The following is a 129919-nucleotide window of genomic DNA, read 5'->3' as shown; positions in this document are numbered from 1 at the left end:
CTTTTCATCTTGTGCTCATCAGGACACAATTGCGAGAATACCAAATCCCAAAGGGAACAATCATTTATACTGCATGAGAAGTGCAAGTGGTAGATGCAGTTGTAGTTACAACATTTAAGATATTTGGATAAGTACATGAATAGGAATGGTTTGGAGGGATATGGACCAAGCGCAGGCAGGTGGGACTAGTTTAATTCGGGATTATGGTCAGTATGGACTGGTTGGACCAAAGGGTCTGTTTCATTGCTATGTGACTCTATAAGAGGATGCTGATTGATTGACAATCGGTCTCTGATTGGTGGAAGTGTTGCCATGGAGAATACAGCAGAGTCAAGATTAGAGTGGTGCTGGAAAAGCACAGCAGGTCAGGCAGCATCCGAGGAGCAGGAAAATCGACATTTCAGGAAAAAGCCCTTCAACAGGAATGAGGCTGGGAGCCTCGGGAGGTGGAGAGAGAAATGGGAGGGGGTAGGTAGCTGAGAGTGCAATCGGTGGATGGAGGTGGGGGTAAAGGTGATAGGCCAGAGAGGAAGGTAGAACGGATAGGTGGGAAGGAAGATTGACAGGTGGGACAGGGTCATGAGGATAGTGCTGAGCTGAAAGGTTGGAACTGGGGTAAGGTGGGCAGGAAGGTTGGAACTGAGGTAAGGTGGGCTGGAAGGTTGGAACTGGGGTAAGGTGGGCTGGAAGGTTAGAAGCAGAGTAACAACCAGGGTTTTGTTTAAATTTGAAGCAGGGACGTCACCTCTGATTGGTCAAGGAATGGCCATGAGGAATGCACCAGGAAATACCAGCTTGCGGTTTCAAATAGACCAGCTGGACTCTAACCTAGTGTTGTGTGATTTTTGACTCGATAGTGTGTGCCTTTTTCAGCAATATACTGTTAATCGATCAATCCAGGAATGCGCATCATTACAATTGACTGAGGTGGGTTTCTTGTGCACTGTGTAACGATCTTCGAGGAGAAAGTGAGGACTGCAGATGCTGGAGATCCGAGCTGAAAATGTGTTGCTGGAAAAGCGCAGCAGGTCAGGCAGCATCCAAGGAACAGGAGAATCGACGTTTCCTGAGGAAGGGCTCATGCCCGAAACGTCGATTCTCCTGCTCCTTGGATGCTGCCTGACCTGCTGCGCTTTTCCAGCAACACATTTTCAGCTCTGTGTAACTATCCCACACTTGCTGGAGATTCAATTCGTTTTATTGGTGGAATTTGCACTGCTTTCACCCAGGAGTCTTGTTTGATGTAGCCACTCCTCACACAGACTTTGTAAACTTGTTTGCTGAGGCTCAATGTTTAAACAGGTCACATTTTGCACAGCGAGCAGGGACGTACTGAGCAATAAGTCTCACCTGCAGCCTGTTGTGATGCTGATCTCCCCTCTGGCCCAGTTACTATGGAAGCTGCCTCATTCTTTGTTAGATAGCTCTGGACCACCGTCACCCTCGGTAAATGAAGGCAGGTTTGATGCATGTATTGAAGCATTTTTATTGAATATTATTTTATTGAATTAACAAAGCCAACATGTCGTGACAGTTTCAGAACTGCTTCAGTGACTATGCTTGTAAATAACAGTTTTTATGAATAAAGTTAAAAATCATACAACACCAGGTTATAGTCCAACAGGTTTATTTGGAAACACTAGCCTTTGGAGTGCTGCTCCTTCATCAGGTGGTTGTGGAAAGCTAGTGCTTCCAATTAAACCTGTTGGACGATAACCTGGTGTTGTGTGATTTTTAACTTTGTACACCCCAGTCCAAAACCGGCATCTCCAAATCATGAATAAAGTACTTATTTTAAATAAGAACAAAGGCAATGTTTTAGTCTGTCCACTGTGAAGCAGGTTAGAACCCAAATAGCTGCTTTGACATGGGTTGGAGTGGTAGTGGCGGGGGGGGGGGGGGGGGGTGAAGTGGGGGAGGGGAAGGTGTGGAGTTAGATTTATTGTTGGATTGGTTTGAACGATAGGGGCTCCCAGCTCAGTGTGTCTGCACGTCATGTACCAGCGCTGCCCTCGCGGGCACAGTGAAGTGTGGCTGAGTGGGACAAACCCCTGCCTCCTCAGACTCACTCCTGACCCTCCCGTAATGCAGTCTGCCCAGGGCAAGTGCTGAAGGAGTGCTGCAATGTCGGAGGTGCTCTCTTTGGGGTGAGATGCTAAGCTGAGGCTCCCTCTGCCTTCCCACAGCGGTTGAAGATCGAAAGTGCTCCACAGGGACCTGAGCCAATCGTTATCGTGGGACCAGAAATCCCTGCGGAACGCCGGTCCAGATCCCAAACTCTTGTCCTGGGCCTCGTGAGGAACAGCAGGCACTGCCAGATATTCACGCTGCTCAGACATTTCATCAGCTCAGTGTTTGCTGGGCCCTTTCCTTGTCTGGCTTTACCAGGAATATAGAATGCAGTGTCCCTCAGACAGCTACATCATAGCACTGCATCCCCAGCCCCCCTCCCCTGCGACAGCATTGAATCCTAGTGAGGGGCCGAATGGACAGAAAGGTGAACTGGCAAGTCCCATAGGCAGCATGGAAGGTGGGTGGAGTGGCCGAGACAGCGAGGTAGTCATGGATGAGTTGGTTTGTTTCCATGCTGTGTGACTCAATGACCCTCTGGCCTGAGAGGTAGTTCGTGTGTGTGTGTGTGTTGGGAGGATGGGGTATGGGGGACAAGCAGGGATTCAGATGGGGCAGTGGCAGGGGATTTTAATCATTGGACGCTGAAACTTCTGGAAGCTTTCATTGCCCCAGTCACTCCATAGGATCCCAACGCATATCTGAGTCATAAATCCAACTCTTGGAACACCTGGCGTTTTGGTGCTGTCACCTGATCATAAAATTGCAGCTGCTTGTGGGATCTTGCTGTGTCCTGTAGCCTATGTTACCATACCATGTGGACTTCAATTGGCAGTCCAGTTGCTCCTGGGGACATCCTGAGGTTGTGAACGGCGCCATGTAAATGCAAGTCTCCCTTCAGGTAAAAGGGAGAATCATTCTGGCCCCGAATGTGGACCAAGAGGTTTTGAGGCTATTGGCCGCTTCCAATCGCTTTTGGGATGCGAGTGACAGAAGAATCTGCTCCGTCAACTGGACTGAGAGCTCCTAGTGAGACTGTGCCTGAGGGACTGGGCCCTGCTCTTGTAGGCCTTGTTCTGCACTGACAGAACAGGAGGGGCTTGACCTGGCTAGTCTAACGTGTAAGGCATATGAACATCAACTGTCTCTGCCCATCTTTGCAACGGTTCCAAGTCCAGCTCCTGCCTTGGTTTTGGTGCTGGGGGTGAGAGAGAATGTGTTGCCAGGTGTGATGGATGGGAGGAGTGTGGGATGGCTCCTGTTTGATGTGGGCCTTACGTAAGCCCTGACAATGCTGCCCAGCTTCAGTAGAGCCCTGAGAGAGTTGTGCCCAAGATCACTGCATTCGGCTTAATCCAATAGGAATCGGGGTGGGGGGGGGCAGACGACTTGAATACAGGAAACACCAGAAAAGAATATCCCATCAGGCAACTCTGAGGTGTACCCTACCCTGCACCGGACCTCGTAGGAGCAGAGTGACATCGGCAGTTACCCTTCCTACTGGCCACAATCCACCACACACCCAAATAACGCTGTGACCATCTCCACTTCAGAGTGTGAATGAGGGGACAGCAGGGACCTGTCACTGATTCAGCGGTTCCTGACCCGGTCATATCATTTCTAACCAACCTGTTCAGAAAAGCTAATGATGTTCCCCTGGAGCAGGTGGCAATTTGGCTCAGGTCTCCTGGCATAGAGGTAGGGTCACTATCACTCTGCAGCTAGAACCTTTTGGAGGTCGGTGTGTGTGCGTGTGAGGGTGTGTGCATGTGAGGGTGTGTGCATGCGGGTGTGTGTGTATGCATGCATGTGTGTGTGGGTGTGTGCACCCGTGTGTGTATGTGTGCATGTATGTGTGTGTGTGCACGCACGTGTATGTGAGAGAGTGTGTGTGATAGGTGTATGTGTGGACGTGTGGGTGTGTGCATGTGAGTGTGCGTGTGTGTATGTGTGTGTCTGTATGTGTGTGAGTGTGTGTGTATGTGAGTGTGTGTGTGTCTATGTGTGTGTCTGTGTGTGTATGTGAGTGTATCTGTGCGTGTGTCTGTGTGTGTATGTGTGTGTGTGTATGTGAGTGTGTGTGTGCATGTGTGTGTGTCTGTATGTGAGTGTGCGTGTGAATGTGAGTGTGTGTATATGTGAGTGTGTCTGTGCATGTGTGTGTGTACGTGTGTGTGTCTGTATGTGCATGTGTTTGTGTGTGTGAGTGTGCGTGCATGTGAGTGTATGTGTGTGCGTGTGTGTATGTGCATGTGTTTATGTGTGTGTATGTGAGTGTATGTGTGTCTGTATGTGTGTGTATATGTGAGTATGTCTGTGCATGTGTGTGTGTATGTGTGTGTGTGTGTGTCTGTACATGTGTGTGTGTGTGTTAGTTCCTCCTGCATTTCTCCAGCAGACAGTGAAGCATGGGGCCTCAATAGCGATGAGAGACAGGAGGGTTCCTTTTTAGATAGGGACACTGTCTATGGCACAGGGTGTGATTTATACATTTACTGAAGAGTTTTGATTCAGAGTCAGTGGGAGTCTAGAGCTGCACTATCCAGTGCTCAAAGAGACACCAGTCTGTAGTGAGTGTAACAGGGTCAGCCAGCTGGACCTCATAGCATTGGAGCTCCCTGACTGGGTCTGCTAATCTGGCCCAATCAGGGAGTTCAGGCTGACAGAGACAGGTTCACTCTGAGAGCTGGCTCTGAGGGAGCTGGGTCAGTGTGAGGGACTCTCCACATGTAAATACAGGGTGAGTTGGTGATGGGAAACTGTGCTCGATGGAGTTATTTCGAGCCTCCCTGAGTATTCATTGCCAATCTGCCAGCGTTGCCAGGACTGTATAAATGACGGTGAAACATCCAATTATGAGTCTCTCCCACTTTTCAAATGTTCGCTTCGCATCACTTTGCTTTTCCGAAAGACCTACATTAGTACCTGTTTTCTCTAATCAAAAGAAATCCGAACAGGATTTTAACTTTTACAAAGAAAGGTGAGATTCTTCCCATTTAAATTAATGCTTCTTCACCTTACGCCTTTTCGGCTTATGAAAGGTTTCATAGGAATGCTGTACGCTCGGATAGTGGAGAAAGTCTGCATTTGACCTTCTGATCCCTCTCTCCTCTCGCTTCTGATTTATAATGAAGCTGCATAAAGTCCTCACAACAGATAAGGAAATGATATTTTAGTGCTGTGACTCATTCCTCTTCACAGAGAGGCCGTAAGGTGCCTCATGGAAGGTGCTGAATAATGGAACGATTGGTCTTGAACATTTTCAGCTGCTTCAAATAACACATAAGTTGCCAAGAGACTGTTGACAAGAATGTAGATGATGCTTCACTTCATGAGTAAGTCTACAACTGGGGGGGGAAGCTATCAAAATAAGGGGTTTTCCCTGTTTGAACCTGAGATGAGAATGAACGTAGTTCGCCCAGGGCTTTGTCCATCGTTGGCAAGTAGTTCAGGCTGGGTCCCCGAACATATTCAAGGCTGGGCTTTTGACAAGATGGGCTGAGGTTCAGGGAAATGGGGGTTGGGGAGCAGACAGAACAGTGGAGGTAAGGCCACAGTCAGATTAGCCATGATCTCGCTAAATGCAGGAGCAGGCTCAAGGGGCTGAATGGCCTGGGCCTGCTGCTATTTCTTCCCTTCTAATGGCAAGGGGAACCCTCGTCATGGTTACAAGAAGAAGGAATACGATTGAAGCGATTCAAGAAGGCAGCTGGATCTCTGAAAGCAAAATTTGTGGAGCACTGGAGGAATGGGGTTCATCCTGAATCAGGCAAATAGATGGGTGGAAACATCGGGACCAGGATTGGAGAAGGGCATCCCTACTTTCTCACCAATGGACATGGTGAATGTCATTGGCAATTGGTAATCTCACTGGACCAGTAACCAGTCAATGCACTGGAGATGTAGGTTTGAATCCCACCACAGCAAATGGTGGAACTTGAATCCAATAAAATTTGGAATGAAAAGCTAGTCTAATGGTAACCATTGTCAATCATAGAGTCATACAGCATGGAAACAGACCCCTTGGTCCAACCAATCCATGCCGAACATAATCCCAAACTAAACTAGCCCCACTTGCCTGCTCCTGGCCCATATCCCTCCAAACCTTTTCCTATTCATGAACTTTTTTAAATGCTTTAACTGTCTGCACATTCACCATTTCCTTTGGCAGTTCATTCCACACACGAACCACTCACTGTGTAAAAAGGTTAACCCTCATGTCTTATTTAAACCTTTCTCCTCTCACCTTCAAAATATGCTCCCTAGTTTTGAACGCCCAGTCTTAGGGCAAAGCCTTTCACCTTATCTAGTCCCCTCATGACTTTATAAATCTTTGTAAGGTCACCCCACCCACCTCCTATACCCTCCAGTAAAAAGAAGTCCCAGTCTCTCCTTAGAGCTCAAACGCCTCATTCCCACAACATCCTGGTAAATCCTTTCTGAACCCTCTCCACTTTAATAATATCCTTCCTATAGCAGAGTGACCAGAACTGGACACAGTACTCTAGAAAGAGGCCTCACCAATGTCCTGAACAACCTCAACATGACGTCCCAACCCCTATACTCAAAGGTCTGAGCAGTGAAGGCAAGCGTACTAAACACCTTCTTAACCAAGATTAGAGTGGTGCTGGAAAAGCACAGCAGGTCAGGCAGCATCCAAGGAGCAGGAAAATCAATGTTTCAGGCAAAAGCCTTTCATCAGGCCCTTCTTAACCACATTATCCACCTGTATATCAAATTTCAAAGACTTATGAACCTAAACACCTAGGATTCTCCGATGTACAACACAAAATCCATCTGGTTCACTAATGTCCTTGCCTGGTCTGGCTGACATGTGACTCCAGACCCACACCAATGCGGGTGACTCCGAACCTGCCCTCTGGGCAATTGACAATAGACAATAGGTGCAGGAGTCAGCCATTCTGCCCTTCAAGCCTTCACCACCATTCAATATGATCATGGCTGATCATCCTCAATCAGTATCCTGTTCCTGCCTTATCTCCATAACCCTTGATTCCACTATCCTTGAGAGCTCTATCCAACTCTTTCTTAAATGAATCCAGAGACTGGGCCTCCACTGCCCTCTGGGGCAGAGCATTCCACACAGCCACCACTCTCTGGGTGAAGAAGTTTCTCCTCATCTCTGTCCTAAATGGTCTACCCCGTATTTTTAAGCTGTGTCCTCTGGATCGGGACTCACCCATCAGCGGAAACACGTTTCCTGCCTCCAGAGTATCTAATCCTTTAATAATCTTATATGTCTCAATCAGATCCCCTCTCAGTCTTCTAAACTCAAGGGTATACAAGCCCAGTCGCTCCAGTCTTTCAGTGTATATACACTGAGGATCCTCATTGAGGATGGGCAATAAATGCTGGCCTAGCCAGAGATACCCACATCCTGTGAGTGCATTTTAAAAAGTAACAGAGGATTATTCTACTGCCCATTCAATGGAAATTGGATAAAAACTAGGAAAGGGGGAAACAATAGCTGGAAAACAGGGAATTTCACTGTGCGTCATGCTTTCTCTTCCCCCTTCCATGACCCTAATCAATCCAGCCACATCGCCGTCTCTCTTACCCTTCCCCTTATAAGTGCTTCTGAGTGCAGTAGAAATGGAGGCAATTAATAGTTTCAGAAGGAAATTGGAGGCACTAAAGGAAGTAAACACGCAGCAAGGAAACCCCCACCCCAGCCCTCAAGGAGTGGGCAGCTTTACCACCTCCACGGTTCCCTCAAGCCAGAGTGTGCTATATTGATTTGTGCTGTGAGTTGGCAGGGGGATAGAGTGAAGGGCTAGGACAGACTGGATTGCTCTACATACAGAAAGCCAACATGGATGTCGAGGGCTGAATGGCCTCCTCTGCTGTATGAGGTCAGATGATGACATCACAGAGGGTGTGTATATGTGTGTGTATGTGTGGGTGGGGGGAGGTGTGTTTATGTGCGTGTGTATGCGTGTGCTTATGGGTGGGGGAGGTGTGTGTGTGTCTGTGTGAGTGTGTCTGTGTGTGTGTATATGCGTGTATGTGTGTGTATATGTGTGAGTGTGTCTGTGTGAGTGTGTGTATATGTGTGTGCGTGTATGTGTGTGTCTGTATGAGTGTGCGTATGTGTGTGTATATGTGTGAGTGCGTCTGTGTGAGTGTGTATATGTGTGAATGTGTCTGTGTGAGTATGTGTGTATGTGTGTGTGTGTGTATATGTATGAGTGTGTCTGTGTGTGTATATGTGTGTGTGTCTGTGCGAGTGTGTGTATATGTGTGTGTGTCTGTGTGAGTGTGTGTATATGTGTGTCTGTGTGTGTATATGTGTGTGTGTCTGTGTGTGTATATGTGTGTATGTGTGTGTATATGTGTGTGTCTGTGCGAGTGTGTGTATATGTGTGTGTGTCTGTGTGTGTGTGTATATGTGTGTCTGTGTGTGTATGTGTGTGTCTGTGTGAGTGTATGTATATGTGTACATGTGTGTGTGTATGTGTGTGTGTATATGTGTGAATGTGTCTATGTGTGTCTGTGTGAGTGTGTGTATATGTGTACGTGTGTGTGTATATGTGTGTGTGTATATGTATGTATGTGTGTGTGTGTATATGTATGTATGTGTGTGTGTGTATATGTGTGTGTGTCTGTGTGAGTGTGTGTTTATGTGTACATGTGTGTGTGTGTATGTGTGAGTGTGTCTGTGTGTGTGCATACGTGTGTATGTTTGTGTGTGTGTGTGAGACACACACTCCATCTTCCCTCAGTCCCTCAGCCCCAATATCAGAGGCATACTTCACAAACCAGCAACCTGCAGAGCTATTAAATCACAATGGAAAGGGGAATATCGAACAATCGGTTCTGGATGAATGGTTACTGCTGAACCTATATGTAAATATGGCAGGCCTCACATCTCCAGTCCTTCATCTTTGGAGAATTAATTGGCATCATTTCCACACTTCTGGACAGTATGATTTGTTACATGGATAAGCGTAGGTTTGTTCAGCATGTAGATTGCTGTCTTCGTGAACAAAGGGAAAAGGTATCATTCACACTGTACAGACACTGCTGTTATACAAACCACAACATTTATATAAAAATGTCAGACTCTGGTTGACACTTGACCATTCTCCAGTAAATGTAATCGTTCCAGTCACATTGGGTACCACGCTGTGGAAACAAAGGGAGGGGTTAGTCTGACGGACAATGACGTGGCAACAACATTAACAACTCAGGACAAAGTCCAAGCTCCTTACACAACAGGCAAGATCTTATCCTTAAGGCAATGATCATGCTCAGGAGGATAGAGTGAAACTATTGATTGCCCCCATTTCAACTGCACTTAGGGCTGCTTTCTGTTGTACGATCGCTTTGAGGTTTACACCAGCTTCCTGTGGCACTGTTTGTCAGCATTACAGGAAAGCTGCTATAAAACTGGTAAAAGGTTCAGAAAAGGTTTTACAAAGATGTTGCCAGGGTTGCAGGGCTTGAACTGCAGGGAGAGACTGAATAGGCTGGGGCTGTTTTCCCTGGAGGGTCGGAAGCTGAGGGGTGACCCTCACATAGAATCATGAGGGGCACGGATGGGGTGATCAGCCATGGTGGGGGGGGGGGGGGGGGAGTCCAGAACTAGAGGGCATAGGTTTAGGGTGAGAGGGGAAAGATGTAAAAGAGACCGAAGGGGCAACTTTTTCACACAGAGGGTGGTACGTGTATGGAATGAGCTGCCAGAGGAAGTGGTGGAGGCTGGTACAATTGCAACATTTAAAAGGCATCTGAGTAGGAAGGGTTTAGCGGGATATGGGCCAAGTGCTGGCACATGGTCAGACTGGGATGTCTGGTTAGCATGAGTGAGTTGGACCAAAGGGTCTGTTTCTGTCCAGCACAGAACTTTATGACTCCATTTCTTGAGGCAGAGATCTACCAGATTTGCTGTATTTTAAAACTGGCTCTCCCAGGGGCTGTGATAGGCTGTGGATCCTTGCAATCGTCTGTGATGATTGCAGAGCAGATAGAAGCGTGGGAAAGGCAAGGGAGGCTGCCAGGTTCCCATACAGACTGGCAAAAGTGAGGACTGCAGATGCCGGAAATCAGAGTCTCGATTAGAGTGGTGCTGGAAAAGCACAGCAGTTCAGGCAGCATCCGAGGAGCAGGAAAATCGACGTTTCGTCAAAAGCCCTTCATCAGGAATAAGGTTGGCAGCCTTGGGGGGGTGGAGAGATAGATGCTCCCCAGTTGCCTGGATGAGTGCAGATCCAACAAGAAGCCCAACATTAGCCAGCCTCCCACCCACCATCATTAACATCCACTCCCTCCCCCATCGACACTCAGTCACAGCGGTGTGTCCCATCTACAAGCACTGACTCACCAACACCTTCCACATTTGTGACCCATCTTGAAGGACAAGGGGCAGCAGATACACGGGAACATCACCCCCCCCCCTGCAAGTTCCCCTCTGAGCCCACTCACCACCCTGACTTGGAAATATATCGTTGTTCCTTCACTGTCGCCGGGTCAAAGCCCTCACTAATGGCATCGTGGGTCAACCCACAGCAGATGGACCGCAGTGGTTCAAGGAGGCTGCTGACCCCTACCTTCTCTAGGGATGGGCGAGAAATGCTGGTGATCCCCCCCCCCCTGCCCCCCCCCCCCCCACCCCGCCCACCCCAGGGATAACTAAAAAAAACCGTAATTGCGCTGACAAAGCAAACAGTCTCGAGGGTTACTCAGGTGGCGAAAAAGTCAACTTGCAACCTGCAAGGTTGAGGTAGTTGGGTCAGAAAGGGGGTGAGCTTGGATTCTACCCCTGGTGTGAGAAAGCTGGGTGGACTGGACAGTGGAACGCATGTGTGTGTGTCAGTAACAGGCGGTATTTTCTGCTGCCTGTTTCTGCAGCACAGGCTCCAGGTCGGGTGCTGACCTCAGGATGAACTCACCTGCTGCGGAGGTCTTTGCAACAGGTTAATAGATTCTCACTGCTGACATTGAAAGTGCTGGTGTTGAGGTAGCTCACACAGTCTATGGATTCCATGGGCACAATGAGGATTCCTAAGGCACAGAAAGTAATTCACACAAACACATCAGGAGGTGATTCAGTCCATAAAACGTACTTTGGTTCTATCCCCTCCTGCCTTCCACCCCCTGCCCCCCATATTCCATTTCTATCCAGATAACCATCCAGTGCCCCTCTTGAATGCTTCAGTTGAACCTGTCTCTGGGCAGCGCATTCTGCACCCTAACTATTCGCTGTGTGTGCATCATAAACTCCCAATGGTGTGGAAGCAGGCCATTCGGCCCATCGAGTGCACACCGACCCTCCGAAGGGCATCCCACCCAGACCCAACCCATCGCTGTAACCATGCATTTGGTACGGCTAATGCACATCCTTGGCATATGGGAGGAAACTGGAGCACAAGGAGGAAACCCACGCAGACACAGGGAGAATGTGCAAATACCACACAGACAGTCGCCCGAGGCTGGAATTGAACCCGGCTTCCTGGGCACTGTGAGGCAGCAGTGCTAACCACTGTGTCACTGTGTTTTCTCACGTTTTCTTGCTTTGTTTTGCAAATCACTTTAAATCTCTGCACCTCTCCTCCTTTTCTCTTTTATGAGTGGAACAACTTCTCCCTCTCCAGCCCTCTCATGATTTTGAATACATCTGTCATATCCCCCTTTCTCTGGGAGGAACAGTCCAAACTCTCTCACGCTCTGAAGAAGGGTCACTGCGCTTGAAATGTTAACTCTGATTTTCTCTCCACAGATGCTGCCGGACCTGCTGAGTTTCTCCAGTGATTTCTGATTTTGTTTCTGTTCCCGACTTCTTCAATCTATCCTCAGCCTTATCGCGGAGGTTCCTCATTCTTGTCAATGCATCTGTGCTCTCCCTCCAAGGCACCCATGTGCTTTATGTGATGTAGTACCTCACCCAATCGCTGCGATAGGCCCAGGAAGGGGAAAGGGACCTTCAGGCATCAATAGCTCTTTTTTAACTGTGGGCGTAAGACATGACCTCACATCCACAGACTCCATTTACACCTCTCATCACTGGGAAAAAGCTGCCAGCATCATCAAAGACTCCTCCCAGCCCGGTCATTCGACAGAAGGTTCCAGAACAGCTCCTTCCCTGCTGTTATTAGATTGCTGAGTTCTCTCTAATTTTGAATAATTTTGATCTTGCTTTGTGCGTCTCCTTTGCAGTTGTAACTCGCTCTGTCTAAGCAATCTATGATCGGTATGTCCTTGCTTCAGTCATAAAATCACAACAGTATGGGAATAGGACATTCGGCCCATCAAGATCATGCCGACCCTCCAAACAGAGTCCCATCCAGACCCATTCCCCTACATTTACCCCTCTCTAATGCACCTAACCTAAACATCCCTGGACAATTTAGCATGGCCAATTCACCTGACCTGCACGTTTGGACTGTGGGAGGAAACCGGAGCACCCAGAGGAAACCCACGCAGACACGGGGAGAATGTGCAAACTTCACACAGACAGTCGCCCGAGGCAGGAATTGAACCCGGGTCTCTGGCGCTGTGAGGCAGCAGTGCTAACCACTGAGCCTCTGGGGTCTAGATTAGAGTGGTGCTGGAAAAGCACAGCAGTTCAGGCAGCATCCGAAGAGCAGGAAAATCAACGTTTCATCCTGACCTGCTGTGCTTTTCCAGCACCACTCTAATCTAGACTCTGGTTTCCAGCATCTGCAGTCATTGTTTTTACTGAGCCACTGGGCCTTTTGGTATGATCTGCCTGCACTGCTCGCAAAACAAAGCTTTTCACTGTACCTAGGTACACGCGACTATAATAAATCAAATCAATGTTGAAGCCAGGTTTAGTGGGGGGCACTGGAGGGCAAGGGATGTGCTCCAGAGAGGAAAATAGATCCCCATGGCTCACCTGCGACGCACGCATTCACCAGCGACGTGACAAATCCCGTAAACAGGGCATGCATGACAATGGATGCTATCTCGCTCTTACGCATTGGAGCCATGGAAGCTGCAGAGAGACAGAGGGAGGCAAAAGGGAGATGACTCTCAGTGGTAAACAGGTTTGCATTTATATATCGCCTTTCAAAGCAGCCACCTTTCCTTTCTCATGCGTCGTGACCAATACTGATGTTGATTGAAGGATACACGTTGGTCAAGACCCCTGGCAGAAGTGCCCAGCTGCGGTCAGGAGGCAGTGGTGCCATGCTAACATCACCAGGCTAATAATATAGGAGTCTAGATGACTACATCAGAGCTGCTGTGAAGGGCGCAGCACACAGACAGATAGACCCAGGTACAAACACACTGAGATAGACCCAGGTACAAACACACTGAGATAGACCCAGGTACAAACACACTGAGATAGACCCAGGTACAAACACACTGAGATAGACCCAGTGTACAAACACACTGAGATAGACCCAGGTACAAACACACTGAGATAGACCCAGTGTACAAACACACTGAGATAGACCCAGGTACAAACACACTGAGATAGACCCAGGTACAAACACACTGAGATAGACCCAGGTACAAACACACTGAGATAGACCCAGTGTACAAACACACTGAGATAGACCCAGGTACAAACACACTGAGATAGACCCAGTGTACAAACACACTGAGATAGACCCAGTGTACAAACACACAGAGATAGACCCAGTGTACAAACACACTGAGATAGACCCAGTGTACAAACACACAGAGATAGACCCAGTGTACAAACACACTGAGATAGACCCAGTGTACAAACACACAGAGATAGACCCAGTGTACAAACACACTGAGATAGACCCAGTGTACAAACACACTGAGATAGACCCAGTGTACAAACACACTGAGATAGACCCAGGTACAAACACACTGAGATAGACCCAGTGTACAAACACACTGAGATAGACCCAGTGTACAAACACACTGAGATAGACCCAGTGTACAAACACACTGAGATAGACCCAGTGTACAAACACACTGAGATAGACCCAGGTACAAACACACTGAGATAGACCCAGTGTACAAACACACTGAGATAGACCCAGTGTACAAACACACTGAGATAGACCCAGTGTACAAACACACTGAGATAGACCCAGTGTACAAACACACAGAGATAGACCCAGTGTACAAACACACTGAGATAGACCCAGTGTACAAACACACTGAGATAGACCCAGTGTACAAACACACTGAGATAGACCCAGGTACAAACACACAGAGATAGACCCAGGTACAAACACACAGAGATAGACCCAGTGTACAAACACACTGAGATAGACCCAGTGTACAAACACACTGAGATAGACCCAGTGTACAAACACACTGAGATAGACCCAGGTACAAACACACTGAGATAGACCCAGTGTACAAACACACTGAGATAGACCCAGTGTACAAACACACTGAGATAGACCCAGTGTACAAACACACTGAGATAGACCCAGGTACAAACACACTGAGATAGACCCAGTGTACAAACACACTGAGATAGACCCAGTGTACAAACACACTGAGATAGACCCAGTGTACAAACACACTGAGATAGACCCAGTGTACAAACACACTGAGATAGACCCAGTGTACAAACACACTGAGATAGACCCAGTGTACAAACACACTGAGATAGACCCAGGTACAAACACACTGAGATAGACCCAGGTACAAACACACTGAGATAGACCCAGTGTACAAACACACTGAGATAGACCCAGTGTACAAACACACTGAGATAGACCCAGGTACAAACACACAGAGATAGACCCAGTGTACAAACACACTGAGATAGACCCAGTGTACAAACACACTGTGATAGACCCAGGTACAAACACACTGAGATAGACCCAGGTACAAACACACTGAGATAGACCCAGTGTACAAACACACTGAGATAGACCCAGTGTACAAACACACTGAGATAGACCCAGGTACAAACACACTGAGATAGACCCAGGTACAAACACACTGAGATAGACCCAGTGTACAAACACACTGAGATAGACCCAGTGTACAAACACACTGTGATAGACCCAGGTACAAACACACTGAGATAGACCCAGGTACAAACACACTGAGATAGACCCAGTGTACAAACACACTGAGATAGACCCAGTGTACAAACACACTGAGATAGACCCAGGTACAAACACACTGAGATAGACCCAGGTACAAACACACTGAGATAGACCCAGTGTACAAACACACTGAGATAGACCCAGGTACAAACACACTGTGATAGACCCAGTGTACAAACACACAGAGATAGACCCAGTGTACAAACACACTGTGATAGACCCAGTGTACAAACACACTGAGATAGACCCAGGTACAAACACACTGAGATAGACCCAGTGTACAAACACACTGAGATAGACCCAGGTACAAACACACTGAGATAGACCCAGGTACAAACACACTGAGATAGACCCAGTGTACAAACACACTGAGATAGACCCAGGTACAAACACACTGAGATAGACCCAGGTACAAACACACTGTGATAGACCCAGTGTACAAACACACACAGATAGACCCAGTGTACAAACACACAGAGATAGGCCCAGTGTACAAACACACTGTGATAGACCCAGTGTACAAACACACACAGATAGACCCAGTGTACAAACACACTGTGATAGACCCAGTGTACAAACACACACAGATAGACCCAGTGTACAAACACACTGAGATAGACCCAGTGTACAAACACACAGAGATAGACCCAGGTACAAACACACTGTGATAGACCCAGTGTACAAACACACTGAGATAGACCCAGTGTACAAACACACAGAGATAGGCCCAGTGTACAAACACACAGAGATAGACCCAGTGTACAAACACACTGTGATAGACCCAGTGTACAAACACACTGTGATAGACCCAGTGTACAAACACACAGAGATAGGCCCAGTGTACAAACACACTGAGATAGACCCAGTGTACAAACACACACTGAGTTAGACCCAGTGTACAAACACACTGAGAGAGACCCAGTGTATAAACACACTGAGTTAGACCCAGTGTACAAACACGCAGAGATAGACCCAGTGTACAAACACACTGTAATAGACACAGCATACAAACACACTGAGATAGACCCAGTGTACAAATACACAGAGATAGACCCAGTGTACAAACACACAGAGATAGACCCAGTGTACAAACACACTGAGAGATAGACCCAGCGTACAAACACACCGAGATAGATCCAGTGTACAAACACACAGAGATAGACCCACTGTACAAACACACTGTGATAGACCCAGTGTACAAACACGCAGAGATAGACCCAGTGTACAAACACACTGAGATAGACCCAGTGTACAAAAACACTGTGATAGACACAGCATACAAACACACTGAGATAGACCCAGTGTACAAACACACAGAGACAGACCCAGTGTACAAACACACAGAGATTGATCCAGTGTACAAACACGCTGAGATAGACCCAATGTACAAAAACACAGAGATAGAGCCAGTGTACAAACACACTGAGACAGACCCAGTGTACAAACACACTGAGATAGACCCAGTGTACAAACACACAGAGATAGACCCAGTGTACAAACACACTGAGAGATAGACCCAGTGTACAAATACACTGAGAGATAGACCCAGTGTACAAACACACAGAGATAGACCCAGTGTACAAACACACAGAGATAGACCCAGCGTACAAACACACAGAGATAGACCCAGTGTACAAACACACAGAGATACACCCAGTGTACAAACACACAGAGATAGACCCAGTGTACAAACACACACTGAGTTAGACCCAGTGTACAAACACACTGAGAGATAGAACCAGTGTACAAATACACTGAGAGAGACCCAGTGTATAAACACACTGAGTTAGACCCAGTGTACAAACACGCAGAGATAGACCCAGTGTATAAACACACTGAGTTAGACCCAGTGTACAAACACGCAGAGATAGACCCAGTGTACAAACACACAAGATAGACCCAGTGTACAAACACACACTGAGTTAGACCCAGTGTACAAACACACTGAGAGATAGACCCAGTGTACAAATACACTGAGAGAGACCCAGTGCACAAACACACAGAGATAGACCCAGTGTACAAACACATTGAGATAGAACCAGTGTATAAACACACTGTGATAGACACAGTGTACAAACACAAACAGTGATAGACCCAGTGTACAAACACACTGAGAGAGACCCAGTGTATAAACACACTGAGATAGACCCAGTGTACAAACATGCAGAGATAGACCCAGTGTACAAACACACTGAGATAGACCCAGTGTACAAACACACTGAGATAGAGCCAGTGTACAAACACACACAGATAGACCCAGTGTACAAACACACACAGATAGACCCAGTGTACAAACACACAGAGATTGACCCAGTGTACAAACACACTGAGATAGACCCAGTGTACAAACACACTGAGATAGACCCAGTGTATAAACACACTGAGTTAGACCCAGTGTACAAACACGCAGAGATAGACCCAGTGTACAAACACACTGAGATAGAGCCAGTGTACAAACACACAGAGATAGATCCAGTGTACAAACACACACAGATAGACCCAGTGTACAAACACACCCACACACAGAGACCCAGTGTACAAACACACTGAGATACACCCAGTGTACAAAAACACTGTGATAGACCCAGCATACAAACACATTGAGAGAGACCGTGCGTACAAACACACAGAGATAGACCCAGTGTACAAACACACTGAGAAAGACCCAGTGTACAAACACGCTGAGATAGACCCAGTGTACAAATACACTGAGATAGACCCAGTGTACAAATACACAGAGATAGACCCATCGTACAAACACACTGAGATAGACCCAGTGTACAAACACACAGAGGTAGACCCAGTGTACAAACACACTGAGATAGATCCAGTGTACAAACACACTGAGAGATAGACCCAGTGTACAAACACACTGAGATAGACCCAGTGTATAAACACGCAGAGATAGACCCAGTGTACAAACACACAGAGATAGACCCAGTGTACAAACACACAGAGAAAGACCCAGTGTACAAACATACAGAGATAGTTCCAGTGTACAAACACACTGAGATAGACCCAGTGTACAAACACACTGAGATAGACCCAGTGTACAAACACACTGTAATAGACACAGCATACAAACACACTGAGATAGACCCAGTGTACAAATACACAGAGATAGACCCAGTGTACAAACACACTGAGTTAGACCCAGTGTACAAACACACTGAGAGATAGACCCAGGGTACAAACACACCGAGATAGATCCAGTGTACAAACACACAGAGATAGACCCACTGTACAAACACACTGTGATAGACCCAGTGTACAAACACGCAGAGATAGACCCAGTGTACAAACACACTGAGATAGACCCAGTGTACAAAAACACTGTGATAGACACAGCATACAAACACACTGAGATAGACCCAGTATACAAACACGCAGAGATAGACCCAGTGTACAAACACACTGAGAGATAGACCCAGTGTACAAACACACAGAGATAGACCCAGTGTATAAACACACTGAGATAGACCCAGTGTACAAACACACTGAGATAGACCCAGTGTACAAACACACTGTGATAGACCCAGTGTACAAACACACTGTGATAGACCCAGTGTACAAACACACAGAGATAGGCCCAGTGTACAAACACACAGAGATAGACCCAGTGTACAAACACACACTGAGTTAGACCCAGTGTACAAACACACTGAGAGAGACCCAGTGTATAAACACACTGAGTTAGACCCAGTGTACAAACACGCAGAGATAGACCCAGTGTACAAACACACTGTAATAGACACAGCATACAAACACACTGAGATAGACCCAGTGTACAAATACACAGAGATAGACCCAGTGTACAAACACACTGAGTTAGACCCAGTGTACAAACACACTGAGAGATAGACCCAGGGTACAAACACACCGAGATAGATCCAGTGTACAAACACACAGAGATAGACCCACTGTACAAACACACTGTGATAGACCCAGTGTACAAACACGCAGAGATAGACCCAGTGTACAAACACACTGAGATAGACCCAGTGTACAAAAACACTGTGATAGACACAGCATACAAACACACTGAGATAGACCCAGTGTACAAACACACAGAGACAGACCCAGTGTACAAACACACAGAGATTGATCCAGTGTACAAACACACTGAGATAGACCCAATGTACAAAAACACAGAGATAGAGCCAGTGTACAAACACACTGAGACAGACCCAGTGTACAAACACACTGAGATAGACCCAGTGTACAAACACACTGAGACAGACCCAGTGTACAAACACACTGAGATAGATCCAGTGTACAAACACGCTGAGATAGACCCAATGTACAAAAACACAGAGATAGACCCAGTGTACAAACACACTGAGATAGACCCAGTGTACAAACACACACTGAGTTAGACCCAGTGTACAAACACACTGAGAGATAGACCCAGTGTACAAACACACTGAGAGAGACCCAGTGTACAAACACACTGAGATAGACCCAGTGTACAAACACACTGAGACAGACCCAGTGTACAAACACACTGAGATAGATCCAGTGTACAAACACACTGAGATAGACCCAATGTACAAAAACACAGAGATAGACCCAGTGTACAAACACACTGAGATAGACCCAGTGTACAAACACACTGAGAGATAGACCCAGTGTACAAACACACTGAGAGAGACCCAGTGCATAAACACACTGAGTTAGACCCAGTGTACAAACATGCAGAGATAGACCCAGTGTATAAACACGCAGAGATAGACCCAGTGCACAAACACACAGAGATAGACCCAGTGTACAAACACATTGAGATAGAACCAGTGTATAAACACACTGTGATAGACACAGTGTACAAACACAAACAGTGATAGACCCAGTGTACAAACACACTGAGAGAGACCCAGTGTATAAACACACTGAGATAGACCCAGTGTACAAACATGCAGAGATAGACCCAGTGTACAAACACACTGAGATAGACCCAGTGTACAAACACACTGAGATAGAGCCAGTGTACAAACACACACAGATAGACCCAGTGTACAAACACACACAGATAGACCCAGTGTACAAACACACAGAGATTGACCCAGTGTACAAACACACTGAGATAGACCCAGTGTACAAACACACTGAGATAGACCCAGTGTATAAACACACTGAGTTAGACCCAGTGTACAAACACGCAGAGATAGACCCAGTGTACAAACACACTGAGAGAGAGCCAGTGTACAAACACACAGAGATAGATCCAGTGTACAAACACACACAGATAGACCCAGTGTACAAACACACCCACACACAGAGACCCAGTGTACAAACACACTGAGATACACCCAGTGTACAAAAACACTGTGATAGACCCAGCATACAAACACATTGAGAGAGACCGTGCGTACAAACACACAGAGATAGACCCAGTGTACAAACACACTGAGAAAGACACAGTGTACAAACACGCTGAGACAGACCCAGTGTACAAATACACTGAGATAGACCCAGTGTACAAATACACAGAGATAGACCCAGCGTACAAACACACTGAGATAGACCCAGTGTACAAACACACAGAGGTAGACCCAGTGTACAAACACACTGAGATAGACCCAGTGTACAAACACACAGAGACAGACCCAGTGTACAAACACACAGAGATTGATCCAGTGTACAAACACGCTGAGATAGACCCAATGTACAAAAACACAGAGATAGAGCCAGTGTACAAACACACTGAGACAGACCCAGTGTACAAACACACTGAGATAGACCCAGTGTACAAACACACTGAGAGATAGACCCAGTGTACAAATACACTGTGATAGACCCAGCGTACACACAGAGATATACCCAGTGTACAAACAAACTGAGAGAGGCCCAGTGTACAAACACACAGAGATAGACCCAGTGTACAAACACACTGAGATAGACCCAGCGTACACACAGAGATATACCCAGTGTACAAACACACTGAGTTAGACCCAGTGTACAAACACACACACAGATATACCCAGTGTACAAACACACTGAGATAGACCCAGTGTACAAACACACTGAGATAGACCCAGAGTACAAAAACACAGAGATAGAGCCAGTGTACAAACACACTGTGATAGACCTAGCATACAAACACACTGAGAGAGACCCAGTGTAGAAACACACACACAGATAGACCCAGTGTACAAACACACTGTGATAGACCCAGCGTACACACAGAGATAGACCCAGTGTACAAAAACACAGAGATAGAGCCAGTGTACAAACACACAGAGATTGACCCAGTGTACAAACACACAGAGATTGACCCAGTGTACAAACACACTGAGATAGACCCAGTGTACAAACACACTGAGATAGACCCAGTGTACAAACACACTGAGATAGACCCAGTGTACAAACACACTGTGATAGACCCAGCGTACAAACACACTGAGATAGACCCAGTGTACAAACACACTGAGACATACCCAGTGTACAAATACACACAGAGATAGACCCTGCTTACAAACACACTGAGATAGACCCAGTGTACAAACACACTGTGATAGACCCAGCGTACAAACACACTGTGAAAGACCCAGCGTACAAATACACACAGAGATAGATCCGGCGTACAAACACACAAAGATAGACCCAGTGTACAAACACACACACAGACAGACCCAGTGTACAAACACACTGAGATAGACCCAGTGTACAAATACACACAGAGATAGATCCGGCGTACAAACACACAAAGATAGACCCAGTGTACAAACACACACACAGATAGACCCAGTGTACAAACACACTGTGATAGACCCAGTGTAGAAACACACTGAGACAGACCCAGTGTACAAACACACTGAGACAGACCCAGTGTAGAAACGCACACACAGATAGACCCAGTCTACAAACACACTGATATAGACCCAGTTTACAAACACGCAGACATAGACCCAGTGCACACACTGAGATAGACCCAGTGTACAAACACACTGAGATAGACCCAGTGTACAAAAACACAGAGATAGGCCCAGTGAACAAACACACAGAGATTTACCCAGTGGATAAACACACTGAGATAGACCCAGTGTACAAACACACAGAGATAGACCCAGTGTACAAACACACACACAGATAGACCCAGTGTACAAACACACTGAGAGATAGACCCAGTGTACAAACACACTGAGATACACCCAGTGTACAAAAACACTGAGAGACTCAGTGTAGAAACACACACAGATAGACCCATTGTACAAACACACTGAGATAGACCCAGTGTACAAATACACAGAGATAGACACCGTGTACACACAGAGATAGACCCAGTGTACAAATACACAGAGATAGACCCAGTGTACAAACACACAGAGACAGACCCAGTGTACAAACACACACACAAATAGACACAGTGTACAAACACACTGAGATTGACCCAGTGTACAAACACGCTGAGATAGACCCAATGTACAAAAACACAGAGATAGAGCCAGTGTACAAACACACTGAGAGAGACCCAGTGTACAAAAACACAGAGATAGAGCCAGTGTACAAACACACTGAGAGAGACCCAGTGTACAAACACACTGTGATAGATCCAGCGTACAAACACACTGTGATAGACCCAGCATACAAACACACAGGGATAGACCCAGTGTACAAAATCACAGAGATAGAGCCAGTGTACAAACACACTATGATAGACCCAGCATACAAACACACTGAGAGAGACCCAGTGTAGAAACACACACATAGATAGACCCAGTGTACAAACACACTGTGATAGACCCAGCGTACACACAGAGATATACCCAGTGTACAAACACACTGAGAGAGGCCCAGTGTACAAACACACAGAGATAGACCCAGTGTACAAAAACACAGAGATAGGCCCAGTGAACAAACACACAGAGATTTACCCAGTGAATAAACACACTGAGATAGACCCAGTGTACAAACACACAGAGATTGACCCAGTGTACAAACACACTGAGATTGACCCAGTGTACAAACACACTGAGATAGACCCAGTGTACAAACACACTGAGATAGACCCAGTGTACAAACACACTGAGACAGACCCAGTGTACAAACACACTGTGATAGACCCAGCGTACAAACACACTGAGATAGACCCAGTGTACAAACACACTGAGACATACCCAGTGTACAAATACACACAGAGATAGACCCTGCTTACAAACACACTGAGATAGACCCAGTGTACAAGCACACTGTGATAGACCCAGCGTACAAACACACTGTGAAAGACCCAGCGTACAAATACACACAGAGATAGATCCGGCGTACAAACACACAAAGATAGACCCAGTGTACAAACACACACACAGATAGACCCAGTGTACAAACACACTGAGATAGACCCAGTGTACAAATACACACAGAGATAGATCCGGCGTACAAACACACAAAGATAGACCCAGTGTACAAACAAACACACAGATAGATCCAGTGTACAAACACACTGTGATAGACCCAGTGTAGAAACACACTGAGACAGACCCAGTGTACAAATACACACAGAGATAGACCCAGTGTACAAACACACTGAGATAGACCCAGTGTACAAATACACACAGAGATAGATCCGGCGTACAAACACACAAAATAGACCCAGTGTACAAACACACACACAGATATACCCAGTGTACAAACACACTGTGATAGACCCAGTGTAGAAACACACTGAGACAGACCCAGTGTACAAACACACTGAGACAGACCCAGTGTAGAAACGCACACACAGATAGACCCAGTCTACAAACACACTGATATAGACCCAGTTTACAAGCACGCAGACATAGACCCAGTGCACACACTGAGATAGACCCAGTGTACAAACACACTGAGATAGACCCAGTGTACAAAAACACAGAGATAGGCCCAGTGAACAAACACACAGAGATTTACCCAGTGAATAAACACACTGAGATAGACCCAGTGTACAAACACACAGAGATAGACCCAGTGTACAAACACACACACAGATAGACCCAGTGTACAAACACACTGAGAGATAGAACCAGTGTACAAACACACTGAGATACACCCAGTGTACAAAAACACTGAGAGACTCAGTGTAGAAACACACACAGATAGACCCAGTGTACAAACACACTGAGATAGACCCAGTGTACAAATACACAGAGATAGACACCGTGTACACACAGAGATAGACCCAGTGTACAAATACACAGAGATAGACCCAGTGTACAAACACACTGAGATAGACCCAGCGTACACACAGAGATATACCCAGTGTACAAACACACTGTGTTAGACCCAGTGTACAAACACACACACAGATATACCCAGTGTACAAACACACTGAGATAGACCCAGTGTACAAACACACTGAGATAGACCCAGAGTACAAAAACACAGAGATAGAGCCAGTGTACAAACACACTGTGATAGACCTAGCATACAAACACACTGAGAGAGACCCAGTGTAGAAACACACACACAGATAGACCCAGTGTACAAACACACTGTGATAGACCCAGCGTACACACAGAGATAGACCCAGTGTACAAAAACACAGAGATAGAGCCAGTGTACAAACACACAGAGATTGACCCAGTGTACAAACACACAGAGATTGACCCAGTGTACAAACACACTGAGATAGACCCAGTGTACAAACACACTGAGATAGACCCAGTGTACAAACACACTGAGACAGACCCAGTGTACAAACACACTGTGATAGACCCAGCGTACAAACACACTGAGATAGACCCAGTGTACAAACACACTGAGACATACCCAGTGTACAAATACACACAGAGATAGACCCTGCTTACAAACACACTGAGATAGACCCAGTGTACAAACACACTGTGATAGACCCAGCGTACAAACACACTGTGAAAGACCCAGCGTACAAATACACACAGAGATAGATCCGGCGTACAAACACACAAAGATAGACCCAGTGTACAAACACACACACAGACAGACCCAGTGTACAAACACACTGAGATAGACCCAGTGTACAAATACACACAGAGATAGATCCGGCGTACAAACACACAAAGATAGACCCAGTGTACAAACACACACACAGATAGACCCAGTGTACAAACACACTGTGATAGACCCAGTGTAGAAACACACTGAGACAGACCCAGTGTACAAACACACTGAGACAGACCCAGTGTAGAAACGCACACACAGATAGACCCAGTCTACAAACACACTGATATAGACCCAGTTTACAAACACGCAGACATAGACCCAGTGCACACACTGAGATAGACCCAGTGTACAAACACACTGAGATAGACCCAGTGTACAAAAACACAGAGATAGGCCCAGTGAACAAACACACAGAGATTTACCCAGTGGATAAACACACTGAGATAGACCCAGTGTACAAACACACAGAGATAGACCCAGTGTACAAACACACACACAGATAGACCCAGTGTACAAACACACTGAGAGATAGACCCAGTGTACAAACACACTGAGATACACCCAGTGTACAAAAACACTGAGAGACTCAGTGTAGAAACACACACAGATAGACCCATTGTACAAACACACTGAGATAGACCCAGTGTACAAATACACAGAGATAGACACCGTGTACACACAGAGATAGACCCAGTGTACAAATACACAGAGATAGACCCAGTGTACAAACACACAGAGATAGACCCAGTGTACAAACACACACACAAATAGACACAGTGTACAAACACACTGAGATTGACCCAGTGTACAAACACGCTGAGATAGACCCAATGTACAAAAACACAGAGATAGAGCCAGTGTACAAACACACTGAGAGAGACCCAGTGTACAAAAACACAGAGATAGAGCCAGTGTACAAACACACTGAGAGAGACCCAGTGTACAAACACACTGTGATAGATCCAGCGTACAAACACACTGTGATAGACCCAGCATACAAACACACAGGGATAGACCCAGTGTACAAAATCACAGAGATAGAGCCAGTGTACAAACACACTATGATAGACCCAGCATACAAACACACTGAGAGAGACCCAGTGTAGAAACACACACATAGATAGACCCAGTGTACAAACACACTGTGATAGACCCAGCGTACACACAGAGATATACCCAGTGTACAAAAACACAGAGATAGAGCCAGTGTACAAACACACAGAGATTGACCCAGTGTACAAACACACTGAGATAGACCCAGTGTACAAACACACTGAGAGAGGCCCAGTGTACAAACACACAGAGATTGACCCAGTGTACAAACACACTGAGATAGACCCAGTGTACAAACACACTGAGAGAGGCCCAGTGTACAAACACACAGAGATAGACCCAGTGTACAAAAACACAGAGATAGGCCCAGTGAACAAACACACAGAGATTTACCCAGTGAATAAACACACTGAGATAGACCCAGTGTACAAACACACAGAGATTGACCCAGTGTACAAACACACTGAGATTGACCCAGTGTACAAACACACTGAGATAGACCCAGTGTACAAACACACTGAGATAGACCCAGTGTACAAACACACTGAGACAGACCCAGTGTACAAACACACTGTGATAGACCCAGCGTACAAACACACTGAGATAGACCCAGTGTACAAACACACTGAGACATACCCAGTGTACAAATACACACAGAGATAGACCCTGCTTACAAACACACTGAGATAGACCCAGTGTACAAGCACACTGTGATAGACCCAGCGTACAAACACACTGTGAAAGACCCAGCGTACAAATACACACAGAGATAGATCCGGCGTACAAACACACAAAGATAGACCCAGTGTACAAACACACACACAGATAGACCCAGTGTACAAACACACTGAGATAGACCCAGTGTACAAATACACACAGAGATAGATCCGGCGTACAAACACACAAAGATAGACCCAGTGTACAAACAAACACACAGATAGACCCAGTGTACAAACACACTGTGATAGACCCAGTGTAGAAACACACTGAGACAGACCCAGTGTACAAATACACACAGAGATAGACCCAGTGTACAAACACACTGAGATAGACCCAGTGTACAAATACACACAGAGATAGATCCGGCGTACAAACACACAAAATAGACCCAGTGTACAAACACACACACAGATATACCCAGTGTACAAACACACTGTGATAGACCCAGTGTAGAAACACACTGAGACAGACCCAGTGTACAAACACACTGAGACAGACCCAGTGTAGAAACGCACACACAGATAGACCCAGTCTACAAACACACTGATATAGACCCAGTTTACAAGCACGCAGACATAGACCCAGTGCACACACTGAGATAGACCCAGTGTACAAACACACTGAGATAGACCCAGTGTACAAAAACACAGAGATAGGCCCAGTGAACAAACACACAGAGATTTACCCAGTGAATAAACACACTGAGATAGACCCAGTGTACAAACACACAGAGATAGACCCAGTGTACAAACACACACACAGATAGACCCAGTGTACAAACACACTGAGAGATAGACCCAGTGTACAAACACACTGAGATACACCCAGTGTACAAAAACACTGAGAGACTCAGTGTAGAAACACACACAGATAGACCCAGTGTACAAACACACTGAGATAGACCCAGTGTACAAATACACAGAGATAGACACCGTGTACACACAGAGATAGACCCAGTGTACAAATACACAGAGATAGACCCAGTGTACAAACACACAGAGATAGACCCAGTGTACAAACACACACACAAATAGACACAGTGTACAAACACACTGAGATTGACCCAGTGTACAAACACGCTGAGATAGACCCAATGTACAAAAACACAGAGATAGAGCCAGTGTACAAACACACTGAGAGAGACCCAGTGTACAAAAACACAGAGATAGAGCCAGTGTACAAACACACTGAGAGAGACCCAGTGTACAAACACACTGTGATAGATCCAGCGTACAAACACACTGTGATAGACCCAGCATACAAACACACAGGGATAGACCCAGTGTACAAAATCACAGAGATAGAGCCAGTGTACAAACACACTATGATAGACCCAGCATACAAACACACTGAGAGAGACCCAGTGTAGAAACACACACATAGATAGACCCAGTGTACAAACACACTGTGATAGACCCAGCGTACACACAGAGATAGACCCAGTGTGCAAAAACACAGAGATAGAGCCAGTGTACAAACACACAGAGATAGAGCCAGCATACAAACACACACATAAATAGACCCAGTGTACAAACACACAGAGATTGACCCAGTGTACAAACACACTGAGATAGACCCAGTGTACAAACACACTGAGATAGACCCAGTGTACAAACACACTGAGACAGACCCAGTGCACAAACACACTGTGATAGACCCAGCGTACAAACACACTGAGATACACCCAGTGTACAAACACACTGAGACATACCCAGTGTACAAATACACACAGAGATAGACCCTGCTTACAAACACACTGAGATAGACCCAGTGTACAAACACACTGTGATAGACCCAACGTACAAACACACTGTGATAGACCCAGCGTACAAATACACACAGAGATAGATCCGGCGTACAAACACACAAAGATAGACCCAGTGTACAAACACACACACAGATAGACCCAGTGTACAAACACACTGAGATAGACCCAGTGTACAAATACACACAGAGATAGATCCGGCGTACAAACACACAAAGATAGACCCAGTGTACAAACAAACACACAGATAGACCCAGTGTACAAACACACTGTGATAGACCCAGTGTAGAAACACACTGAGACAGACCCAGTGTACAAACACACTGAGACAGACCCAGTGTAGAAACGCACACACAGATAGACCCAGTGTACAAACACACTGATATAGACCCAGTTTACAAACACGCAGACATAGACCCAGTGCACACACTGAGATAGACCCAGTGTACAAACACACTGAGATAGAACCAGTGTACAAAAACACAGAGATAGGCCCAGTGAACAAACACACAGAGATTTACCCAGTGAATAAACACACTGAGATAGACCCAGTGTACAAACACACAGAGATAGACCCAGTGTACAAACACACACACAGATAGACCCAGTGTACAAACACACTGAGAGATAGAACCAGTGTACAAACACACTGAGATACACCCAGTGTACAAAAACACTGAGAGGCTCAGTGTAGAAACACACACAGATAGACCCAGTGTACAAACACACTGAGATAGACCCAGTGTACAAATACACAGAGATAGACACCGTGTACACACAGAGATAGACCCAGTGTACAAATACACAGAGATAGACCCAGTGTACAAACACACAGAGATAGACCCAGTGTACAAACACACACACAAATAGTCACAGTGTACAAACACACTGAGATTGACCCAGTGTACAAACACGCTGAGATAGACCCAATGTACAAAAACACAGAGATAGAGCCAGTGTACAAACACACTGAGAGAGACCCAGTGTACAAAAACACAGAGATAGAGCCAGTGTACAAACACACTGAGAGAGACCCAGCGTACAAACACACACACAAATAGACCCAGTGTACAAATACACAGAGATAGACCCAGTGTACAAACACACAGAGACAGACCCAGTGTACAAACACACAGAGATTGACCCAGTGTACAAACACGCTGAGATAGACCCAATGTACAAAAACACAGAGATAAAGCCACTGTACAAACACACTGAGAGAGACCCAGTGGACAAAAACACATAGATAGAGCCAGTGTACAAACACACTTTGATAGACCCAGCATACAAACACACTGAGAGAGACCCAGTGCAGTAACTCACACACAGAGATATACCCAGTGTACAAACACACTGAGTGAGACCCTGTGTACAAACACACTGTGATAGATCCAGCGTACAAACACACTGTGATTGACCCAGCATACACACAGAGACATACGCAGTGTACAAACACACAGTGATAGACCCAGTGTAGAAACACATTGAGCTGGTCCCAGTATGCAAACACACTGAGATAGACCCAGTGTATAAACACACTGAGATAGACCCAGTGTACAAACACACTGAGCTAGACCCAGTGTACAAACACACAGAGATAGATCCAGTGTACAAATACACTGAGAGAGACCCAGTGAACAAACACACAGAGATTGACCCAGTGTATAAACACACTCAGATAGACCCAGTGTACAAACACACAATGATAGACCCAGTGTACAAACACACTCTGATAGACCCAGTGTACAAACACACAGAGATTGACCCAGTGTATAAACACACTGAGATAGATCCAGCGTACAAACACACTGTGATAGACCCAGTGTACAAACACACTGAGAGAGACCCAGTGTATAAACACACTGAGACAGACCCAGTGTACAAATACACACAGAAATAGACCCTGCATACAAACACACTGAGATAGACCTAGTGTACAAACGCACTGAGACAGACCCAGCGTACAAATACACACAGAGATAGACCCAGTGTACAAACACACTGAGATAGACCCAGTGTACAAACACACAGAGATACACCCAGCATACAAACACACTGAGATAGACCCAGTGTACAAATACACACAGATAGGCCCAGCGTACAAACACACTGTGATACACCCAGTGTACAAACACACTGAGACAGACCCAGTGTACAAATACACACCGATAGACCCAGCGTACAAACACACTGTGATAGACCCAGTGTACAAACACACTGAGACAGACCCAGTGTACAAAGACACTGTGATAGACCCAGCGTACAAACACACTGAGACAGACCCAGTGTACAAACACACTGTGATAGACCCAGTGTACAAACACACTGAGACAGACCCAGCGTACAAATACACACAGATAGACCCAGCGTACAAACACACTGTGATAGACTCAGCGTACATACACACAGAGATTGACCCAGTGTACAAATACACACAGATAGACCCAGTGTACAAACACACAGAGATAGATCCAGTGTACAAATACACTGAGATAGACCCAGTGTACAAACACACTGTGATAGACGCAGTGTATACACACACTGAGATAGACCCAGTGTATAAACACACTGAGATAGTCCCAGTATACAAATACACTGAGATAGACCCAGTGTACAAATACACTGAGAAAGACCCAGTGTACAAACACACAGAGATATACCCAGTGTACAAACACACACACTGATAGACCCAGTGTACAAACACACTGAGACAGACCCAGTGTACAAACACACTGTGATAGACCCAGCGTACAAACACACTGAGACAGACCCAGTGTACAAACACACTGTGATATACCCAGTGTACAAACACACAGAGATAGACCCAGTGTACAAATACACACAGATAGACCCAGTGTACAAACACACTGTGATAGACCCAGTGTACAAATACACTGTGATAGACCCAGTGTACAAACACACTGTGATAAACCCAGTGTACAAACACACTGAGATAGACCCAGTGTACAAAAACACAGAGATAGAGCCAGTGTACAAACACACACAGGTAGACCCAGTGTACAAACACACTGTGATAGACCTAGTGTACAAACACACTGTGATAGACCCAGTGTACAAACACACTGAGATAGACCAAGTGTACAAAAACACAGAGATATAGCCAGTGTACAAACACACTGTGATAGACCCAGCGTACAAACACACACACAAATAGACCCAGTGTACAAATACACAGAGATAGACCCAGTGTACAAACACACAGAGACAGACCCAGTGTACAAACACACAGAGATTGACCCAGTGTACAAACACGCTGAGATAGACCCAATGTACAAAAACACAGAGATAGAGCCAGTGTACAAACACACTTTGATAGACCCATCATACAAACACACTGAGAGAGACCCAGTGTAGTAACACACACACAGAGATATACCCAGTGTACAAACACACGGAGAGAGACCCTGTGTACAAACACACTGTGATAGATCCAGCGTACAAACACACTGTGATTGACCCAGCATACACACAGAGACATACGCAGTGTACAAACACACAGTGATAGACCCAGTGTACAAACACATTGAGCTGGACCCAGTGTGCAAACACACTGAGATAGACCCAGTGTATAAACACACTGAGATAGACCCAGTGTACAAACACACTGAGCTAGACCCAGTGTACAAACACACAGAGATAGATCCAGTGTACAAATACACTGAGAGAGACCCAGTGAACAAACACACAGAGATTGACCCAGTGTATAAACACACTCAGATAGACCCAGTGTACAAACACACAATGATAGACCCAGTGTACAAACACACTGTGATAGACCCAGTGTACAAACACACAGAGATTGACCCAGTGTATAGACACACTGAGATAGACCTAGCGTACAAACACACTGTGATAGACCCAGTGTACAAACACACTGAGAGAGACCCAGTGTATAAACACACTGAGACAGACCCAGTGTACAAATACACACAGAGATAGACCCTGCATACAAACACACTGAGATAGACCTAGTGTACAAACGCACTGAGACAGACCCAGTGTACAAACACACTGAGAGAGATCCAGTGTACAAATACACTGAGAGAGACCCAGTGAACAAACACACAGAGATAGACCCAGTGTACAAACACACAGAGATTGACCCAGTGTATAAACACACAGAGATTGACCCAGTGTATAAACACACTGAGATAGACCTAGCGTACAAACACACTGTGATAGACCCAGTGTACAAACACACTGAGAGAGACCCAGTGTATAAACACACTCAGATAGACCCAGTGTACAAACACACAATGATAGACCCAGTGTACAAACACACTGTGATAGACCCAGTGTACAAACACACTGAGATAGACCCAGTGTACAAACGCACTGAGACAGACCCAGTGTACAAACACACTGAGAGAGATCCAGTGTACAAATACACTGAGAGAGACCCAGTGAACAAACACACAGAGATAGACCCAGTGTACAAACACACAGAGATTGACCCAGTGTATAAACACACAGAGATTGACCCAGTGTATAAACACACTGAGATAGACCTAGCGTACAAACACACTGTGATAGACCCAGTGTACAAACACACTGAGAGAGACCCAGTGTATAAACACACTCAGATAGACCCAGTGTACAAACACACAATGATAGACCCAGTGTACAAACACACTGTGATAGACCCAGTGTACAAACACACTGAGATAGACCCAGTGTACAAACACACAGAGATTGACCCAGTGTATAAACACACAGAGATTGACCCAGTGTATAAACACACTGAGATAGACCTAGCGTACAAACACACTGTGATAGACCCAGTGTACAAACACACTGAGAGAGACCCAGTGTATAAACACACTGAGACAGACCCAGTGTACAAATACACACAGAGATAGACCCTGCATACAAACACACTGAGACAGACCTAGTGTACAAACGCACTGAGACAGACCCAGTGTACAAACACACTGAGAGAGACCCAGTGTATAAACACACTGAGACAGACCCAGTGTACAAATACACACAGAGATAGACCCAGTGTACAAACACACTGAGATAGACCCAGTGTACAAACACACAGAGATAGAGCCAGTGTACAAACACACTGAGAGAGACCCAGTGGACAAAAACACATAGATAGAGCCAGTGTACAAACACACTGTGATAGACCCAGTGTACAAACACACTGAGAGAGACCCAGTGTATAAACACACTGAGACAGACCCAGTGTACAAATACACACAGAGATAGACCCAGTGTACAAACACACTGAGATAGACCCAGTGTACAAACACACAGAGATACACCCAGCATACAAACACACTGAGATAGACCCAGTATACAAATACACACAGAGATAGACCCAGTGTACAAACACACACAGAGATAGACCCAGTGTACAAACACACACAGATAGACCCAGTGTACAAACACGCTGAGATAGACCCAGTGTCCAACCGCTGCAGAAAAGTCCCAGAGGTGACACTCCCCTCAACAGACATAAAAACCAAGTGGGATGGAATAGTCGCCTGTGGTGGGAATTGAACTCTGGTCTACTGGCACTGGGAGGCAGCAGTGCTAACCACTGTGCCACCATGCCGCCCACTCCTGAGTCTCCTGTTTCTGAAGTGGGGCTTGAACCTTCTGAATTAGAGAGAGGAGAGCTCCAGCAAATACGGATGGTTGGGGCCAAGGTAGGGTGGTTTTTGCTCAGCTTTAAGGCGATAGAGTCAGAGGAGGCATGTGATGTAGTCTCCTCGGAGCACCGCCTGCGATGTTCAGTATTGAGCATGGCAGCCTCACTTCTGTGTGTGTCAGGAGATCTCAACTCAAACCCAACTCCAGGGGGCAAGAGTGTGTGGCCTCAGCTGATGCCTTCCATGCAGTTCTAACCCTGCCATAGATACTGTCCTTTGATCGGGACGTTCGACTGAGATTCCTTTGGCCTTTCTGTAAGGGAGTCCAATGACATTGCACATAGAGGAGCAGAGAGCCCCCCCAGCTGCACCACACCACTCCCCCAACGCCCCACGTTTTGGTCAGCCCTTATCATTCAATCCATCTCCCCAGCAGCCAATCCCAATTGTGGGATCTTGCCGTACGCAAACTGGCCACTGCATTCGTCCACAGGATGTCAGTGGGTACACTCAAAAGAAGTGCTTCGTCAATTGTGATGCATTTCAAGGATGTGAAAGAGGCTATATAAATGCATGCTGTTTATATTCAGTGCTGGTGCAACTTGCATTTTATGATATAAGTTTATCAGGTTTGATGAACATTGACATTAAACAGCTGCATGTTCTTAAACCCCAAAATGGCTTGACAAATAGTGATTGAGATCACTTCACCGTTATGAAGGAAGTTTCACCATGACACCTGAAACCACCACACCTCCCCCGCCCAATGCCTCCCACACAGAGAGGGTGCACAATGTCCTGGGTTGGGCCTGGCTTGGTGTGTAGGACTCTCCCAGCTAAAGGAGCAAACGCGACCTGAGAAAAGGGCCCTCTCTCACAGGGAGTGGTTTAGGTCTGGGACATACTGCACGAGAACGTGTCCGAGATACATTCAGCGAGGCCTTCGGGAGACACATTATCGGAAAGACAAGAATGTGCAGGGTGACGGGGAGAAAGCAGGAGAACGGCACTGAGTCCACTCCTCCTTTGGAGAGCTAGCACAGAGGGATGGGTCAAATGGCCTCTCCCTGCACTCCAACAACTGGAAGGTGCTCTCAGCTGGCACAATGCTCTGAAGCTGTCCCCAAGGGAGTAGCGTGTGGACAGATCCAGCAGAGTACCCTCTGACCCTTATGCAGTGAAACCGAGCAGGGATTGTCTCTGTGCAATGTGGATCACGAGATGGACAAAGGTCTAACTCTGTCCTCGCATTTACACAGCAAGACAGAAGGTTAGGAGGCTGAACTTATAAAGGATTGTTCACAACCTGCACATGTCCCAAACTGTGTTACTCTGATCAAGTGCGTTCACCTTCATTGGGTTAGTGCAATCTGCAGACAGTCTCAAAGAAGGTGGCTTTGGGTGAAAAGTGGAAATGAATAGACCCCACAATGGCCAACAGAAACCCAAACACAGCGGGTAACTGATGTGGCTTGAAAACACTTGAAAACTGTAGAAGATTAAAAGGCCACATTGAAGGCTTCCTCGACATTGACTGGAAATGTCTGATGCTGTTTGTGTTACTCACAGAGTCCTCCCAACATTATCCCAATTGATGAAAAGTTTGCAAATCCACAAAGGGCGTATGTAGATAACGTCTCTGCTCTGACCTGCAGGGACAAAACCGAAAACATAAAGCTTTTCCACACTCTTCTCGTAAAGATGCTAATTTACAAACAGATGGAGTTTAATTTAGATAAATGTGAGGTGTTGCATTTTGGAAAGGCAAACCAGGGCAGGATTTATACAGTTAATGGTAAGGTCCTGGGGAGTGTTGCTGGACAAAGAGACCTTGGAGTGCAGGTTCGTAGTTTCTTGGAAGTGGAGTTGCAGGTAGATAGGGCGGTTAGATGGTATTTGCTACACCTGCCTTTTTTGGTTAGTGCATTGGGTATAGGAATTGGGAGGTTATGTTGCGGCTGTACAAGACATTGGTTAGGCCACTTTAGATGGTTGGTCATGATGTGGAGAAGCCGGTGTTGGACTGGGGTGGACAAAGTTAAAAATCACACAACACCAGGTTAGAGTCCAACAGGTTTGATTGGAAGCACACTAGCTTTCAGAGCGACGGTCCTTCATCAGGTGATGAAGGTCCAACCATCTGGTGAAGGAGCGGCGCTCCAAAAGCTAGTGTGCTTCCTGATGAAGGGCTTTTGCCCGAAACGTCGATTTCGAAGCTACTTGGATGCTGCCTGAACTGCTGTGCTCTTCCAGCACCACTAATCCAGAATCTGGTTTCCAGCGTCTGCAGTCATTGTTTTTTACCACGTGCTTCCAATTAAACCTGTTGGACTATAACCTGGTGTTGTGTGATTTTTAACTTAGATAGTTAGGCCACTTTAGAATTTCTGATGAAGGGCTTTTGCCCGAAACGTCGATTTTCCTGCTCCTCGGATGCTGCTGTGCTTTTCCAGCACCACTCTAATCTTGAATCTAATCTCCAGCATCTGCAGTACCCACTTCTGCCCACTTTAGAATACTGTGTACAACTCTGATCTCCCTTCTGTGAAACTTGAAAGGGTTTAGAAAAGATTTACAAGGATGTTGCCAGGGCTGGAAGGTTTGAGTAAGAGGGAGAGGCTGAACAGGCTGGGGCTGTTTTTCGTTGGAGGTTGAGGGGTGACCTTATGGAAGTTTATAAAATCATGAGGGGCACGGAGAGGATGAGTAAACAAAGTCTTTTCCCTGGGGTGGGGGGAGTCCAAAAGTAGAAGGCATAGGTTTAGGGTGAGAGGGGAAAGATATAAGGAATGTGTAAGGAATGAGCTGCCAGAGGAAGTGGTGGAGGCTGGTACAATTACAACATTTAAAAGGCATCTGGATGGGTATATGAATAGGAAGGGTTGAGAAAGATATGGATCAAATGTTGGCAAATGGGAATAGGTCAGATTGGGATGTCTGGTTGGCATGGATGAGTTGGATGAAAGGGTCTGTTCCGTGCTGTATAAATCTAAATAAAGCTGAAACTAAACCATTCGGCCCCTCAAGCCTGTTCCACCATTTGATATGATCGTGGCTGAGCTAACTGTGTTTGGAATTCTGCATTGACAGTGAGTTGCTGATAAGATTAGATTAGATTCCCTACAGTGTGGAAACAGGCCCTTCGGCCCAACAAGTCCACACCGACCCTCCAAAGAGTAACCCACCCACACCCATTCCCCCTAACTCTACAGGCAATTTAGCATGGCCAATTCACCTGACCCGCACATCTTGGGGGCTGTGGGAGAAAAACCGGAGCACCTGGAGGCAACCCACGCAGACACGGGGAGAACGTGCAAACTCCACACAGAGAGTTGCCCAAGGCTGGAATCGAACGCAGGTCCCTGGTGCTGTGAGGCAGCAGTGCTAACCACTGAGCCACCGTGCCACCCCAGTTATCCTGCCCAATAGGAATCTATTCACATCCTTCTTAAAAATATTCCATCGCCAGACTCCAATGCTGTCTGAGGCAGAGTATCGAAATTGCAAAGCCCTCGCAGAGAAAGAAACTCCCCTCCCAGGCCCAGAAGGACGAGACTGAACTTTAATCCTTGGTTTTGGAGGTTCTGGACTCATCCACAGGGGGAAACATCCTTTTCTTTGTCAAGACCATTTCGGATCATCTGTCCTTTAATCAGGTCACCCCTCACACGTGTAAACTCCAGTGGAAACTAGGCCAATCCATAAATTTGTGACCCGTGAGATTGTTTCTTGGCCTGACTGGATGGGAAATCAGCAGAGCCTGAGGCTGGCTGATGTTAGGGAGATAGGCCACAGTATCCCAGGCACCCATGTACAAATCCCTATGTATTAATCCCCCATGTATAAATCCCCTATGTATAAATCCCTCATGTACAAATCCCTCATGTACAAATCACCCATGTACAAATCCCCCCATGTACAAATCCAGCCAAGTTTAATGATTTGCTCTGAGCTGATTCGCCAGGTGGATTGAACTTAGCTGTGAACTGGGCTGAATTGTCCCATTGGTTTTGGGGGGTGGGTGGGAAGGGGCAACTTTGCTAATACACTGGGGGAGGGGTGACAGGGGGTGGCCTCACCAGAGAGGACCTATCTCTGTGCTCACTGAGAGATGACAGGCAGCAGACAGTGGAGAGAGGTCAGGGAGCCACACTGAGGGAGGCACGCAGGAGAATATGAGGAAGTGAAAGGGATGGAAACTGAAATGAGAATTTCAGAGCGATCATGCCCCTCCTGCCAAAAGGCTCTGGGCCAGAGTTGTGTCCCTTCCTGACAGCGGGCCCCTCTTTCGGACAGTCTGGGATCCAACAGCGCGCCTAATCCTTCTGGCCCCACACCCATACTGTACCTGGCCAGCTCTGTGCACAGGACACCAGATCCACGTTGAGCTTGTCCTGCTGTTGGAATGCACTGGGGAGTTATTCCTGTGCAGTTAATCCCTTTCTGCCATTCCACCTAGGATCCAGAAACTCAGATCCTCCTCAAACCTGCCGCGGGTGAGCTGCTAGTCGGTTTCTAAACCAAGACAAATTGGAATTGGATGGAACATTGAATTGGCACCACCTTTGGATTTGAACCAATGAAGGGAAGGGTGAGCTGACACCCTTTGGGACTGCCCCAGTCATACAGTCATCCAGCATGGAAACAGACCCTTCGATCCAACTTGTCTGTGCTGACCAGCTTCTCAAAATAAACTAGTCCCATTTGCCAGCATTTGGCTCGTATCCCTCCAAACCCGTCCTATTCATATACCCACCCAGATGCCTTTTAAATGCTGTGATTGTGCCAGCCTCTACCACTTCCTCTGGCAGCTCATGTGATACACTCACCACCCTCTGTGTGAAAACATTGCCCCTTAGGTCTCTTCTTTATCTTTCTCCTCTCACCCTAAACCTATGCCCCTCTAATTCTAAACTCTCCCATCCCAGGCAAGAGACTTTGTCTATTTATTCTCTCCATGCCCCTCAGGATTTTACAAACCTCTATAAAGTCACCCCTCGGCACCCGACAATCCAGGGAAAGAAAGCTCCAGCCTATTGAGTCTCTTCTTTGAGATTAAACCTTTAGCTCTTGCTGATCCTGCACGTACTTACAGAAATCCACTGCTTCCTGCCATTGATGAACTCTTCGACACCAGTCAAGCGGTTTTTCTGGTACACAGAGAGTTTCTGGTAGGCCACAAACTCGTTGAGGAACAGCTTGATCCCAATCAGTTCAGCAACGAGGAAGGAATCGTTCCAATCCGCTCCCATCATGTAGGCCACGGGCATGAAGACATAGGAACAGATAACCTGCAAATACAACATCGATCAGAGCACATGCCAACGGCAGTCAGCTTTCAACAGTATCACAGTCTCTGCAGGGTACAATGAGGTCATCACCCTCCATAGTGTTGGAACCCAAATTGTCTGCTATGGACCAGACCAAGCCCACTCATAATATATACATATCAACGTTTATATAACTCTATATCAAGGAGATAGCCCAGACCCAACCTTTTATCTTATCAAGGCAAGTGCAAGGTGCTGTGTTCCTGTTAGATTAGATTCCCTACGGTATGGAAACAGGCCCTTCGGCCCAACCAGTCCACGCTGGCCGTCTCCCACCCAGACCCATTTCCCTCGGACTAATGCACCGAACACTATGGGCAATTTAGCATGGCTACTTCACCTAACCCACACACCTTTGGACTTTAGGAGGAAACCCACGCAGACCTGGGGAGAATGTACAAACTCCACACAGTCAGTCGCCCAAGACTGGGATCGAACCTGAGGCCCTGGTGCTGTGAGGCAGCAGTGCTAATCACTGAGCCACCTGTTGGTCAAGCAACTTGGCTTTAAACAAAACACACTTTATTCTAACACCACAGTTAATAAACAAGCAACAAAAAAAGAAAAATTGGCATAATTTTAACTCTATCAAAATACTTAACAAAATAATATATTATTTAACTTTTACTCATCAACTGTTCCATTAAAGCAGCGTCCCATAAACACAGCAAAGGCAAATTCAGCAAAAAACTTTTCCCTCACTTCTTATCTCCAGGAGTAGGAACATGGACAGAATGAATCGCGCAGCAAAGAGAGAGAGGGAGAGAGAGCTGTATCTAGCAGCTTCAACTTCAATAACCCAACTTCAACAACTGAAGCAAAATGAAACTAAAACCCTGGTTCTGTGGGACCCTGACTCCACCCACTCAGGTTTAATTTGTTTAAGTTTTGAAAAGAAAAACCCACAGCTATTTACTCTGCTTTCCGTGGAGCAGACACCTTGGTACCAGGGTTACAACACCAATCTATTAGTAATGAAATAGATTTTAACAAGGCTTTTGATAAGGTTCCCCCTAATAGGCTCATTCAGAAAGTAAGGAGGCATGGGATACAGGGAAACCTAGTCGTCGGGATACAGAATTGGCTGAACTATAGAAGACAGAGAGTGATGGTAGATGGAAAGTATTCAGCCTGGAGCTCGGTGACCAGTCGTATTACGCAGGGGTCTGTTCTGAGATCTCTGCTCTTTGTGATTTTTATTAATGACTTGGATGAGGAAGTGGAAGAGTGCATTAGTAAGTTTGTTGATGACATAAGGTTGGTGGAGTTGTGGAGGGCTGTTGTAGGTTGCAGTGGGACATTGACAGGATGCAGAGCTGGGCTGAGAAGTGGCAGATGGAGTTCAACCTGGAAAAGCATGAAGTGATTTGTTTTAGAATGTGGAATTTGAATACAGAACACAGGGTTAAAGGCAGGATTCTTGGCAGTGTGGAGGAACAAAGGGATCTTTGGGTCCACATCCATAGATCCCTCAAGGTTGCCACCCAAGTTGAAAGGCATATGGTGTGTTGGCTTTCATTAGCAGGGGAATTGAGTTTCAGAGCTGCAAGGTTGTGCTGCAGCTTTATTAAGCCCTGGTTAGGCCACACTTGGAATATTGTGTTCAGATCTGGTTGCCTCATTATACAAAAGATGTGGAAGCTTTCGGGAGGGTGCAGAGGAGATTTACCAGGGTGCTGTCTGGACTGGAGCCATGTCTTATGAAGAAAGGCTGAGGGAACTAGGACTTTTCACACTGGAGCGAAGAGGATGAGAGGTGATTTGATAGAGGTGTACAAGATGATGAGAGGCAGAGATAGAGTGGATAACCAGAGACTTTTTCCCAGGTGGAAATGGTTATCACATGGGGGCATAATTTTAAGGTGATTGGAGGAGGGTTTTGGGGAGATGTCAGAGGGAGGTTCTTTACACAGAGAGTGGTGGGTGTGTGGAATGTACTGCCAGCGGTGGCAGTAGAGTCAGAGACATTAGGGACATGTAAGTGACTTTTGGATAGGCACATGGAAAACAGTACAATGAAGGGTATGTAGGTTAGTTTGATCTTAGAGTGAGATAAAAGGTCAGCACAGCATCAAAGGCTGAAGGGCCGGTGCTGTGCTATACTGTCCTCTGTTGTAAATAATAGAACTTTTGGAACATCTTAAGGGACTGAAGGGTTTGAGTTATAAGGAGAGGCTGGGACTGTTTGCACTGGAGCGTAGGAGGTTGAGGGGTGACCTTATAGATGTTTATAAAATCATGAGGGACATGGATAGGGTGAATAGTCAAGGTCTTTTCCCCAGGATAGGGGAATCCAAAACTAGAGGGCATAGGTTAAGGTGAGAAGGGATAAATTCAAAAGGGACCTAAGGGCTAACTTCCACACAGAGGGTGGTTTGTATATGGAATGAGTTGCTAGAGAAAGCAGTAGATACAAGTACAGTTACAACATTTAAAAGACATTTGGACAGGTATATGAATAGGAAAGGTTTAGAGGGATATAGGCCAAATGCAGGCAAATGGGACTAATTTATTTTGGGAGACCTGGTCAGCATAGACTGGTTGGACTGAAGGGTCTGTTGCCGTGCTGTCTGACTCTATGAACTCTCTTCAACAGAAACAGGGCAGGCAAATCCCTCTTTAAAGTACATTTTGCCACATAAGTTCTCATTCACTCTGTTCCTCTCAGACCAGCCCATGTTTGTGTGATTACTTCTGATCTCCAGCATCTGCAGGACTTTAAAGAAGGAAGAGATGAGCCAGGTGAAAACAGGTCCAATCTCCAGCCCAGTGTGTGAATCCAGCCCCTGTGATCAAACCTCACCCTTCCCAGCAACAACCCGGCTCTCCTTCCAATCAACCCCGTAGGTTGCTATGGCAACATACACTTTTACGCGCATGTTGTAGCCTAAAGCTATTGATAGTGACAACTGCCATTGACGTGTTAACCTGATTGGCAGAGAAACCTGAAGTGGGGATTGCACCCGGAGGCATTCTGAAGAAGGGTCGATAAGATCCGAAAGGTTAACTCTGATTTCTCTCCAGAGGTGCTGCCAGATCTGCTGAGCCTTTCCAGCAACTTCTGATCTTGGTTTTGAACATGGAGGGTCAGGCTCAGAGACAGGGACATTACCCGCTGGGCCATGAGACCTCCTGAGGAGTCACTGCTCTCTGGGAAAGCATTCATTTCTCAAGAGAAGAGGAACCTAAAGAGGTGTTGAAGGTCATGAAAGACTTTCATTCAATGTTCATTCATGGGACGTGGGCATTGCCCGTCTCTAGTTGCCATTGAGGAGGGGATGAGCTGCCTTCTTGTACCGCCGAAGTCTATGTGCTGTAGACCCACAATGATGTTAGCTAGGGAATTCCAGGATTTTGACCCAGCGGCAGTTAAGGAATGACAATATTTTCCCAAATCAGGATGGCAAGTGGCATTGAGGTGGTGGTATTTGATAGGATTGGCATTGAGGTGGTCTCACTCTGAGGGAGATAAATCTGGGAGCCATAATTACAAGAGAGTCAACAACAAGTCGGATTGGGAATTCAGGAGAGATCTCTCCATCCTGAGAGTGACCAGAGTGTGGAAATTGGAACCAAAAGGAGTAAAATTATTAGTAGAGGTTGCTGGAAAAGCTCAGCAGGTCTGGCAGCATCTGTGGAGAGAAATCAGAGTTAAGGTTTTAAGTCGAATGATCCTCCCTCATAACAAAAGGAGGAGTTGAGTTGAATAACATTGAAGACAGATCAACATGTGAGGGTGAAAGGAGTAGTTAGTTGACACAGTTGAATGAAGTGAGTGGACAAGATAGAGCAGAAGGTGGGAAAATGTGAAGCTGTTCGCTTTGACAGGAAGACTAATAAAAAAAGCAGAATGTTATTCAAATGGAGAATTCTGAGGTGAGTCCATAAGACTTGGAAGCAGAATTAAGTCAGTTGGCCCACTGCGTCTGCTCTATCATTCAATGAGATCATGGCTGATCTGGTAATCCTCAGCTCAACTTTCCTGCCTTTTCCCTACAACCCTTGATGCCCTTATTGATTAAAACACTGATTATCTCAGCCTTGAATATACTTAATGACCAATCCTCTACTGCCCTCTGGGTAAAGTGATTCATTATGGTCTGGGAGAGGAAATTGCTGCTCATCCCAATCTTCAATGGGTAGCCCCTTGCTCTGCGATTATGCCCTCTGGTCTCTGGCACTCCCCCAAAGGGGAAACAAACTTTCCACAAGAACCTTGACAAACACCCTAAAAATCCTTTATGTTTCAATAACATTTTCTCTTATCCTTCTGTACTTCAACAATTAGAGGTACAACATGCTCACTCTCTCCTCAAAATGCAGTCCACTAGTATCTGCCTAATGAACCTTCTCTGGACTGCCTCCAATGACAGTCTAACTTTCCTTAGATAAGGGGACTAAAACTCTTCGCAGTATTCTCGGTGTTGTCTAACTAGTGCCTTGTATAGTCTTAGCAAAACCTCCATATTTTAATATTCTATTCCTTTCGAAGTAAAGGCCAACATTTTGTTTGCCTTCCCTGAACTTGGATGATTTTTCTGATTCATGCTTATTCTTTCTCTAAATAATATTTGGCTCTTCTGTTCTTGCTGCTAAAGTGCAGATACCTCACATTTTCCCACATTATATTTCATCTGCTAAGTTTTAGCCAGCACACTTAGCCTGCTTCTATCCCCGTGGACTCCTTGCATCGTCCTCAACACCAGCCCTCCCATCTATTTTTGTGTCAACTGCAAATTCGACTAAAGTACATTCCCTTTGCTCATCCAAGTCATTAATACAGTTTGTAAATAATCGTGGACCCAGCACTGATCCCCATGGCATTCCATTAGGTACAAGGTGCTATTCAGAAAATGACCCTTTAACTTAAACTCTTGACTCTCCTTGAGTTAGCCAATCCTTGCGAATATACTAGCCCCAACACCATAAGTTCTTATTAAGAAGCCTTATGTGCAGTACTTGACCAACATCTTTTCCAAATATTTCACACCTATTGGTTCCCCTTTCCCTTTCCAGCTTGTCACCTCCTTAAAGAGCTGGAATTAATTTGTCAGGCAGAATGCCCCCCCCCTTTGAGAAACTATGCCAACTCTGCTGTCTTACTTTATGAGTTTCTAAATGCTCTGCTATCACAGCCTTTATAACAAAGTCTAACACCTTCCCAAAGACATGAGGATCCCCCTACGCTCCAGTGAGAAAAGCCTATCCAGCCTCTCCTTAAAGCTCAAACCTTCCATACCTGGCAACATCCTGGTCGGTCTCTCCTGAACCCTCTCCAGTTTAATAATCTCCTTCCTCTAACAGTTTCAGGAAATGTATTTGCCAAGTTATTCACAGCAAGTTCTCTCAACTGGCAATGACTGAATACTCTGTTTCGTGCAACCTTGGTTGAGGGATAAAGGGTTGAACAGGACATCGGTGGAGATCTCCTTCATGACGGTGGGGTAGGATAGTTCACCCCCCCCACTTGACACAGCACTTAATGTCTCGTGGGTAACACACAGATATTATTCCAGTTTTTAGACTGGATTATTCAAGCAATGATCTCAACCACAAACCCTATCATCATGAGGCAGTGAGCGCTACTGGAAGAACTTGACCTGAACTTGACCCAGCCCTCAAAGTTAGCACTGATCAGAGTTACCACAATCTGAATGAAATCTCAGTGACACCACGATACCCGGTCGACATGGTCAAAGATTACACTGTTACAATCACGGAGATGATGACAGAGCTTTGCTGAACAAATCACTGAGGGGTAATAAGGTCACTATCCCCGATTGAAGTGGTGAGGGTGTGGAACTCACTGTCACAGGAAGTGGTGGAAGCCAGGGTGAGGATAGAAATTCCAGCCTCTAACACCCCCATGCTACTCCCAGCCTGACCCACATACAGTGAGAGAACTGTGGATGCTGGAAATCAGTAACACAAGCAGAGATTGCTGGAGAAACTCAGCAGGTCTGGCAGCATCTGTGAAGAGAGAATCGGAATTAAGGTTTCAAGTCCAGTGTCTCCTATGTGGAGGTTTATAAATGATGAGGGGCATGGATAAGGTGATTGGGAGATATCTTTTCCCAAGAGTGGGGGATTTCCAGATGAGGGGGCACATTTCTCAGAGAGGGTGGTACGTGCCTGGAATGAGCTGCCAGAGGCTGGTACAATTGCAACATTTAAAAGGCATCTGGATGGGTGTATGAATAGGAAGGGTTTGGAGGGATATGGGCCGGGTGCTGGCAGGTGGGACTAGATTGGGTTGGGATATCTAGTCAGTACGGACGGGTTGGACCAAAGGATCTGTTTCCATGCTCTACATCTCTATGATTCTATGACATGAAGGGCAATTCTTTTTACATAGGGAGTGGTTTTTACATGGAATGAACTGCCAGAGGAAGTGGTGGATGTGGATACAGTTACAATGTTTAAATGTTATTTGGATAAGGGCATGAATAGGAAAGATTTGGAGGGATATGGGCCAAGTGCAGGCAGGTGGGACTAGTTTGGTTTGGGATTATCTTCAGCATGGACTGGTTAGACTGAAGGGTCGGTTTCTGTGCTGTAGGATTTTGCGACTATGGTTCTATAATCCTCTTGGAATGTGATGAGAAGTCTATGTATGACCTCAGTAAGAGTGCAGTTGGCATCGTGTGTGAACATGCTGACTTGTTGGAGAGATGCTGAGGCAATGACAGAGAAGGGTTTCAGGATACTGCCTGGTAAGATGGACAGGGGAGACTGTGTTGTTCGCTTCATTGCAATTTTTCAATTATGCTGGGATGGGACTTAGTGATCAGACAAAACTGTTTCCAACAGCTGAGAGGTCCAGGATGAAAAGGTACAGATATCGTATGGAAGATTGGTGACTGAGGACCAGGGCAGGAAAGCTTTTTCCCTGGGAGCACGGTGAAAAGCTCAAGCAGATTAGATTACTTACAGTGTGGAAACAGGCCTTTCAGCCCTACAAATCCAGACACCAGCCAGACCCATACATTTACCCCTTCACCCAACACTACGGACAATTTAGCATGGCCAATTCACATGACCTGCACATTTTTGGATTGTGGGAGGAAACCCACGCAGACACAGGGAGAACGTGCAAACTCCACACAGTCAGTCGCCTGAGGCGGGAATTGAACCCGGGTCTCTGGCGCTGTGAGGCAGCAGTGCTAACCACTGTGCCACCGTGCCACCCACAGATAGGCTGCCTCAAACAGAAAGCACATCATGAATAACGTCCTGCAGGTAACAAACACAGAAAGTGTTTGGGAAACGTGGCATGGTGTCTCAGGGGTTAGCACTGCTGCCTCACAGCACCAAAGACCCGGTTCGATGCTGCCCCCAGGCCATTCTCGGTGTGGAGTTTGCACATTCTCCTCGTGTCTGCGTGGGTTTCCTCTGAGTGCTCTGATTTCCTCCCACAGTCCAAAGATGTGCAGGTCAGATGAATTGGCCGTGCTAAATTACCTGTAGTGTTCAGGGATGTGTAGGTTAGGTGTCCAAGTCAGAGGTTAATATAAGGGAATGGGTCTGGGTGGGTGATTCTTTGGAGGGTCGGTGTGGACTTGTTGGGCTGAAGGGCCTCTTTTCCACACTGTGGGGATTCTATGATTCTAAACTCAACACGGTGGCACAGTGGTTAGCACTGCTGCCTCACAGCACCAGAGACCCAGGTTCAATTCCCGCCTCAGGCGACTAACTGTGTGGAGTTTGCACGTTCTCCCCGTGTCTGCGTGGGTTTCCTCCCACAGTCCAAAGATGTGCACGTCAGGTAAATTGGCCACGCTAAATTGCCTGTAAATTTAGGGAAGGAGTAAATGTAGGGGTATGGGTGGGTTGCGCTTCGGCGGGGCGGTGTGGACTTGTTGGGCCGAAGGGCCTGTTTCCACACTGTAATCTAATCTAATCTAAACATCTGTACAGAGCTGAAAATGTGTTGCTGGAAAAGCGCAGCAGGTCAGGCAGCATCCAAGGAGCAGGAGAATCGACGTTTCAGGCATGAGCCCTTCTTCAGGAAACATCTGTACAGAGACAGACAAACCGAGTTAATGTTTTGCATCCAGAGTCTCTTCCGAACTCAAATCATTTACCAGTTTCCAGCAGTTTCCAGTTACCATGGCAATCCAGTAAGCTGAAATAAATGGGAAATCACCAAGGAATGTATTGAAATGGAATCAATTGTGAAATCAATGACTTACATCAGCCAAATGAATGAATATCTCTCCATTCCTTGCATGTGCTTATGTAAAAGCCCGTTAAACACCCCTATCATATCTGCCTCCACCCCCCACCCCAAGGCAGCGCATTCCCGGCACCTACCACTCTCTGTGGAAAAAGACTTGTCTCTCACATCTCTTTAAAACTTTCCCCCTCTCATCTCATTCCACTTCTGAGAAGAAAATTCTGACCATCAGCCTCTCATAGATATAAAGTTAAAAATCACCAGGTTATAGAGTTGAAAAATGTGGTGCTGGAAAAACACAGCAGGCCAGGCAGCATCTGAGGAGCAGGAGAATCACCAGGTTATAGTCCAACAGGGTTATTTGGGAACACTAGCTTGGCGTATACCCCACAACCACCTGATGAAGGAGCAGCGCTCCAAAAGCTAGTGCTTCCAAATAAACCTGTTGGACTATAACCCGGTGTTGTGTGATTTTTAACTTTAGAGTCAAGATTAGAGTGGTGCTGGAAAAGCACAGCAGGTCAGGCAGCTTCCAGGGAGCAGGAAAATCGACCTTTTGGGCAAAAGCCCTTCATCAGGAATGGTTGATTTTTAACTTTGTCCACCCCAGTCCAACACTGGCTCCTCCACATCAGGACTCCCATAATTTTATAAACTTCTATCAGTTCTCCCCTCAGCCTCCATTGCTCCAGAGAAAACCACCCTAGCTTGTCCTGCCTCTCCTTATAGTTCATTCTTTTGTTTGAACAAAAGGTTCCATTTTATTGCGTTCCTCGGGTGATTTCCCACTTATTTCGGCTTACTGCATTGCCATGATCCCTCTCTCTATAGCTGTAACCTGGTAAATGTCCAGAGACTGTCTCTGTGAGAATAGTCTTGGTTAGGTGATGCGGTGTTTGGGCCTGTACATCAGGCAGAGGTTCTGATCGGCTCAGCCGCAGACGGTGAAATAGTTATACTGTACCTGAAAGCTGAGCTCTGGGTAGTCCACCATCCCTCCGAACCAGGACAGAGCCGCATTTAAAAAGTCTAGAATTGCCAGAAATGCCAGGAGGTTCACCGCAATATTCGCAACCAGACCAATGGAGGCTGAGGCACCATTACTTGCAGCTTCTAGAATATTCTGTTCTCCTCTGGAAGTGGGGGTTAAAGGAAAGAGAAACATTATATTCACTACAGTAATGCAATCCACTTTTCTCCTGATTGAGGGATGCAACAGAGGGGATGCAGTGACCTTGTGGCATTAGCGCAAGATTATTGATTCAGAGTTGAGAGTGTGTTGCTGGAAAAGCACAGCAGGTCAGGCAGCATCCGAGGAGCAGGAGAGTCGACGTTTTGGGCTGGAGCCCTTCATCAGGAATGAGACTGGGAGCCTTGGGGGATGGAGAGATAAATGGGAGGGGGTGGGGCTGGGGGGAAGGTAGCTGAGAGTGCAATAGGTGGATGGAGATGGGGGTAAAGGTGATAGGTCAGAGAGGAGGGTGGAATGGATAAGTGGGAAGAAGATTGGCAGGTAGGACAGGTCATGAGGACGGTGCTGAGCTGGAAGCTTGGAATTAGGGTAAGGTGGGGAGAGAGGAAATGAGGAAAATGGTAAAATCCACATTGATGCTCTGGGGTTGGAGGGTCCCGAGGCGGAAGATGAGGCATTCTTACTCCAGGTGTTGGGTGATGAGGGAGCGGTGGTGGGGGAGGTCCAGGACCTTTATGTCCTTGGCAGAGTGGGAGGGGGAGTTGAAATGTTTGGTCACAGAGCGGTGTGGTTGATTGGTGCGGGTGTCCCAGAGATGTTTCCTGAAGCGCTCTACTCGGAGGCGTCCAGTCTCCCCAATGTAGACGAGACCGCATCGGGAGCAACAGATACAATAAATGATATTAGTAGATGTGCAAGTGAAACATTGATGGATGTGGAAGGCTCCTTTGGGGCCTTGGATGGAGGTGAGGGAGGAGGTGTTGACGCAGGTTTTGAAATTCCTGTGGTGTCAGGGGAAGATGCCAGAGGGGAGGGTGGGTTGTTGGGTGGGGGGACGGGCGTGGGTAATATACTGGGAACCCAGTGGAATATGAATTCAATTTTAAAAAACGCCTGAAATTAAGAGCTTAATGATGACCATGAAACTATTGTCAATTGTTGGAAAAGCCCATCTGGTTCATTAATGTACTTCAAGGAAGGAAACTGCCCATCCTTACCTGGTCTGGCCTCCATGTGACTCCAGACCCACAGCAACGTCATTGACTCTGAACAATTGGGGATGGGTATGAAATGCTGGCTTACTTGTCATGAACGAATTTTTAAAAACCCAATGGTACAGCACAGAAGGACGATAAGTCCTATCTCTCCCTATCCTGTTCCAGCTCCTGTTCTTCCCCCTCAGCCCTGCAAACGATTCCCTTTCACATTACTTTCTTTAAGTATCTTTCTCCCCATGACTCCTTTTGGGAATTATCTCAAATCAATGTCCCCTGCCCACCTCCGTCACTGGAATGAGTCTCTGCTTCTTTGCTCGATCAAAACCATTTAAACATCTCCATCATTACTGAATATAAGCTGCCAGGGAGCTCACTTTCTTCATGAAACTGAGGACGCTGGTTTTCAAAACATAACTGGGAGAGTCAGTCACATTATTGACGCCAATGTGCTGGAGGTGTGGGTGCAGGGGACACGGTAGGAGGAAGGCAACTGGTGAATTATTCATTTGGAGAGCTGGTATAGACACAATGGGCTGAAGGGTATCCTTCCATGCTGTAAGGGTTCTGTTTAAGTTACTGAGTCCTCAGTCCCAGTTCATTAAAGCACTTTCCCTGAGGCAAGGATAGTTACAGGAGTAAAATCTGTGCATGTGTGTGATCAATCCCGGCTACTGATGGCAATGAGGTCTCCAGGAGTGGCTGACTGGGAGATTAACTTTAGGTTTAGGGTTACAGTTAGGGTTACAGTTAAGGTTAGGGTTAAGGTTAGGGTTAGGGTTAAGGTTAAGGTTAAGGTTAGGGTTACAGTTAGGGTAGGGTTAAGGTTAGGGTTAGAGTTACAGTTAGGGTTAGGGTTAGGGTTTGGGTTACGGTTAGGTTTAGGGTTAGGGTTAGGGTTAGGGTTATGGTTCGCATTAGGGCTAGGGTTAGGGTTAAAGTTAGGGTTAGGGTTAGGGTTAGGTTTACAGTTAGGGTTAGGGTGAGGGTTACAGTTAGGATTAGGGTTAGGAATAGAGTTAGAGTTGGGGTTAGGCTTTGAGTTAGAGTTAGTTTTAGGATTAGGGTTTGGATTTAGGTTTAGGTTGGGTTTACAGTTAGGGTTAGGGTTAGTTTTAGGGTTAGGGTTAGCGTTAGGGTTGAGGTGTATGGTTAAGTTTTAGGTTTAGGGTTAGGGTTAGGGCTAGGGTTTAGGGTTAAGGTTAGAGTTAGGGTTTAGGGTTAGGGTTAGGGTTAAGGTTAGGGTTTAGGATTTAGGGTTAGGGTTTAGGGTTTAGGGTTATGGTTAGGGTTAGGGTTAAGGGTTAGGGTTAGGGTTAGGGATAGGGTTAGGGTTAGGGTTAGGGTTTAGGGTTTAGGGTTATGGTTAGGGTTAGAGTTAGGGTTAGGGATAGGGTTAGGGTTAGGGTTTAGGGTTATCTTGCGATAGGGTTAGGGTTAGGGTTATCTTGATTTCATGTGGGACTTGCAGTGCTTCTGTTTGTTGGTTTTTGCTGTTGTGAATTGGAGGAGGCCAATCTGCCCTTCGAACCTAATCCACCATTCAATTACATCACAAATGATCAGATGACTCTACATTCCCATGATAACTGTTCACCGCACCTCACATCCCTAAACACCCCCTTCCCCCATCTCTGTCTCACACACACCCACACCAAGATTCTGTCCAACCCTTCTGAGAAATGTTCAAATGTCTTGACTTGAACCACCTTTTGAGATCAAAACTTCTAAAGTCGCTCGGCCCTTTGTCTGATAGAAATTCTCATCTCAACTTTAAGTGGCAAGTTTCTTTTTAGAAAAAAATATTCCAGTTTCATTGATAGCATCTATATCAATGGAAATAGGCTATTAGGCCCAACAAGTCTACACTGACCCTCCGAACAGTATCCCACCCAGACCCTATTATTCTATATTTACCACTGATTAGTGCACCTAACCTACACAACCCTGAACAATATAATCTGCATTTTTGGATTGTGGGATGACCTGGAGGAAACCCACACAGACACATGGAGAAAGTGCAAACTCCACACAGACAGCTGAGGTTGGAATTGAACCCAGGTCTCTTACGTTGTGAGGCGGCAGTGCTAACCACTGATCCACCGTAGAAGCTTCACATGAAGAAACACCCTCTCCACATGCATTGTGTCATAATCCCTCAGATTCCTGTATGTTATAATCAAGTTGTCTCTTAATCTTCTAAACTCCAACATATACAAGTGTAACCTGCCCAATCTTTCCTCAGCGGATAATTCCACACAGTCAATTGCCTGAGGCTGGAATCGAACCGGGTCCCTGATGCTGTGAGGCAGCAATGCTAACCACAGTGCCACCCAAAATGGGTAGGACAGAGAGCAGGAGATGCACCCAAGGAAATTGGGCTCTAAGATCCTCTTGGCTGGTAAATTATCAAATTTTCACTCCAATCGGTCTGAATTGAAATCTTTTGTGCCATCTCTTTGAAATCAGAGCCTTGAGCTGACCTAATGAAGACAGCCTAAAGTCTTTTACACAATAACGTAACGTGGTGATCACTATTAAGTTGGAGTCTAATATCACACACCCACAGTCTAGCTTCACTCCTTCTTGACTCATGAACTTGGATTCTTCGAGTTCTGGGTAGCTGAGCTTTGACAGAGCCAGTGCACAAGGGGCTGCCATCACCGATGCTGCGATCAGACTGGAGGCACTAATCTGTAAAAGGAGATCAGAACAGGATCAGATTGAAACAAATGGATTGAGAAGTATTTGAATAATCTGTCACTTTCCTGATAACCCATGGATTATTTCAAAAATAAGATTGGAGTCATATTCTGCATTTGGGAGTGGAGCTACATTAACCCAGGAGAAAGTGAGGAGACCAGAGTCAAAGAGTGTGTTGCTGGAAAAGCACGGCAGGTCAGGCAGCATCCGAGGAGCAGGAGAATCAACGTTCCGGGCATTAGTCCTTCATTCCTGATGAAGAGCTTATGTTCAAAATGTCGACTCTCCTGCTCCTCGGATGCTGCCTGACCGGCTGTGCTTTTCCAGCACCACACTTTTTGACGCTACATAAACCCAGCCTATTGAAATGCCAGGCCTCTATTTTGAAGAGCGTTCAATATTTGCGAATGCTTTACACTGAGGTTACTGGCAGTATCCTATTCTGTTGGATGCCAGTCACATCCTGAGTGGTGTCAGGGTAAAGAGCAGTGTTATACAAGTCCAGTATATCATTATATAGATTCCAGACCAGATAGGCCTCTAACTATAACACAGTTCCATGATCTCACAATGACTAATGTTTTAGCAAAAAGGGACCTGCCTCACTCTCTCTGTGTAATGGAGTCAGTTGGTTATCTGTGTATAATGTACAGTAACATTAACAAGTCTAGAACACCCTGTGGTCTTGCAGCCTTATATAAATATCAAGTGCTGCAAATAAACTTCAAGATATCTGATTCAACAGAGCCCAACTTTAAATGGTATATGTAACCTGGGCTGACATATAGAAAACCAGAAATGGCATCACTCAGCTAGGTAACTCTTCTGAAAGGGGGTGGGGTGAAACAGGATTTCTCCCTACTCCACAAAAAAAAGTATGCAAATTGAGATACATTTTGGGCTTCTTTAAAGGGGCCAGGGCAAGTACACATGTTTGGCTTTGTTCAAGAATTTAACTATGACTGAATTGGGATGGCAAAATATACATATTGCTCAAGAACAATATATCATAGATTCTCAAAGTCACTTAGATTGTGTACAAATATACTTTGAATAAAGTGCATTAAAACCTTGACTGACATTTTCAGCTTTGCTTGCTTTGTAAATAATCACCAAGTTTTAAAAGTTCTGTTGTCTTTAGCTTCAGTGTAATTCTAATTCATATAAATAAATCTGACTTGTGTCTTTAGCCTGTTTGACATGCTGTTTAGTGTTGTGTTTGACATTACAGAGTGTGAGGCAATCCACATGAAACCCTGGTGCACAGCTGATTGGTAAAAAGGTAATTGATAGCTCAATTCACAGGAGTAGGCCATTCGGCCTCTCGAGTCTGTTCTGTCACTCTGGTGAATCATGAATAATTCTGATCTTCATTCGAATATGCTATGTAAGCCTGTAATACACTTGCATATTGAAAAGGATCAGTCTACATTTCTTTAGTAATTACTAAGTACACAGCTTTTTGGGAGATAAAGTCCCAGCTTCTTCTTACCCTTTGTGCTGAGGGTACAGGTGGAGGGGGTGTTGTGAGCGGTAAACAGGGCACGAGTAACATGTGGAGGAAGAACCTGAGCAGCGAGAGCACACTTACCCCAAAGGAGATGTAGGCCCCAAGGACACTGCCAGCAATTGTGGCGAACCCTCCAGTCATTACAGCGTGCATCTCAGACTTGGTCATTTCAGGCAAGTATGGCCGGATGAGGAGTGGCGACTCTGTCTGAAATAAAACCAATGACCCTTCACGGTTGTGTTACAAGCGCCTCGTCTAGAAGAAGACCCAATCGGTCACAAGCACAACAAGTGCAGAAGGTAAAGCTCGAACATTTAACACCGTCCACATCATCGAACAGTCCTCAGAATTGTTACAGTGCAGAGATTCAGGCTATTCAGCCCATCCTGTCTGCACTGGCTCTCCAATCAAGCAATTGCCATTCTCCCCGCAACCTGCGTTGTCTTCTTTCTCAAAATTCCCTTTTGAAATGCCCTCACTTTTCTCCCTGGAGTGTAGGAGACTGAGAGGTGACCTTATATAGGTTTATGCATCATGACAGGCATAGATAAGTTAGATAGCCGACAATCTTTCCGCAGGGTAGGTGCGTCTAAAACTAGAGGGTGTGGGTTTAAGCTGAGAAGGGAGAGATACGGAGATACGAAAGGGTCCAGAGGGGCAATGTTTTCACACGGAGGGTGGTGAGTGTCCCAACAGGCTGCCAGAGGCAGTGGTGGAGGCAAGTACAATTTTTTTCATTTCAGAAATATTTAGACAGTTTTTAAAAAATTCATTCATGGGATGTGGGTGTCACTGCCTAGGTCAGCATTTATTGCCCATCCCTAATTGCCCAGGGGGAGTTAAGAGTCAACCTCATTGCTATGGGTTTGGAGTCACATGTAGGCCAGTCCTGTTAAGGATGGCAGTGTTCCTTCCCTAAAGGCACTTAGCGAACGAGAATTGACAATGGATTCATGGTCATGATTAGACTCTTAATTCCAGATTTTTGTTGAAATCAAATTCCACTATAGGCCCATGGCAGGATTTGAACCTGGCTTCCAGAACATTACCTGGGTCTCTGGATTAATAGGCCAGGAAATCACCTCCCCTGCGGTACCTGGGTAGAATAGGTATGGAGGGATATGGACCAAATGCAGGCAAATGGGACTAGATTAATTGTGAAAAGTGGGCAGCATTGGCAAGTTGGTCTGAAAGGCCTGTTTCCGTGCTGTAGACCTCCCTGACTCTATGAAAGCTCTGACTGAACCTGCCTCAACTATAGTCTCAGGCAGTGCATTCCATACCCTAACCAATCGCTGCCTGAGGCAAGCCGTTACTCCTGAAATATCCGTTTTGTTCGCCAATAATGTCAAAATGGTTAGGGTTAGAGTTAGAGTTAGGGTTGGGTTGGGGTTGGGATTGGGTTTGGGGTTAAAGTTAGGATTGGGGTTAGAGTTAGGGATGGGTTGGGGTTGAGGTTAGGCTTGGGGTTAAAGTTAGGGTTGGGGTTAGAGTTAGGGTTGGGGTTAGGGTTAGGGTTGGGGTTAGGGTTAGGGATGGGTTAGGATGGGTTAGAGTTACAGCTGGCATTAGGGTTAGGGATGGATTTAGGATGGGTTAAGGTTACAGTTGGGGTTAGGGTTAGGGTTGGGGTTAGGATGGGTTAGGGTTAAAATTGGGGTTAAGATTAGGTTTGAGATTAGGATAGGTTAGGGTTACAGTTGGGGTTAGAATTAGGGTTGGCGTTAGAAAACGTTAGGGTTACAGTTGGGGTTAGGTTTAGGGTTGGGGTTAGGATGGGTTAGGGTTAGGATTAGTGTTGGGATTAGCGTGGGAGTTCAGATTGGGATTAGGATTATGTTTAGGGTTAGGCATAAGGTTAGGGTTAGATTAAGGGTTAGGTTTAGCGTTAGGGTGTGAAGTATGTGTTTTACATGTGGGAATGGTATTCCCTATCTACACTGACCACACCCTCCTGACTTTGACATTAAATCTCAAATTCTCTCTCAGGCCTTGGTCATTGTGATGGCAAACATGGGGCAGGCCTAGTGACAATGGAAAAGCCTGTCCCATAACCAGAAGAGAATTTTCACCTTTGCTCATACCTGCCCCACAAAGATATTGCCAGCGACGCTCAGAGTTTCTGTAGCTGATGTTCCCATGGTAACCTGCATCAACCACGCAATCTGACTCGAGAAAAAAATAAAAACAGAAATACAATTAAAGGTATTGCACAAATGGAATGGAATTGTATACAGCAGTGACTTGTTGTTTAATACATTGGAAGGTCAAAGGTTCAGGGTCGAGTGGCAGGTTAGTGTGCCGGGAGGGACAGCAGCCTCTGTCCACTGGGTAGGGCATTTTTCTTCATTTCGCTATCACCTGCTGACTCCTCATTCCCAGCCGCCCTGTCATAACGAAACATCAAGCAACAACCTTTGTACTCCCAGATTGGGAATGCCCTTATCAATCGACCATCGTGTCATGGAGCTGGGTGTGGGCAACCATGTTCCACACTCAGCAATGGTGGTGCAGCTCAGCCACAACTTGGCCAGTGGGACAGTATCAGCGCCATGTGCAAATGGCCTTCACTGTACCCTGTCAGTCCCTGGCTTCTCTCAGCTCATTGGACTGACCCAAGGCTGAGGTAGATAGCCTCTTGGGAATCGGTTTAGCTCGGTTGGCTGGATTACAAAGCAGCATGTTGCCAACAGTGTGGGTTCAATTCCTATCACCGGTTTGAGGTTACCGTGAAGGACTCTCCTTCTCAACCTCTTTCCTCGCCTGAGGTCTGGTGGCCCTCAGGTTAAATCACCAGCAGTTGCTTCCCTCTCTAATGAGAGAGCAGCCCCCTATGGTCGAGTAAGACAATGGCGACGCAACAACAACAGATAGGTTCTTGCTTGGCGAGAGAGTGAAAGGTCACAGGGACAGACGGGAATGTGAGGGCTACTAACTGGATTAGCCACGTCCTTCTTCCAAAATAGGCTCAGAAGGCTAAAGGGCCTGGTGTTGCTCCAAGTCCTGTTTGACTCAAGTATGTTGAAAGCATAAACAAACAGAGAGTTAGAACGAGCTGGAGACACTCAGCAGGTCTGGCAGCTCTTGTGGAGAGAGAAACAAAGTTAACGCCTCGAGTCCAGTCTGACTCTCCTTAGACAGCATGGTGGCTCAGTGATTAGCCTTGCTGCCTCACAGCACTACGGACCCGGATCCAATTCTCACCTCGGGCAATTGTCTATGTGGAGTTTGCACCTCCTCCCTGTGTTGGCAAGGGTTTGCTCCAGTTTCTTCCCACAATCCAAAGATGTGCAGGTGAGGTGAATTGACCAAGCTAAATTGCCCATAGTGTTCAGGGATGTGCAGGCTAGGTGCATTAGTCAGGGGTAAATGTAGAGTAACAGAGTGGGGGAATGGGTCTGGGTGGGAGACTCTTCGGAGGGTCGGTGTGGACTTGTTTGGCCGAATGGCCTATTCCCACACAGCAGGGATTCTAAGATCTCTGGCTGAGCTCAGCCTGCCATTCCTATTTGGGGGGAGGAGTGAGCCCACAGTTAGGAAGGACTCCTGATGAGAGTCACCGGTGCAGTCTCACTGCCCACCCACATGGATTCAGGATGCGAATCTGAAGAAGCATCATATTGAACTCAAAACATTAACTCTGCTTCTCTCTGCACGGACAAGTTTCTCCAGCAATTTCTGTGTTTGTTTCACATTTTCAGCGTCCACACTCCATTACTCCATTACAATGAAAGTATTTTTTCAGCCTTAGGAAACATTGAGGGATATCATTATCGAGGGCTTTAAAGTGATTAATGGATTTGATGCAAGGTAGACTTGATGAGGGTGACTTCACTAGTGGTCCAAAGGTCATAAATATTGGACAAATCTAAGAGCAGACAACTCTCCAGCCAGGGACAGGCTAGAATATGGAACTAGCTACCACAAGGAGTGGCTGAAGAGAATGTTTGATGGAAGGCTTGATAAAGAATTGAAGGAATTGATTTGGAGATGCTGGTGTTGGACTGGGGTGTAAAAGTTAAAAATCACACAACACCAGGTTAACAGACAATCAATTTTTCAACGTATAATTTCAGTTACATCACACTGCAAATTTTTGCTCTAAATTCTGTGTTACGATCGAGCCCTCCACTATCACCTGATGAAGGAGCGTCGCTCCGAAAGCTAGTGTGCTTCCAATTAAACCTGTTGTGTGATTTTTAACTTTGATGGAATCGGGTTACATTAGCACGAGGTGGGAGGAGATCCTGTGCACCGTAAAGGTTAGTATTGGATCGTTTGGCTGAATGGCCTGCTCCTGGACTATACCTTTATAATCAGCCACTGCATTGCACCCAGGTAGTAGAGAATGGACATCACGCAGCTGAAGAAGACCACAATAGGCAGGGCCTGTGGACCGAGAGAGAAAGAGTTGGAGCATCAGAATGAGAGAGAATGAGGTAACACAGTAAACCTGTCCCAGAGGTGGGAAACGCTCCCCATTGCCAGCTGCAGGGTTTGAGGGTGTGACCCACAGTGACACTACAGTACTGTGGGAGTACTACAGTGCCAGAGCTTCCTACCTCCAAGATTTTAAAATTCATTCACTGGATGAGAGTGTCACAATTAATTGCCCATCCCTAATAACCCAGGGGTCACTTAAGAGTCAATGACATTGCTGTGGGTCTGGAGTCACATGTAGGCCAGACCAGGTAAGGATGACAGTTTCCTTCCTTAAAGGACACCAGTGAACCAGATGGGTTTTTCTAACAATTGACAACAGATTGATTGCCAACATTAGACCCTTAATTCCAGATTTTCATTGAATTCAAGTTCCACTATCTCCCAATGGCATGATTCGAACCTGGGTTCTCAGAACATTACCTGGGTTTCTGGTTTAACAGCTGGTCAGTCCTCCCCATTAGAGAGAGCTGAAGACCTGTCCGACTGACATTCAGGTGCCATTGGCAAAAAGGGCAACTCAGTTCTCCCACTGTTCACCAATGGCTGCCTAGACCCACATCTTTGGTCACATAAACTCCTGCCTAACCCTGCCTTTTCATTCCCCAAGTTGGGAATCCAGCTCCAGCTCAGGAATCGTAGGCCAACCGGGTTCCTCGAGGTAGCCATGGTAACGGCAGAGGAGAGCCTTCCTTGGGCCCCCAGCATGGGTTGTGTGGTACCATTAACCACCATGTCCTCCTCAGGGACCTCTCTTTCACAGCTACATGCTGCCCCTTGGTGACACCATTCAAACAGGGTGAAAGTGAGGCCTGCAGATGCTGGAGATCAGAGTCTAGATTAGAGTGGTGCTGGAAAAGCACAGCGGGTCGGGCAGCATCCGAGGAGCAGGAAAATCAAGCACCACTGTAATCTTGACGCCATTAATTTCCTCTGTTCATTGGCAACCGTCAACTCAGTCTCCACGGCAACTGTCCCAGACCTCTCACTGACTCTGTGTCACTTGAGTGTTTTGTTTGACATCCACAGCCTCTCCATTACAAGAACTGATTTCACTTAAATCTGTCACCCTGCCTGACACCAGAGAGGAGCACTAGAAAAGATTCAGTAATATTTGGAACTGGAGACTTGGATACTTTCATGTTTAGGGTGCACCGGAGACATACAAGACCAGGCGGTATGTATCAATCATCAGTTTTGTTGATTTTTATTTCTTCTAAGACAGTCCCTCACACTGTTTATCTCTTGTTGAAACTCTTATCCATGCTAATGTTGCTTCCAGTTTGACTATTCTAGTTCTCATTCTTACTCCAAGGACTAATGCAAGGAACGAGGTATCTCCTTGGCAACCTTTGACATCCTGTGTCACCATCAACTACTTCAGGGTCAACTACACCATGGGGTCAACGTAAAGGTAACCCAGTACAAATCCGGGTACATTAATCTGACACAATAGCCTCGGTGTTGCCTCCTTCTCTGTGTTCTTTTTTATTAGCTCACGGGATGAGGGCATCATTAGTTTGGCCAGCCTTTATTGCCCAGAGGGCAAAAGGAGTCAAGTGTAGGCCAGACCAGGTAAGGATGGCAAACTTTCTTCCCTGATGGACGTTAGCGAACCGGGGTGGGGAGGGCTTTCCTGACAACCATCATAAGACTCTTAATGCCAGATTTGTCACTGAATCCAAATTCCATCATATATCCTGGTGGGATATGAAGCCAGGTTTCCAGAACATCAGCTGGTCTTGGATTGATAGGGGAGCGATTACACCACTGGGCCATCTGCCTTCCCCTGTGGGGAACTTGCTGTTGATTGGGGGCATTTAATAAGGAACGGGGGTAGGGAACTCTGGGGGCCTGTGACTCTCTTACTTCTGCCCAGGTTACAGCCAGAGGGAACACCCATGGATGACTAATTAATGCCCCCTTAAGGGTCCCACCCATCCACTATTGACATCAATCCAGGGGGTAGCTATGGGCAGTGTTGGCGGGGGCAGGTTCTGACCATGCAGGGGGCAAATGAGAAGCAAATCCCAGTGCATTTGCCTGTGGCTCCCCCCCTCCCCCTTCCACACACCCCACACTCCTGCCCCTCCCCCAGGGTGTCCCACAGTGTCTGACCGTGAGATTGGGCATTGGGAGAGGGGCGGTCCACTGAGAAGCACCCCTTGCCCTTGGTGGACTGGCCCCACCGAATGAACCAGCAACCCCTCTGCCTCTCCCCCCACCAACCCCAAAACCCTGCCAGCCTTACACCCACTCACCATCCAAGGTGGGTGCAGTACCAGCAGGAGCCACCGCCTGCCGGGTGGCGCTGTCATTCAACAGCCCTCTGATTGGCCAACAGCCTTGATAGCCTGAGACACCCCCTGATACCACCACCCTCCTCCCCCCCCCACCTCCCAACACCCCCAGGGTCTTAGATTTTCAACATCTGCCATTTTATAATTTGGTTGATATTAATTTAGTATCTCTAACATACTTTTTGCTTAAGTGAGCATCCTACCCTGTTTGTTTCTGATGGGCTCCATTCTATCCTTCAAGAATCTTTGACTATTAACGTGTTTGAAGAACATTTTCCAATTTGTTTTAAGCACAGCCTGCCTTCCTTTCCTCATGGCTCCTCATAGCCTTCCTTATTCCAGCCTTAGCCTCTCTCTTTCACTCGAGATACTCTTTCTGATTTCTTACGCTATCTTGTAGCCGTAAAGCTAGTCTCAGTGACCAGGAAAATGAAATTGTCATCAATTGCTGTTGAAAATCCCATCTGGTTCACTAAAGTCCCTTTAGGAAAGGAAATCTGCCATCCTTACCTGGTCTGAGCTTAAAAATGTGTTGCTGGAAAAGCGCAGCAGGTCAGGCAGCATCAAAGGACTCTTAAAAAAGGACTTTTAAGCTCTGACCTCTGGCATCTGCAGTCCTCACTTTATCCTTACCTGGTCTGGCCTACAATGTGACTACGGACCACTGCAATGTGGTTGATTCTTAACTGCCCTCTGAAATATCTGAGCAAACCACCCAGTTTAAGGGCAATTAGGGTGCACACCAAACTCTGGCCTTCCCACCTATCCACTCCTCCCTCCACTCTGACCTATCCACTCCTCCCTCCACTCTGACCTATCACCTTCACCCCCACCTTCATCTACCTATCACATGCCCAGTTACCTTCCCCCCCCCACAGCCCCACCCCTTCCCACTTTATCTCTCAGCCCCCTTGGGCCCCAAGCCTCATTCCTGATGAAGTGCTTATGCCCGAAACGTGGATTCTCCTGCTCCTCAGATGCTGCCTGACCAGCTGCGCTTTTCCAGCACCACCCTCTCGACTCGGATCTCCAGCATCTGCAGTCCTCATTTTCTCCCTGCTAATGACACTCACACCTCAGGGAAGAAACACAATTAACTGGAATTATTGCTGGATTAAACAAATTCCTAAACATGTGTCAGCGCATCAGAAAAACGTTGCTTTCTGCCAACATCACCTGCTGCCTGTGCACAACATGTCCTCAGCCTCTGATGGCTGGTCATTTGAACACAGAGTCCTGCTCAATCCCACATGTCTGCCCTCAGCATGTTGCAGTGTTCCAGTGAATCCCAGCACCAACTGGAGGAACAATACCTCATCTCCAGACTAGGTGCTTTACAACCTTCTGAACGTTGACTCAACCAACGTTGTCTATCTTATACGTTGCAGACAAGGATGCCCGGAGGCATGGTACATTGGGGAAACTGAGCAAAGGCTACGACAACGGATGAATGGGCACCGCACAACAATCAACAGACAGGAGGGTTCCATCCCAGTTGGGGAACACTTCAGTAGTCCAGGATATTCGACATCAGATCTTTGGGTGACCATCTTCCAAGGCGGACTTCAGGACAGGTAGCAGTGAAAAGTGGCCGAGCAGAGGCTGATGGCAAGTTCCATACCCATAGGGAGGGCCTCAACCAGGACCTTGGGTTCATGTCACACTACAGGTGACCACCATTGCACTATACACACACACAGACACTCCTACACACACACACACACACATACACTCTCACACACACACTCCTTTACGCACATACATTTACCTGCACATCCACCAATATCATTTATTGTATCCGTTGCTCCCGATGCGGTCTCCTCTACATTGGGGAGACTGGGCGCCTCCTAGCAGAGCGCTTTAGGGAACATCTCCGGGACACCCGCACCAATCAACCACACCGCCCCGTGACTCAACATTTCAACTCCCCCTCCCACTCTGCCGAGGACATGGAGGTCCTGGGGCTCCTTCACCGCTGCTCCCTCACCACCAGACGCCTGGAGGAAGAACGCCTCATCTTCCGCCTCGGAATACTTCAACCCCAGGGCATCAATGTGGACTTCAACAGTTTCCTCATTTCCCCTTCCCCCACCTCACTCCACTTCCAAACTTCCAGCTCAGCACTGTCTCCACCTATCCACTCCACCCTCCCCTCCCTGACCTATCACCTTCAACCCCTCCCCCACTCACCCATTGTACTCTATGCTACTTTCTCCCCACCCCCACCCTCCTCCAGCTTATCTCTCTACCCTTCAGGCTCTCTGCCTGTATTCCTGATGAAGGGCTTTTGCCTGAAACGTTGATTTTACTGCTCCTCGGATGCTGCTTGAACTGCTGTGCTCTTCCAGCACCACTAATCCAGAATCTGTTTCCAGCATCTGCAGTCATTGTTTTTACCTATACACACATACACACATATACACAGACGCACGCACAGACACTCACACACACCCTTACAGACACACACACTCCCACACTCACACATGCACTCCCTCATTCTGTACTCACTACACACACACATACACTTTCTCACACTCACAACCCCCACCCCAGACAGACAGACAGACACACACACAGACAGACAAAGACCCACATGCACACATATATTTTGTGGGGTGAATTTGTACTTGCAGAGTTACATTGCACTTTGCTCAAAAACTGCATGAATTCATGTAAAACTCTGTTATCTCACTTTTTAGATTAGAATCAATCTAAACATCAGGCCATAGACAGAGAACACAGGGGGCTAACACCTTCAACATATTGTCTAGCTATCACCATTGTTAACAGCTAACCTAAGAATGCAACATTTAAAAAAAAAGGGTTTTGTGATTTACACATGAAAGAAGTGAAACTATCACTGTATTCTAACAGATGAAAGGCTTAACAGACAATCAATTTCTCAATGTCTAATTTCAGTTACATCACACTGTAAATTTGTGCTATAAATTCTGTGTTAGGATTGAGCCCTCCACTACCACCTGATGAAGGAGTGTCACTCTGAAAGCTAGTGTGCTTCCAATTAAACCTGTTGGACTATAACCTGGTGTTGTGTGACTTTTAATTCTGAATTTAAGACTGAGTTCAACAGCTTCAAATTGGGAACCCATTCCCATTCCTTCCTTTTCTTTTAGCTTTACATTCGCTGCCACCATGTCCTCTCTCCCCTTCCCCCAATCCAGAGGGACTGTTTGTTCTTTCCATTTTGGCAGTTGGACACACCATTGTTCTACCTTTCTCACATTCGAATACTGAATCTGAACTCTCAACATCCTTTCTCCTCCACCCTCTCACCCTCACTATTTCATAAATGCCATTCCCCCTAATGTCAGTTCTAATGAAGAGTCATCTAGACTCAAAACATTAGCTTGCTCTCTCTCCCTGGATGCTGCCTGACCTACTGTGATCTCCAGCGTTTGTTGCTTTCCAGTCAGATTCCAGCATCTGCAGTAATTTGCTCCTATCACCAATATTAGCATTTTCACTGTGACTAATGTTTGAACAGGCTCCAAAAAAATATAAGAATTGATAAAGAAGGAAAGGCTGACCTGAAATGCAAAAAGACCATTGATGAGATCATCTCCAAACAGAAAGCTGGACCCAGCTTTTGTGTAGTTCAAAAAGACCTGCAAGAGAAAAGAGACAAGGTTCGGGACATCACACACGACTGCAACATTACTTTGATGCTGTTTGAGTTTTTATTAAAATCAGTGATTGAGTGGAATGGACTAACGTCACTCGGGTGAGAATTAAATCCAAGACAATTCAGTCTCTGCACTCGGTCGCCTCATCGCCTCTCAAACCACCCGACCAACTAATACATTGGCAGCAACTCCCACCACCTTCTTTAGTCAGTTGAAGAGTGCAAGCCTAGGATTTAGATCAGGGCTGAAATGGGGTCAAGATGAAGTGTATACCCGAGAAACTAGTGTGTGTACACAAGAAACTAGTGGACACTCCAAAAACTAGTGTGTACCCCAAAGACTAGACCACAGTGCACCCCAGAGATCAGTGTGAGCCCCATTCCTGTGTGTATACCCGGGGACCAGTGTGTACTCAGGCCAGTGTGTGCCCCAGACCTGTGTATACCCAGGGACCAGTGTGTACTCAGACCAGTGTGTGTCCCAGACCTGTGTATACCCGGGGACCAGTGTGTGTCCCAGACCTGTATATACCCGGAGACCTGTGTGTGCCCCAGACCTGTATATACCCGGAGACCAGTGTGTGCCCCAGACCTGTGTATACCCGGGGACCAGTGTGTGCCCCAGACCTGTATATACCCGGAGACCAGTGTGTGCCCCAGACCTGTGTATACCCGGGGACCAGTGTGTGTCCCAGACCTGTGTATACCCGGAGACCTGTGTGTGTCCCAGACCTGTATATACCCGGAGACCAGTGTGTGCCCCAGACCTGTGTATACCCGGGGACCAGTGTGTGCCCCAGACCTGTGTATACCCGGGGACCAGTGTGTGTCCCAGACCTGTATATACCCGGAGACCAGTGTGTGCCCCAGACCTGTGTATACCCGGGGACCAGTGTGTACTCAGACCAGTGTATGTCCCAGACCTGTGTATACCCAGGGACCAGTGTGTACTCAGGCCAGTGTATGTCCCAGACCTGTGTGTACCCAGGGACCAGTGTGTACTCAGACCAGTGTTTGTCCCAGACCTGTGTAAACCCGGGGACCAGTGTGTACTCAGGCCAGTGTGTCCCAGACCTGTGTAAACCCAGGGACCAGTGTGTACTCAGACCAGCGTGTGCCCCAGACCAGTGTATACCCAGGGACCAGTGTGTACCCAGGCTAGTGTGTGCCCCAGACCTGTATATACCCGGAGACCAGTGTGTGCCCCAGACCCGTGTATACCCGGGGACCAGTGTGTGCCCCAGACCTGTGTATACCCGGGGACCAGTGTGTGCCCCAGACCCGTGTATACCCGGAGACCAGTGTGTGCCCCAGACCCGTGTATACCCGGGGACCAGTGTGTGCCCCAGACCTGTGTATACCCGGGGACCAGTGTGTGCCCCAGACCTGTATATACCCGGAGACCAGTGTGTGCCCCAGACCTGTGTATACCCGGGGACCAGTGTGTACTCACACCAGCGTGTGTCCCAGACCTGTATATACCCGGAGACCAGTGTGTACTCGGACCAGCGTGTGCCCCAGACCTGTGTATACCCAGGGACCAGTGTGTACTCGGACCAGTGTATGTCCCAGACCTGTGTATACCCGGGGACCAGTGTGTGTCCCAGACCTGTGTATACCCAGGGACCAGTGTGTACTCAGACCAGCGTGTGCCCCAGACCTGTGTATACCCAGGGACCAGTGTGTACCCAGGCTAGTGTGTGCCCCAGACCTGTGTATACCCAGGGCCCAGTGTGTATTTGGACCAATGTGTGCCCCAGGCCTGTGTATACCCAGGGCCCAGTGTGTACTCAGACCAGTGTGTGTCCCAGACCTGTGTGTACCCAGGGACCAGTGTGTGTCCCAGACCTGTGAATACCCAGGGACCAGTGTGTACTCAGACCAGCGTGTGTCCCAGACCTGTGTATACTCAGGGACCAGTTGTACTCAGACCAGTGTGCGTCCCAGACCTGTGTATACCTGGGGCCGAGTGTGTACGCAGACCAGTGTGTGTCCCAGACCTGTGTATACCTGGGGCCGAGTGTGTACGCAGACCAATGTGTGTCCCAGAACTGTGTATACCCGGGGACCAGTGTGTACTCAGGCCAATGTTTGTCCCAGACCTGTGTATACCCAGGGACCATTGTAAACTCAGACCAGTATGTGCCCCAGACCCGTGTATACCCGGGGACCAGTGTGTGTCCCAGACCTGTGTATACTCGCGGACCAGTGTGTACTCAGACCAGTGTGTGTCCCAGCCCTGTGTGTACCCAGGGACCAGTGTGTGTCCCAGACCTGTGTATACCCGGGGACCAGTGTGTGTCCCAGACCTGTGTATACTCGCGGACCAGTGTGTACTCAGACCAGTGTGTGTCCCAGCCCTGTGTGTACCCAGGGACCAGTGTGTACTCAGGCCAGTGTGTGCCCCAGACCTGTGTATACCCAGGGACCAGTGTGTACTCAGGCCAGTGTGTGTCCCAGCCCTGTGTGTACCCAGGGACCAGTGTGTACTCAGACCAGTGTGTGTCCCAGCCCTGTGTATACCCAGGGACCAGTGTGTACTCAGACCAGTGTGTGTCCCAGACCTGTGTATACCCAGGGACCAGTGTGTACTCAGACCAGTGTGTGTCCCAGACCTGTGTATACCCGGGGACCAGTGTGTACTCGGATCAGTGTGTGCCCCAGACCTGTGTATACCCGGGGACCAGTATGTGTCCCAGACCTGTATATACCCGGAGACCAGTGTGTGCCCCAGACCTGTGTATACCCAGGGCCCAGTGTGTGTCCCAGACCTGTATATACCCGGAGACCAGTGTGTGCCCCAGACCTGTGTATACCCAGGTTCCAGTGTGTGTCCCAGACCTGTGTATACCCAGGGACCAGTGTGTACTCAGACCAATGTGTGCCCCAGACCTGTGTGTACCCAGGGCCCAGTGTGTACTCAGGCCAGTGTATGTCCCAGACCTGTGTATACCCGGGGACCAGTGTATACTCAGGTCAGTGTGTGCCCCAGACCGTGTATACCCAGGGACCAGTGGGTACTCGGACCAACATGTGCCCCAGACCAGTGTATACCCAGGGACCAGCGTGTACTCAGACCAGTGTATACCCAGGGACCAGTGTGTACTCAGACCAGTGTGTACTCAGCCCTGTGTATACCCAGGGACCAGTTGCGTATTCCTGTATTGAATGTGCATTGACGATGCTGAATCATTGCAGTGTGCTGGTGAAATGCCCTGGTTTGAGGAGGAGACCAGCTCTGGGCCATGTCCGATCTGTTGCTCTTACCTGGACTTGATCACCCAGCCATTTGAAAGCCTGAAAGCCAGGTTCCGTTCTGATGATCAAGATTCCCAGAACGAATTGCAGGCCCAGTCCCACAAACAGAGTTCGACAAGATACCTGAGCAGCAGGAAGTGAGAATTAGTGACAATGAGACTCGGAGCTCCGAATATTCCTCAATATAACACACACACAGCACATCAGAGGGATCTCACTGCAGCTTAGCCTGTGTCTTTTAGTCAACTGCTCAGTATTCATAACCTGTGGGATATGTCGATGGTATTCCTTATCAGCCTGATCAAATAATCAGAGAATATCACAGCACAAAAAAACCATTCAGCCTATCATTTCAGTGCTAGCACATTGAAGAGCTTTGCAAATCAATCTAATCTCTTCTTAGAGCCTTGCAAGATTTCCTGTACATGTATTAACCAATTCCCTCTTCAAAGCGACTAGTGAATTTGAATCATAGAACCCATACAGTGTGGAAAGAGGTCATTTGGTCCATTGAGTCTACACTGACCCTCCAAAGGACATCCTACCCAGATCCACCTGCCTACCCTATCCCTCCATTTCCCATGGCCAATCCACTCAAACCTGTACATCTTTAGACTGTGGGAAGAAGCCAGAGCGCCCGGAGGAAACCCAAGCAGACACGGGGAGAATGTGCAAACTCCCCATGGCCTGATGGTGGAATCGAACTCGGGTCCCTGGTGCTGCGAGGCAGCAGTGCTAACCACTGAGCCAACGTGCCGCCTGAATTTGTTCCCATCACCTTTTCTGGAGGTGATTTCCCGACCTTTATAAACTCCAATTTAACTATACTTCACTCACCCTCTCCCCCAAGCCACTTCCAGGTCACTTTTATCAATGAGCTTCAATCTATTCTGGCTTTACCCACCCTCCTGCCAGTGAGAACAGATTTTCCTTATTCTCTCCATCAAATAGATTCATAGAGTCCTACAGCACAGAGACAGGCCCTTTGGCCCAAACGAGTCCATGCTGAGCAAAATGTCCAACCACGCTAACCTTTGCACTTGGCCTATATCCTTTTAATCTTTTCCTATTCATATATTTGTCCAAGTGCCTTTTAAATGTTGTTAATGTACCCACCACAACCACTTCCCCTGGCAGCTCACTCCATATGTGTACCACCCTTTGTGCAAAAAAGTTGCCCCTCATGCTCCCTTTTATTCTTTCCCCTCGAACCTTAAACTGATGCCCTCTAGTCCTCGATTCCCCAACTCTGGGAAAAAGATTGAGCGTATTCACCCTATCCATGCCTCTCATGATCTTCTTCACTTCTATAAGGTTCCCCCCTCAGTCTCCTATGCTGTAAAGGAAGATGTCCTAGCTTGTCCAACCTCTCCCTATAACTCAGACCCTTGAATCCAGGCAACAGAGTCAAAGAGTGTGTTGCAGGAAAAGCACAGCAGGTCAGGCAGCATCTGAGGAGCAGGAAAATCAATGTTTTGGGCATAAGCCCTTTAGCAGGAATGCCCAGGCAATATCCTTGTAAATTTCTTCTGCACCCTTTCCAGTTTAACAATGTCATTCCTATCAACTCCCAACCTCCATCTTCCCTCCCCCATCTCCCACCTCCTCCCATCTCCCACGAGAGGCTCTGGTTGATTGGGGCAGGGTTTGGTGGGACACTATAGGGATAAGTTGACTCACTGCCTGATGTTTCTTGGAGAAGATGAAGAGTATGATGATGAGCATGCACATCCCTCCAAAGGAGATTAACTGCTCGGGCCTCTTCGCAGTGTCAACAGCCAACCAGGTGATGAGACCCACCAAAGCCAACACGCTAATTATCCTGATGGAAACCAACAAGAGGAAACAATTTGCTCATTTCTTTATTTAAACGTATTTTGTTAAGATTGAGGTGAAATATTGTAAGAATATTAAAATATTATAGAGAGCACGGGAGCTCACGGTGAGGTCATGTGGTGCACACAAGATTATTGTGAAAATATTCAAACAGAGACCCTACTTGACTCCTCCCCTGGATAGTGAACATCTCAAGACTCCATTGAAAGAATGGACAGGGACATTGTGAACCAATGGTCTTGCATGTGTTAGTGTTAGGTCAATGACATCATTAAGGGTAAATGAGTGTCATTAAAGTTCTTTCAGGAAGGACATCTGCCATTCTTACACACAATCTGGCAGACATGTGACTCCCTGCCCACAGTAAGGTGGCTGACTCTGACGGGCTTAGGCAGCCCCTTAGTGTATCTGACAGCTCCAAATTCCAATAAACACACACACGCACGTATGCGCGCACACACACACACACACACACACACACAGAAACAGAGACACACGTACGCAGACACACACATACACACACACAGACACACACACACGCACGTGTGCACACACACACACACACAGAAACAGAGACACACACACACACACACAGAAACAGAGACACATGCACGCACACGCACACACACACACACACACAGAAACAGACACACACACACACACATAGAAACAGAGACACATGCACACAGAGACACATGCACGCAGACACACACACATAGAAACAGAGACACATGCACACAGAGACACATGCACGCAGACACACACACAGAGAAACAGAGGCACATGCACGCATATGCACACACACACACACACAGAAACAAAGACACACACATACACACACACACACACAGAAACAGAGACACATGCACGCACACGCACACACACACAGAGAAACAGAGACACATGCACGCACACACACACACACACACACAGAAACAGAGACACATGCATGCAGACACACACACACACAGAAACAGAGACACATGCATGCTGACACACACACACACACAGAAACAGAGACACATGCATGCTGACACACACACACACACAGAAACAGAGACACATGCATGCTGACACACACACACACACACACACACACACACACACACAGAAACAGAGACACATGCATGCTGACATACACACACACACACACACACACACAGAAACAGAGACACACGTACGCAGACACACACACATACACGCACACAAAAACACACACTCACACACACACACACACACACACACACACACATGCACACACACACCCCTGTCAACCCTACAAAATCCTCCTTACTAACATCTGGGGGCTAGTGTCAACAACTGTCTCCCAAGCAAGACAAGCAACAGCCAATTGATATGGTCATTCTCACTGGAGGCAAGTAAAAATAAAAGGGTAGGTTTTAAAGAAGGGTTTAGCGTTGAGCTTATATCAAAAGGGGACCTCTACAATTTGAGCAGTCTTGTAGGGACCCCCCTTGGAGGGTATTCCACACTCCAGGAGGGTTTTCCTGAGCAGCTTGTTCCTGCACTTCCTTCATCCTCTTCGATAGTTCGGACATGCCTCGACATTCCAACGGTCATCGAGAAGGTGCAGAAACGCCTCGTGGAGACCGGAGTCTAACGGAGTCTTCCCATTTACCATCCAGGATTTGGAGTGAAGGAACCGAGTGTGCAGCAGTCCTGAGCAATGGGAGATTCAGGTCAGAGTTTCAGGTTTGCCTGTATTTTCTGAGAGTTGAGGAGTCTGTGTTTCTTCATTATTTGAAGAGTTAGGATGGGGGGGGGGAGGGGAGGGGGGGGAGGTGGCTTCTAATTAAGCTTTGATTATACTTCAGGCCCATGCCCCTGATGTTTGGCTACCCCATGGATGGGCAATTTGGGGGATTTCTTTGTGGCTTTGGCAAAGGTGGTCAGTGGGAGAAGGGGAGAACATTAGTCCTGCCCGCCTATCTCTATTCCACATCGGGGGTGGGTGGGGGGGGGGGGGGGTGGTGACCACAGACAGTGGGCTGCCCCCTGTCGTTCTTTATGACAGGTGGCTACTGCAGGGGGGGATGGGCAAATCAAATTGTCACCCCCAGATTCACACCTTAACTTAATTTGTCATGTTTCTGTTGGTAATCCGTTTTCCTGATGATGTTCCCCTTTAAAGGGCGCGTTGATTTTTTTATTGTTTAGTTGGTTAATTTGGTTCCTCTCAACAGTATTAAAGGACGGGACGGTGTAGTCAGGAGGTCTGTCGGATTGTCGAGATGTGAATAAACATCTCCGTCCGGGAAAATCCCTGTGCCTTTGCTTCCATTTCACCAATTGGCTTGGGACCAATTGTCAGCCAGCATTGCACCCGACATCTTCCTGGAGAAACAGATTGATCCATTAGCAATGAAATCCACCCGGACATCTCCAGGGATCACAGACATTGGGAGCAGGAGGAGGCCATTTTAGACCCTCTAACCTACTCCACCATTCGATGTGATCATGGCTGATCCTCGACCTCAGTGCCATTTTCCTGTGTTTTCCCCAAACACCTTGGTGGCCTTAAACATCTACACACTCTTCAGGAATAAGTGTTTAATGCGACTGTGTTTCTTTCTGTAAAGCATCATGGGATTCAAGTTAAAAATCACACAACACCAGGTCCAATGGGTTTAATTCATCAAGTGCTCCAAAAGCTAGTGCTAAACCTATTGGATTATAGCCTGGTGTTGTGTGATTTTTAACTTTGTCCATCCCAGTCCAATACCGGCATCTCCAAATCGGGACTCAAGAGAGTTCAGTCAAGATTGCGGGGGCTCAGTGGTTAGCACTGTTGCCTCACAGCAGCAGGGACCCAGGTTCGATCCCAGCCTCGGGCGACTGTCTGTGTGGGAGTTTGCACATTCTCCCCATGTCTGCGTGGGTTTCCTCCGGGTGCTCCGGTTTCCTCCCACAGTCTGAAGGTGTGCAGGGTCAGGGTGGCCATGGGACATTGTCCCATAGTGCCCAGGGACGTGCAGGCGGGTTGAATCAGCCAGGGGAAATGAAGGGTTGTGGGGCGATGCTCTTTGGAGGATCAATGCAGACTTGATAGGCCGAAAGGCCTCATTCTGCAGTGTAGGGATTCTATGACTCTCTGAAGTTAAGAAACACAAAGCTTCCAGACGTCTGAAAGGAAACAGCTTACCATTTAAACCATCTGGAGTGTTGCTTGAGCCACGAACTCACGGGTGAGAAGAAATGGACAATTCTTTTTCCCAGAAATCTCTTGATGAGGTCATAAACCACAAAGAAAGCAACGACACAGGTCATGACCAAGAGGGCAATGGCTCGATGAAAGTTGAGTATGCAGGCGGTGATGAGGAATGCTAGAAAGCCTGGGTTAGGGGAGTAACAGAGCAAAGTATTCATTGATTTTCTTTTAATTAATTGATTAAATTAATTCATGCTTCTTCTAGTTTTGTGGATCATTAAGGTCTGCGCTTTGTCAGATATCGGAGCCCATTTGAAACCTGGATTGGCATGAAGTTCCAGAGCTCTGACTGAGCCAAATTGCTCCCAAACGTTTTGATTGGATTTGATTTATTATTGTCGCATGTACCGAGATACAGTGAAAATTATTGTTTTGCACACTAACCAGATAATTCATTCCTTACATAACTACGCCAGGGTAATAGAACAGAATGCAGACTATAGTATTACAGCTACAGAGAAGGTGCAGAGAAAGATCAACTCTCAAAAAGAGAGGTCCGTTCATTAGTCTGATAACAGCAGGGAATCAGCTGTTCTTGAATATGTTGGTACGTGTTTTCAAACTTTTTATCGGCTGCCCAATGGAAGAGGGTGGAAGAGAGTATAACCGGGGTGGGAGGGGTCTTTGACAATGTTCGCTGCCTTCCTGAGGCAGTGGGAAGTGTAGATGGAGTCAGTGGGTGGAAGGTTGGTTTGTGTGATGGACTGGGCTGTGTTCATAACTCTCTGTAGTTTCTCGTGATCCTGGGCAGAGCAGTCACCATACCTCTCCACGTAACCAAGATCTCTCAGCTCTGATTCCATCTTTAAGGCCTCACCATCCTACTGCTGCCCAGAGTTGAACACGATACTCAAACTGAGGCCCTTTTTGGTGTTTGAGGCTGGTGGACAGAGCTCAGGCAGAGAGTTCGATTCCCCGCCTTGGGCGACTGTCTGTGTGGAGTTTGCACATTCTCCCCGCGTGTGCGTGGGTTTCCTCCGGGTGCTCCGGTTTCCTCCCACAGTCCGAAGATGAACAGCTTAGAGTGGATTGGCCTTGAGACATTGCCCCATAGTGTCCAGAGATGTGCAGGCTAGATGGGCGAGCCATAGGAAATACAGGGTTAGGGGGATATGGTGGGTCTGGGTGGGGTGCTGTTCGGAGGGACGGTGTGGACTCAATGGGCTAAATGGCCTGCTTCCACACTGTCGGGATTCTATGAATTTCGATGGTGAAGGCAGTTCTCAGCACAAGGAGGGTGAAAGGGGAAACTCAAGCTGCTCATGCAGGCTTTCGAGATGGAGACAGAGAGAGTGAATCTTTCCAGGGCCGGGAAGAGTGATCCACAGTCAATCTGGATTGTGGACATTTGGCCTAAGAGCCAGAGGGTCGGTGAGGAAGGAACCAAAGTATGCAGTGAGGGATTACAGCCTGGAATGCACTATCTGGAAAGATGCTGAGTCCGATCCAGCTGTTTCCCTTCAAAAGGCAAAAGGGTAAAATATTAAAGAGGGAAAGAAATAAAAACAGGATGTTGCTAAAGGAGGAAAGATTTGGCTCAAAAAGATGGTTCTTTCCATGTCCAGCAACGGCACAATGTGCTGAATGGTCTTCAGTTGTGCCATCCCATTTTAGGATACCATTGACCTGTCGTCTCAGGCTTTCTGATGGGAGTGGGGGGGGGGGGGGGGGAACGGTGTGGCTGAGGGGGTGAAAGTAAAAACCACCCAAGTTTAAGGTGCTCAATCCGCCTCACACTGACCCCCCCCCCCCTCACCGTGAGGAGGTATAAGGGAAGATGAGCTAACGTTTGATCAGAGAGGTGGGAGTGCGAAGTCGAGAGGTGCAAGGAGGGAATTCCAGACCTCAGCTAGGCCTCAGTTTTTTCAGAGTTCTCATCCTTGTTTTCAAATCCCTCTGTGGACTCGATCCCACGAAACTTGGAATCTCCTCTCGCAGAGAGGTCCAAACTCCTCGTGAGAACCTGGCCCCATTACAATCCCCGACATGATTCGTTCCACTATTGGTAGCCAGGTCCTCACCTGCATGGGGCCTGGGTTTTGGGACTCCCTCTCTACACCTTGCTACCTCGTTCTCCTCCTTGATGCCACTCCAACCTTTTTGACCAATTGAAGTCATAGAACATAGAACATAGAACAGTACAGCACAGAACAGGCCCTTCAGCCCACAATGTTGTGCCGACCATTGATCCTCATGTGAGGTAAACCTAATGTACCAACCCGCAAATTTCTGTGACCATATGCATGTCCAGCAGTCTCTTAAATATCCCCAATGATCTCACTTCCACAACTGCTGCTGGCAACGCATTCCATGCTCTCACAACTCTCTGCGTAAAGAACCTGCCTCTGATATCCCCTCTATATTTTCTGCCAAACAGCTTAAAACTATGACCCCTCGTGTTAACAATTTCTGCCCTGAGAAAAAGTTTCTGGCTATTAACTCTATCTATGCCTCTCATTATCTTGTACACCTCAATTAGGTCCCCTCTCTTCCTTCTTTTCTCCAATGAGAAAAGTCTGAGCTCAGTCAACCTCTCTTCGTAAGATAAGCCCTCCATTCCAGGCAGCATCCTGGAAAACCTCCTCTGAACCCTCTCCAAAGCATCCACATCTTTCCTATAATAGGGCGACCAGAACTGGACACGGTATTCCAAGTGCGGTCTAACCAAAGTTTTATAGAGCTGCAACAAGATCTCACGGCTCTTAAACTCAATCCCCCTGTTAATGAAAGCCAAAACACCATATGCTTTCTTAACAGGTCTAACTTGTATAATCTCTCCTCATAATGTGACCCCTGAAACCATGTATCATTCTCGTAAACCTATTCCCTCCAAGACCAATCTATCCCTTCTAAGGTGTAGTGCCCAGTTCTGCTCACAGTCCTCCCAGTGGGAGCTAACCAGGGTTTTGTATAACTGCTGTATAACATCTGTGTTCTGATACAATTCACTAGGATGATCCCTGGGATGGAGGAGTTGTATATTGAGCAAAGGCTAAAAAAAGGTTGGAACTCAACTCTGGAGTTTAGAAAAATGAGGGGTGATCTCACTGGAACATATTGAATTCTTGAAGGGCTTGACGGGGTAAATGCTGAGAGGACGTGTCCCCTCATGGGAGAGCCAAGGGTCAGAGGGCAAGAAGATCAGAATAAAGGGGAACCAGTTTAAGACCGAGATGAAGAGTAATTTATTTTCCTTTTTTTTTAAGAAAGGGGAAGCACAGTGGCACAGTGGTTAGCACTGGAGCCTCACAGCGCCAGGGATCCAGGTTTGATTCCTGCCTGTCAGTGTGGAGTTTGCACATTCTCTCCATGTCTGCGTGGGTTTCCTGCAGGTGCTCTGGTTTCCTCTGGTTTCCTCCCACAGTCCAAAGATGTGCAGGTTAGGGTGGATTGGTCGTGCTAAATTTCGCATAGTCAGGGGTGAATATGGCGATTGGGTCTGGGTGGGTTACTCTTCGGAGGGTCGGTATGGACTTGTTGGGCTGAAGGGCCTGTAAATCTAATCTAATTTATTCTCTCAGAGCGTTGTGAGTCCTTGGAACTCCTTGTCACAGAGAGTGGAGGGGGTAGAGTCCGTGCGTATATTTGTGACTGAGACAAATAAACTCTTGATCAGTTGGGGAATCAAGATTTTTGGGGAAAGGGCAGAAAAGTGGACATGAGGAATATCGGATCAGCCACTGAATGGTAGGGCAGGCTTGAGAGACCGAATTGCCCACTCCCATTCCTATTTCTAGTGGTCTTAAGAAGATGATTTCTGCTTCTCCATGGATTTCACTAGCACCTTGAGACTCTGTGGATTCTGCTAACTGGGTGTCTGGGTTGTGTCCTGTGTAGCAGATGTTAATCTATTAGACTAGACTGTTCCTACCCTGAGCCCACTGCACCCCTCTCTTATCTCAGAGTGACTATTAGCATACCGTCAGGATTCCCAACACGTTCTTATTCAGGGCAAAAGTGAGGACTGCAGATGCTGGAAACCAGAGTTTAGATTAGAGTGGTGCTGGAAAAGCACAGCAGGTCAGGCAGCATCCGAGGAGCAGGAAAATCGAAGTTTCAGGCAAAAGCTCTTCATCAGGAATAGGACACTGGTGCAGAAAATACTGATCTCTGTCACACAGCTCCCCACTGCAAATCCCCCAATCCTTACTTCTCAGGGTCTCAGTCACGTGACTGTTAATTCAGAGCTCAATCATTTCATTCACATAAGTTCTCCCATAGTTCTACAGAGGACAGTGTTTAAACCCAGAAAATATTAGGAATTAGTTACAATGAGTTTCAGTGCCTTCAAGTGTTAACTTTTACCTGCAAGGAGTATGGCCAAGATGACGTACTTGATTACAGTCAAGTGGGCTTTGTAGGCCGACTTTGCTCTCGAGGCAGACTCAGATACTTTGCTGGAAAAGACAAACATCCGTTTATTAACCCATTGTTCAGACATGATACACTGTCAAGAGCCAAACCTTCATTCTCTCTATTGAGATTCTTAAACAGATTGTTGTTGTGTGTCTGGGAATCGAGTAGAGGCACCAACAACCACCTGTGGGCAACTTGTCACTTGTGTTAGATTGAGAGGGGTCAAGTAGTTATCAGAACTCTGAGTCCAGACAGCGACCTTGTTCCATCATGACAATTCCCACGTCACACTGTGACTGAGATACAATACTCATTACAAGCTGCAGAAATATTCTTCATGTCGGAATCGATTTGTGAAAGATTGGAGAGGAAGGGAGAGAACAATTGGTGAATGAAAATGAAAATTGGGTAACTTTGCAATGATTGGGGTGAGAGTTGTTAATTTCAAAGTGTGTAAGTAATACGGTCAAAGTTGTCTGAAGCTGAAATGTGAAGTGGGAAGTTTCCAATCAGCTACCTGTTATACAGGGCGGTACGGTGGCTCAGTGGTTAGAACCGCTGCCTCACAGCACCAGGGTTCGATTCCAGCCTCGGGTGACTGTCTGTGTGGAGTTTGCACATTCTCCCCGTGTCTGTGTGGGTTTGCTCTGGTTGTCTCTACTGACCCTTTGTTAAAGCAATATCCCCTGTCTTTGCTCTATAACCTGCACAGCCTTCTGGAAGGCAAAAGTGAGGACTGGAGATCAGAGTCGAGAGGGTGCCGCTGGAAAAGCACAGCAGGTCAGGCAGCATCCGAGGAGCAGGAGAGTCGATGTTTTGGGCATAAGCCCTTCGTCAGGAATGAAGCTTATTCTTCTGGAAGGGCTGAATTGAACAGGCCGGCCCCACACTGTCAGAGAGAGCATTCCAAAACCTAACCTCTCGCTGGGGGAGAAAATGTCCTTATATAGGCATTGCTTCTCTTCATGCCCTCTTGTTCTTGACCCTCCCATCAATGGGAACAGGTCCTTCTTCCCTACTCCGTACACATTCCATGCGGATTCAAACATCTCCCCTCTCGACCTTCTCCAAGGGAACTGTCCCAACTTCTCCAAGCTATCCATGTGAATGAAACCTCACACCTCTGGGTTCATTCATCTCAATCTTTTCCGCACCCTGGCTAGCCTTGCTCATTCAGCCCTTTAAGCCTGCCCTGCCATTCAACATAATCATGGCTGCTCCTCTATAGCAACACGATATTCCCCCTTTCACCCCATGTCTCTTGATACCTTTAAAATCTAAAAATGTCAATTATTGGAAAAACCCATCATGCTCGCTACTGCCCTTTAATGAAAGAAAAGCCATCTTACCTGGTCTGGCCTATATGTGACTCCAGAACCACAGCAACATGGTTGACTCTTAAACTGCCCCTGGGGCAATTAGGGATGGGCAATAAATGCTGGGCCTAGCCATCAATTCCCTCAGTACATGAATGAATATTTTTAAAGGATCAATCTCTTTCTTGTATATTTTTAGTGACTTGACCTCCACAGACTTTTCCACAGGTTCATTACCCACTGAATGAAGAAATGTTTCCTCATCTCAGCCCTCAATGGTCTACCCCTTTATCCTGAGTCTGTGTCTCCTGGTTTGAGACTCGCCAACAAGAGAAACACCCTCCTTTTGTCTCGTGTGTTCAGCCCTGTTAGAATTTTATGTGTTTCAATTCGATATACATCACTGTCTCCCCTCCTTTCTATAACATACCACACAGTGGCCACACAGTTCTACAACATACCACGTACCGACACGGTGGCTCAGTGGTTAGGACTGCTGCCTCACAGAGCCAGGGACCCGGATTGGATTCCAGCCTCTGTGTGGAGTTTGCACGTTCTCCCTGTGTCTGCGTGATTTTCCTCCGGGTGCTCTGGTTTCCTCCCACGGTCCAGATGAAGTAAATTGGCCATGCTAAATTGACCGTAGTGTTCAGGGATGTGTAGGTTAGGTGCACTAGTCTGGCGTAAATGTAAAGTAGTCGGGGAATGGGTGTGGGTGGGCGACTCTTCGGCTGTATTCCTGATGAAGGGCTTTTGCCCGAAACATCGATTTCGCTGATCCTCGGATGCTGCCTGAACTGCTGTGCTCTTCCAGCACCACTAATCCAGAATCTGGTTTCCAGCATCTGCAGTCATTGTTCTTACCTACTCTTCAGAGGGTCGGTGTGTGGATTTGTTGAGCCGAAGGGCCTCTTTCCCCACTGTAGGAATTCTATCCTTTCCGTACAGAGGGGAATTCAAACATTACAGCGGGTATCCCTAGAATTCCACTCTCATTTCCCTCAGTAACCTGCATCATCTCATAAGTACAGGCAGAGTCTCTAAAATGCCTTCATCAATTCTAAACTCTTCCAGTTGTGTGAACCACCTCCTCATTCACAATGACCTGGGTAGCATTTTCTCTTTGTTGAAGACAGATGAAAGGCACAAATTTAAACCCTCAGTTGAGCTCCCTACTTCCATCTGTAGGTTCCCGTTTTGATCCCTGATTAGGCCCACTTTCCCTTTTTCCTATTTGATTGCCAATGAAAGACGTTTGGATTCCATTTGATGTCAGCTGTCAATGACTGCTCATCCTCTGTAGCACAGCCAATTGTAGGGTGAAGATTCATCTACTCTGTTCCTTCACACTGCCATAAGACCATGAGACACAGGAGCAGAAGTTAGGCCATTCGGCCCATCGAGTTTGCTCCATCATTCAGTCATGGCGGATAGGTTTCTCAACCCCATTTTCCCACTTTCTTTCCATAACCTTCGGCCCCCTTGGCAATCAAGAACATATCTTACTCTGTTTTAAATATACTCAATGGTCACTATCACAGGAGTGCCTCCTAATGTTCAGGAGCAAATTCTATCACCCCCAGTATCACTGCACCTCTCTATAAGCTTGCTGATTAAATTGGAAGCATGAGGTGACAGGGTTAAGATGACTGTCCGTGGAATGAAGTATTACTGGCTCTCTGTCAATGATTACAAATTTCAAATGATCACACCAATTTCCATTACACAAGGAAAGGGTACTGATTGGTTTGGCAATTTGACTCTGATTGGCTGAGGCGTAGTCATGGAGGAATCTTCAGGAACTGTATGATCCCCACCCTCCCAAGTAGTTCAAAAAAGGTGCAATTCTTGAGCAAATATTGTTTGATTGCAAGGAACAGGTTCCTGTGTACAATGAAGAGCTGCTTCTAGCAAATTTAATTGAGCCACGTTTTGAGCTGGTGACTGGTGATCTTACACGGGCCATTAGCAATACGGAGGGTTGCTCATCAAACGCTGTCTGTGAGAGAAATCACGTCCGACCTTGGACATTTTACACTGGGGGTTTGCAAACAGGATCTTCTAAAAGAACAAAGAATTGCATGGTGCAGGTTCATCTGAATGACACCAAAGCAGAAGGCATTAAATTATGCAGCGTAAGCCTGACCTGTATTCTTGGGGACTTACAAGGTTGGAGCGATGATCTGCCATTTCAAGTAATTAATCGATTTGTCAGGCTAGACATAAAAGAACTGTCCCTTCGGGGTGGGGAGTGGTGTGGTTTGGGGCCTGGACTGTAGAGTGAGATGATGCAATCTTAAGATTGGATCTGGACAGTTGAGAATGAAGTGAAAAGGTGTGTCTGAGCACCTTAAAACCCATGGGTCACAGGACACAGACTGGTGAGGCTGTGCAGAGATATGGAGCAAGAGCAGCAACTGGGGTCAAAGGGTAGATCAACCATAGTCTTGTGGAATAGATTCAGTTCGAGGGACGGAATGGCCTCCTGTCGCTATTATTCAGACCCCCCCCCCCCCCCTCCACCGGCATCAAACAGGGTAAACTGCTACGATAATTAAATAAACGACTTACCTCAGAAATTTGGAATTCCTCTTGCCTGCATGTGTTTTAGGCTTTGGGTCATCTGGACGTTTGGAAGATACATCTTCCTACAGAAGGAAGGGACATGTTGAACAAAATCTGAATGTTTTAACAATCTGACTGAAGTGGATGGAAGAATACGTGAAGGGTCAGAAGAGTACTCGCCTCCAGTTCAAACGCTGCATTCTCTCTGGCGTAATCCTGTTTCCTTTTAGAATGATTATTTTCGTCGTTCATTTTTAAGATTCTGCGCAGGGCACAAGTAAAGAAAAGAAATAATAAAGTTAAACAGCTTCCAGGTCAAAAGTGAGAGCCAGGAGCATCTAAGCAAGTGGAAAACTGATCAAACTTGGACCTCTAAACCAACAAATCAACCACGGTAGACCAAGAGTCGCAAAATCTTTTGTTTAATTCCGCCATCAGTGACTGAATTATGTCAGAAACATGATGAGGCATACAATATCTGAGGTTTTATTTATAGGGGGATAGAATATTTGAGTCAGAAGGCTACGTTGAACTGTGTAAGACACCAGTTCAGCCGCAGTTGGAGTATTATACAATTTTTTCCAATGCAAATCAATCCAGCACAGGAACAGGCCTTTCGGGCCCACTAAGCCTGTGTTGATTCTAATCCTTACTCAGACCTGCCACTTATTGCACAGGCATGGTTTCTATTCTTTTGTCCGTCCGCCGTTCATGTGTCTATGAAAATATACCTTAAGCATTGCTAATGTGCCCGCTTCCACCACCTCCACTGGCCGTGCATTCCAGGAACCCACCACCCTCGGGGTGAAAACAAAATGGTGGTGGATTGTGGTGACAGAGCAATCTTCACTGAACCCCTCCCCCCGCCCCCGCCCAGATATACGAGACAATATGTGACATTCATGATTTAAAGCAAACAAGGTCAGAAGTCAAGGGACACCAGGTTAGAGTCTGACAGGTTTATTTGAAATCACAAGCTTTCGGGGGCGCTTCACTGGGTGAAGTGAGAGTGAAGCACGCAGGTATGGAATTTATAAGCAGAGAGATCAAGAGATCATACAAATGGTGTGAGTGAGATGCTGATAGGCTGAATAATAGGTCTCTGCAGGCGATCAAAAATGTCAGATGGTGTGAGTAAAGGGTCAACAGCTGAATAGTGAGTGAAGGGATGACCTATTAATGAAGGCAGAGGGATAGTTACAAAAAATTTAAAATCTACCTGATTTTTAATCTATTGTAATTATCTCTCTGCCTCACTTAATCAGATCATAGATCATTCTTTCACTTGTTATTCCGCTGTTGACATTTTATTCAGACCTGGGTGGCACGGTGACACAGTGGTTAACACTGCTGCCTCACAGCGTCAGAGAGCCGCATTTAATTCCCGTCTCAGGCAACTGTCTACATGGAGTTTGCACATTCTCCCTGTGGGTTTCCTCCGGGTGCTCCGGTTTCCTCCCACAGTCCAAAAAATGTGCTGGTTAGGTGAATTGGCCACGCTAAATTGCCCGCAGTGTTAGGTGAAGGTGTAAAAGTAGAGGAATGGGTCTGGGTGGGTTGCTTTTCGGAGGGTCGGTATGGACTTGTTGGACCGAAGGGCCTGTTTCCACACTGTAAGTAATCTAATCTTAAAAACAATTTGATGATGTTTTGATCTCTCCACCTATAAACTCCGTGCCTGTGTGTTTCTCTCTTGCTTCACCTGATGAAGGAGCAGCGCTCTGAAAGCTTGTGATTTCAAATAAACCTTTCAGACTATAACCTGGTATCGTGTGACTTCTGATCTTGCCCACTCCAGTCCCACACTGGCTCCTCCAGATCATTTCACCAGTTATGCATTCCTTGAAGGCCTCTTAGTCCTTTCTCGTTACACAATATTATATCTAAAACAGCATATCCTCTAGTTGGTTGTTCAACATACTGTCCCAGAAAACCAACCCAAATACACCCCAGAAACTCACCCTTCAAACTTGCAGTGTTCCACTGGTTTACCCAGTCTATATGTAGATTGAAGTCACTCATGATAAATGTGTTGCCCAGGCAACATGATTCTCTTATCTCCTGATCATTACCATACCCCACATTTCTACGACAGGTTGGGGGCTTATAAGTAACTCCAGCCAATGTCTGCTGCCCCATGCTGATTTTCATCTCTCCCCAGAACAACTCCACACATTCAAACTAAAATAACAATGGACTGCAGATGCTGGAAATCAGAAAGCAAAATTGCTGGGGAAATTCATCAGGTCTGGCAGCATCTGTGGAGAGAAATCAGAGTTAAGGCCCAGTGACCCTTCTTCAGAACCTGAAGAAGATGAAGGACCCGAAACGTTGACTCTGATTTCTCTTCAAAGCTGCGACCAGACCTGATGAGTTTTTCCAGCAACTTCCTTTTTTTGTTTCAGATTCCACATATTGTTTTTCCAATCGGAAATCCTCCCTTACTAATGTACTGATTATCAGCACAAATCCACCTTCTTGACTGTCTGAGCTGTCCTTCCTAAACATCAAATTTTCCTTTCAGTTCCCAGTCCTGGTCACCCTGCAACCATGTTTCTGTAATGGCAATTAGATTATACCCATGTTCCTCCATCTGCACCTTTAGGTTATTTACCTTATTGTGAATGCTGAGTGCATTCATAAAGAGTGCTCTTAATTTTTGAACATTATTCCACTGTACAATTGCTGCTTTATTTTGCTTCTCCCATCTCATAATCTCCCTCGTCGCTATTCTGCTTCCTGTGACCAGCTTACCTCACTTCTTGTTGGGTCATCCCTCAGGTTCCCAGTTCTCCACTGAACTGGTTTAAAACCACCCCCAATGGCAGTTACCACTTTCCCTGCCAGACTATCAGCCTCAGCATGGTATCCCTTTAAGAACAGCTGATTGGGCAAATGGAGATACCTGGCAACCAATGGTGAACTCTTCCCATTCATTCTCAAACATTTCAAAGTGGCTTTTAAAAGTGTTGTGGGGATCTCATTCGCATTTGGAACCGGCCTCCTCCCCGAATCTAGTGGGTGTACCGTTTGGTGGTTTTGGGATATGATGGAAAATTACTTCGATTCATGACTTGATAACTTTGCCTTCAAGGGATGACGAAGCCCCCTTTTGCAATGTTCAGCGTCTTTACCTCTATCAGATTAAAGAATGTTTCCTCCTCCAATTTATAAACACTGCACTATCCCCTCTCACTACGGCAGTATTTAGGTGATGATTAGCTCAATTGGCTGGCTGTAACATTACCAGTGTGGGTTCAGTTCCCATCACCAGCTGGGGTTACCATGAAGGATTCTTCTTCGCAATGTCTCCCCTCGCCTGAGGGGTGGGTGACCCTCAGGTTAAACCACCACCTGTCGTCTCTCTGTCCAGTGAGAGGGCAGTGCTATGGTTTGGTAAGACAATGATGACTTTGCTACAGCAGTGTACATCAGACTGGTGTTGTGTGGGTTAACATTGTTTCATGATATTGTCTGCCAGAATGGGAGGACATCTTGCATTTCCTATTTTGGGGTGCGGCCTCGCTATGTGGGATGAAGTTGGTGGTGAGAAAGTCTATAGCCTTAAAACTTATCTTTAAACATTTTGACTAAAATGTAATGTTGAATTATAGAACACATTTGCTGCACACTAGAAAATAGACAGGCAGGGAGGCGCAGAAAAAAAGAGGGGTAATCCAAGTTATGTAGACAATAGAAACATCTGTTCTCACCAATTAATGTAGGATGCTCTAAGGCAATTAAGAACATTTGTCTTAGCATCAGTGAATCTGCGTAAACAGGACACCAAGTGATAACATTCACAACTGTTCCTTTATGGAATTAATGACAGTGTTTGATTCCACCATCATTACGCGTGGGGACACCCCTCACCATGCACGTGGCAGGGACTCATGTGACACAGCCAACGTTATCTATCTCTCATACGCTGCAGGCAAGGATGCCCTGAGGCATGGTACATTGGCAAGACCAAGCAGGGGCTATGGCAAAGGATAAATGGGCACTGCACAACAATCACCAGACAGGAGTGTTCCCTCCCAGTGGGACAACACTTCAGCAGTCCAGGACATTCAACCTAGGACCTATGGGTGACCGTCCTCCAAGGCAGACTTCAGGACAGGCAACAACGAAAAATGGGAGAGCAGAGGCTGATAACCAAATTCGGTACACATGGGGATGACCTCAACCGGGACCTTGGGTTCAGGTCACACTACAGGTGACTCCATTGCACTAAACACTCACACAGACCGACACATACACACAAACAGACATAGACACACAGACACTCCTACACACACACACACACACACTCACACCTACAGGTACACACACCATCCTACAGACCCATACACTCACGCAGACCCTCTCTCATACGCTCACACAAATACTCCCACACTCACACATGCACCCTCTCGCACACTTATAGCCCTTTACACTCACGCTCACACACATACACACACTCTCATGCACACATACACATATAAGTTTGTAGGGTGAATTCGTACTTGCAGAATTACATTTTATTTTGCTCAAAAAGTGCATGAATCCATGTAAGATTCTGTAAATGTGTTATTTAGGTAAGAATCAGTCTGACCATTGTGACACAGACAGTCTCACACAGGGTAGCTCACACCTTAAGTACATTATCTGGGCCGACATGACACCAATTGTTAAAGTTCATCTGGGGGTGTAACTTTTAAAAAAGTTCTGCGGTTTACATATGAAAGAACTGAAACCAACATGTTCGTTCTAAAAGAGACTTAACAAACAATCCAGGTCTTTTTCAATATATAATTTTGGTTACATCACACTGTAAACTTTTGCTATAAATTCTGTCTCTTATGATCTTATACTCCACAATCACTTGATGAAGGAGCGATGCTCCGAAAGCTAGTGCTTCCAATTAAACCTGTTGGACTATAACCAGGTTGTTGTGTGATTTTTAACTTGGTGCTCCCCAGTCCAACACCGGCATCTCGAAATCGTGTTTGATTCTGATCTTGAAACGAAACTTGGTACTATCAAAAGCCTTGTAATTAATGGTCAGGTCCTATCAATTATAATGGATTCTTATTACCCCTTGCTAGCTCAGCAGGCACTTAGGCAAAAACATCTTTTCTGTTACAAGTCCCTGCCTTAATAATTCAAAACAACACTAGAGAGAGAGAGAGAGAGAGAGAATTTCAGTGCTGAGACAGACAAAGCTAGTAGAAAATTAACTCTTTATGCTTACTTGCCATGGATTGAATTTAATTGCATTTTTAATATTTTATGATGATTTTGAGTAGCCATTACTGGTTATGAAATGCAAACTCTGTAAAAGGGAATATTGATGAAGCTTTAACTTACTTGCTGGTGGATTGGCCAAGCTAAATTGCCCGTAGTGTTAGGTAAGGGGTAGATGTAGGGGTATGGGTGGGTTGCGCTTCGGCGGGTGCGGTGTGGACTTGTTGGGCCGAAGGGCCTGTTTCCACACTGTAAGTAATCTAATCTAATCTAATCATGCTGTTCTTGCAGACCACTCTACAGACCTTGCAGGCTGCCCCACTGTCAATTCTAACTAACCAGATCTTACGTCTTACTTGAATTTGAATCACAACCCTGAAAAGAAAGCATGTTTTATTCGAACACTAATGAATCGGTTTAAATGCAACCTTACAGTAACATCTCAGCCTCGGGTACAGAATGATTCTGTGCTTAATGTGAAAAGCAGGAGTCTGCTCCTCGCTTAAAAATTATTCTAAACCTAACATTGAAGAGATTCTGACACAATCTGTTAGGGAGCCAGTTTACGGTCAAAAGTTTGCCCTCCTTGCTAAGAAGCCATTTTGTAAAACAATTGTAGCAGACATGCAAGTTGTGCAAGGTTACCTGATAACGTCTCCCACTTAATTTAGACCAGTACTTCTCTGTGTAGGAACTTATCTGGCCACAGACGCCTAACTCGGCTGGATTTGTTTTTCCCACCTGATTGGATAACTCAAGGCTTGTAGGAGTGAACAGTCAAGCGCACATAGATCTGTCAATTACCTTCTCTCCCTTTTGAATTATTGTCTTTCACTGTTATCTGTTTAATTAAGAACATGCAGTTTTTTTTGTATAAGGGAAGTCTGTTTGTGACAGTAGGACAGTGTAGCCTGTGAGGGCTCTTAAAGGAAGAGGGATATCCTACTCTCCTGGGCTATTAGAACCTAGTTAGTTTAGCTTATGGTATCAGTGTTATGTTATAATAGTGATGCTATGGGTAAATAAAGGAGATGACTAAAATTAAACTAAACTGTCTATAAGAGGTTTTGTATGCCAGACTACCAAAGAGTACGATCTCCAGGAAATAGAACCAAGAGAGGCTTACAAGTTGAGTCCACAAGGGATTCCCTGGGCCGTCTCAATCTATACTTTAACAGTGGTGGGCTGCTGGAGTTCAAGGCACGTTCACTCTGTCGTTGAGGAGGGAGCTCTGGGATTTTAACCCAGTGATAGATCTCTGAGTTGGGGTGGTGATTAACTTGGACGGTATTTGGTGGTAGAGGTCAGAGGTTTGGAAGGCACTGTCTTGTGTGAATGGCCGAGACCGACAATTGCCAAAATGTCATGGGTTAGATAGCTGTGACCATTCCTTTTCCCGACTGCATCTACAAGGTGACCTGAGTCAAAAGTGGGCGAGGAAAACCACAAGGTAATCTGAAGCTTTGATCTGAAAGAAGCTGATGTTTACTTGGTGATAATAATCAGGCACAATTTATGCATTGAGTCTGAGGTGGTAGGTTATTCTTCATTGAGATCCACAGCTGTTCTGCCTGTCTGCACAGAGGTCCCCTTGACACCAGAGTGCGGTCTTCACCCTTAACCCTTTCAGAAGACTGACTTATGCAAATATTGTCTACACAGGCTCAGGGAGTTGCTGCAATGTGTCTGAGCTGAAACACACAGCGTGTCAGAGGTGGAGGGACTGACTGACTGCTGAAGGTGCTGTGAAATATTGATCAAGCCGGCTGCTTAGTCCTGAATGGTGTCAAGCCTCTTGGGAGTAGTTGGAGCTGCCCGAAACCTGTCGATCTTCCAGCTGAAGGAGTTGACCCCGACTGAGTGTTGCAGACTGGCACATTCCAAGGTCCAGGACTACGTGTTGAGGGACGCGCTGAAGCTTGGGGCAGCTGCCGCCAAGGTGGCGGTGGGGAAAGACCACCGTGTAACGTCTGCCGGCCTAAAGAAGAACAGGGGGCCCGCGCAGTCATGTGGGCTCTGCTGACGCCTCAGCTCAAAATGTAATCGTACCGACCTGTAAATAGGAATGACTACTCTGTTTCGCTATGCAAAGAAACGGAATGTTTACATATGTTTGGCATGTCCAACTGTACGGACCATCAAAAGTATTTTATGAATAAAGTATATTTTTGAAATAAAAAAAAGTTGGAGCGGCCCCCATCCAGGCAGGTGGGAATATTCCATCACACTCCTGATGGTGGACAGGCTTTGGGGGAGTCACGAGGTGAGTTATTCGCTGCTGTAATCCTAGCCTCAGACCTGCTTACAGCAGATAACAGCACAGGATCCAGAAACAGCAGACACGTGCTTCACCTGTTTCTCACATTGTTTTGTAAATTACATCATGCTCTTACACACATAGAAACCTCAAAGGGATGTCACTGGGTTTGTTCATCAATCACTTGGTTCACATTGTGTACGAGGATTGCCCATTTACAGAGTACATAATGTGACAGGGCCATACCAATAAGTTCCCAGTTACTACAACAGAAATTGCCAGGATAAATATAGGAGGTGCAGGAGGAGATTTGACCTACAAAAGTCTGCTACATTTGTTTATCAGAGCAGAACAGAGACACGATGTTTGGTTTCATAGAAATGTAGAAGAGAGGAGCAGGAGTAGGCCATTCAGCCCCTCAGGCCTGCTCTGCCATTCGATATGATCATCAAACTCAAAACTCTAACCCCGCCCTCCCCCCTCAGATCCCTTTAACCAGAAGAGAAATAGCTGGCTCCTCTTTGAAAACACAATGTTTTCTCCTTGCCACTTTCTACGGCAGAGAATCCCATGGGCAAACAATCAATTTATGCTTTCCTTTTCTAAAATTCATTCACAGGAAGTGGGCAGCATCGGCTAGGCCAGAATTTATTGCCCAATCCTAATGAATCAACCATGTTGCTGTGGGTCTGCAGTCACCTGTAGGCCAGACCAGGCAAGGACAGCAGTTTCCTTCCCTAAAGGACACTAATGAACCAGATTAGTCTTTTTCTGACAATTGAGAATTGTTTCACTGTCATCATTAGACCCTCTAATTCCAAACTTTTTTTTAATTGGATTCAAATTCCACCATCTGCCATGGCAGGATTTCAATCCCTGATCTCACCCCAGAGTATTACCTGGGTTTCTGGATTACTGGTCTAGTGATGATACCACAAGGCATTCACCTCCCTAATTGACCATGAGGTTAGATTTTGATTCCAGCTGCATTAACTGAGCTTAAATCCCACCAGTGGTCATGGCTGGGATTTGAGACTGTGCCCCAAAGTGTATCTGCACCTTTGATTTACAGGCCCAGTGATATTTCCAGTGTGCCACTGTTGCCCAACACCCAAATATCACCTCCCCCCCAAACATATTGGCTTTCTCCCACCTCGCCCAAGAACCAGGTAATTTATTAAGCAGGTTGAGGAGCCTATTAAGGCAGATTACTGAGCAACGGGCCTGCAGGCTCCTCAAGTCCGAGGTAGGCCTGTAGTCTGCAAGTCTCCTGATGGCCCTCCTGGGTGGACAGGGATGATAAGTACTCCAGGCAGGCTTTGAGGCCTTGTCTGCCGATCTGGCTTCATTTGACCCAACCACAAGCTGCTATATGGGGCAGGTTCCTCCTCCACAATGGTGGTTCAACTGCTGAGGGTCACTTTATAGTTAAAAGTTTTAACAATGTGAGGCTGGAAACAGTGGTGCCTCTCTCTGTCTCACCTGAGCTACCCAGGCTTCATCTCCTCTGGTGCTTTTTTATTGCTTCACAGGGTGAGGGCGTTGCTGGGTGGGTCAGCAATTATTGCCCATTCCTGATGAAGAGCACCGGCCTGAAATGCGATCTTCCCCTGCTCCTCGGATGCTGTCTGACCTGCCGTGTTTTTCCAGCGACACACTCTCAACATTCATCGCCCATCCCAGAGGGCAGTTCACCACGTTGCTGTGGGTCTGGAGTCACGTGTTGGCCAGACCAGGTAAGGATGGCAGTTTCCTTCCCTAGAAGGACATTAGTGAACCAGATGGGCTTTTCCCGACAATCAACAATGTTTTCATGGTTATCATCCGATTCTTAATTCCGACCCCAGCTGGGGGTCTCCTATTAGCCCTTGAGTGGCATGTGCCTGCCCCCTCTTTAATAATGGTCCTGTGGTTAATAATTGGCTAACTTGGTGAATTTGGGGTTCTGACTCCCATCTGATCCTGAAGTCAGGGAGTTGTCTCTATTCCAAAAACTCAACTCCTATCCAGGATATCTCAAAATTTCCAGTGACATTTTCTGCCATGATTTGGTTAGATGTGACTGGGAAGACCATTGTAGTTTTCTGAACTGTCAGGCCGTCACAATCTATTGTGTTTCTGTTCCTGTTTTGTACTGAACGCGGCTGCTTTCCTGGATGATCTCTCACCATATCCCCTTAGAAACCCTAAGCTCACCAAAGCTCTTGCTTCCTAGATCCTAACCTATCACCAAATCCCATTGTGTATCATTCCTGTGCTCACTGTCCACATTAGCACACCATTCAGAACAGGCTCCCACAAAATGAAAAGGTTAGTATTACACTAGGGGAACAGCAAGCTCTGGGGCACATGTCTTCGGTACTATTGCTGGAATATTGTCAGGTTCCGTAGCCTTTGTGGTAAACAGTGTCTCCAACTGTTTCTCAATAACACATGAATTGATGGAAGGCTGGTATCTGTGAGGCTGGGGAACCACTGGAGAAGCGGAAGGAGGCCTTTTGGCCCATTCTCTAGTGCCAAGCTCCTGCCTTTTTCCCCTACCCCTGCATGCCATTTCCAACAAAATAATTATCCAATTCCTTCTTGAATGTCCCAACTGAACATGCCTCCACTACACTTCCAGATGCTGCATTCCGTTTTCAATGAGTGAAAGAATGTGTTTCCTCACTTCACTTTTGTTTCTTTTCCAAAGCATTTTAAATCATAAACAGGAATAGTTTCTCCCTATCTACTCTATTGAGCTTGCTCGATCAAATCTTCTCTCAGCTTTCATCTTTCCAAGGAGAACAGTCCCAACTTCTTTCATCTATCCTCACCACTAATGCTCCCCATCCTGGAACTATTCTAGTAAACCACTTCTGCCCTCTCTCCAATATACTTATCACTCCTCCTATAATGTGGTGCCCATAGCTATACATAATCCTCCAGCTGAAGTCTAACAAGTGTCATGTGCACACCTCTCTGCTCTTGTACTCTATGTCCCTACTAATAAAGCCGAGAACACTACATTAATTGCTTTATATACTGCTGTCTCCACCTATCCTGCCACTTTCAATGATTCAATGGATGGCACGGTGGCTCAGTGGTTAGCACTGCTGCCTCACAGCGCCAGGAGCCTGGGTTCAATTCCAGCCTCGGGCAACTGTCTGCGTGGAGTTTGCACATTCTCCCCGTGTCTGTGTGGGTTTCCTCTGGGGGCTCTGGTTTCCCCTCAGTCCAAAGATGTGCGGGTTAGGTGGATTGGTCATGCTAAATTGTCCCATAGTGTCGAGGGATGCGCGGGTTAGCCATGGGAAATGCAGGGTTACAAGAATAGGGTAGGCAGGTGTGCCTGGGTGGGATGCCCTTTGGCGGGTTGTTGTGGATTTGATGGGCTGAATGGCCTGCTTCCACATGGTAAGAATTCTGTGATCTATGCACATATATGCCCAAATTCCCCCTGCTTCTGCACTCACTTTAGAATTGTTCAAGATGACGTTTTTCAGAAGAAAAATTGAATTCAGATCCTTTGCAGGTGGTTTTTCAATGATAGGTTGGAGCCCTGAAATGCTATGAGTATTTTCAGCAGTTAATTCCAAACTGTGTTTTGTTAACTCTTCAGCGGGGTGCCAGTTTACCAGTTTACCAGAGCTCACGTGAAGGTATGAGTTCAAGAACTATCCCGTGTTACCCCTGTGCTGCAGGTAAAGTCTCTCGCTCTGAGCTCTAACAGTCAGGCAAAGGGGAATGAGATTGTGAAGCTGATTATTCAACGACAATGCTACCAGTAACTTTCATTGCAATAGCTGCAACACTCAAATATCTTCTTTGTGCGAACAAACCAGAGACTGAACCTGTTTATCTTAACGTCTGTCTCTGTGGACTCACCTCTCACTTACAATCAGTGTCGTGTTGGTGTTCATTCTCTTGTGTAGTAATTAATGAACTCACTGTCTTTGTGAATTCTGGTTAAATTGATTCCTTTGAAACATACGTTCAGATGAGTGTGGCTTCATGACAACAGATCTCCTGGCAGTATTAGCTAGAAGTAACAGCAGCAGAAAACGAAAGGTGCTGGAAATACTCAGCGGGTCCCAGCAGCATGTATGAAGAGAGAATGTGAGTAAATGCTGAACATTCATCTGATCAACGAATCATGGAATCATAGAGATATACAGTACAGAAACAGACCCTTCGGTCCAATTTGTTCGCGCTGACCAGATATCCTAAACTAATCTCATCCCATTTGCCAGCATTTGGCCCAAATCCCTCTGAACCCTTCCTGTTCACATCCCCATCCAGATGCCTTTTAAACGTTGCCATTGTAGTCACCTCCACCACATCCTCTGGCATCTCATTCCATACACGTACCACCCTCTGTGTGAAACTGTAGCCCCTTAGCTCTCTTTTAAATCTTGCCTCAACTTAAACCTACGCCCTCTAGTTTTGGATTCCCATAACCCTGTGGAAAAGACCTTGGCTATTCCCCTTATCCATGTCCCTTCGTCATTTTATGAACTTCTATCAGATCTATGACTCTCCGTGGATGCCCTCCATCCTGTAAGAGACCTAAAAACCTCAGAGGAACAAGGAACTGAAAAGAACAATAGAGCCATGAATCAGCTCGGCATTTTATCAAATATTGTTGCTGTGGCAAATTTACACAGACTGATTCACATGTAATAGCAACATCGAGTATGTATGTTGACAAAAGTGGACTTTGTCTTAATACAATGTTGCGAAAACAAATTCACAGTAACTGGGTTTGTGTTGCAAGTCCTCGGATATTTTGTAAGTGAGCTTGATTGTCTTGTTTCAAAACGTACAAAGAATTTGACACATTGATCACTTCCCTGAGGAATTACACGAATTACTGTTTTGTGGTGATTTAACTTTGGTCTCAACCCACATCGGACCCAATCGGATGTCCTAAGGTGGAATTCTCGGAGTTCGGGCGTCCTAGAATTTCTTGTGCTGAATGGTTTCATAAAGGGGAACCTTACTCATTTTAGGTGCTGCGTTTTCATAGGGTTGTGTGATTATCATTCTTGGGATAAAAACAGTTAAATTTGATCTCCTCCAAATTTCAAACCAATTCAAACTTAATTTTAAACGATTGATAATTTAAATTCAATGACTTGCCAAGAACCTTCACAACCATCAGAGCACAGCAGCTTATTTGTTTGACACCAGGTCCGTCGCTATCAACATCCAGTCCCTCCACCAGCCACGTTCAGTAGCAGCAGTGTGTACCAGCTACAAGATGCACTGCAGTAATCCACCAAAGATCCTTAAGGTACCACCTTCCAAACCCATGACCATTACAAACTAGGAGATACATGGGAACACAGCCACTCAGGTTGTAAATAGAATGGGGGCGACCACACAGTCCTGCTGATCTGTTTATTGGGGATCTTCCACTCAACACAATTGCCATCAAATCATCTTGAAGCAGACTCAGGATTGTGAGGATGCTCATCGGACATCCAACCCTCTAAGCACAGTCCACCGAGCCTTGAGATTTCTTGAAGCAAATACTTTGATCTATTCAGTGAGCCCAATAAAGAGTTCTTGGTGGTGTTCCAGACATTTTTCTGCCCACAAAGAACGCGGCTGAGGTTCCTTGGAAAGGTCTAAAGCTGAAAAATGTGTTGCTGGAAAAGCGCAGCAGGTCAGGCAGCATCCAAGGAACAGGAGAATCAACGTTTCGGGCATAAGCCCTTCTTCAGGAATGAGGAAAGTGTGTCCAGCAGGCTAAGATAAAAGGTAGGGAGGAGGGACTTGGGGGAGGGGCGTTGGGAATGCGATAGGTGGAGGGAGGTCAAGGTGAGGGTGATAGGCCGGAGAGGGGGTGGGGGCGGAGAGGTCAAGAAGATTGCAGGTTAGGAAGGCGGTGCTGAGTTCGAGGGATTTGACTGAGACAAGGTGGGGAAATGAGGAAACTGGAGAAATCTGAGTTCATCCCCTTGCAATGCCCCTCCCCCAAGTCCATCCTCCCTACCTTTTATCTTAGCCTGCTGGACACACTTTCCTCATTCCTGAAGAAGGGCTTATACCCGAAACGTCGATTCTCTTGCTCCTTGGATGCTGCCTGACCTGCTGCGCTTTTCCAGCAACACATTTTCAGCTCTGATCTCCAGCATCTGCAGTCCTCACTTTCTCCTCGAAGGTGTAAAGCTAACTTGCATTGAATAATCTTCAATGTGTGTATTTCTTTGATGTGAGGTTCCTCCAAATAGGATCCACTTTGATAAAATGCAGTGTCTTAAATTGGGCAGCATGGTGGCTCAGTGGTTAGCACTGCTGCCTCACAGCGCCAGGGACCCAGGTTTGAATCCAGCCTCAGGCAACTGCCTGTGTAAGGTTTGCTCATTCTCCCCGTGTCTGCGTGAGTTCCCTCCGGATGCTCCGGTTTCATCCCACAGTCCAAAGATGTGCAGGTTAGGTAGATTGGCCATGCTAAATTGACCATAGTGTTCAGGGATGTGTAGGTTAGTTGTATTAGTCAGGGGAAATGTAAAGTAATTGGGTTGGGGAATGGGTCTGGGTGAGATACTCTTCCGAAGGTTGGTGTGGACTTGTTGGGTCAAATAGCTGGTTTTCGCTCTGTGGGGATTTGATGGAATGACATGTTTCAGCGTTCCCAAGCACAGGAGATAGCTGGAGAACTGCACCTGGGAGATCCAGGTCGGGGTGTTCATAAAGAAGAATTTTATTGCTTCAACCAGGGACAGCTCTGATCCTGATCATGGCTCCAGAATAGTTTGATCAACAACACATGAAGAGGCCATGCAACTGGAAATAACTCCACAGAGGCTGGGATCCTGGCACCAAGTCACATGTACACGTGCATAGTACTCAGACATTGGTCTGACTTCCTCAGAGCCAGCTCTCGGAGACAACAGAGTCAGCCAGGGCTCCCTGATTGGACCAAGTTAACAGCCCCAATCAGGGAACTCATATTCTGTGAGGTCCACCTATCAGAACTCATTATAATTACTACTTGAGGTTCAAAACTGTTCTACCGTTGAGTTAGATCATGGATAATCTGTCTCTTAACTCCATTTACCTGTCCTTCATGCCGCTTGACCAGCAAAAGTCGATCACTCTCAGGCTTAGCATTTCCGATTGAACTGCTGATCTCAGTCACTTTTTCAGGAAAAGATTCCCTATTTCAATTCGGCTTTACGAAGAGGAGCTTCCTGATATTACTTTTGCCAGCCTTCTGACGAATTTTTAACCCCACCGTTCAAAACTCACCCAATTGTAATTCCACCCAGTCAAGTCCTTTAATCACCTTCGGCACAGTAAAAGGTCTCGCCTTAAAAGATCTCCTGAAAGGCAAGCAAATGCAGCCTCTGTAGTCTGCCCTCCTGATTTAAAGCCATTGAAGGGAAACTTACATGAGCTCAGAGGGTGGTTACTTCCACCCGGGCTACAGGGGATGTGTGTGAAACAGTGAAATCGTCAGGCCCAGTGCTTCAGGTTCAGTTTGTAAAATTTGAAAAAAGTGGAAGATTCCCTAAATCAAAGTATACCTACATACCGGGCCCTCAAGTGGTTTCAGTATGTAGCAGCAGGTACAGAGGAGAAATCTCCTCGGCTCTGAGGTGAGCAAGCTGGGTGGGACCTTGTGGATCAGAGCAGCCGAGCCCGGGGGAGACCTAACTGCAGAGGGCAAGCCCAGTAACACTGGGAAACCCATATCCTGGACCTGCACTTTGCAATATAAGAAACCAGTTACACCAGCATAGGAGCACATTTCTACAGCTGCTGGAATGGCATAGTGGCTTGGTGGTTAGCACTGCAGCTTCACAGCATCAGGGTCCCAGGTTCAATTCTAGCCTCGGGCGACTGCCTGTGTGGAGTTTGCACATTCTCCCCGGTGTCTGTGTGGGTGTGCTCCGGTTTCCTCCCACAGTTGCAAAGATGTGCAGGTCAGGTGAATTAGCCATGCTAAATTGCCCGTAATGTTAAATCCGTTAGTCAGAGGGAAGTGGACAGGTTGGGCCGAAGGGCCTGTTCCCACACTGTAGGGAATCTAATCTAAAATAAAAAAGATGCTGGAAATCACAGTGGGTCATCCATGGATGCTGTTCGACCCATTGTGGTTTCCAGCGTTTTTTGTCTTCAGTTTATGCCAGTAAGTTTCATTCACCAGTTTTACTGATTTGTCTTTCTATAAATGAGCTCCGCACTCTGAAAATGCAAATCCTACTGGCACCAACATCGTGCCTGAACTTGCTATTAGATTGGCACATTCCATTCCCTGTATACTTTTGTAGGGTGAGGGCATTTAACTCATCTCAATCTTCTGGCACGGCAACTCGACACAATCCTAATCTCACACTTGTTGAACAAAATGTTGTTTTCATACAAGATCCCTGTATTCACTCCCTGTTCACCTGTCTGTGTAAATTGGAACACACAGTGTAATAAAACTGCCTTCGATGAGGAATCAGTTTATTGACGAGTCCAGTGTAATTAGTCTCTAAAAAGGGTTTACTGGGTATGAACTCTGAGGTGAGTGATCGTGTTGCCAGAATCATCTGATTGTGGGAGACCAGGGAACTGGGGCCTAGTCACACCTGTGTAAGCCATCACCAAGGCGAAGGTGCTGGAAAAACAGAAAGATCTGGAAGCGGATAAATCACCTGGACCAGATGGGCTACACCCCAGAGTCCTGAAAGAGATAGCTGAGGAAATAGTGGAGGCTTTGGCAGTGATATTTCAGGAATCACTGGAGCCAGGGAAGTTCCCAGAGGTTACGGACAGCGTGGTGGCTCAGTGGTTAGCACTGCTGCCTCATAGCACTAGGGACCTGGGTTTGATGCCAGCCTCAGATGACTGTCTGTGTGGAGCTTGCACATTCTCCTTGTGTCTGTGCGGGTGCACCGGTTTCCTCCCATAATTCAAAGATGTGCAGGTTACGTGAATTGGTTGTGCTAAATTGCCTGTAGTGACCAGGGATGTGTAGGTTAAGTGCATTAGTTAGGGGTAAATATAGGATAATCAGGTAGGGGAATGGGTTACTCTTCAGAGGGTCAGTGTAGACTTATTGGGCCGAACGGCCTGTTTCCACACTGTTGGGATTCTATGACTGGAAAAGCACTACTATAATCCGCCTTTTTAAGAGGGGTTTAAGGAAAAAGATGGGAATTTATAGGTCAATTAGCCTGACCACCCCCTTCCCCCACCCACCCCACCCCCCCAGCTGTTGGTAAGATTTGGAGTCTGTTGTGAAGGATAAGATTTCTGAATAGTTGGAAGTGAATGGTAAAATAGGGCCAAGTCAGCATGGTTTCATCATGGGGAGGTCATGCCTTACAAAGCTGCTGGAATTCTTTGAGGACATAATGAGCAGGTTAGACCAAGGAGAGCCAATGGACGTTACTTGCATGGACTCCCAGAAGGCCTTTGATAAGGTGCCTCACAGGCTGCTGGGTAAGATAATGGTGCTATAGAGTTCTAGAATCAGTCATAGAGATGTGGACATTGGGAAGATGTTACCATTGGTCGGAGAGACTGGGACCCGAGGGCACATCGTTAGAAGAGAAGACCCTTAGAACAGAGATAAGAAGAAATGTCTTCAGCAGGAGAGTGGTGAACACATGGAACTCACTGTCACAGAAGGATGTGAAGGCCAGGACATTGAGTACATTTAAAACTGAGACAGATAAGTTCTTGATTGCCGAGGGGACCAAAAGTTACGGGGAGAAAGTGGGAAAATGGGGTTGAAAAACCTATTAGCCATGATTGAAAGGCAGAACAGACTCGATAGGCTGAATGGCCTAATTTCTGCTCCTACATCTCATGGTCTTATGAATGCTCCCTTCCACTCTCCTCTCCCCCCTCCACTCCCCGCCCCCCCCTACCTAATCCCAGCCATCAACAACCAATCTCTGTCTGAGAGGAAGATAATGGAACCAAATTGATATAATCACACTCTCTCCCTCTCTCTGCTCCCCGCACAAATGCACACAATCTCTCTCTCTCCCACACACACACTCTCTATCTCTCTCTCCTTCACGTGCATGCACACACACGTACAAGTCCATGGGGTGAATTTGTATTGGCAGAATTGTAGTTGCAGATACAGACTATTTTGTTCAAAAAGCACACAATCTGTAGGCAGGCAATATTTTTCATAATCCATGTGTCATTTTATAAATTTCTACTTTGGATTAGAACCAGTCTGACTCAAGGTTGGGATACAGACAGACTCTAACCTCACATCTTTAATACATTGAGCTGAGATATCACTTTTTTTAATAAAACCTTAAGTTGCATCGGGAATACGGCTTGAAAGAAGTCCTGGGATATACATATTATTTACTTGAAACCTGCAACCCATTCTAAAAGATGAAAGACTTAACAGCAATCTAGGTTTGTTCAATATATCAGTTCAGTTGGATGACACTTTGATCTATCACTATAAATTCTGTGTCCTAATATCCTGCTCCACTAGCTACCTGATGCAAGAGCAGCGCTCCGATAGCTAGTGCTTCTAAATAAACCGGTTGGACTATAACCTGGTACTGTGGAATTTTTAACTTAATCCTAAAGAGACAGGCAAGAGGAAGTGACATGCTGTCATAACTCCCCTCTGTGCGATAACTGAGTAATTCTGCATACCTGCCCTTGACATACTGTCACACTCCCCTCTGTGGGATAACTGAATAGCCACAGTGTTCAGAACAAATCTCCAACTTCACCTATCTTCTGGTGAGAATAGAATTGGAGTAACACCTGGCTAGTGGATCATTGTCTATGCCTGTTGTATTGAATTCCTGAATGTTTTCATTTTGGAATGCAGCAGGATCAGTAAAACTCTGCGCTGCAGCAACATTCTGACGTGAACCCACTGCACCTCTATTCTAAAATTTTAAAAAAAATCAATCATTTGCAAGGAAACAAGATTTGCATACAGTACTCACGTTGTGACTTGACTGCGACTCTTGGGAATACAACTTGAGATACAAAGCCCTTGGCCTCTCGTCTATCCTGATCTCAGCTCAACAACTAGTTTCAGTGTCTGACAGGGAGCCACTCCTTCTCGTGCAACTCTAGAACTCCAATTAGTTACACATACAAGTTCGGAAGTACGTGTTCGAGTTGTCAGTATCCCTTCTGATCCTTCTGCCAAGTTTCACCGAGCATCAGCCAACTGCTGTGCAGAGATTTACATATGAATCCACTCAGTGCCCAAGTGCTGCCCAGGGAGGGTAGGAAACCACGTGTTAAGGTTTTAACAACAGGGGGCAAAACAGTGTGGAAGGGGTTTCCATTTTATCAAAGCGCTGTTCACCAGGACAGGATGTTCCTTAGCGCTGTAGCATTGACATGGGCAAAACAGTGTCGTAGCCTGACATCACGTATCCAGGAACAGCAGTGTGACAATGTGTCTCTTTGGGAGGTTGGTTGAGGGTTGCCTCCTGGGGACAGGCGTTGTGAAATTCTCCCCCTGCTCTTCGAATCGTTGGAGTATTTCACTCCCTTCAGAATTTGGCAGCAGGATTTGGTTAAATGCCCATTTACAGTCCTTTTTTTTCCTATGATTCATATATCAGGTGGCCCTTATCCCTCTGCATTTTGCAATCTCCCTGTGATGTTCAGTTTTTCCAGTCTCTCTCTATTTCGGTGTTAGCTGGGGGAGGCGAGGCAGTTTTGGTTCTGAACCAGCTCAGAATATCTTCTTGTTTTCTCTTATTCCGAAACTGTCAAAACGGCACCGGATTATGGCGATAAATTAAATGTTTTTAAACTGCATTTTGTTGCATTTGGTTGTGGGGGGGTTGAATGGTAGCTCAGTGGTTGGCACTGCTACCTTACAATGCCAAGGACCCAGGTTCGATTCCAGCCTTGGATGACCCACTGTGTGGAGTTTGCACATTTTCCCTGTGTTTCCTCTCCCAGTCCAAAGGTGTGCAGGTTAGGTGGTTTGGCCAGGTTAAATTGCCCATAGTGTCAAGGGATGTGCAGGCTAGGTGGGTTAGCCATGGGAAATGCAGGGTTACAGGGATGAGGTGGGTCAGTGTGGACTCAATGGGCCAAATGGCCTTTTTCCACACTGTAGGGATTTAATGATACATCATTCATTCAAAATGTACATTTACCCACATTATCTTCCACCTGCTGATTATGTTCCCTCTTACCTCCGTTGGCAATATCCCTGTGAAGGCTCCTTACTTTCTCTTGACAAATTCTTTCAAAAACGAAAACAGGAATCACTGGGAAGATTCAGCCCGTCTGGCAGCACCTGTGGAGAGAAAGCAGAGTTACTCTTAACTGAAGCCCCAGTCCGAAAGAAGGGTCACTGGACGAAATGTTAACTTTGCTTTCATTATCGAATCATAGAATCCCTACAGTGTGGAAACAGGCCATTCGGCCCAACAAGTCCGCACTGACTCTCCGAAAGAGTATCCAACCCAGACCCATTCTCCTCCCCTATTACTCTACATTTACCCCTGACTAATGCACCTAGCCTACCCATCCCTTTAGCATGGCCAATCCACTCTAACCTGCACATCTTTGGATTGTGGGAGGAAACCTACGCAGACATGGGGAGAATGTGCAAACTCAACACAGGCAGGCGCCTGAGGCTGGAATCGAACCTGGGTCCCTGGCACTGTGAGTATCTCTCCACAGATGCTGCCAGACCTGCTGTCTCTGTTTTCTGAAAGGAATTTCTGTTTTGCTTTTTATTTTCTGTATTTTGGTGTTTCTTTTTACTTTCTTACCAATTTTGGAACATCGTTGAAGGCGGCAGGACATGTAGAGGAAACAGTTTGTACAGAGTACAGTATCCTGGGTTTTATTGTCGGGACATAAGAGTATAAGAGTAAGGAGATGATGCTGAGTGGCAGCCCTAAATCTTGCTGTCTATAAGACCGTAAGATATAGGAGCAGAATGAGGCCATTTGGCCCATCAAATCTGCTCTGCCATTCAATCATGGCTGACTGCTTTCTCCCATTCTCCTGTCTTCTCCCTGTAACCATTGACTCCCTTACCAATCAAAAGCCTCTGTCTCTATCTTAAAAGTGCTCAATGACTTGGCTTCCACAGCCCCCTGCAGCAATGAGTTCCCGCACCCTCTGATTGAAGAAATTCCTTCCCATCTCAGCTCTAAAGGGTCATCCCTTCATTCTGAGGCTGCACTCTCAAGTTCGAGTGCTAGTGGAACCACCTTCTCCAAGTCCACTCTAATGAGGCCTCTCAGTATCCTGTAAGTTTCATTCAAGTCGCTCCACATCCTTCTGAACTCCATCGTGAGCAGCCCCAGACTCCTCGACTGCTCCTCATATGACAAGCCAGGATCATTCTTGTCAACCTCTTCTGCAGCCCCTCCAAGGCCAGCACATCCTTCCTTAGATATCGGGGTCAAGACTGCTCACAATATTCCAAATGCAGTTTGACCAGAGCCTGAAACAGCTTCAGCACGTCCATTCCAGCCCTGTATTCCAGACCCCTTGAAACAAACGCATTTACCTTCCTAATAGCAAACTGAACCGATATATTAGCCTTAAGACAATCCTGAACTAGGACTCCCAAGTCTCTTTGTGCTTTCGATTTCCGAAACCTTTCCCCATTTTGAAATACTTTCTCGCAAGAATCCCAAATCCTTTCTGAGGAAGTTCAGTCCTCCCCTCCTAACCCACTCAGCCATCTCTTGAGAAGTGGGTGTAGATTAGAGCGGTGCTGGAAAAGCACAGCAGGTCAGGCAGCATCCGAGGAGCAGGAAAATCGACGTTTCGGGCAAAAGCCCTCCATCCGGAATGGATAAAACCTCAATTTTCCTGCTCCTCGGATGCTGCCTGACCTGCTGTGCTTTTCCAGCACCACCCTAATCCAGACCCTGATCTCCAGTACCTGCAGTGCCCACTTTAGCCATCATTTGAGAAATTGGCCGGTAAAACTTGCCACAAGAGGGTTTTTTTTCCCCTAAAAGTAGTGGTTTATAAGAACTGGTTTTGTGGTTCCATGACTGAGAGTCATACAGACGAGATCCTCCCTCAATCCCATCAGAAAGGTCAATTCAGATCCAATCTGAAGATCGAACAAACTATCCTTTCTGAGGACTTCCTTTTTCCATGTGAAGCACTTCTCATCAGTGGTTGAATATTTTGATTGAGAGAAGACATTGTTTAAATAGGGTAAAAACAAGGTAAAAACAATGACTGCAGATGCTGGAAAGCAAATACTGGATTAGTGGTGCTGGAAGAGCACAGCAGTTCAGGCAGCATCCAACAAGCAGCGAAAACGTCGATTTCGCTGCTCGTTGGATGCTGCCTGGACTGCTGTGCTCTTCCAGCACCACTAATCCATTGTTTAAATAGTTGTCGTTTTTTCCCTCAGATGGTCTTTGGAATTCCCTTCCTTAAAACATAGTGGAATCAGCACCTTTAAATATTCGTGAGGCAGAGGGTGATAGATTCTTGATGACCAAGAGGCTGAACTTTTGTTGGGAGGATGTTTCAAAAAGAGGTTACAATCAGATCAGCCATAATCTTATTGAGTGGGAAAGCAGGCTGTCAGAGCTGAGTGGTCTATATTTTATGTGTAGAATGGGTGAGCAGCTGCTGTTGCAATGGTTGTAATTTTATTCAACTCTCCACAACTCTTTGTTCATGTTTTCTTTTCCCTCCCTGCTATTGGAAAGACACTGTGAAACTTGAAAGGGTTCAGAGAAGATTTACAGGGTTGGGGTGCTTGAGCTATAGGGAGAGGTTGAATAGGCTGGGGCTGTTTTCCCCGGAGCGTCGGAGGTTGAGGGGTGACCTTATAGAGGTTTATAAAATCATGAGGGGCATGGATAGGGTGAATAGACATCATTTTACAGACCAGTTCCCATTGCTTTATGGACCAGCTCCCATCGTTTTGCAGACCAGATCACATCGTTTTGCAGACCAGATCACATCGTTTTACAGACCAGATCACATCGTTTTGCAGACCAGATCACATCGTTTTGCAGACCAGATCACATCGTTTTACAGATCAGATCACATCGTTTTACAGACCAGATCACATCGTTTTACAGACCAGATCACATCGTTTTACAGATCAGATCACATCGTTTTACAGATCAGATCACATCGTTTTACAGACCAGCTCCCATCCCTTCACAGACCAGCTCCCATCCCTTCACTGGCCAGCTCCCATCACTTTACAGACCAGCTCCCATCCCTTCACAGGCCAGCTCCCATCACTTTACAGACCAGATCCCATCTCTTTTCCCTGGGTTGGGGAGTCCAGAACTAGAGGGCACAGGTTTAGGGTGAGAAGGGGTAGAGTTAAAAGGGTACTAAGGGGCAACATTTTCATGCAGAGGGTGGTATGTGTGTGGAATGAGCTGCCCAAGGAAGTGGTAGAGGCTGGTACAATCACAGCATTTAAAAGGTATCTGGATGGGTATATGAAGAGTAAGGATTTAGAGAGATATGGGCCAACTGCTGGCAAATGGAACTAGATTTATGTTGTCTATCCAGTCCACATGGACAATTTGAACTGAAAGGTCTGTATCCATGCTGTACATTTCTATGACTCGATGAGTCTACGACTCTAGGTTTGTAGAGGAAATGAGGCAAATAGCTTCTTTGTATTGGATGGTAAGGACGTTCTGAACCTTCTGCTGGGAGGGAGCATGTTTACATAAGATTGAAACTTTCGGGGTCCTGCACCCAGCCCGTTGACATTGACAAGGTGGTATTTACCTCGTGCTATAACAGGGCAAGCAGGTGGCAGTGGCCAAAAAAAACATTTAACAAACTGTTGGTAACTGGAAATGTGTTTGTTGATTATTTTGGTATGTCATGTTGAGGTATCCAAGACCAGTTGGACCTGCATGCATGATTTACAGGTTAAGCTGCTTCTTTGTTCCAGCCCTGTAAGGTGATGGAATCTGACCCTGTAAAGGGATGGGAGCTGGTCTGTAATGGGATGGGAGTTGGTCTGTAAAGGGATGGGAGCTGGTCTGTAAAGGGATGGGAGCTGGTCTGTAAAGGGATGGGAGTTGGTCTGTAATGAGATGGGAGTTGGTCTGTAATGGGATGGGAGTTGGTCTGTAAAGGGATGGGAGCTGGTCTGTAAAGGGATGGGAGTTGGTCTGTAAAGGGATGGGAGCTGGTCTGTAAAGGGATGGGAGCTGGTCTGTAAAGTGATGGGAGCTGGCCAGTGAAGGGATGGGAGCTGGTCTGTAAAGTGATGGGAGCTGGTCTGTAAAGGGATGGGAGCTGGTCTGTAAAGGGATGGGAGTTGGTCTGTAATGGGATGGGAGCTGGTCTGTAAAGGGATGGGAGTTGGTCTGTAATGAGATGGGAGTTGGTCTGTAAAGGGATGGGAGTTGGTCTGTAAAGGGATGGGAGCTGGGTCTGTAAAGGGATGGAAGCTGGTCTGTAATGGGATGGGAGTTGGTCTGTAAAGGGATGGAAGCTGGTCTGTAAAGGGATGGGAGTTGGTCTGTAATGGGATGGGAGTTGGTCTGTAAAGGGATGGGAGCTGGTCTGTACAGCGATGGGAGTTGGTCTGTAAAGGGATGGGAGTTGGTCTGTAAAGGGATGGGAGCTGGGTCTGTAAAGGGATGGAAGCTGGTCTGTAATGGGATGGGAGTTGGTCTGTAAAGGGATGGGAGCTGGTCTGTAAAGGGATGGGAGCTGGTCTGTAAAGGGATGGAAGCTGGTCTGTAATGGGATGGGAGTTGGTCTGTAAAGGGATGGGAGCTGGTCTGTAATGGGATGGGAGTTGGTCTGTAAAGGGATGGGAGTTGGTCTGTAAAGGGATGGAAGCTGGTCTGTAATGGGATGGGAGTTGGTCTGAGAAGGGATGGGAGCTGGTCTGTAAAGGGATGGGAGCTGGTCTGTATTGGGATGGGAGTTGGTCTGTAAAGGGATGGGAGCTGGTCTGTAATGGGATGGGAGTTGGTCTGTAAAGGGATGGGAGTTGGTCTGTAAAGGGATGGGAGCTGGTCTGTAATGGGATGGGAGCTGGTCTGTAATGGGATGGGAGCTGGTCTGTAAAGGGATGGGAGCTGGTCTGTAAAGCGATGGGAGTTGGTCTGTAAAATGATGGGGAGCTGTTCTGTCAAGGGATGGGAGCTGGTCCGTAAAGGGATGGGGTCTGACTCTGTAAACGGATTGTGTCTGGTGTGTAAAGGGATGGCTCTGACTCTGTAAAGCGATGAGATGCTGAACTGATGATAATTTCTCCATAGAATGTGCAACCTCTCCAAATGTTGCCACCATCAGGTACCTTCAATCACCAATGTCTGATCATCTTCCCCATTTCCCCATGTTTCTGACAGTGCCTGGGAGGGGGGGGGGGGGGGTGTCATTGTGCCTATTTTGAGGGGGCTATCAATTTACATTGTGTCAATTCTGACGGTTGGGTCACAGGTCAAAGGGCAGAGCGGTGCAACTGGACGAGAATCCCAAGCCCACTCTGTCCAAGAGAGACCTCATCGACCGATTAAGGGGGTGGCAAAGCTGCTGAGGTGGGGAGCAGGCCACTTGCTCATCAATTCCACACCAACCTTCCGAAGAGCATCCCACCCAGACCCAACCTCCTACTTTGTCCTTGCATGTCCTGTGGCTCAGCCATCTGGCCTGCACATCCCTAGACACTAAGGGAAATTTAGCACAGCCAATCCACCCTAACCTGCCCATCTTTCGAGGGGGGGAGGAAACTGGAGCACCCGGAGGCAACCCAGACAGACAGAATGTGCAATCTCCATTCCACCTAAGACCGGCGATCCCTGGCACGGTGAGGCAGCAATGCTAATCACTGAGCAACTGTGTCGGCCCCTAATTCCTGAATCAATGTCGTTGGTGATGTGGGATCCAGTTTGAAGAGAACCCCCCCCCCCCCGCTAACTTTATTTGGAGCCAATCCTTTGGTCAATATGCACCAGTTTGGGTGACCCCCCTCTCAGACAGTGCATGATGCCGATTCCTGTTTGACCCCAACATCTGGATTCACCGCACCCATGGTCTTGAAGGTGGCGCAGCTGACAGAATAGCTCACTGTATGCCACCTGATGGGCACAGGTCTCTGGGTTAGAGTTTGGACCCACAGTCCATCCCCCGAAGTGACTCACAGGCCCACTGAATGTTCTCTCAGTTTGTTTCGTTTCTGATTAAACTGTGAGCAAGTTTAATTACCGTGAAGGGACTTCGAACGAATTACCAAGAAATCTAAGTGTGTCACGACAGAGTAAGATCCTGTCCATGTTCTTCAGTAATATCGACATGAGGAAACTACCATGCATTGGAGTGAGCAAATCAGGGAGGTTAGTCATAAAGAATAAATTAGTCAACTGATTTTAAAATGGTGTCCTCCTCTGTTTATTATTTTAAGGGGATATATTATGTGGTCTATACAGCTCTAGAAATTATTATATTACATGCAATAAAGAATGTTGCGATGTTTTTTTATAGATTAGATTACTTACAGTGTGGAAACAGGCCCTTCGGCCCAACAAGTCCACACCCACCCACCAAAGCACAACCCACCCTACATTTACCCCTTCACCTAACACTACGCCAATTCACCTGACCTGCACATCTTTGGACTGTGGGAGGAAACCCACACAGACACAGGGAGAATATGCAAACTCCACACAGTCAGTCGCCTGAGGCAGGAATTGAACCCAGGTCTCTGGCTCTGTGAGGCAGCAGTGCTAACCACAGTGCCACCGTGCTCTGTCTCCACAGCCTGTCAAGAGGAATTCTGAAATGGATTTAAAACTATACCCCAATGTTCAGCTTCAATTGCTCATCATAAAATACTTTATCTTTGTTTTATGGTTGATGGACTGAGCCCCACAGTTGGATTGAATGTTACTCTTTGTAAAAGTCAAATTGATACAGCAGCGATGTATCATTGCTCTTTAAGGCTGAGAGTAATAAAGGTCATTATTGTCTCTCAGTCAGCAAAAAAAGTCTTGTGTGCATAAATCAGATCCTGGAGGAATACTCCTCCCTCTATGGTGTATGCAGGGTCCATTTACACAGGGACTCAGCTGCTTTCTAGGGACCACTGGAAGGTGCTCACTTAACCAAGTGGGAGATAGTGGGGGCTGAAATGGACAGTGCACTATTGGCTTGTGAGGCACAATTATCCTCTCCCCATTCAATGAAGTGTAGAAAGAGAGAGAGAGAGTTAATATCAGTTCTGAAGGAGAGTTGAACTGGACTTGAAATGTCAACTCGGTTTCTTTCTCCACAGATGCTGCCAGACCTGCTGAGTTTCTCCAGCACTTTCTGGTTTTGTTTCGGATCCCCAGCTCCCGTAATGGTTTTGTTTTATTATGCTGGATTCGTGTGTTCTTCAGTAACACACAAAACGGTTACGAGGTTAAAGCCAGCCAAGGCTTCTTAAACAGGAATGTACTGCCAGAGAAACTCAGCAGGTCTGGCAGCATCTGTGGAGAGAGAAAAACAGAGTCTGGGTCTGCAGATGAGCTTTTCCAGCAACTTCTGTTTTTTGTTTCTGATTTACAGCATTCGCTGTTCTTTCGAATTTTTTTTCAGATATGATTTGAGTCTGGTATGACCTGCCTTTGGAATGGAAGCCATCTGAGACTTGACATGTTAGTAGTTTTTCTCTCTCCAAGGATGCTGCCGGACCTACTGAGTTTCTCCAGGGCTTTCTGCCCTGATGTCACTTTATAGCACTTTAAGTTTGTTTCATCTTATGGAGATAGGATAGGGGAATGGCTGTATTTGGGAGGTTATCGGGTTAAAATTGAAGAACAGAACCTCAAAGGTAATAATATCGAGATTATTATCTGAGCCAAGAACGAGTGGAGCAGCATAAATAGGATTACAAAGTTCATGATTGACTGAGTGGTGTGGGAGAAATCAGTCTCAATTCAAGGTGCAATGGCAGCAATACAGGAGAAGGTTGGAACTGTACTGTTGGAACTGATTTCACCTGAACTAAGCTAAGGCCAGTGTTCTGGTGAGTCATATACTAATGACTTATACACTTAATGGTAAGGTCACGGGGTGTATTGCCAAACAAAGAGGCCTTGAAATGCAGATTCATTGTTCCTTGAAAGTGGAGTTGCAGGTAGATAGGATAGTGTATAAAGCATTTGGTATACTTGCCTTTATATGTCAGTGCATTGGGTACAGGAGTTAGGAGGTTATGTTGTGGCTGTACAGGACATTGGTTTAGCCACTTTTGAAATACTGCGTTCAATTTTGGTCTTCCTGCTATAGAAAAGATGTTGTGAAACTTGAGAGGGTTCAGAAAAGATTTACAAGAATGTTAAAAATCACACAACACCAGGTTATAGTCCAACAGGTTTAATTGGAAGCACTAGCTTTCAGAGTGCAGCTCCTTCATCAGTTGGTTGTTTATTAAGTCTCTCATCTCTCAATAGACAATCAAGGTATCTTTCAATGTATAATTTCAGTTACATCACACTGTAAACTTTTGCTATAAATTCTGTTTCTTACAATCATGTACTCCACAACCAACTGATGAAGGAGCAGTGCTCCAAAAGCTAGTGCTTCCAATTAAACCTGTTGGACTATAACCTGGTGTTGTGTGATTTTTAACTTTGTACACCCCAGTCCAACACTGGCATCTCCAAATAGAATAATGTTGCCAGGGTTGGAGGATTTGAGCTATAGAGAGAGGCTGATTAGGCTGGGGCTGTTTTCCTCGGAGCATCAGAGGCTGAGGGGTGACCTTACAGAGGTTTATAAAATCATGAGGGGCATGGATAGAGTAAATAGACAAAGCCATTTCCCTGAGGTGGGGGAATCCAGGACTAGAGGGCATAGGTTTAGGGTGAGAGGGGAAAGATTTAAAAGAGACTTAAGGGGCAATATTTTCAGAGGGTAGTGTGTGTATGGAATCAGCTGCCAGAGGAAGTGGTGGAGGCTGGTACAATGACAATATTTAAAAGGCATCTGGATGGGTATATGAATAGGAAGGGTTTAGAGGGATATGGGCCAAGTGCTGGCAAATGGGACTAGATTTATTTAGAATATCTGGTCAGCATGAATGAGTTGGATCGAAGGGTCTGTTTCCATGCCGTACATTTCTATGACTCTGTGACAGCTGAGAGACTTTTAATTTGAGGGTAGGAATCGTGTGTGAAGAACCATTGGGGCAATAGATGAGGTAATTATACCAGTGTAATTATACCTGTGTAATTATACCAGAGTTTGCCAAGAAAGGATGGAACATGCAAACATAAGAATATGTCATCAGGTAAGTCCAGAGAGTATGAGTTAAAGACTCTGTATCTGAATAAGTGTATCATTTGTAGCAAAGTGGATCAATTTTCAGTACAGATCAAAATAAATATATGGCTGATGGAGATCACCAAGTGATAGTAGCAGGGTGACCAATGCTGGTGTCTGAGTAATGAAGGTTATTTCATTTTTTATGAAGTTGGTAAATTTAGGAAAACTGGTGGGTAGCTCTGTTTATTAAGGATGCCATCAGTACGGTAGTGACAGAAGATCTTAGTTTTGAAAGAGCAAGATGTAGAATCAATTTGGGTAGAGATAAGAAATAAGTTTGATGTTGGTTGTGGAAGGTCTTTATAGATCCTTTCTCAAACAGTTGTTAAACTATAGCACAGAGCATACAGGAGAAATAATTAGATTATGGTCAGAATATACATTTCAAATTAATTATTTATTTGGTGAGTCATATTGGTAAAGATAACTTGAAAATGAACTTATAGAGCAATAAAAATCCAGCTGTAATTATGGATGACTATCATTTGCAGTTAGTTTGGGCAAATCGAATCAATGTTACAGAAGAGGAAATCCCAGAGTGTGTAAAAGATGATTTTCTGGATCAGTGCATCGCAGAACCAACTCGTGAAGAGGCCATCATTGAGTGGGTATCGTGGAATAAGAACCTTTGGCAATCCAGCTGTGCGAACCCCTATGGGGAGGAGTGACCATATTATGGCAGACCTCTTCATTAAAATGGAGCTGATTCTGAGACTAGGAAGGGTTTAGAGGGATATGGGCCAAGTGCTGGCAAATGGGACTAGATTTATTTAGAATATCTGGATATTCTCTGAATCTAAATAAAGTACAGTCGATTCTGACATGGTGTGCTAGTTCCATTCTCGTACAATCTCACATTATAAGAAATCATGCAATAGCCAACTCGGTTAAACTAATGGGGCTAGAATCGCGTTATAGCCAATACAGGTAAGGAAAGTTTGCATTCTACAAATAACAGTCTAAATTCTTCAATCGCATTAAGGCCGATTTGCATTGAAGAAACACAGGTTATAGCAGAGACGTCTGCATGAGGCATGAGCTGGTTTTGGTAGGTTGGGGAACGGTGATGGCAGATAGACAATGGCAATTGAAAGAGTAAATGGAGGAACTGCAACTATTGTTTCAACACACTACTATGTTCCCATGTCAACATTAGGGCGGCATGGTGGCACAGTGGTTAGCACTTCTGCCTCACAGCGCCAGAAACCCATGGTTCAATTCCTGACTCGGGTGACTGACTGTGTGGAGTTTGCACGTTCTCCCCGTGTCTGTGTGGGTTTCCTCCGAGTGCTCTGGTTTCCTCCCACAGTCCAAAGATGTGCAGGTCAGGTAAATTGTCCGTAGTGTTAGGTGTAGGGGAATGGGTGGGTGGCGGGTCGGTGTGGACTGGTTGGGCCGAAGGGCCTGTTTCCACACTGTAAGTAATCTAATCTAACTTCTGGCTCAGGCCTTCTGCAGTGTTCCAGTCAGGCTCAACACAAGCAGGAGCAGCACTTCATCTTACACTCTGGGATCCTACAGCCTTCAGGGCCCAACATCGAGTTTGACAATTTTATGACATGGATACCCCCCTCCTTATCTATTTACCCCCCCCCACCTCCCAAACCCCAGGTCACTCTATAAAATAGGTTGTTTTGACCAGAGCCAACCTTTCGCTAACTCCTCACAGCCCCGAGTCTCACCATCCCGCTTCTCTTTATCCCTGGCTTATTACCAACAATCAATTCGTCTTCCTGCCCTTTCCTTTCTCTGGAATTCCTCTCCACTCCTTCAGCCAAAGCACAACCACCACCCTGCCATCAGCATAAATGCTATTTGTTCTGAGACGCTGTCAGTTCTGAAGCAGGCTCACTGGATTCAGTGCATTAACTCTGTTTTCTCTCTGCGGATGCTGCCAGACCTGCTGTGTCTGGGGTTTTTTTTTTGTTTCCGATTTCCAGCATCCGTAATTCTTTGCTGTAAATTATTTGTTCGGTCTTGCCTGGTCCAAAAATAAAAAGAGGAAAGGAGGCCCAACCATTGGCTAACAAGGGAAATAAAGAGTCATACTGGATCCGAGAAAGAGGGATACAAACTGGCCAAAAAAAAGCAGCAGACCTGAGGATTGGGAACAAAAGAGGGCAACGGGATTGCTTATGAGAGAGAAAACAGAATAGAAGAGTAAGCTTGTGAGGAATATAGAAACTGACTGTAAAAGCTTCTCGTGAAGAGATCAAGATTACTGTAAACAAATGTAGGTCCCTTACAGTTGGAAACAGGGACAGTTATAATGGGAATAAAGAGATGGCAAACTAATTAATATTTGCAACAAAGGTAAACCAGACTGATTCCTGGGACATAAGAAGAGAAACGGATTCAGTTAGAGCTGTATTCACTGGATGAAAGTGAGGACTGCAGATGTTGGAGATCAGAGTCAAGATTAGAGTGGTGCTGGAAAAGCACAGCAGGTCAGGCAGCATCCGAGGAGCAGGAACATCGATGTTTCAGGCAGAAACCCTTCAGTCCTGATGCTGCTTGGATGCTGCCTGACCTGCTGCGCTTTTCCAGCACCACTCTAATCTTGACTGTATTCACTGGAGTTTAGAAGAGTGAGGAGTGATCTAGAAACCCATAAAAAAGATCTGACAGGATTAAAGAGGGTCAATGCAGGAAGGATGTTCCTGATGCTTGGAGAGCCCAGAACCAGGGATCACAGTCTAAGGGTATGAGGACTGAGGTAAGACTGGCCTTCACCCAGAGAGTGGGGAACCTGTGGAATTCTCTGCCACTGAAGGCGGTTGAGGCAAAAACATTGAATATTTTCAAGGAGTTGGGTTTAGTTCTTCGGGTTGAAGGGATCAAAGGGTATGGGGAGAAAACAGGGACTAGGTACTGAGTTGGATGATCAGCCATGATGGTCTTGAATGATGGAATGAACTTGAAGGGCTGAATGGCCCCCTCTTGCTCCTATTTCCTATGTTTCTGTCGGCAGGACAATTTCTAAGAGCAGCACCATCTGCTGCCAACTAGGGAGCAGGTTATTTTGGATCTGGTAATGAGCCAAGAGGCAGGATTAATCAACATGTTCATGGCAAATTAGGTGACAGTGATCATAACATGATAGAATTTCTCTGTCACCTTGTTGGGAAGAGATTCGGGGCTGACACTGGTTTTTAAAAATTGAGTAAAGGTACTTCTTAGGGAATGAAGGTTAAGCTAGCTAAAACAAGCAGGAAAACCAGGTTCAAAGTTGGAACAGTGGCGAGGCAATAGCTGAGTTTTAAGGATATATTTAATAATTCTGAACAAAGATTTGTAGCCGTCTGAAGGGAAGACTCTTTGAGAAGCAAGCGTCATGCAGAATCAAATAAAGAAGTTAAGAAGAATACCAGGTTGAAAGAGATATTGTGCAGTGATAGATTAGAAGATTGATCAGATTAAAAACAAACAGCAAAGATGAACTAAAAACAAAGTAGGGTCACCAGTAGAACATGAGAGAAGGCTAGATAATCATATTAAATCCGATTGCAAGAGTTTCTACAAGTAATGACAGAGGGAAAGGGTAACTAAACCCAATGAAGTGTCCCTGGACCCAAAATGTTCTCTCTTCATAGATGCTGCCAGACCTGCTGAATTTCTGTTTTTTGTAACTAATTCTAATATTGATGCCTCATCTTCCGCCTAGGAACCCTCCAACCACAAGGGATGAACTCAGATTTCTCCAGTTTCCTCATTTCCCCTCCCCCCACCTTGTCTCAGTCAAATCCCTCGAACTCAGCACCGCCTTCCTAACCTGCAATCTTCTTCCTGACCTCTCCGCCCCCACCCCCACTCCGGCCTATCACCCTCACCTTGACCTCCTTCCACCCATCGCATTTCCAACGCCCCTTCCCCCAAGTCCCTCCTCCCTACCTTTTACCTTAGCCTGCTGGACACACTTTCCTCATTCCTGAAGAAGGGCTGATGCCCGAAACGTCGATTCTCCTGCTCCTAGGATGCTGCCTGACCCGCTGCGCTTTTCCAGCAACACATTTTCACCTCTTGAGAATGAGACTGGTAAACTCTTGAAGGAAAACGAGGACCTGGCAAAGGTGTTGGATAGATATTTTGTGTCTGTGTTTACTATTGGAAAACTTTCAAAAGATACTTGATAATCAAGAGGTGAAAAGGACAGAGGCATTGAACAAATTACCATCACTATTGTCAGGAAATCTATGAGAGCTAAAGGCTGCATCTTGGGGTCTGACAAGAAATGGCTGTAGTAATAGGAGAGGAAATGGTCATTATTAGATTAGATTCCCTACAGTGTGGAAACAAACCCTTCGGCCCACACCGACCCTCCGAAGAGTAACCCAACCAGACCCATTTCCCTCTGACTAATGCACCGACCACTATCGGCAACTTAGCATGGCCAATTCACCTGGTCTGCAAATCTTTGGACTATAGGAGAAAACTGGAGCACCCGGAGGGGACCCGCCTAGACACAGGGAGAATGTGTAAACTCCACACAGTGGCCCGAGGCAGGAATCAAACCCGGGTCCCTGGTGCTGTGAGGCAGCAGAGCTAACCACTGAGCCACCGTGCCTGTCTATGCTGAGCTTACACTTTCTCCCCGTATCTGCGTGGGTTTCCTCCCACAGTCCAAAGATGTTTCAATAAGGAAAGGGATTTAGATGATTCAGTAAGAACAGGGAAGATGGTAAAAGAGAGGGAAGTGTGGAATTGTTCATCAACAATAGTACTACAGCAGCAGAGTTAACGTTTGAGGACTCATCCACTGAGGTAGTTTGGGCTGAGGTTAGAAACAGGAAAGGAGAGGTCACCCTGTTGGGAGTTTTCTATCGGCCTCCGAATAGTTCCAGGGATGTAGAGGAAAAGACAGCAAAGATGATTCTCGATAGGAACGAGAGTAACAGGGTAGTTGAAATGGGGGACTTTAACATCCCCAATATTGACTGGGAATGCTATAGTTCAAGTAGTTTAGATGGGTCAGTTTTTGTTCAATCTGTGCAGGAGGGTTTTCTGACACAGTATGTAGACAGGCCAACAAGGCCATATTGGATCTGGTACTGGGGAATGAACCTGGCCAGGCATTAGACTTAGAAGTAGGTGAGCACTTTGGTTATGTTTACAATAGCAATGGGCAGGGATAGGTATATACCGCAGGGAAAGAGATATAACTGGGGGAAAGGCAATTATGATGCGATTAGGCAAGATTTAGGATGCATAGGATGGGGAAGGAAACTGCAGGGGATGGACACTCTTGAAATGTAGAGCTTATTCAAGAAACAGCTACTGTGGGTCCTTGATAAGTATATACCTATCAGGCAGGGAGGTAGTTGTTGAGAAAGGGAGTGTTGGTTTACTAAAGAAGTTGAAGCTTTTGTCAAGAGGAAGAAGAAGGCTTCTGTGAGGGTGAGGCGTGAAGGCTCAGTTAGGGGACTTGAGAGTTACAAGTTAGCCAGAAAAGATCGAAAGAAAGGGCTAAGAAGAGCCAGGAAGGGACAATGAAAAGTTGTTGGCGGATAGGATCAAGGAAACCCCTAAGGCTTTCTATCGGTACATCAGGAAGAAAATAATGACTAGAGTAAGATTAGGGCCAGTCAAAGATAGTAGTGGAAAGATGTGTGTGGAATCTGAGGACATAATGGAAGCGCTTAATGAATCCTTTTTGTCAGTATTCACATTGGAAAAGGGCAGTGTTAGTAAGAATACAGAGATACAGGCTACAAGGTTAGATAGAATTGCGATTGACAAGTGGAGGTTTTAGCAATTTTAGATGATCTGAAAATAGATAAGACCGCTGGGCTGGATGGGAGTTATCCTCAGATTCTCTGGGAAGCCAGGGAGGCGATTGCAGAACCTTTGGCTTTGATCTTTATGTAATTGTTGTCGACAGGAATAGTGCCAGAAGGCTGGACGATAGTCAGGACAATCTTGGTAATTATAGGCCAGTGAGCCTTACTTTAGTTGGCAGTAAGGTTTAGGCAAAGGTTATAAGAGATAGGATTTATAATCATCTGGAAAGGAATAATTTGATAGTCAACACAGTTTTGTGAAGGGTGGGTCGTGCCTCACAAGCCTTATTGAGTTCTTCGAGGAGGTCACAAAATAGGTGGATGAAGGTAAAGCAGTTGATGTGGTGTATATGGACTTCAGTAAGGTGTTGGATAAGTTTCCACACGGTAGGCTATTACACAAAATATGGAGTTTCGGGATTGAAGATGAGTTAGCGATTTGGATCAGAAATTGGCTAGCTGAAAGAAGACAGAGGGCGGTAGTTGATGGGAAATGTTCATCCTGGAGCTCAGTGACCAGTGGTGTACCACAAGGATCTGTTTTGGGGCCACTGCTGTTTGTCATTTTTATAAATGATCTGGAGGTGGGCATGGAAGGATGGGTTAGTAAATTTGCTTAAGACAGTAAAATCAACAGAGTTGTGAATAGTGCCAAAGGATGTTGTGGATTACAGAAGAGCGTAGGTAAGATGCAGAACTGGGCGGAGAAGTGGCAAATGGAGTTTAATGTGGAAAAGTGTGAGGTAGGTCACTTCAGAAGAAATAACAGAATGCAGAATGCTGGGCTAATGGTAAAATTCTTGACAGTGTTGATGAAAAGAGAGATCTTGGTGTCCAGGTGCATAAATCCCTGCAAGTTGCCAACCAAGCTGATAGGGTTGTTAAGAAGGCATATGGTGTGTTGGCTTTTATTGGTTAGGGGGATTGAGTTTTGGAGCCACGCGGTCATGCTTCAGCTGTACAAGACACTGGTAAGACCGCACCTGGAGTATTGCGTGCAGTTCTGGTCACCGCACTATAGGAAGGATGTGGAAGCATTGGGAAAGGGTTCAGAGGAGATTTACTTGAATGTTGCCTGCTATGGAGGGAAGGTCTTACGAGGAAAGGCTGAGGGAACTGAGGCTGTTTTTGTTGGAGAGAAGAAGGTTGAGAGGTGACTTAATCAAGACATATAAGATAATCAGATGGTGAAGGCTAACACGAAGGGACACAGCTTTAAATTGAGGGGTGATAGATTTAGGACAGATATCAGAGGTAGTTTCTTTACTCAGAGAATGGTAGGGGCATGGAACTGCTTGCCACGACAGTAGTAGACTCGCCAACATTAAGGGCACTTGAATGGTCATTGGACAATCATATGGATAATAATGGAATGATGTAGGTTAGATGGGCATCAGATTAACTTCACAGGGTGGTGCAACATTGAGGCTATACTGCGCTGTAACGTTCTATGTTCTATGTTCTATGTTCTACGTGCAGGTCAGGGTGAATTGGCCATGCTAAATTGCCCAGAGTGTTCAGGGATATGCAGGTTAGATGAATCAGCCATGGTAAATACAGAGTTACAGGGATGGGTAGAATGCTGTTTGGAGGGTCAGTATGAACTCGATGGCCAAATGGCCTGCTTCCAGACCAGACGAATTTGGTGATTTGCATGGGGAGGCTCGGTGACCTGGTGCAGATAGCAGACTGTAAGATGTTTCACTATCCCCTCAGCATCAAGCCAGATGTGACAGGGTTTACCACCACAGACACCTTCACAATCACCGGCAATGCCATCCTTGATTATAGCTACCCCCAGAATCGGGGAGGAGGTTGGTCCCTTGCCACCTTCACTATGATGGTCCCTGCGAGAGCTCATCCCTCTCTTGTGGCTTCGCTCCTGGTCTTGTTGTGTCTGATAGGAGAAAGTGAGGACTGCAGATGCTGGAGATCAGAGCTGAAAATGTGTTGCTGGAAAAGTGCAGCAGGTCAGGCAGCATCCAAGGAGCAGGAGAATCGACGTTTCGGCCCCTGTAAAACAGCCCTGTGTCGACTATTACGGCTGCACAGAACTGTAGAAAACATCAAATGCTTCACCAGTGATAGCATCAGCTGCTCAAAATCCATCAGGTCAAAACTAACAGCCCCTTTAACCCTCACAGTGATCTGTCTAACTGGTAAGTGGGTGTTAGCTGGTGCATTCAGCTCCATGACCGAGGCCATGAATGAGTGACAAGCTCCCACAGGGACTGTCATAGTTAAGGTGTTCACCCAGGGATACAATGATTGACACCATTATTTGGCTGTTCAGTATGACAACTGCCTCAGAGTGTACAAGATGATCAGCAGTTGATTAAGGAGGAAATGCCAGATCTGCTTAAAAAATATACATGCAAGGGTAACGTTTATTCACATAGGCCAGGAGTAGTCGGTAAGGAGGTTACAATATTAAGGGACACAGGATCCTCTCAGTCTGTAGTGCTGAAGGATGAGGAGATATGTACTCCTGAGGGACTATTGCCAGAAAAGGTGTTGGTAACAGGAATTCATGGTGAGACAAAAAGTGCTCAATTATGTAAAGTGAGACTAGAGAGTCCAGAGAAGAGTGGAGAATTTGTGGTAGGAGTACTGGACAAACTCTCAGCTTTAGGAATACAGTTTATCCTTGCAAATGATACAGCTGATTCACTGGGAGGCATGCTGCCTACTCTAGTTGAAAAGCCAGTGGAGACGCAGGCAACTGAAGACATGGAGAATGTTTATCCAGGAATTTTTCCTCATTGTGTGATCACAAGATTACTGAGGCACAAGCTGAAGCAGGAGATAAGGAAGCTAACATAGTGTTATCCGAGACCTTTTTTGATTAGATAAGTGGAACAGAGAAGGAGCAAATGGGTAAACATGCAAATATCTTTAGCTCTGCTAAGCTGATCGAGTTACAGCAGAAAGGTAAGGAGTTAAAACAGTTATATCAACATGAATTTACAGAGAAGGAGAGTGAATGCATTCCTGTGTGTTATTACTTAGCGAATAATGTCTTAATGAGGAAATGGGAAGCATTACACATTCAAGCAGATGAGAATTGGGCAGAGATTCATCAAATTGTTTTGCCAGTAGGGTATAGAAAGGAGTTGCTGTGAGTGGCACATGAGCTACCACTTGCAGGCCATTTAGGGGTGAGGAAAGTGTCAGTTTTTGAAGTTCAAAAACTCTTGCTAAAGACATTTTTACTGGCCTGAACTACACAAAGACGTGTCATAAATGTCAGCTAATAGGAAAACCACAGGCAGTAATAAAGCCTGCACCTTTAATACCTATTCCAGCATTTGAGGAACCTTTCACAAGAGTCTTGATTGATTGCCTATGTCCCCCACCCCAACAAAAAGTGGGAATAAATATTTATTAACAATAATGGATGTGTTGACTAGATTTCCAGAGGCAATCCCATTACACAACATGACAGCTAAAGGGGTTTGTAGAAGATTTACTTAAATCTTTTACTAGATACGGAATGCCAATAGAGATCCTGTCAGATCAAGGATCAAACTTCACATCCAACTATTCAAGACGTTCTGGATAACTTGGGAATAAAGCAATTCAAATCTACTGCATGCCATCCAGAATCACAGGGAGCACTAGATAGATAGCATCAAACACTAAAGACCATATTAAGGGCTTATGGCCAGGATTATCCAGATGATTGGGATAAGGGAATTCCATTTGTACCTTTTGCGATCAGAGATGCACCAAATGAATCGACCAAATTCAGTCCATTTGAATTAGTTTTTGGACATGAAGTAAAAGGACTATTCAAATTGATTAAGGGGAAATTAATAAGTCAGAATCCAGAGACCACGTATCTGGGCTATGTGTCAAATTTTGGAGAATGATTAAATAGAGCTGGAGAGTTGGCTAGACAGCATTTAAATGTATCACAACATACAATGAAACAGGAAGCAGATCAGAAATCACAAGTTTGCAATTGGGCATAAGGTATTGGTGTTACGTCCAGTAACAGGAGAACCTTTAAAGGCCAGGTTTAATGGACCTTATCAAATTGAGAGGAAATTGAGTGAGGTGAACTGCTTGATAAGGGATCAGACAGGAAGAACCCTCACTGAGTGTGTCATGTGAATCTGCTCAAAAGGTATTTTGATAGGGAAGGAAAGCAAGAGGAGAAGGTGTTAATGACTACAGCGCAGAGTGAAGAACAAAGTTTAAAGGATTCTGACTTGGACATTCCTCAAATCAAATTGGACAATGAGGAAGTTGTTAAAAATTGGGATAAATTATTGAGTTACCTTCCAGAAGAAAATCAAAATGACCTGAAAGAGTTATTACTACCACATGGGGAGATATGCAGAAATAAATTGGAAGTACTGATTGTGCATGATGTAGATATGGGAGTTCCAGTTAAGCAACATCCTTAAACCTGGCAGTCAACCTTGCGAAATTAATCCGGATAATTTTTATTGTACACTTAATGAAACAAATTGAAAAGTTATGGTCTGGGCTGCCTGCTTAAGAATGTCTTGAGTGGTCTGACCTAGTCCATAACTTTCAAGTTTCACAACATCCTTCCAATAGGAGGGAGACCAGAACTGCACACAATATTCCAAAAGTGGCCTAACCAATGTCCTGTAGAGCCGCAACATGAACTCCCAACTCCTGTACTCAATACACTGACCAATAAAGGAAAGTATACCAAATGCCTTCTTCACTACACTACCTACCTATGACTCCACTTTCAAGGAGCTATGAACTCCAAGGTCTCTTTGTTCAGCAACACTCCCCTGGACCTTACCATTAACTGTATAATTTATGCTCTGATTTGCCTTTCCACAATGTAGCACCTCACAATTATCTATATTCAACTCCATCTGCCACTCCTTGGCCCATCTGATCAAGATCCCATTGTAATCTGAGGTAACCTTCTTCGCTGTCCACTACACCTCCAATTTTGGTGTCATCTGCAAACTTACTAACTATATCTCCTATGTTCACATCCAAATTATTTATATAAATGACAAAAGATAGTGGACCCAGCACCGACCCTTGTGACACACTATTGGTCACAGGTCTCAAGTTTGAATAGCAACCTTCCACCACCACCTTCCGTCTTCTACCTTCGAGCCAGTTCTGTATCCAAATGGCTAGTTCTCCTTGTTTTAATTTAACCTTGCTAACCAGTCAACCATGCGGAAACTTGTCAAACGCCTTACTGAAGTTCATATAGAGCACATCCACTGCTCTGCCCTCAGCAATCTCACCATTACTTCTCCAAAAATACTCAATCAAGTTAGTGAGATATGATTTCCCACATACAAAGGCAAATACATTTACATGTATTTGTCTTTCCAAATACACGTAAATTCCGTCCCTCAGGATTCCTTCCAACAACTTGCCCATCACTGACATCAGGCTCACTGGCCTCTAGTTCCCTGGCTTTTCATACCATCTTTCTTAAATAGTGGCACCATGTTAGCCAACCTCCAGTCTCTTGGAATGGCATTTTTTTTTTGATTAGATTAGATTACCCACATCGTGGAAACAGGCCCTTCGGCCCAACAAGTCCACACTGACCCGCCGAAGTGCAACCCACCCAGACCCATTCCCCACACCCTTTCACCTAACACACTACGGACAATTTAGCGTGGCCAATTCACCTGACCTGCACATTTTTGGACTGTGGGAGGAAACCGGAGCACCCGGAGGAAACCCACGCAGACACGGGGAGAATGTGCAAACTCCACACAGTCAGTTGCCTGAGGCGGGAATTGAACCCGGGTCTCTGGCACTGTGAGGCAGCAGTGCTAACCACTGTGCCACCGTGCCGCCCACATGCCACTGCGCTGCCTTCATTCAGGGATGCCCATATCCCAAAAAATAATTTAAAAATTTGGACAGTTGCCCAGACTCTCCAGTCAGGGGCAAACGGCCTTTTAGCATCCACCCTGACCCAACTTCTAATAAGGTATTTTTCTATCAATGACAACACCTTCAATCCTCTAAACCCCAGAGACTACAGCACCACTCTACTCAATCTCTTCAACCTGGGCAACTCTCTCATCCCAGGATCCAATCTAGTCTCCATATTGTGAACCCTACCTCAGTAGAGTTTCTGTTAATACAATATGGATAGTATACCTAAGAAGACACCAAAAATATTAGAGATGGCCAATAAATGGTGGCCCAGTCAGGGACGCGCATATCCCAAAAATTAATTTAAAAATTGACCCCCAAAGACTGTAAATACAATAGTCAGGTGTTGAAGCTGAGGAGATTCTAAGTGCATGTAGAGTCATACTATATTTGACAAACTGAGATTAGCCAGGATTATTAAAGACTGCAAAGAGCCTGATACTTTTGAGCTTTATTACTCCGGGACACTACAAGATTATGTTTTACAATGATCCTAAAATAACGCGATAGGGGCTGGTATCCCATCACCAAGTCATCCTTTATCTTTAGGTGGAGAGTCCATGACAGTGATCCATCTCCCTCAGAACCAGCTCTCAGAGTGAACAAAACCCTGAACTCTTCTCTTTCTATCTGTCAGCCAGGGTTTCCTGATGTGACCAGGTTAACAGCCCAGTCAGGAAACTCATATTGTATGATGTCCACCTGGCTGACCTTGTTATAATCACCATAGACTTAAAACTTGGATGTTCGAGTTGACCCTTCATTGTGGCCTCACTAATCTGCTGAGTACCAGATAATTATCTGGTGTGCTCAATAACAGGCAGAACAGCCCCCTTTTTGATGAGTAGGGGGACTAGATAGTGACAGATGTTCTTTGAAAAGAATCTTTGTGACAACATTTCTGTTAATTCCACATTCGTTTATACTGCCCTGTTGTTCCTTTCTGTGGGCTGGGGAGTGTATATGAAGGCCTTCAGAGTGGGGTTCAAGTCCCAGGTTGAAGGATCATTGAATTTTACAGCCATTCAGCCCGTCAGGCCTGAGCTAGCTGTTTGAAAGAGCTCTCCAACTTATCCCACTCTCCCTGCGGCTTCCCCATGTAAAGAGTAGGCCATTCAGCCCCAGAGTGAAGTGAAAGGCTGCTACCTCAGTCGGGGTGAAAGTCTGGTCATCGGCTGTGAGGTGCTGTCAGTGTTGGTGCGCATAGTGCAGGTTTGGCCTAATCCCCGAACCTGCGCCACTCCAGTCACCTGAGCCACCTGTTATTTCATTTGGAGATTGATTGTGGGCTTTGTCTGTACCACATATAAAGCACTAGACAAAGTGGGGAAGAACAAACCCAATACTGACCTCATCCTGATGGCTACCTTTGTGCACTACTGCATCAAGCTGTGTGCAGACCCTCAGTACGCAAACACCAAGTCTCACCACGTACTGAGGTTCTGTTTGTCCCCATTGTTACAAAGGATGGGACTGGTCTCATAGTTAGACCATCCTGTATTACCTGTCCTTCATGGAGAAATTTGTGAAGAAAAAGACCTTTGACCACCAGGCCATCAGGAAGTCACCAGCACGTAGACTTCCTGAGACCCTTTGGGAAAACGTGGGTCCTGTCGGGTGGTTTCCCCAAGCAGAGTGTCAGAGTCTTTTGGCAGAATGCCTCATCACCAGAACTTTCCAACAAGCACCAAGACATCGCTTGGCTGGAGGCGATAAGGGCACTACATGTGAGATCTTTTATGTTTGCACGGACCTGCCTCCGCGCACTGCCCTCAGAGCAGCGGTGGGGGCCCGAGCCTGTCACACATTTCCTGCTGGAACGTGCCTTTGTAAAGTAAGTCTGAAGAGAGAGGCAGTGGTTTTTGTCAAAGTTCGTTCTGAGAGCAGCTCCGTGACGTAGGAACCAGCTGTGTTACTCCTGGACGCTACAAGATTGTCTTTTACAATGATCTTGAAATAACCCCACAGGGGCTGGTATCCCATCACCAAGTCACCCTTTATTTACAGGTGGGGAGTCCATGACAGTGATCCATCTCCCTCAGAGCCAGCTCTCAGAGTGAACAGAACCCTTAACTCTTCCCTTTCTATCTGTCTGTTCCTCAGCACGCACACTGAGACAGATGACGACCGCGCCTCGAGGACCATAACTCAGTGAAAGACTCTCTTCAGCCGCCCGAAACTGGCTCGATGGCTGGTTTGATTCCTGCACTAACTGAGGTTACCTCGGAGATCCTGCCTTTTCAACCTCTCCCCTCACCCTGAGGTGTGAAAATTGTCCGATTAAAACACCAGCTGTCATCTCTCTCTAATGAGAGAGCAGCCATCCGGTCCTTATCAGGACTGAGGTGGTCATCACTTTGCCTGGCAAACCAGCCGTTCGGCCAACTGAGCTAAGCAAACCCTGAACTACAGCAATTACCCTGTGTCGCACCTGGGCAGATGCCATAAGGTGTCAATAGGACACGTACCACCTATTCCACTAAGTCCTAACTCTGATCCTAACCCCATTTGGAAATGTTCAGTCAGTACAATAAGACAATGCAAGAAAAGGGATCAGCATACTCAATGTGCACTTGATATGTCACAATCAGGTATGTAAAATTGAAAGAGAAAGCAACCTTGCATTTACATAGCACCTATTACAATTGCCAGATGTCATAAATCCTTTATACCCAGTGAAGGGGAATTGCCGTTGTAAGGGGTGGCATGATGGCTCAGTGGTGAGCACTGCTGCCTCACAGCCTTTTCCTGGTTCGATCCCAGCCTCGGGCGACTGTCTGTGCGGAGTTTGTACATTCTCCCCGTGTCTGCATGGGTTTCCTCCCACAGTCCAAAGATGTGCAGGTCAGGGTGAATTGGTTGTGCTAAACTGCCCCATAGGGATAGGTGCATTAGTCAGAAGGGGGCTGGGTTGGGCCGAAGGGCCTGTTTCCACACTGTAGGGAATCTAATCTAATGTAAATAGAGCATAAAAACAAGAAGGGATGACAGACCTGCACAGAAGAATGGTTCAGCTTCAGATTACAGTCAGTCCTCGGGGACATTCACTTTAGGAAGGATGCAACAGCATCAGAGATGGCACAAAAATAGCCCTGAGAATGGGTCCAGGTCTGAGGAATCTTCAGCTATTCGAATGGGGAGAGATTGGGATTGCTCTCCGTGGTGAGGAGAACGTTGAGTGGAGATTTGATTGAGGTGTTTAAAATCAAGAGGGATCTTGCAGAGTGGATATATAGGGAGAAACCATTCCTGATCGAGAGCACAGACATAAGGTAACCAGCGCAAAAACACAAACAAACAAAAGAGATGAAAGAAAATTAATTGACGGTTCTGGTCAGGAATGCTCTGCCTGAGAGGAGGGTGGCAATAAATAAAATTGAGGCTCCAAAAGAGATCATTATTTGAGAGTAAGAAAAAAAGGAAATGACAGGCCAAAGGGATGCAAAGCAGGCATTAGGATCAGGTGAGACGCTGTGTGAGAGGGCTAGCATAGACCTGATGGGCAAAATGGTCTCCTGTGCTGTAAGCTTGGTCTGATTCCATGAAGCCACAATGTGGGAACGACAGGATAATCAGTTTGAGATTAATCTATGCATTCTAGATTCTGCAATTGCTGTTCGGAAGAGCACACAACTGTAGAAAATACTGCCCCAGGCTTCATTTACTGTTTAATTATTAAACTGAGTTTACTTAGTTTAAACAGAAGCACTTACCAAAGGTTACAAATATCTCTCAGTTTGCAAATGGTAGTGGGATCCAGAAACAGAACAGCTATTAGAATCTGAACTTCAGTGATGAAGCGTTGCTTATGTTAAACGAACAATGTTCAGTCATTGCACACGCTTATAAAGAGAATCAGAGCGCGTTACTAATCAACAGGAGGTTCAAGGTATTTCATGGATAATTAACTTCCTTAATTCCAAGTTGTTTCCTTGGACAGATAGCTGTGGATTACAGGCAAAACTGTAGCGTGTAAAGGACACGCCTTTCAGATCAATGTTAGACCCACAGCACACATTAATTACAAGTTGGTTTCTAAATGTCACAATTGTTGACATAGAGTTCTCTAATGTTCTGCGGCTTGTAGTGATATTGGTGATGGTGTTGGGGAGAGGCGATGGGGAGCTGTTGTAGAGGTGGGGAGTATCTGGGTTTGCGTCTGGGACATTTACAGGCTGAGGATTGAATCCAATGTGACAAAAGATTTCTGAATCCAATATGGCAGGTGCGTGAATTTGATATAATAGAGTAGAATCCCTGGAGTGTGGAAACAGGCCATTTGGCACTACAAATCCACACTGACCCTCCGAAGAGCAACCCACCCAGACCCCAACCCCTACCCCATTATTCCACATTTACCCCTGACTAATACACCTAACCTATACATCGCTGAACCACTATAGGACAATTTAGCATGGCCAGTTCACCTAACCTGCATATCTTTGGACTGTGGGAGGAAACCAGAGCACCCGGTTTGATGTCTCCCAGTGGGCAGGCAGGTTAAGAGGCATTGGAGGTCAAATCTGAAACAAGAGTTAGGCTCCTTTGCTTGTGACAGCTGAGGCCTCAGGCCTGTTTGATAGCCAGGTGTAAAAGTAGGCCTGGTCAAGTCAGATAAAACTTCAGGAAGGCATTTGGGTGAATTCTCCCCGCTCTGTAGAGATGCGCTGGCAGGTGGGAGGACTTGTAATAAATGGCAGGCAAAGCTATCAGGACGCCTCCCCATGGCTATGTACCACCATCACAGAGGGAAAAGCCATTAACAACACCAGCCATGCACCCAGACTCATTTCCCTCAATACTCCGGGCAATTTAGGATGGCCGACTCACCTAACCTGCAAATCTTTGGACTGTGGGAGGAAACCGGAGCACCCAGAGGAAACCCACGCAGACAAGAGGAGAACGTGCAAACTCCACACAGTCAGTCTCCCGAGGTGTGATATCAAACCTTGGTCCCTGGTACTGTGAGGCAGCAGTGCTAACCACTGAGCCACCGTGAGGGATATATCCTAGCACTGCTGACATACCCCATAGATCTCTCTTTTTTCTTCTCTTTTGTGTTTGTTTCTCTCTCCTCTTTCTTCTCTCAGCCTCAGATTTGGTGCTGATCTGATAAAGCAACCTCCTGGTGAAGCATGATGGCCTCTTGATCTGGTGTGGTGGTCTTTCAGCTCAGAGTGGTGGTCTTTCAGCTCAGAGTGGTGGTCTTTCAACTCAGGGTGATGGTCTTTCAACTCAGGGTGGTGGTCTTTCAGCTCAGGGTGATGGTCTTTCAACTCAGGGTGATGGTCTTTCAGCTCAGAGTGGTGGTCTTTCAGATTAGATTAGATTACTTACAGTGTGGAAACAGGCCCTACTGCCCAACAAGTCCACACCGACCCAACAAGTCCACACCGACCCAACAAGTCCACACCGACCCAACAAGTCCACACTGACCAAGCGCAACCCACCCAGACCACCCCCCCCCCCCGCGCCCCCCCCCCCTACATTTACCCCTTCACCTAACACTATGGGCAATTTAACATGGCCAATTCACCAAACCTGCACATTTTTGGCCTGTGGGAGGAAACCGGAGAACCCGGAGGAAACCCACGCAGACACGGGGAGAATGTGCAAACTCCACACAGTCAGCCACCTGAGGCGGGAATTGAACCCTGGTCTCTGGCGCTGTGAGGCAACAGTGCTAACCACTGTGCCACTGTGCTGTCCACAAACTCAGAGTGGTGGTCTTGCTGCTCAGGGTAGTGGTCTTTCAGCTCAGTGTGGTGGTCTTTCTCCTCAGTGTGGTGGTCTTTCTGCTCAGAGTGGTGGTCTTTCTTCTCAGTGTGGTGGTCTTTCTGCTCAGTGTGGTGATCTTTCAGCTCAGAGTGGTGGTCTTTCTGCTCAGAATGGTGGTCTTTCAGCTCAGTGTGGTGGTCTTTCTGCTCAGTGTGGTGGTCTTTCTCCTCAGTGTGGTGGTCTTTCTGCTCAGAGTGGTGGTCTTTCAGCTCAGTGTGGTGGTCTTTCTTCTCAGTGTGGTGGTCTTTCTGCTCAGAGTGGTGGTCTTTCAGCTCAGTGTGGTGGTCTTTCTGCTCAGAGTGGTGGTCTTTCTCCTCAGTGTGGTGGTCTTTCTGCTCAGAGTGGTGGTCTTTCAGCTCAGTGTGGTGGTCTTTCTTCTCAGTGTGGTGGTCTTTCAGCTCAGTGTGGTGGTCTTTCTTCTCAGTGTGGTGGTCTTTCTGCTCAGAGTGGTGGTCTTTCAGCTCAGTGTGGTGGTCTTTCAGCTCAGCGTGATGGTCTTTCTGCTCAGCGTGATGGTCTTTCAGCTCAGTGTGATGGTCTTTCAGCTCAGTGTGGTGGTCTTTCAGCTCAGCGTGATGGTCTTTCTGCTCAGCGTGATGGTCTTTCAGCTCAGTGTGATGGTCTTTCAGCTCAGTGTGGTGGTCTTTCAGCTCAGCGTGATGGTCTTTCTGCTCAGCGTGATGGTCTTTCAGCTCAGTGTGATGGTCTTTCAGCTCAGTGTGGTGGTCTTTCTGCTCAGTGTGGTGGTCTTTCTGCTCAGTGTGGTGATCTTTCTGCTCAGAGTGGTGGTCTTTCAGCTCAGTGTGGTGGTCTTTCAGCTCAGAGTGATGGTCTTTCAGCTCAGTGTGGTGATCTTTCTGCTCAGAGTGGTGGTCTTTCAGCTCAGTGTGGTGGTCTTTCAGCTCAGAGTGATGGTCTTTCAGCTCAGTGTGGTGGTCTTTCAGCTCAGTGTGGTGGTCTTTCAGCTCAGTTTGGTGGTCTTTCAGCTCAGAGTGGTGGTCTTTCAGCTCAGAGTGGTGGTCTTTCAGCTCAGTGTGGTGGTCTTTCAGCTCAGTGTGGTGGTCTTTCTGCTCAGAGTGGTGGTCTTTCAGCTCAGTGTGGTGGTCTTTCAGCTCAGTGTGGTGGTCTTTCAGCTCATAGTGGTGGTCTTTCTGCTCAGTGTGGTGGTCTTTCAGCTCAGTGTGGTGGTCTTTCTCCTCAGTGTGTTGGTCTTTCAGCTCAGTGTGGTGGTCTTTCAGCTCAGTGTGGTGGTCTTTCAGCTCAGAGTGGTGGTCTTTCAGCTCAGAGTGGTGGTCTTTCAGCTCAGTGTGGTGGTCTTTCTGCTCAGAGTGGTGGTCTCTCAGCTCAGTGTGGTGGTCTTTCAGCTCAGTGTGGTGGTCTTTCAGCTCATAGTGGTGGTCTTTCTGCTCAGTGTGGTGGTCTTTCAGCTCAGTGTGGTGGTCTTTCAGCTCAGAGTGGTGGTCTTTCTGCTCAGAGTGGTGGTCTTTCAGCTCAGAGTGGTGGTCTTTCAGCTCAGTGTGGTGGTCTTTCAGCTCAGTGTGGTGGTCTTTCTGCTCAGAGTGGTGGTCTTTCAGCTCAGTGTGGTGGTCTTTCAGCTCAGTGTGGTGGTCTTTCAGCTCATAGTGGTGGTCTTTCTGCTCAGTGTGGTGGTCTTTCAGCTCAGTGTGGTGGTCTTTCTCCTCAGTGTGTTGGTCTTTCAGCTCAGTGTGGTGGTCTTTCAGCTCAGTGTGATGGTCTTTCAGCTCAGTATGGTGGTCTTTCAGCTCAGTGTGGTGATCTTTCTGCTCAGTGTGGTGGTCTTTCAGCTCAGTGTGGTGATCTTTCTGCTCAGTGTGGTGGTCTTTCAGCTCAGAGTGGTGGTCTTTCTCCTCAGTGTGATGGTCTTTCAACTCAGGGTGTTGGTCTTTCAGCTCAGTGTGGTGGTCTTTCAGCTCAGTATGGTGGTCTTTCAGCTCAGTGTGGTGGTCTTTCTGCTCAGAGTGGTGGTCTTTCTGCTCAGAGTGGTGGTCTTTCAGCTCAGTGTGGTGGTCTTTCAGCTCAGTGTGGTGATCTTTCTGCTCAGTGTGGTGGTCTTTCAGCTCAGTGTGGTGGTCTTTCAGCTCAGAGTGCTGGTCTTTCTTCTCAGTGTGTTGGTCTTTCTTCTCAGAGTGGTGGTCTTTCTGCTCAGAGTGGTGGTCTTTCAGCTCAGTGTGGTGGTCTTTCAGCTCAGAGTGGTGGTCTTTCAGCTCAGTGTGGTGGTCTTTCAGCTCAGTGTGGTGGTCTTTCAGCTCAGAGTGGTGATCTTTCTGCTCAGTGTGGTGGTCTTTCAGCTCAGCTTGGTGGTCTTTCTGCTTAGAGTGGTGGTCTTTCAGCTCAGTGTGGTGGTCTTTCAGCTCAGTGTGGTGGTCTTTCAGCTCAGAGTGATGGTCTTTCTTCTAAGAGTGGTGGTCTTTCAGCTCAGTGTGGTGGTCTTTCAGCTCAGAGTGGTGGTCTTTCAGCTCAGTGTGGTGGTCTTTCAGCTCAGTGTGGTGATCTTTCTGCTCAGTGTGGTGGTCTTTCAGCTCAGTGTGGTGGTCTTTCAGCTCAGTGTGGTGGTCTTTCTGCTCAGTTTGATGGTCTTTCAGCTCAGTGTGGTGGTCTTTCAGCTCAGAGTGGTGGTCTTTCTCCTCAGTGTGGTGGTCTTTCAGCTCAGAGTGGTGGTCTTTCAGCTCAGAGTCGTGATCTTTCTGCTCAGTGTGGTGGTCTTTCAGCTCAGTAT

General features: G+C 46.3%; 1 protein-coding gene across 1 annotated transcript; it reads right to left on the bottom strand.

Moving 5' to 3' along the window:
* Nucleotides 1-9095: 9095 nt before the first annotated feature.
* Nucleotides 9096-81089, bottom strand: slc28a1 (solute carrier family 28 member 1; the record flags this gene model as incomplete). Its single annotated transcript, XM_072553153.1, has 16 exons — nt 9096-9216; nt 10983-11094; nt 12947-13045; nt 35725-35806; nt 39251-39448; nt 48628-48796; nt 52414-52544; nt 54145-54270; nt 56148-56228; nt 58372-58452; nt 64352-64429; nt 67714-67827; nt 69385-69526; nt 72704-72893; nt 77075-77166; nt 81013-81089. Coding segments are annotated over 16 exons (1893 nt in total), but the record flags the coding sequence as incomplete, so codon positions are not given.
* Between the last annotated feature and the right edge of the window lie 48830 nt (nt 81090-129919).

Source organism: Chiloscyllium punctatum, chromosome 33 (genome assembly GCF_047496795.1).
Source record: "Chiloscyllium punctatum isolate Juve2018m chromosome 33, sChiPun1.3, whole genome shotgun sequence".
Classification (NCBI taxonomy): Eukaryota; Metazoa; Chordata; class Chondrichthyes; order Orectolobiformes; family Hemiscylliidae; genus Chiloscyllium; species Chiloscyllium punctatum.
Note: the sequence above shows the minus strand (reverse complement) of the source record. Positions and strands in the feature narration are given on the sequence as shown.